The sequence below is a fragment of the Misgurnus anguillicaudatus genome, chromosome 10 (assembly GCF_027580225.2).
Source record: "Misgurnus anguillicaudatus chromosome 10, ASM2758022v2, whole genome shotgun sequence".
NCBI lineage: Eukaryota > Metazoa > Chordata > Actinopteri > Cypriniformes > Cobitidae > Misgurnus > Misgurnus anguillicaudatus.
The window spans coordinates 15,366,592-15,510,770 of NC_073346.2; the positions used below are offsets into that span (position 1 = coordinate 15,366,592).

General features: G+C 38.4%; 4 protein-coding genes and 1 long non-coding RNA gene across 7 annotated transcripts; 1 reads left to right on the forward strand and 4 right to left on the reverse strand.

Moving 5' to 3' along the window:
• Positions 1–1,651: 1,651 nt before the first annotated feature.
• On the reverse strand, positions 1,652–12,676 carry LOC129449002 (uncharacterized). The gene is made up of 3 exons (XR_012371461.1): positions 12,064–12,676; positions 11,322–11,428; positions 1,652–1,989 (listed from the first exon to the last, which is right to left on the reverse strand). It is a non-coding gene; the product is annotated as an uncharacterized lncRNA (long non-coding RNA).
• Positions 12,677–29,116: 16,440 nt separating this feature from the next.
• Positions 29,117–31,142, reverse strand: tmem196b (transmembrane protein 196b). Its single transcript, XM_055211367.2, has 3 exons — positions 30,516–31,142; positions 29,739–29,795; positions 29,117–29,622 (listed from the first exon to the last, which is right to left on the reverse strand). The coding sequence occupies exons 1-3, from the start codon at positions 30,678–30,680 to the stop codon at positions 29,341–29,343; spliced, it is 504 nt and encodes a 167-aa protein (XP_055067342.2). The 5' UTR covers positions 30,681–31,142; the 3' UTR covers positions 29,117–29,340.
• Positions 31,143–37,108: 5,966 nt separating this feature from the next.
• macc1 (MET transcriptional regulator MACC1) lies at positions 37,109–42,331 on the reverse strand. The gene is made up of 5 exons (XM_055210810.2): positions 42,174–42,331; positions 41,006–41,171; positions 38,655–40,693; positions 38,385–38,573; positions 37,109–38,100 (listed from the first exon to the last, which is right to left on the reverse strand). The coding sequence occupies exons 2-5, from the start codon at positions 41,121–41,123 to the stop codon at positions 37,897–37,899; spliced, it is 2,550 nt and encodes an 849-aa protein (XP_055066785.1). The 5' UTR covers positions 41,124–41,171; positions 42,174–42,331; the 3' UTR covers positions 37,109–37,896.
• A 4,105-nt stretch (positions 42,332–46,436) lies between these two features.
• Positions 46,437–70,412, forward strand: abcb5 (ATP-binding cassette, sub-family B (MDR/TAP), member 5). Its single transcript, XM_055211345.2, has 29 exons — positions 46,437–46,562; positions 47,143–47,220; positions 47,398–47,521; positions 48,099–48,162; positions 48,314–48,464; positions 48,717–48,801; positions 48,947–49,138; positions 51,317–51,488; positions 51,958–52,082; positions 52,254–52,431; positions 52,513–52,626; positions 52,725–52,835; positions 54,214–54,339; positions 54,459–54,662; positions 58,105–58,275; positions 58,395–58,556; positions 59,371–59,610; positions 59,712–59,861; positions 60,060–60,164; positions 62,301–62,378; positions 62,504–62,587; positions 63,176–63,379; positions 63,497–63,597; positions 66,919–67,059; positions 67,146–67,302; positions 67,372–67,569; positions 67,652–67,858; positions 67,937–68,083; positions 69,282–70,412. Exons 2-29 carry the CDS (start codon positions 47,169–47,171, stop codon positions 69,480–69,482), a joined length of 4,044 nt encoding a protein of 1,347 aa, XP_055067320.2. The 5' UTR covers positions 46,437–46,562; positions 47,143–47,168; the 3' UTR covers positions 69,483–70,412.
• A 514-nt stretch (positions 70,413–70,926) lies between these two features.
• Positions 70,927–113,677, reverse strand: sp8b (sp8 transcription factor b). 3 transcript variants are annotated; one of them, XM_055210867.2, is made up of 2 exons: positions 113,573–113,677; positions 70,927–73,399 (listed from the first exon to the last, which is right to left on the reverse strand). In XM_055210867.2, the coding sequence occupies exon 2, from the start codon at positions 73,364–73,366 to the stop codon at positions 72,053–72,055; it is 1,314 nt and encodes a 437-aa protein (XP_055066842.1). In that variant the 5' UTR covers positions 73,367–73,399; positions 113,573–113,677; the 3' UTR covers positions 70,927–72,052. The 3 variants fall into 3 exon arrangements, with proteins under 3 accessions (XP_055066842.1, XP_055066841.1, XP_073728055.1); XM_055210866.2 differs by lacking the exon at positions 113,573–113,677 and adding an exon at positions 73,766–73,951; XM_073871954.1 differs by lacking the exon at positions 113,573–113,677 and adding an exon at positions 73,527–73,759.
• Positions 113,678–144,179: the final 30,502 nt, after the last annotated feature.

A 144,179-nucleotide genomic window follows, 5' to 3' on the forward strand; every position in this document is an offset into this window, starting at 1 on the left:
AAAGGAGGAAAAAGGGGGGTATACGGTGGTTTTATCAGGCCTTTGGATATGGCTGGATTAACATTGTAAAAGTGAAAGAAGTGACTTTGAGCATTGCTGTTTGATTTCTCTTGACGGACCAACCAAAATCAATTGTCAAGAGAGCAGTTTAAAATATAGTAAATATTCAGAATGAAGCAGGGAAAGACTGAAAAGGCGTTTTTACCTTGACAGGAACTGGAATAGTAGTATTTATTTGTTATTTGATTTGTGTATTGAGACAAAGCAGGGACTATGAATGTCCAAAAGCTAAATATCAACAATTGATTATTTTAATTATAGTTGCAGATTTCTATTTTAGATGTCAAATGCGATAAATTGGTGAAGTTATTAAATCAGAAAGGTTGGCGAGGCTATGCTATATTGTAAATATAGTCAAGGCTGTAGGCTGTTGTTGAGCATGACCAGTGTTAGGTTACTTACTTAAAAAGTGTAATAGATTACTCATTACTAGTTACTTCTTTCAAAAGTAATGCTATTACTTTATTACTCCCACCTTACAGTAATTAGTTACATTACTATTCCATTACACCCATAAAAATGGTAATTGCTTAATTTTTGAATAATTTCTGCAGTCTGTGAATCCATAAAAGTCACAGATAAATGAAGCTGGCTCAAAACGTTTTTATAACAACCTCTAATTTAATAAAGCATACACTAAAATCTGCAACAGTACTCAAGCAGGTGGAACCATAGACTGTAAAAAAAGATGGACAACGCCCATTCGCTCTCTTCCATTGGTGAAAAGTGAAGCCGCCAGTGTCCCGATACGGCGCTGACATCTTAGGTCTTGAGTCTGGGCAGTAGCAATTTCGGGACCAGTCCGGGGCAGTAGTGAGCAGAAAGTAAAGCCGCGAATTCAAGGCCCCGCCCTTGAAGAATAAGCATATCACAGCTGTCAATCATGATGTGACACCACTGTTTTTATAGCATTAAATAATTAAAAACAAACACTTGAATTTACACCAGCGTGATAAAACTACAATAAATGACAGAAACCAGCTTCGGAAAAAAGATAATTGAAGTGTAATTATATTGTTTATTTGGTCTCAAGTCCTATTGAATAACACGGGGAGGCGGGGTATATGACCTATACTGGGACCAGTCACTGGGGGGCGATCGAGACGTTTTGGCTTCACTTTTCATGGCTTGTACCGCCATAGATATATAAACTAGATGTCGCCTTGGGGTTCCGCCACCATCTTAGAACAGGGGTCTTGTCATATGACCTATCTAGGTAAAGCTGCTATCTCCGCCTGTACTTCCAATTCATGGACGATGCCGGACTTTTGTGCTGCGTATAGATGTTAGGCCCACTAGCACTATGCATTATAGAAAAAAATTTTATAATATCAAAACTTTCATTTTTTTCTGGACTCAATGACGATTTATGGTGATTATATTTCCGTTACATTGTCTACAATGACGCTGATGCGGGGTTCCACTGTTTCAAGATGGCGGCTCTATTTGACGCATTCGGTCCAATGAACTGCCGTAGCCAAGGCGACATCTAGTGTACATATCTATGTTGTGTGGCACGCTTGGTTGGAACTAACTAAACATGAACGAAAAAGATTGTGACAAAAGGTAACTTGTAATAAGCCATTTTATTTATTTATTTGATGGTAATTGCATGCACAACTATCTGTTTGAACTAGTTATATCCCACGGCACGTGTGTTTGTTGGTTCATATGTGTGCATTGACAATCGGGGTCACTATGAGTGATACAGCTGTGTGTGGGGATGAATACGGGACATTGGGGTAACAGGCAGAGGTTGGGGGTTGTGGGCTCAGGGAGCAGTACGAGCAGGGGAGGGGACCGGCGGCCCTGCGCCAAAATCAACACGGATGAAGGGGACGGATGCTCCTGCTGGCTCTGCAGCTAGCACTCGAGGGAAACTCAGCCACAACGTCCTCCCACCAGCATTACTTAACGTTAACTTTGCAGCTGGGGAAAGAGAGGGAGAGATAAGGAAAGAGAAAGGGGTCACACACTGGTTGTCTGAGGTATTAAAATTTGCATCACCTTTTCGATTGGAGTGAGGTACCGCAGTCATGCGAATATTTTTGGTTTTGTAAGCCTTAAAGGCAGCGCATTACATCGATGATACATTCTTCAGTGGTTTTTACGAGCCGGAGATCTTCAAAAATGCGTGGGTGCAACAACAATATCTCTCCTTATGTCTACCCCATCACGATTTTTCCATCATGCTAACCGTTCGATTCACCTACAGGCGTAGTTTTCCCAGCGAGCCACTCCTGCCTGTCAGTACACAATCACTGGCCTACTAAACAATGTTTTTCTTGGAACAACGAGCAGACAGCCACAGTTGCTTTATTATGCACTGGCAGATATGTGCTGTGAAAACTCTATTTAGTCCAAAGAATAATCTAAATTCTTGATATTGGGATGAATATCGTGTTACCTCTCATGGCTTCTGGCGGCTTGTTTGTTTAACTTTAATGAAGTGACTTACGGTAACAGCACGACTATGAAGCTCGACCATCTCAGTGAGCTGCACGAGTGAGGCAGGCGATGTCAGACAATTACACAGAAATACAAAGGCTGACAGTGTAAGAAAAACAAAGAGACAGGGAAATCGAATAGCGTGAGAGTGAGACAGGCAGCTTGAGAGATACAGGCGGCGAGCGAGAGTGACAGGCGACGTGAGAGAGAAAGTCTGTAAGGCAAAGAGGTGCAGAGTGAGCAGTGAGAACTCCAGCACCCTTCAGCCCTTCCCCACAGGACACTGAAAGCTACACCTCTCCTGAGTCAACCCCAGGCCACAGTTCCTGGAAACACCGCTTTGAACTTATCCCAAATCTATAGACGCCTGTTTCCATGCACAGGAGATATTAAGGGTTCCACTGAGATGGGACTGAACAAAACAGAGAACATTTTATTGATGAATTTTTTTCTGCTACTGTTTTGGTAAGGCTGCAGGTTTGGTCTTTGTGAGACCTTATTTGTGTACATTTCTTTTTATAGATGTTTGGGCAGTTTACTGCTCCTGGAGATTATTTATTTTCTTGATATCAGAGGTGTCAAGTAACGAAGTACAAATAATTTTGGGTATCTATACTTTACTGGAGTAATTATTTTTCAGTCAACTTTTACTTTCTACTCCTTACATTTTAAAAAGCTCTTTTAAATGTGTTTCTAGCAGAATATGAGTCGCCAGTGTATGTGCAGAAACATCCTTTTATTATACAAATCCATCTTTTCTTTATTGTGTAATCTCCTATAAACCGCAACAGTCACACAAAACAGGCGGTTAAAGAACCCCTATCAATGTGATGTCACATTGATTATGTCCCACCCATGACCACTCACAGACTCCGCCTTATGAGCGCATAGTTCAACCTTCTGCCAGAGACACATGTTGTGATTTAGTCCAAAGCACATGTGTAAGGGGTTGTGCACACCAAAACTTTCAAACGCGGCTGAAAACGCCTGGACAACGGCGAATGCGTTTCTTCAGCTAAGCCCTTTGGTAGCTCTGAGACGGTTGGTTGCTGTGAAACTTGTCCCGCCCCTCCTCCACTGTGATTGGACGGCCGCGTGAGAACTCAAAAAATTGATGAGCGGAGCTTTTTACCCAAAGTTGAAGTTTTTTCAACTCTCTGTGTTCAGCGCTGAGCGCGGAAACACTGCCGGTTTTCAGCTCAGAAGAAAACCACTAGCTGCTGGCTTATTTGAATAACGCCGAGCTTCCATTGGAAACAATTAAAAACATGCGTCGGCCGCGGGCGTAAAAGTTTTGGTGTGGAAGCCCTCTAAGCACTCTACCTCCTACTTTGCATACAGGGAGGGGAACAAAAGCTTTCTTTGTATTTAAAGAGACACACAAAACAGCGCGTTTTTTTGCAGCCACAAATGGCCATGTTCAACATTGTATAATGAAAGTGATGTATTTTAAGCTAATACTATACTATGAGACCCCTTTAAAGGGTACCTATTGTCCGATTCAAGTTTTTTGATTTCCTTTGGTGTGTAAGTGTGTATTAGTACATGTTAACAATATACAAAAGGCACATACCCCAAAGGAAACAATGACGCGAGTTATCGTCTCCAATGTAAATCTCCTTTCTTGGACTAAAACAAACACACGGATTGTAGGCAACAGTTTACTTCCTGGGATTGGTGATGTAGTAAAGATCGACATTATCATAATTCCTCCCACTTAGAACTCACAGCCTGTAAATGAACTCCTGTTAGCAACTGAATCTTTCCAACATGGTAAGGAGCGTAACGTTTCCGCCTGACGTCAGAGGTATTTAGGCCAATCACAACGTACAGATTAGGCCAACCAGGGACACAGTGCTCAAATCCGTGCGTTTCAGGAAGAGAGTGAAATCTGGAGCTACAAAAATGTACGGTATGTGGAAAATAATGTTTTTAACCATAAACCACGCAAACACATTGTATTATACCAAATACACAAAATAACGTTGTTGTTTTTTAGCAATGAAATAGGTGCTCTTTAAAAATATCCTCATTACTCCGATTTCATTTCGGTTTGTTTTCATTTCAGGTTGTCATCGTTAAAAAAAACTTGCGGCATCCGGGGAGAGTGAATTTGACTGTGGTTGGATGAGAAGTATAAATATATATCATTCCTACACCCTATTGGTTTGCACAAATCACGACAAACAAACAAATAACAAAGCAACAAATACATTTTTTCCAACTTTAGTGTTAATAGTTTCTTAAAAAAAAAAATTTATTAAAAAAACTTTAAAAATAGTCCTTTCATCACACATTTTTCCACCACAGAAAGCAATCAAACAGTGAATAATTTGTAAAGAATATGCTGAAGGGTAAATATGATTCATGTATATACACAGTGACAAGCAAAATAAACCAGTGAGAGTGTTAAAAAATGTTTATCATGGAAGTGCCAACATGATCTCATGGCAATTTACGAGGTGGCTATTTCGTATTAATTCGTACAACCACATTTGTACATTTTTGTACGATTTGCCTTGACCCCTGTGACCTTGAGTTTAGGGACGGGGGTTTCGTTATTGTTTTTCTGACAATCGTACGTTTTTGCACGATTAACTTCATATGAATTCATACAAATTAGACAACTCGTAAAATATGTACGAATTCTCGTGAGATCAGTGCACAGGGCCAAAAGTGCTGAGAGTAAACCACCCTTATGAGTATGTGCTCTCACACATGGGTTCATGTGTACGTAAGAGCAGGTATTTGTATGTGCACCTGCAATTCACGCCTATAACAACCATCTGCTGGACATTAAAAAGGTGACGGCGGGTCGCTGTTTGTCTGCTGAGAAGACGATTGACAAGCAGAACAGCACATGAAGGGCTTGGGTTTAATGCTAAACTAGGATGAGGTTAAGAGTCACATAGGCAACAATAAATTACTATAGCCACTTCCTGAAAACAAAATAACCCTCCATTTTAAGCAAAGATCAGATGAGGTGCCCCAAAGGGTGTGCTAACATGGGAATTGAACATGTACAGCCAATTAATGAGTCATTAATAAAGCTAGTAAGCCTCCTTTAACTCTGACCGCATCCTTCACGGTATTTGACAGCGTCTGTATTCTCCATTATAGGCGGGGTTGGCAGACCTCAGCTGCTACACCATCAACGTGACCCGTCACAGGAGAATTCCCTTCATCTTCTCCATTTAAAACACTCCCGCACGCACGCACAGCTACCTGGTAGAGCTCAAGACAATCCCCATGCGATGTACTATACTGTATATAAAACTATGTATTTGGCTTCACTCGAGCAGAGTGTGACACCCAAATGCAAGTGTTATTTTTGAACTTGGGTCAGTAGAACATTCTGAGCTCAAGATCAAGTCAGCAACACCTTTAAAATTAACCACACAACCACACTGAAATTTCCAGTATGATGCGCCAGCAAATGATATAAGACTACTGCATGTCTCCAGAGGTATCCTCACTCATAATGAGATTGCTGTGTTGTTTAATTCACAGTGAGACAACTATGAACTGCGAATGCAGGTTACCCCAAGTTCTCAGTGGCTCTGGGAGGGGAGCACAGAGATGATTTACACAGCTCATCCTTCAAACACAGCCAAGAGTGAGTCACAAAATCACTGCTCGTATGAGTCAGTGGAACAAGGTCACTGCTCATCCAGAAGAGCAAATGTGCAACCAGCAAGAGAAAACACTGATTTAAAGGACGATTGTTACGAATGATTTAATAGTTTGTCCTCTGATAAATAGCCATAAAACGTTTTCCATGAGAACAGGGTGTGTTTGTATTTATCCAGAATAGGTGCCATAATGCTAGTGAAATGTAGGGAATAGAAGTTCTGTAAAAACAATGTTATAAAAAAATATTTAACACTAATGTGTAAGCATTTCAGAATAATGGGCTTCAAGATTTTTAAGTGATTCTTTAGAAGCAGCTGTGAATTTAACTTTATGTGTAACAGATAAAGGGTGTGCACCAAATCGCCCCCTACCACCTCATTGTAGTCTACATTACTAATATGGTCCACTTGATGGAGTGAATGAAACGAGAGTGCACAGAGTGCGCTTGAAAAGATGCTGGCGCCATCTTGTGGTGTTGCTTTTTTATTGCTCATTGTGTAACACAAGACATGGACAAGCTAACTGTGAAATAGAGCATTGTCGATAGCTCCGAATTCTTGTTAATCTGTTAGCACAGTCTATTGCACAACAGCTTTTCCCCATTTAAACGCGTTTTACCCGTGTTTTCGCTGATTTGGTTCCAAAACGAAATAACTCTGTTTTAAAGGGACACTCCACTTATTTTGAAAAATGCTAATTTTCCAGCTCCCCTAGAGTTAAACATTTGATTTTTACTGTTTTAGAATCCATTTAGCTGATCTTTGGGTCTGGCGCTAGTACCACTAGCATAGCTTAGCATAATCCATTGAATCTGATTAGACCATTAGCATTGTGCTAAAAAATAACCAAAGAGTTTTGATATTTTTCCTATTTAAATTATATTTAAAACTTGACAGCGGCAGGAACGCTACGTTTTTTGCGCGACGCTAATGGTCGAATAAGACTCAATGAATTATGCTAAGCTATGCTAAAAATGGTAGCACCAGACCTGGAGATCGGCCGAATGGATTAATTGTTTAATGTTTAACTAAAGGGGAGCTGGAAATGAGCATATTTTTTTTTTAAAGTGGAGTGCCCCTTTTAAAAAAATTGTCAAAACATGTTTATTTTTATGTTATCATGTTTTTATTGTGTTTTATTGTGCTACTTAGCTGTATTTTTAGTTATGAAGGTTTAAATCGAAACAAACCCACTGCAGTTTGATTAATATTAATTGGAATGCATAATCATAAAACAAGATTTTGGAACATTTGAAAAAAAAACAGAGTTATCTCATTTTAAAACCAAACTCTTCAAATATACCCGTGCTACTTATGGCTGGTTTTGTCGTCCAGGTTCACATATATCAATCATATACATACAATATTGTATATTGGAAACTATTGATCCTGGCTGTTCATTGTTGTGTAGAACCTGTTTTAATCAGTTCTAATGACTGTTAAAAATTAACTTTAATTGATCGTTTAAAAGTTCCTGAACCTATAGTAAAAACTTAAAAAATGTGTTTAGTCTAAACTTGATGTGGAACTTGGATTTGAGAAACAAGACTGTACTTTCCATTTTTATTTGCCAAGTGTAAACCAATTCGATTTTAATTATTTATTCATTCATTTGTTTATTTGACTATAGATAACTCTTCGAATCAATTACTACAGCAGTGGATGCAGGATTAGCAAAGTAAAAAAAAAGATGACTAACTTGCGATCATGATGGTCTAAGAGTTGCCGCCCAGTCTGTCTTTAAGCAGCCAGGTATGGAGTCCCTGTATGGGTCTGTTTCTGCTGCTGGACTGACCCATGATGTTCCCTTCACCAGTGGTCACACTGTTATGCTCGGACTCCTGCTGAACATCTGAGAGTTTTGAGAAGGCAGTGGTAACAAAGACAAAAGAGTAAACTCAGATGACAAGGAGAGGATGAAAGACAATAAGGTTAGGAAGGAAAGTAAAGATTGCCATTGCCTACCAAGAGATGACGATGTCAAAAGTGACGTTGATGTTGGCACAAACATAAAGAGAGGAATCAATTTTATAAATCTTAATGTTAAATATTGTTCATAATAATTTGATTGTATTTTAATGCTTTGGTAACAATGTTTCTTTTACATTAGTAAGCCCCTACTACAGAGCTGCAAGAAATCATGACCCTTAAATAGACAGAAAGAGCTGCAAGATCAAAATCATCACTTTGGGTTTGCAGGTTGCATCGGAACAAACCACACAACTTCTAAAACAGTGGCCAGCCAGACAAGACCAAAGTCCACTCAATAAAATCAACTATGATTTTGGACACACACTACAGATAACTCCCTATAAATAGTGCAATTGGGAGAAACAGGAGGCAATTTCGGACACAACCATTGACTTTCTTCGACCATGTATTCTGTATACCAAAGTATTCTTGACTCAAATATTAGCCATCTGTCCAACACCCAAAGCTTGTTCGAAATTGAATGATGTAACGGAATAATAAACCCAAGCACACCAGCAAATCCAAAATAAAATGTCTGACAAAAGAAAGCCATCAGAATTTTGCAATACCCCAGTTACAGTCTAGGCCTCAATAGACCCTTTCTCAGTTAGTAATTAAACACTATGACTTTTTTGTGGGCAGAGATTAGGTGGAGGCATTTGTTAACATTAGTAAATGCTTTAGCTAACATTAACAATAAGCAATATAGTTTTTGATTATTTATTCATCTTAATAATCTTTGTTAAAATTTGTTTGGTTTATGCCAATACAGCTATTCATACTAGTTCATGTCATGGTGGATTAACTCATGTTAACAGATACATCTTTTGATTTTGAAAATGTATTAGTAAATGCTGAAATTAAAATAAACTAAGATTAATAAATGCTGTTCCATTGTTCATTGTTAGTTCATGTCAGCCAGTGCATTAAGATAATGTATAGGCAGCCGGCTGTTACTGTGCTTTTACACCAGACACGGTTGAGGCGGCAAAAATGCATTTGACCTTTTTAAGTTTACTCGCTTCATTCCGCGTGAAAGCTGCGCATAAAATTCGAGTCATTCTAAACATTCACGCAAAAATTCACGACATGCTAGGGGCCTCTGCTAGTGATGTTAGGTTCTTGAACGAATCGTTCTTTCGAGCCGGTTCACAAATCAAACTGAATCGAACTTTAGTTTTGGGCATAGGTTTCGGGTTGATGACGCAGGACGCACAGCCAAAATAGCACGTCGGACTCAAAAAGAACCGAACGAAGTTTGTCGATGATTGCCGAGGGGAGAATTGCGTGTGTATCACCGAGGATTTGAACAAGCCTGATGTGCGAAGTTCCTTGTTTTATTCGTTTCTTGATATGGTTGTTTTATTAAAAAGCTTTAGTTTTAATACGATTTATTGTGCATGCAAATCATATTTTATTTGTTTAAGGAAAACCAATTAGTTTGTGAATGAAAGGCAATAAATCAGCTATGCCTTCACTAAAACATCTTTTTATTTGAATGTTTTAATGTGTTGACACAAACGACTTTATTTGAATGTTTCATTGATACAAGTAGTTAGAAAATAAATGCGTAGTGATGTCATTTCTTGATGACTTCAGGAACCGGTGAAGCAGCTTTTTGAACCGGTTCAATGAGCCGAACTGTCCGAAAAGAGCCGGCTCGCGGAAATGAATCGGACTTTGCATCACTGGCTTCTGCGACTCTGCTCACTTGCTGTAATCACGTCACTACTAGAGCAAGCTCCTTTTCCGACAAAGTTCAGATTTTTCAACTCGCTGTCAAAATGATTCGCAGCATCCAGGTTGTCGTGACTCGTGTGTTATTTGTTTTGAGAAGTTGTTATCTGATAATAACAAACCTGCAAATGTCACTGGCCAATCAGAATCAAGCATTCCAACGAGCTGTGTAAAAACTAATGTTAAAGGAATATTCCATTTTCTTAAAAGCAAAATCCAGATAATTTACTCACCACCATGTCATCCAAAATGTTGATGTCTTTCTTTGTTCAGTCGAGAAGAAATTACGTTTTTTATAGAAAACGTTGCAGGATTTTTCTCATTTTAATGGACTTTAATAGAGCCCAACATTTAATACTTAACTCAACACGTAACAGTTTTTTCCAACGGAGATTCAAAGGAACTAAAAACGATCCCAAACGAGGCATAAGGGGCTTATCTAGCGAAGCAATTGTCATTTTTGACAAGAAAAATTAAAAATATGCACTTTTAAACCACAACTTCTCGTCTAGATCCGGTCGTGATGCGTCAGCGTGACCCCACGCAATACGTCATGACGTCAAGAGGTCACAGAAGACGAACGCGAAACTCCGCCCCAGTGTTTACAAGTGTGGAGAAAGAGGACTGTTCCGACGTTGTTGTATGTCAACTGATACTAATTAATGTCTTTGTGTCAGTTTATGGTTTACAATGGTCCGCAAATGTGCGTTTTATATATGTAACACGTGACCTCCCTACGTCACTACGCATTTACGTTAGGTCGCGCTGGACCGGACCTTAACGAAAAGTTGCGTTTTAAAAGAGCATATTTTTTATTTTTCTTGTCAAAAATGACAATCGTTTCGCTAGATAAGACCCTTATGCCTCGTTTGGGATCGTTTATAGTCCTTTGAAACTCTGTTGAAAAAAACTGTTAAGTGTTGAGTTAAGTATTAAATGTTGGGCTCTATTCCATTAAAATGAGAAAAATCCTGCAATGTTTTCCTTAAAAAACATAATTTTTTCTGGACTGAACAAAGAAAGACATCAACATTTTGGATGACATGGTGGTGAGTAAATTATCTGGATTTTTCTTTTAAGAAAATTGAATAATCCTTTAACAAATCCAACCTTATTGACAATTCGAACCCTGTACTACACAAACACAACAAGCTGATATTTGCGTTCTTTGTGTAGCCAACTCAGTGGTGTTTTGTATTGGCCACATTCACTTTTTTTTTTTTGCTTCCAGCAAGCACCGTGATGTAATCATTCATGAAGTTGGCACTAAAATGGTCTATCTGACAGAAAAGACTTAACATGTAGTGAGTGACACACAACTACATAACATAGTTAGAAATAGCCCTCAAAACACAACACCACACTTGAACTGCACTTCATCTGTGAAGCTCTGTTCTATTCAGAACTGCATTCAGATATAAATGGCAAAATGTAAAATTCATTCATAGATTATACTTTGTTTCACCAAAATACCTGTAGCATGTTCCTTGTGTCAAGCATAAAAGAAGATGAAGAAGTATGCGGTCATAGAGGTTATCCAGGCCATCTTTTCACTTTTTGTACTTTGTAGATAAAGACATCTGTAAATCCAAAGATTCAACAAAAATCAAAGTACAGTTCACAGCACAACGGATGATTACTGAAAGTAGACAAATGTGCAGATTGTAATAAAATAGTAAAACGAAGAGTATTAAATAATCATTAATACTGAAGACAACAGGCTACCACTGATTTAAAGCAGGTGACAGACATATCATACACACAGAAATCACTGTTCATTCATGTGCTGGTTAGAATAAACCATCATATAGTCATTTAGATGTCTTACACATTACACACAAACCACCTGCCTGAGCAAATTTGACCACTATAGAATTGTGACTGCAAAAATATTAAGAAACAGATTATGTACTTTTAGGATGTTGTCATTTTTAAAGTTGCCTACTTTACAATTTTAACAAACTCAGCTGTCGTGTTATTGAAATTATAGGCTTTGATAAGTTCAACTTTTAATAAACACAATAACTGATGTAGACATGTATGTAGAAATATTACAAAATGTAGACAGTAATAGTATTAAAATGTTAAAGTAAATGTAGAAATGTAATGTTTTGACTGACACGCACACACACGCACGCACGCACGCACACACAGGCTATACATATTTATCTGAGAAAAATTTTTTGACATTTGACTGTACGTTAGCCTAAGTTACCATATCAGCCTCTCTGGTGATGTTTTGGCGGGTGACACGCAGTTTGGGTCTTGCTGTCGGTCGTTCCGTCGATGGGTCTGTGTAAACGCCACCATGGCTTACAGAAGATCGCTCCTTCATAACTTATAATTTGCCATATTCATACCCTGATTTCGCAAAGCCATGTGTTTTCCGTATCCCATTCTGTTAACTACTACCATTTGCCATTATGAGCTACTAGCCAACAAAACTTAAACCTCCCGCCGTCGTTAGCCTGCGCCGCTGCGCAAACTTGAAGAACCCCTGGTGGTCAGTAGGGAAATCGCAGGGGTTTCATGAGTAAATAGGAAATAAAAAAATCATAAAATTGTAAAAAAAAAAATACATAAAATGTAACACATATATTTTACTTGTTTATTCTGAATGTCATGCATGTGACTATTACACAACACTACTATATATATTAAACCGAGAACTGAAAATGGACAGATGCATTTTATGTACCAATAAAAGAAAACAACAAAATGAAGATCTAATAATAGGTAATAATAATATCAACAATGTAAAATTATATTCATTAAACTTTAAAACGGATAAAAAATAAATCTCTTTAAATGTAAATCCAAATGCTATTAAATAATGGAAATATGTTTTAAGTAAAGTATGGTACTTCAAGACAATAATTTAGGTCAAGGGTTCGGCCGGTTTACAGTCGAAATTTCAACGTCCCTTATGTGACACAGATGACATAATGGATTTTAGAATGTAAAACGTCATAATGGATTCTAGAATGTAAAGCGTCACATAGAACGTCCGCGCACTCATGCTTTATAAAGTGCAGTTTCCACTTTGATGAGTAATTTTATGATAAGGAGAAGAACAGTCTTAACTGCCAATCCAGATTCACTGATTTCGATAATCCACTTCGTGTTTTCCAGACCGATCCGCACAGCATCTAGAGAGACGAAAATTTGCCGAAGTTCGATGCATTAACAGGTAAGTTAAGTTAGATTCATTACATCACCCGCTGAATTAGTAATAGTAATTAGTGTTAGTTTGTTTTTGTAATGATTTGCTCTTAGTCTAGCAGTGCTAACAACTTAGCAGGCAAATAACAATAAAAATCCACACCAGTGGCGGTTCTAGACAAATTTCACTAGGGGGGCCAAGGAGGGGCCAGTGTTTTACCAGAGGGGCACATAAATAAACGGCAAGAAATTATATTTAAAGATTATAGGGGCGGTTACAGGAATTAGTTTAAGACAGGACTAGGCCTTAGTTTAATTAGGAAATATAACTAGTTTTAACAATCATGCCTTACTAAATACATTACTTGTGTGCATTTTGAAGCAAAACAAAGGGCACTGGTGTATTTTGAGATATGGCATTGCAGGTTGTTTTCAGTTTGGACAGTTCTTACATTTATTTTAGTCTAGGACTAGTCTAATCCCTTTCCGGGAAACTGCCCCATAAACTTTATCTTACTTTACAATCATATAAATCTTTATTTAATACAAGAGTGAGTGCAGGTGCAAAAGGGGAGCTTGGCTCTTTTCTAAAGCCCCCCAACCGAAAATCTTTATGAAATTCAAACTTTTATAAAGACAAACGTTTGTTTTAGTTTACATATAAACATGCTAGACAGTTAGGGACCACAATCTAATCAGTATTTAAAATAATATTTATTTTAAATTGTAAACATTTTTATATGACACATTTAATTATATTCCTCCAATTTTATGCACGTATATGTAAGAGCATAATTACAGCGCTTTTTACAATGTGTAAACTTTAAAAAGTTAGCGAGATGTTGGTTTTGCCGGTTGTTGATGAGTAACAGCTGTGAATGATCACCGCGCTTAAGCAGCCACGTCACAGGAGAACAAGTGAACAGTGTCCCAATGTCAAGTGAGCTAGAGTCCTTACCAGTGCACAAACCTGCATACACATTCTCAACATCGGAAAATTGGGAACGAATTGAGACACTCGCTGAGCAGCACCCAGCACCCGCAGCCAGCTACAGTGGTTGGGTGCGCCGCTCTAATTTGCCCGTTTAGAACGTTATGCGTCGGATTAGTTCCGCTTTTGGCACTCGCGTGTAAAATCAAAATAAATGTATACTTTTTTATTTGGTCAGCACGGGGTGGCCAAAGGGGTCGCCAGGGACTTGTCTACAGAGGCACGGGCCACCCTTGGCCTCCGTGTAGAACCGCCACTGATCCACACATAGAATTACAATGCAAATTAATGTACCCGATCTAATAAATATAAAGAGTTTCGTTGCAAAACGAGATAACTCCGTTTTTTTAATGTTTCAGAAATCTCGTATTTTGGTTGTGCATTCCAATTAATATCAATTCAACTGCAGTTGGTTTGTTTTGATTTAAACCTTCATAACTTAAAAAATACAGCTAGCACCATAAAACAAAATAATAACATAATAACATAATAATAAACATGTATTGAAACATTTTTAAAAACGAAGTTATCTCGTTTCGCAACGAAACTCTTCATTTATAGTATAAATAACACCAAATTTGCTGTTGATGACACACTTTTTGTACAAACAAACAAACCCTTCACAAAAACACTCCAGCAAGCCAGGAGAAATCGTATAGAATATCTTAAACACTTTAATTCTGGTTAGTAAGTATATTTATCTTAATAACATTTTAAATGCTTATCTTAGTTAATGCTAACGTTAGTAATCTATAACACATAACATTAAACACATTTTATTAAAACCATATTAATAATAGCTACCTACCACCCCCTCCAGTGTAGTGCCCTTTTTTTGGTTTGGTTTGGTTCACTGTCTCTCAAAATGTCTGTGCATGGCCCTCAGTAAAGCTTAAAGGTTCCTTATTACCTTATTTGAAAGGTTAGGTTACATTGAGTTAAAGGCAAAGAGATGTGATTTTTCTTAATTAGTAGTCAAGAAATGGATTTATTTACAATATTTATATCACACCAATTTGTGTATTATCAACAGCGTTTTTTTTTTTTACAATAAAATCTACAAATATACTGTAGGAAGATTAGTGGTCAGCTGCTGGTATGGGCCTTTTTATAATGTTTTTAAAATGCATCACACTGTGTAGTATGTAAGCTTATAATGTTTTTTGCATGTTTATAATGTACAGTTGAGTTGACTGTGTGCTGTGTGATGTATAAATCTTGTCACTGTTTGATTTATAAATATACAAAGAATAATATTTAAAAAGGACTCATGAGTTTATAATACCACTTCCATTGATTACTTTCAATTATTAATAATCCCTGCACGTATTAATATATGTATTTTATTAATATAAGTTATTATTAAATTAATTTATTGCATTTAATTGAATTAACCAGCAGAATTGCGGTGCCAATATACCCGCTATTATGTTTAATAGCCTCTCTGATTATTACACAATAAATGGACGAATTTACATTAAGAGAAATACATTTACCATTTAAAGGGTTTTTGTGGTTTGTTATGTGTTGCTAACATCATATGATTCATGAAGACTCCAGTTAGTCCCTGGAAGTGAGCCATTAAAATACATTGATTTAGAGGCAAAGAGCTGTAATTTTTCCTAATTAAAGCCCCCTAAACTAAAAAATGCACTTTTAAATGTGTTTCTTTTAGAAAATGAGTTGCCAGTGTGTGTGCAGAAACATCCTGTTATACGTAAATCCATCTATTCTTCTTTGTGTAATCTTTTTAAAACCGCAAAAGTCAACCAGGACTGTTGGGGATCCCGTAGCAATGTGATGTCACATTGATTACGCTCCAACCATAACTTAATGGACGTTTTTGTGGACAATATCAAAAAGGAATTGCAAATTGTATTTGCAATTGCGTTTCCTACCTGTGGGTGTAAAAAAAGGAAATTGCAAATTTTCTTGCAATATTGCAAATTGGCCTTACAATAGAGAAAACGATAAGAAATTAATGGTTACGTTTTAACAACACTGTTCCAGAACAGTACTCAAATGTTTTTTTCAAACCAATTTTTATTATCAAGACAAGTTAACATTAAATCATTAAAGAAGCAAACATAAAAAAACAGGAAACGTTGCCTGCGCTTTTATCTTTTACATTAAACATTTAACTAAAAGCAAAACAAAACAAATAGGAATCACACTAACAACAGAATAGCTACCATTCAAAACCCCTACAATCAACCAACCACCCAGGAGGATTAAAAAATATCGGCCGTCTCTATAAGCGATTATACTTAAAAACTAAGAATAACTTAAAATATATATATAATAATAATAAAAAAACAATAAATACATAAACTTGTTCACCCATTATATAATTACTTGGAATCTGGTGAGGATACAGAGTCATGAAGATTTAAAATGGCATTCCAAGTAATATAATTTTTTTCTGTTGAGCCCCTAATTGAATATTTCAGTTTTTCGAGTGAAAGGAATGACATCAGATCCTTTAACCAGGAGGTAGTAGGAGGGAAGGATGGACACTTCCAATGCAACAAGATGCACCTTCTAGCATTAAGAGATGCAAAAGCAATAACCTCTGCTTTCTGTCTCGTGATGGATGGCGAATGAGACACACCAGCTCAAATGTTTTGATAAAATGTTTTGAGTCTTTACTACCTTATATTAATAAGGTAGTAAAGATGATATTATCTCCTTTTACCAGTGTTGCCAGGTCCGCAGCCTTTCAGGTTCGGCAGATTGATGTTAATTTGCGGGTTTGAGATTGAAGGATTTTGTTCCAGTTGTTGGTATTTGGGCTGCGAATAGTCATTGGGCTGCTTTTGGAGTAATTTGAGTGGCCTTTGGGCTGGTTTTTATATATGGATCTGGCAACCCTGCTTTTCACTATTGCTTTGGGAGCTGATCTTCCAAACATGGTAAGGAGCATCACATTTATTTGGCCAATCACAATGTTGTCGTGTTGACATCAACTTGACAAAATCATGTTGTCGTGTTGACAACGACCTGACAAAGTCGTGTTGACGCATTGACACCGACTTGACAAAGTTGTGTTTTCAAATTGACACCGACTTGACAAAGCCGTGTTGACACCAGCTTGACAAAGTCGCGTCGAAACCGACTTAATAAAGTCGTCCTGTCGCATTGACACTGACTTGACAAAATCGTGTTGTCGCGTTGACACGGGCTCAACAAAGTCACGTTGACACAGGTTTGACAAATTCGTGTTGACGCTGACCTGACAAAATCGTGTTGTCATGTTGATACCGACCTGACAAAGTCGTGTTGACGCATTAACACCGACTTGACAAAGTTGTGTTTTCATGTAGACACCGATTTAACAAAGTCGTGTTGTCGTGTTGACACCGACCTGACAAAGTTGTGTAGATGCATTGACACCAACATGACAAAGTTGTGTTGACACTGACCTGACAAAGTCAGGTTGACACTGACCTGACAAAGTCGTGTTTTCGTGTTGACACCAACTTGACAAAATTGTGATGTCGTGTTGACACCGACCTGACAAAGTCGTGTTGACGCATTGACATCGACTTGACAAAGTTGTGTTTTCATGTTGACATCGACTTGACAAAGTTATGTTTTCATGTTGACACCGACTTGACAAAGTCGTCTTGTCCCGTTGACACCAACTTGACAAAATCGTGTGGTCACGTTGACACCGACTTGACAATGTCGTGTTGACACTGGCTCAACAAAGTCGTGTTGACATGGGCTCGACAAAGTCGTCTCGACACAGGCTCGACAAAGTCGTGTTGACACTGACCTGCCAAACTGTGTTGACACTGACCTGACAAAGTCGTGTTGACACATTGACACCAACTTGACAAAGTTGTGTTGTCGTGTTGACACAGGCTTGACATAGTCGTGTTGTCATGATCACACAGGCTTGACAAAGTCGTGTTGTCGCGTTGACACCGACTTGACAAAATCGCGATGTCGCGTTGACACCGACTTGACAATGTCGTGTTGACACTGGCTCAACAAAGTCGTCTTGACACGGGCTCGACAAAGTCGTGTTGACACTGGCTCGACAAAGTCGTCTTGACACGGGCTCGACAAAATCGTCTTGACACGGGCTCGACAAAGTCGTGTTGACACGAGCTCGACAAAGTCGTGTTGACACGGGCTCGACAAAGTTGTGTTGACACTGACCTGACAAAGTCGCGTTGATACATTGACACCGATTTAACAAAGTCGTGTTTTCGTGTTGACACCAACTTGACAAAATCGTGATGTCGTGTTGAAACAGACCTGACAAAGTCGTGTTGACGCATTGACACCGACTTGACAAAGTCATGTTGACACCGACCTGACAAAGTCATGTTGACACCGACTTGACAAAGTCGTCTTGTTGCGTTGAAATCGACTTGACAAAGTCGTCTTGTCGCATTGAAACCAACTTAACAAAATCGTGTTGTCGGGTTGACACCGACTTGACAATGTCGTGTTGACACTGGCTCGACAAAGTCGTCTTGACACAGGCTTGACAAAGTCGTGTTGACACTGATCTGACAAAGTTGTGTTGACACTGACCTGACAAAGTCGTGTTGATACATTGACACCAACTTGACAAAGTCGTGTTGTCGTGTTGAAACAACTTGACAAAGTTGTGTTGTCGTGTTGACACAGGCTTGACAAAGTCGTGTTGTTGCGTTGACACCGACTTGACAATGTCGTGTTGACACTAACTTGACAAAGTCGTCCTGACACAGGCCCGACAAAGTTGTCTTGAAACAGGCTCGACAAAGTCGTCTTGACACGGGCTCGACAAAGTCGTGTTAACACGGGCTCGACAAAGTCGTGTTGACATGGGCTCGACAAAGTGGTGTTGACACGGGGATCAACAAAGTCATGTTGACACTGACCTGACAAAGTCGTGTTGACACTGACCTGACAAAGTCGTGTTGACACTGACCTGACAAAGTCGTGTTGACACTGACCTGACAAAGTCGTGTTGACACCGACTTGACAAAGTCGTCTTGTCGCGTTGAAACCAACTTGACAAAATCGTGTTGTCGCGTTGACACCAACTTGACAATGTCGTGTTGAAACGACTTGACAAATGTGTGGTCGTGTTGACACAGGCTTGACAAAGTTGTGTTGACACAGGCTTGACAAAGTCGTGTTGTCGTTATGACATCGACTTGACAAAGTCGTCTTGTCGTGTTGACATCGATTTGACAAAGTAGTGTTGTCATGTTGGCACCGACCTGACAAAGTTGTGTTGACACGACTTGACAAAGTCGTATTGTCGTGTTGACACTGGCTCAACAAAGTCGTCTTGACACGGGCTCGACAAAGTCGTCTTGACACGGGCTCGACAAAGTCGTCTTGACACGGGCTCGACAAAGTCGTCTTGACACGGGCTCGACAAAGTCGTCTTGACACGGGCTCGACAAAGTTGTGTTGACACTGACCTGACAAAGTCGTGTTGACACTGACCTGACAAAGTCGCGTTGATACATTGACACTGATTTGACAAAGTCGTGTTGTCACGGGCTCGACAAAGTCGTCTTGACACGGGCTCAACAAAGTCGTCTTGACACAGGCTCGACAATGTCGTGTTGACACGGGCTCGACAAAGTCGTGTTGATACGGGCTTGACAAAGTCGTGTTGACACCAACTTGACAATGTCGTGTTGAAACGACTTGACAAAGTTGTGTTGTCGTGTTGACACAGGCTTGACAAAGTCGTGTTGACACAGGCTTGACAAAGTCGTGTTGTCGTTATGACATCGACTTGACAAAGTCGTCTTGTCGTGTTGACACCGACTTGACAAAGTAGTGTTGTCATGTTGGCACCGACCTGACAAAGTTGTGTTGACACGACTTGACAAAGTCGTATTGTCGTGTTGACACTGGCTCAACAAAGTCGTCTTGACACGGGCTCGACAAAGTCGTCTTGACACGGGCTCGACAAAGTCGTCTTGACACGGGCTCGACAAAGTCGTCTTGACACGGGCTCGACAAAGTCGTCTTGACACTGACCTGACAAAGTCGTGTTTACACTGACCTGACAAAGTCGTGTTGACACTGACCTGACAAAGTCGCGTTGATACATTGACACTGATTTGACAAAGTCGTGTTGTCACGGGCTCGATAAAGTCGTCTTGACACGGGCTCAACAAAGTCGTGTTGACACGGGCTCGACAAAGTCGTGTTGATACGGGCTCGACAAAGTCATGTTGACACGGGCTCGACAAAGTTGTGTTGACACTGGCTCGACAAAGTCGTCTTGACACAGGCTCGACAAAGTCGTCTTGACACGGGCTCAACAAAGTCGTCTTGACACAGGCTCGACAAAGTCGTGTTGATACGGGCTTGACAAAGTCATGTTGACATGGGCTCGACAAAGTCGTGTTGACACGGGCTCGACAAAGTCGTGTTGACACGGGCTCGACAAAGTCGTGTTGACATGGGCTCGACAAAGTGGTGTTGACACGGGGATCGACAAAGTCGTGTTGACACTGCCCTGACAAAGTCGTGTTGACACCGACCTGATAAAGTCGTGTTGACGCATTGACACCGACTTGACAAAGTCGTCTTGTCGCGTTGAAACCAACTTGACAAAATCGTGTTGTCGCGCTGACACCGACTTGACAATGTCGTGTTGACACAGGCTCGACAAAGTCGTGTTGACACTGACCTGACAAAGTCGTGTTGACACATTGACACCAACTTGACAAAGTCGTGTTGAAACGACTTGACAAAGTTGTGTTGTCGTGTTGACACAGGCTTGACAAAGTCGTGTTGTCGTGATGACATCGACTTGACCAAGTCGTCTTGTCGTGTTGACACCGACTTGACAAAATTGTGTTGTCGCATTGATACCGACTTGACAATGTCGTGTTGACAGTGGCTCAACAAAGTCGTCTTGACACGGGCTCGACAAAGTCGTCTTGACACGGGCTCGACAATGGCATTTTGACACGGGCTCGACAAAGTCGTCTTGACACGGGCTCGACAAAGTCATGTTGACACGGGCTCGACAAAGTCGTTTTGACACTGACCTGACAATGTCGCGTTGATACATTGACACCGACTTGACAAAGTCGTCTTGTCGCGTTGAAACCAACTTGACAAAATCGTGTTGACACTGGCTCGACAAAGTCGTGTTGACACTGACCTGACAAAGTCGTGTTGACACATTGACACCAACTTGACAAAGTCGTGTTGAAGCGACTTGACAAAGTTGTGTTGTCGTGTTGACACAGGCTTGACAAAGTCATGTTGACATAAGCTTGACAAAGTCGTGTTGTCGTGATGACACCGACTTGACAAAGTCGTCTTGTCGCGTTGAAACCAACTTGACAAAGTTGTGTTGACACATTGACACCAACTTGACAAAGTCGTGTTGAAGCGACTTGACAAAGTTGTGTTGTCGTGTTGACACAGGCTTGACAAAGTCGTGTTGACACAAGCTTGACAAAGTCGTCTTGTCGCGTTGACACCGACTTGACAAAATCGTGTTGTCGCATTGACACCGACTTGACAATGTTGTGTTGACACTGGCTCAATAAAGTCGTCTTGATACGGGCTCGACAAAGTCGTCTTGACACGGGCTCGACAAAGTCGTCTTGACACGGGCTTGACAAAGGCATCTTGACACGGGCTCGACAAAGTCGTGTTGACACTGACCTGACAAAGTCGTGTTGACACTGACCTGACAAAGTCGCGTTGATACATTGACACTGATTTGACAAAGTCGTGTTGTCGTGTTGACACCGACCTGACAAAGTTGTGTTGACGCATTGACACCTACATGACAAAGTTGGGTTGACACTGACCTGACAAAGTCGTGTTGATACATTGACACCGATTTGACAAAGTTGTGTTGTCGTGTTGACACAGACTTGACAAAGTAAATGCAATATTTCCATTTGTTTAAAGCAAAACATTCAATTACTTACCAGGCTACAGGTGAAGCAGATCTTTATGCCTTCTAACGTCTCATAATCTCATCCTCATTTATGTCCAAGAGACTCAATAATAAACATGACAACACAATTTTTTCAAGTCGTGTCAACACGACTTTGTCAGGTCAGTGTCAACATGACAACAAGACTTTGTCAAGTTGGTGTCAACACGACAATACGACTTTGTCAAGTCGTGTCAACACAACTTTGTCAGGTCGGTGCCAACATGACAACACTACTTTGTCAAGTCGGTGTCAACACGACAACACGACTTTGTCAAGTCGTTGTCCAAGCGTCAACACGACTTTGTCAGGTCAGTGTCAACATGACAACAAGACTTTGTCAAGTTGGTGTCAACACGACAATACGACTTTGTCAAGTCGTGTCAACACAACTTTGTCAGGTCGGTGCCAACATGACAACACTACTTTGTCAAGTCGGTGTCAACACGACAACACGACTTTGTCAAGTCGGTGTCCAAGCGTCAACACGACTTTGTCAGGTCAGTGTCAACATGACAACAAGACTTTGTCAAGTTGGTGTCAACACGACAATACGACTTTGTCAAGTCGTGTCAACACAACTTTGTCAGGTCGGTGCCAACATGACAACACTACTTTGTCAAGTCGGTGTCAACACAACAACACGACTTTGTCAAGTCATTGTCAATATGACAACATGACTTTGTCAAGTCAGTGTCAATGCGACGACACGATTTTGTCAAGTCTGTGTCAACAAACGACTTTGTCAAGTCTGTGTCAAGCCCGTGTCAACATGACTTTGTCAAGCCCGTGTCAAAACGACTTTGTCAAGCCTGTGTCAAAACGACTTTGTCAAGCCTGTGTCAAAACGACTTTGTCAAGTCAGTGTCAACACGACAACACGACTTCGTCAAATCAGTGTCAATGCGTCAATACGACTTTGTCAGGTCAGTGTCAACACGACAACACGACTTTGTCAAGTTGTTGTCAACACAACAACACGACTTTGTGAAGTCGATGTCATCACAACAACAAGACTTTTTCAAGTCTGTGTCAACACAACTTGGTCAAGTCCGTGTCAACATGACTTTGTCAAGCTTGTGTCAACACGACAACACGACTTTGTCAAGCCGGTGTCAACACAACTTTGTCAGGTGGGTGTCAACACGACTTTGTCAAGCTCGTGTCAACACAACAACGCAACTTTGTCAGGTCGGTGTCAAAATTACAACACGATTTTATCAAGTCGGTGTCAACGGTTCAACACAACTTTGTCAAGCCTGTGTCCAGACGACTTTGTGAAGTCGGTGTCAACGCGTCAACACGACTTTGTCAGGTCAGTGTGAACACAACTTTGTCATGTCAGTGTCAACACGACTTTGTCAAGTTGTTTGTCATACGACAACATGACTTTGTCAAATTGGTGTCAATGCAACAAACGACTTAGTCAAGTCTGTGTCAAGCCTGTGTCAAGACGACTTTGTCAAGCCCGTGTCAACACGATTTTGTCAAGCCTGTGTAAACATGACTTTGTCAAGCCGGTGTCAACTCGACAACACAACTTTTTCACATCGGTGTCAATGCATCAACACAATTTTGACAAGTCAATGTCAACACGACAACACGACTTCATCAAGTCGGTGTCAATGCATCAACATGACTTTGTCAGGTCAGTGTCAACACAACTTTGTCATGTTGGTGTCAATGCATCAACACGACTTTGTCAGGTCGGTGTCAACACGACATCACGATTTTGTCAAGTTGGTGTCAATGTGTCAACACGACTTTGTCATGTCAGTGTCAACCTGACTTTGTCAAGTCAGTGTCAACATGACAACACGACTTTGTCAAGTCGGTGTCAAAGCGTCAACACGACTTTGTCAGGTCGGTGTCAACACAACAACGTGACTTTGTCAAGTCGTTGTCAACACGACAACATGACTTTGTCAAGTCGTTGTCAACACGACAACATGACTTTGTCAAGTTGGTGTCAATGCGACAACACGACTTTGTCATGTCAGTGTCAACACGACTTTGTCAAGTTGTTGTCATACGACAACATGACTTTGTCAAGTTGGTGTCAATGCAACAACACGATTTTGTCAACTCTGTGTCAACAAACAACTTTGTCAAGTCTGTGTCAAGCCCGTGTCAAGACGACTTTGTCAAGCTAGTGTCAACACGACTTTGTCAAGCTTGTGTCAAAATGACTTTGTCAAGCCCGTGTCAAGACGACTTTGTCAAGCCCGTGTCAACACGACTTTGTCAAGCCCGTGTCAAAACGACTTTGTCAAGCCTGTGTCAACATGACTTTTTCAAGCCGGTGTCAACTCAACAACACGACTTTTTCAAATCGGTGTGAACGCGTCAACACGACTTTGACAAGTTGTTGTCAACACGACAACACGACTTTGAGAAGTCGATGTCATCATGACAACAAGACTTTGTCAAGTCTGTGTCAACACGACTTGGTCAAGTCCGTGTCAACACAACTTTGTCAGGTGGGTGTCAACATAACAACACAACTTTGTCAAGCTCGTGTCAACACAACAACACGGCTTTGTCAAGTCGGTGTCAACATGATTTTGTCAAGCCAGTGTTAACACAACTTTGTCAGGTCGGTGTCAACATGACAACACGACTTTGTCAAGTCAATGTCAACATGACAACACGACTTTGTCAAGTTGGTGTCAACATAACTTTGTCAAGCCTATGTCCAGACGACTTTGTCAAGCCTGTGTCCAGACGACTTTGTCAGGTCAGTGTCAACACGACTTTGTCAAGTTGGTGTCAACACGACAACACAACTTTGTCAAGCTCGTGTCAACACAACAACACGACTTTGTCAAGTCGGTGTCAACACGACTTTGTCAAGCCAGTGTTAACACAACTTTGTCAGGTCGGTGTCAACATGACAACACGACTTTGTCAAGTCGATGTCAACATGACAACACGACTTTGTCAAGTTGGTGTCAACGCGTCAACGCGTCAACACAACTTTGTCAAGCCTGTGTCAATGCGACTGTGTCAATGCGACTTTGTCAAGCCTGTGTCCAGACGACTTTGTCAAGCCTGTGTCCAGACGACTTTGTCAAGTCAGTGTCAACGCTTCAACACGACTTTGTCAGGTCAGTGTCAACACAACTTTGTCAAGTCGATGTCAAGTCGATGTCAACATGACTTTGTCAAGTTGGTGTCAACGCTTCAACACGACTTTGTCAGGTCAATATCAACACAACTTTGTCACGTCGATGTCAAGTCGATGTCAACATGACTTTGTCAAGTTGGTGTCAACAAGACAACAAGATTTTGTCAAGTCGTGTCAACACATTATTACAATACTACATATTTAAGTAAATAATTTCCAATGCAGAAACATTACTTCTACTAATAACAGTGGTTTATCAGGTTACTGATGTTGCACTGCTATTTTTAACAACACTGTAAATAGACGGTTTCAGCAGCAACAACATAAACAAACAGCTTTTGTGAACCAAACTTAATTTTCGGTAGATTTCCACATAGAATCAATAACAAGTCCTTTTTAAGTAAATTATGTCAACAAGAGCTAACGGTTGCTGTGTAAAATGAATCTATACAATCCCTTATGAGAATTAATCAGTCTTTTAGACAATCCATTGTGCAATCAGCATGAAAGATGGCCCTGATGACACTGTTTTTTATATCAGGTTAAAGGACAAGTTCAGTATTTTACACTTAAAGCCCTGTTTTCAATCTATTTCATCATAAACAATCTGAAAACGGGGCTTTAAGTGTTAGATACCAAACTTGTCCTTTAAAGATCAGATATGGCCAATTATCGGTCAATCAGTATTTTGCCTGTTGTCTCTAAAATAGTCAAAAAATGTGTGGTTAAATTACTGATTCAACATCTCAGTAAAAGCAACAATTCATTCCACCCTATGCAATTTGGTTTCAGGGTCCATCATTGAACAGAAACAGCTACTTGCTTGTTTCTGGAAAAGGTTCAATGCAACCTAAATAATAGTTCTTAAGTTGGTGCTGTTTTTTAGACTTAAAGCGAGCTTTTGATACTGTTACTCACGCTCTGACTGTGTGAAGCTGTGTGAAGCCATTTAGGTGCACCACTTTTGGACAAAATGTATTATCAGTAATAGGTGGTAAACTTTGGAATAGCTTGCCCCTTCCAATAAGAGAAACAGTGGCTTTTAGAAAATCACATATGTAATCACTTAAAGGTGCAGTGTGTACATTTTAGAAGCATCTAGTGGTGAGGTTGCAAATTGCAACCAACGGCTCAATCCACTGCTCACCCCTCGCTTTTGAAACGCATAGAGAAGCTACAGTAGCCGCCACCGGTAAAACATGTCATTGTCAGAGACAACTTAGTAAAAAAAAGTTTGTCCGTTAAAGGCTTCTGTAGAAACATGGCGGCACAAAATGGCGACCTCCACGTAAGAGGACCCTCTGTGTAAGTAGATAAAAACGTCTCATTCTAATACAATAAAAACATAACGGTTCATTATAAAAAGGTCTTTATACACCCCTGATAATATAGTTTTGTATATTATTTTGCATTTCTGTCAAGAGATCCTCCTAAAAATTACACACTGCACCTTTAATGCTGTATAGAGGTGGATGAACAATGTCTTTGCCATTATGTATGTTTTATTTTTTTGAAAAATTTACTTTTTCCTTTTGACTGGGACAGTGCATGTAAATTTAAGTCCTGTAACGCGATTTTGGGGAATTGAGGTGTAGGGAGACAGATTTATTTCTAAAGTGGGAACGGATGTTGTTTATGGAGTTTGTGCATGATTAATTTACCCTGATAGCAATAAACTCCGGGGCGGATCCGCAACGGACCGGAGCTGCCGACTTTGGAGCGGACCCTGTTCGGATTATCCTATAGGGAAACAGGGGGACTGAATTCCACGGACCACGGGAAAAAAGCTAACTTATTGCACGCAAATAATTTTGCTTTTAAATGTTATTATTCATGTTGTTTCAGTCAGATTCGACACTACTACAGGCAACCCCGCGTTTGCCAATAAAAACAGAAAAATATTGAATTTGTCTGCCCTTTCTCAAACATCTCAATACAGCCCGCCTCACTGCTTGTATTATAATAAAGTAAAATATAAATGATGTCTTTGACTAAATTCTGATCGTGTTTGTTATTGTCTAATACAGCCCAGCATAGCTGGTTTTAGCTGGTTTAAGGTGGCACTAGCTGGTTTACGCTGGTCCTCCCAGTCTGACAAAGCTGGTCATGCTGGTGGGTCAGCTGGTCTAGCATGACCAGCGAGTCCAGCTAGACCAGCTTAAAAAGTGACTAAAACACAGCTAGACCAGCTTGCTACACCAGCAAAACCAGCTTCCTACACTAGCAAAACCACCTAAAACCAAGCTGGGAGACCAGCTAAAACCAGCTCACCAGCCCATGCTGGTCACAGCTGGATTCCTCAGTAGGGAGGTCAAGTGTCTTGATTCCTAAAAAGTTGAATATACTTTTTAATTTCCTACCTGTCCTGTAGTTTTTCTCATCAGGGTGTTTTGATGCTTTGCCGTTCTTACCTTTACCCTAAAATGATCAAATAGAATGCAGACGTACGTTCTAAATTCCATTACGTCATAGAACACATCTGGGTGGGTGTGTCAGCAGAGGCAGCTTATTGGGGCTGTCTACCAGCGGTCATTGTGGGGGGGGGCAACCAACCTAATAAATAAATAAACCCTTCATCATGAACAATTCAAAAGCACGTTAAATTGTAATAATATTCTTAAGAGATACGATGAAACTTTGAAGTAGTAATTAAAAAGTCTAGTTCATGTTTATCTGTCACCTACACACATACACCCCCTTCTTTCACAATGAAATTGACTAGTCCGTAACGGTGGGCGCTGCACGGCGCGAAAGGTAATAAACACATGATAGGATGTCTTGGAAAATAAATATTAACGCGAAATTGAAACGATCTACCTAAGCGGCTCAAATAAAAGAAAATATGGAATGATTTTGGTGACAAATCAAATTTTGACACATATTTTCAGAAAACGTTTTGATTTTTTTTTTTAACTCAGCAATACACTGTAGGCAAATTCACAACCCTTTCATTATGTCCATGATGAAAATATCCACTAAATTAAACTGCTGTAAAAATCAGATAAATATTTGGTTTAAAAAAAATTTTGAGTAAATTGAATGAATAATTTTTTTCAGTGTAGTTCATACTGATAATAAACTCACATTATACTCAAATCTAATTCACAAATTTATAGTACATTTATTTCATGCTTTAACAGTTGAATTAAACAGTAACATTTTCTGCATTTTCACATTATATTTTTTAAGCACCAGCCGCCACTGTAACTTGGGTAGAGTTTATCATGAAACCGAGGCTAAAAACAACACAAATAGAGTTAAATATAATATAATGCTTTTTTATTTTTTGCTTCACTGAAAAAAAAAAGATTCATTCAATTTACTAATTTTTTTAAGGTAGGCGGTTGCAATCAATTTATTTAAGCTACATTTAAACAAACGTTTTTTGTTTTGTTTTGTATTTCTATTTTTTTTTAATGTAGAGTAAATTGAACAAATCATTTTTTCAGTGTTCTTGTCCATGTGTTGCTCTTATTTAAAATACAACCATCAAATGTAAATGTATTACATTTGTGCTGTTGCAGCGGCGCTGACACATTTCACCAGTAGATGTCGCTGTTGTATTGCGACTTCAGAATATTAGTGACCATAACAGTTTCACTGCTGTGCAAACACTGCATGTTTACCGAAAGTGTATGGTTTTTTATTTGGCATTCAGTGGAAAAGTCATGGGGTATTTGATCTTTGACAAAAATTCTGACTAAGCACCTAAAAAGCTCTTCTGAGCCAACAGGGTTCTCCTCCTGATACATATACAGACTCCGAACAGTACATTATATTGTAGTGTATTATAGAGAATATATAAATTTGAAGATATGATACCTGTTTTACTATCCACAATATAATAGGTTTTAAAATGATGTGGAGCCAATATAATAATTTAAGAAGAAAATCTGATTCTGAAATATTTTAATTGTGTGTCTGTTTTCAGCTTTCAATCTGAACCTACATAAACACAAACTACAGATACATAACTGATTATCTGCACTGATGTGCTTTTCACATACAGTATCACCAAAAAAAGTTACAAATACGATACTGCAGCTGAAATATGTTAATGTGTGCCTCACAAAACCAGGAACAAGTAGACTGACTTTACCACATGTATATCATTAAACAAAACTGCACTTCTACCACAAACATAAATGGCTCATCATTCCAGGATTTATTTTTTACACAACACCTTCCTGAAAAATTGCAATTGATCTGAATTGCCATGACTTAACAAAAATTAAAGCTATACCAAAAAAGCTATTTCACAGGTCCTAAACTAAGCCAACTATAGACTACCACACGGTGACTTTAACTTTTCATTCATCTCCACTGAATGATGCAAAGAGACATCCCTTTCCAGAAACAGTCTTTTCTGTTCACAGCTGGCGAGCCTGCATGTAAGCCAGGTGGAGAGTGTACATCCCAAGATGCCCAGGACTGCTAGACAGAGGCAGGCCAGATTCAGAGAGTGCAGATTATTCATTCGTTTCACCATCGCTCGCACAAACTGGACATTGAGAATTCCCCCAATAAGTCCACAGATGCAGCAGGCGGAAAACAGGATCATCTGTTGAAGTGGGATTATAGACAATGTTTACAAATAGATGTTATAAGTGCCGATATCTCTATAAAGGTGTGTATGCATTAGATAAGAAATATTTATAATGTCACTTATGCTCTTACAGTAAGTCCAGTTCTTTTTTTGGCACACAGTATCCCACAAACTCCACATATGAAAAACTGTAAAACAGAGATCTGTGCTAAATCAAATCTGTCCCTACACATATTTTGTAATGTTTATATTGTATTTAAAAATTTAATTGTCATGTATATATGTACATGTAATGTATGTTAAACGAATAAAAAAGTTTCAGATTTTCTTTACGTGATCCAGTTTTGTACTTACATTGTACATGATATAAAATTAAACATAAATACACATGCTTAGAAAATAAGCAAAGAAGATAATGGCTCATATAAGTTGAAGTGGATTCTTACATGAATATGGATTGTTATAAGATATAATATCACTTTACAATAAGGTTGTATTTGTTAATGCATTAGCTAACATGAACTAACAATTAACAAATACAGCATGTAATGCATTTAACAATAACTACAGCATTTAATAAGCTTGGTTCATGTTAACTTTAGCATTTACTAAAACATTGTTAAAATAACTGTAAACATTAGTTGATGCACAATGAACTAACATGAACAATTGTATTGGCATTAACAAAGTGTTATAAATAATTGCTTAAAATTTTTAATTCATAATAGCTAATGCTTTTACTAATGTAAACAAATACAACCTTATTGTAAAGAGTTACTGAAATATTTTCTACATTATGCAGAATCCATGTCTTCCAATTTTTCTTTAAAAAGTTTTTACATGCAAAGCATTATTTGGTTATATAAACCTCCTGCAGGAGACACATTAAATAAAAGTTTCTTACTTACACACACGCCACTCCATATTGGTGTGGAGTAAGATGTTTGGCTCCTTTGAACCCACAAGGCTCTCCTGATGCCAAGCACACCCAGAGTGATGCTGGATACTCCGAGTCCCATATCAATAACAGAAAGGAGCAGCAAACTCCAAACAAGCGCTCGCTTGGTGCACATGCTCTTCCGGTCATCATTCCTCAGACTGGGAGAAGAATTTAAACGCAAAGACTCCCTCTCCCCCCTCTCCAAACAGCCAGTCACTCAATGTTTTTTTGAATGTTTTTCTTTTTCCTTAAATTTCCTTTTGCATGCATTTTGTAGGAAATATAATCTTACTGCTTGTTATAAATAATAATTTTTCAACAAATCTGTTATGCTCTTGACGTTTACTTTGTATAAATGCACATTGCTTTGTTTTCAGAGGTCTTATAAGCAGTTGGAGAGTTTATGATGTGGTCATGCAGGTCACATGACTACATGACCCTTAACACACAGAGAATCCAAGGCCAAGGATGGGATAGTATACTAAAAGCCTTGTTTTTACAACAAATTGTTTCTGTCTGACAAATATACTGTTGCATAACAGTGTATGAGGGCAAACTTGTCACTTTGGAGATATGATAACAGCCCCGTTTTAATTCTTTACAAAATAATAGATGATTATATATTTTAGAGCCAATTCAACAATTCAAGAAAATAAATTTGACTCTGAACTGTGTAGAGGGGTCTATTTTAGCTCTCAACTGCTGTGTTACATAAACAAACTCCAGATAAATACAGTAGATGACTGTCCGCACTGATGTGCTCAGATCTGTGTGATATGGCGACTGCAACAAAAGCCATCACATCCCATTAAACTCAGTTTATGTGCTTCAGTGCTCAGGAAAAAAGAGGCTCTGATAGGACTGAGAACGGCCACTTGTGCCGCTCAACCTCCAGGCATTCATTCATTCAGATCATATCAGCCTGAAAAACCTTCAGTAGAAATGTGTTAAATTCTTTCACTGTAGTTCTATAACCACTCAAGGAAAAAAAAGTATAAGTACATTCTTAAAAATAAAGGTGCTTCACAATGCCATAGAAAAACTATCGTTGGCTGTACAGTATATGGTTCCATAAAGAACCTTTAGCAAAGGACCTTTCTGTTTTACAAAAGAAGCTTAGTAGTATAAAAATGTTCTTTAGTCCAGGGATTTTCAAACTGGCGTCCCACAGAAGGTTCTAAGGCAGTGGTCTTCACTATTTTATTTCATGAGAGCCACACTGATAGGTCAGGGTCAGAGCCACCTTCACTGCAAAGTATTAAAAGTTACATCCAGTCATAAATAGCATGTCTGCTTATCAATCTGTTGCAATCCAATAAATACAAGGGCAAATCATTCTTTATCATTTACCAGTCAAATTTGTAACTGAGACAATATGATTTGATATCCCATAATGACAAAAACAGCATTTTAATGCTAAGCATTCTTATAATATGCTTATGCAGTGCCCCCAAAACCACCAGGGGGCCACCTTTCTCGTAATTTTTTATGCGGCGCTGCACAGAACGGTTGGCGAGTGACATTACCGTACTTTGCCACGGGAGAAATTCGAAAGCATAACAAGCAGTCTGATCTTACGGTACTTTGATGACATATGACGATCGCTCTGTGTAAGCAATGCATGCGATTGAACACGCTTATCAACGTGCATCTTGATCTAATAGGTATGGTTTTCTAACAGCGTCCGGAGCAAAAAAAGACAGAAAAAGCGCATGACAGAACAGGTAGCAAAGTTAATATATCTCGGCTGTTTTAAGTCATTTTTACTCCAATTCAGGTGTTTGAAGTACACAGAACACAGATGGTGATATAAGGGGTATGTGCTCTTCAGATTCTGATACGCACAACCGGCGCAACGTCATAGAATGTCTCTGAACAGGTTCACGCCCACTTTTGGGGGAAACAGACTAGACCTTCCATTGACTTCCATTCAAAATAGTGGAACAAAGCAACGCTCGTACACAGCCGGCAGGCGTAAATAACTTATGAAATCACTCGGATGTTGAGTAATTATCTGTCCACCCTGCCTGCCATAGAGCGCGAAAAATACATTAACACATTTAATTTGGTCAATATAAAAACATGTCCCTTTCATTCTCACAGCGTCAAATTTGTGTAACAACACTCCCTATTGGCCAGAGGTGTCTTACCCAGACATTTACTCGTACCTCATCGAGTCAACAGGGAAGCAAGTGAATGATTTTACTTCGTATTTGAAAGTTACTTCGTATTTATATATTATGTCTTTATATTTAGAGTACTGAGTGCACTTTTCCGTCCAGCCATACAACTAGCCTTAGGGGCCAGTCATACCAAAAGCCCTTTAAACGCTTGCAAACGCAAGGCGCGACGCATTGCCTTTTTTAAAAAAAGAGCAGGCCGACGCCGCTTTTCTTATTGCTAAGCAACCACCGAGTCAGCTGTCTTGTCAATCAAATATTGAAGCGTGAGTGCTCTTTTGCTGTTAACTGTCATATTAGCAGAAACTTTAAAAAGAGGACGCTTGCTCTGACCTTGTTTGAGGGTGAGAGGTGCACAAACACGCAGGAGAGAGTGAGCGAGTGGAGTCCGGTTCTTCAAAGCAACTGTAAACTTCCCTCACCACAATGTAAGGCCCGCCTCTCCCCTCATTCCATTGGACAATGGAAAGAGGCGAATGACGTCGGGGGCTTCTCTCTCAGTGCTCCTTCAAAAACGTGTGCGCGGCAGGCGGCAAAAAAACGCAAGGCGCTCAGCGCGCATAAACAGCGCGCAAACGCGCCCTGCCCATAGAATATCATTCAAAAAAGGCGCCTGCAACTGCCATAAACGCTTTTGGTGTAACTGGCCCCTTAGTGATATTTCCAGCAATCACTGGATAGCTTTGTTACACAAATTTGACGCTGTGAGAATGAAAGGGACATGTTTTTATATTGACCAAATTAAATGTGTTAATGTATCTTTCACGCTTTATGGCAGGCAGGGTGGACAGATAATTACTCAACATGTTAAATCTGAGTGATTTCATAAGTTATTTACGCCTGCCGGCTGTGTACGAGCGTTGCTTTGTTCCGCTATTTTGAATGGAAGTCAATGGAAGGTCTAGTCTGTTTCTCCCAAAAAGGGGCGGTGACGAAATTTACAGTCAAGTTCCCGGATGTGCCGGTAGTCCGTATTGGCTGTTCGTTGCTAAGCATCAAGTCACAACATTATAATCCCGCTTCCCTTCACAATGCATGCGTTTGGCAATGCAATGCAGGGCTAACCCCGCAAAAGTGGTGCTAACCCTGCTTTAGAGCAGGGTTTCATAACTCTGGGTTAATTTCAGGGATAACCCTGCTTCTAAATTACACGTGTGAAACAACCGTAACCCAGTGCGGTTTAGGCGAAGATAACCCAAGTGCGTGTGAAAAGCCCTTATAGCAAATTTACTTTGTATCTAATGTTCATAATCAAAAAATATATAAATAAATATATATTAGGAGAGTGTCCCTCACAATTATATATTGGGGTCCTTGCCATCATAAAGTGTGATGATAGTTCTATATTCATAAGGAACCTTTAACATCATCATAACCAGTGGTGTAGTGGTGTCTGGAGAAGTGGGTATACTCTTAATGTATGCCCATAGTAGAAGTGGGTATACCCCCTGCGATCAATTAAAGAGGTGGGTATACTCCGTATACCCTGCACTACACCACTGATCAGAACCTAAAGTGCGCACAATGTTCAGCAGATTATAAAATGGTACAGCAGGACAAAATGGTTCTTAAATTGACCCCTTAGCATCTGACTGCTCGGTCCTGTGTGAAATTGCTTTAAATGATTTTCATATAATTTTTTAGTGTTCTTTGTGGTTACACTATTGTGTTAGAAGAAATAAACAATAACTGCACTGCACTGAAGGTCATTGAGTTCATTGTTGTGGTCATTAAAGCTCTGCAATGTGAAGTCTGTTGTTTTCCCTGTTTGTGCCGCTAAAGTATGAAGCCAGCATGTTTTCCACTCATTACCCTGTTCTTGCCCATTAATGTCTGGCATTCTGGTGTCCTGCAGTTTGCTCTTTATACTTAGAAAACCAAAAACACACAATATACGGAATCAACTCTCTATCATTTTCTATTAAGTTTTAGCCTTTGTTTCATTGCATTTTATCAGCAAACATGCTCGGTTTGCACAAAAAGAGTGGCTCAGAGTGGCTTTACTATAAGGAGTGTATACAATGGATGCAGCAGTGAGATTCTAAGGATTGAAGGTAGAATGGTCAATGATAGAGATGCTGCTGGCATAGGATATTGCAAAGCATTCAGTCACCCTCTGAAAGGGCACTCGCATATAATTTTGTATAATTTTGGGAACAATAAGTGATACTAGTGATGCACCGATGTATCGGCCGCCGATATTTATCGGCCGATTTTTGATGAATTTGAAACCATCGGCATATCGGCAATAGCACGAGAAAGGCCGATACCGATTGTTTATTAATTAACTGCATAAAGAAATGTAAAAAATGAGTTAATGTTGTTTATCAAATAAATGCTGAATAGCAAAAACCACCTTTGAAAGTTGTCATGCTGTCTTATTATATTTGTTTTAGCTTAATTTGTGCCTCTCTTATTATGTTGGTCAGTTGAATGTTAGATCCAATCCATGTTCAGTAAAAATAATTTGATGCAGAAATAAACTAGCTAATAGACCAACTGTATAGTATTGTATACAAGTGTTTAATATCGGTATCGGTCAGAAGTTGTCTGTTTAAATCGGCATCGGCCCAAACAAATCCTATCGATGCATCCCTAAGTGATACAAAATCAAATGTTGACAAGTCAATAAAGTTGAATGATCTGCTGTTTCACCGTTTAAGCAATTAATGGGTCCAAGGAAAACAATTTGGATAGATGCTTATGTGTTGCTGCTTTTAGTACCAGTAGCATTTTAACATGCAGTGTACACTGTGTACTGTACAGTTCGGCTTTCCTTCTAGTACTGATAGATATAATAAAAATTAGGCTTGAGAAGCAACAGTATAGCAAAATTCTACCCTATTTAATCGAATGACTTTGCAGAATTAGCTTTATTACTCAGTGGATGCCACAACTAATCTGCTTTCAGGAGAAGGAACAAACAAACTATTCTTTGAGAATGCTTTAGCTGCTTTGTGAGGTAAACGTGGCATTTCATAACCTACCAGACAATATGACGTAACACGGTATAGTTTAAAACAAAAGAAAATAAATAAAGCTTCTCAGCAAGAAATTCAAAGAGCAGCAATATTTTGGCACGGCACATTTACTTTCTGGTATGTTGTTTAGCTGGGGGATGATTTTTTTTGCTCGCTATGAAAAAAAGACTCTATCCCCAGCCTTAAACCGGCATCCCACATATTTTTATTAGATATTATGCGCATGCAAATACTTTATGCAGGTTTTTGACCCATAACTTTCTGATCTTCTTATCAATGCAGAAGATGTTTTGTCCTTAAACTAATTTTAAATTTGTTTATGGAGAAACTGAGGTGATACTGCAAATTGAGGTGAACACTGATTTACCCATTTATTAACTTTGTCATTATTCACACAATCACACAACATTGATGACATCATGACACAATGTAAACATTTAGCGGCATTTCTTTATTCTGTTGACCACAAAAGAAGATATTTTGATAAATGATGATATAGCACACAGTTGCCGGTACCCATTGACTTCCATAATAAAGTTGTTTACTCTATGGAAGTCAATGAGTGCAACCAACTGAATGCATCATTTATTAAAATATCTTCTTTTGTGTTCAACAGAAAAAATAAACTCATCCAGGTTTAAAAGAATCTGGGTGAATAAATCATGGCAGAATTTTTATTAAAAATGTAATACGAACTCTGTGTTAATGTTATAATTGTGATATGGTTGTACAATATATTACTGTCAGTCATATCACAAAGGTGCAGTGCATGAGAAAAGCAGCACACCCATCAGTTGTATCATTTGGAATGCATTTAGATTCAAACATCACGTCAATGCCAAGTCCAAGCAAGTTTATCGGTGTATTATTATTGTAGCCATAGCATGTATTACTTCCGGTATACTACTATATACTGGTACAACTACACCGCAAAGCGTGTGGCATTTTTGGGCCATTGTTTTTGTCATCGTTTGTGTGAGCGTCCCAAAAAGAAAAACACAGCAACATTACTTTAACCAATGATATGCGTTAGGGATGAGACCTTGTGTACTGTTGACTAGTGTCAGACTGGGAAAAAAATTCAGGAAACCTGTTTGAAAGCAACAACGATAATACCATATTACACTATAGTGCTAAGGACCAAGCATTTATTTCTTAAAGCTCAAAGATGCTTGTAGCACATTTATAGCTTTGCTACTCCGAATTTCATCTCAAAAATCATTCAGTACAGCTTAGCCGAGCTGCGGGTGACACTGAACAATGAAACTCTAAAAGGGCTTAGGTAAACACACAGGTTAAATAAGTACACAATGTCAACAGAGCTCTCTATGCAGTGGCCCGTACTTTCCAACACAAAAGTTGACAGAAACTGACATAATGTCAAGCAGTGTTTCCTTCAGTTTTGCACAATATATATATTTATTAATATTTTGCTATTTATTATAGAGCTCCTTCATGACATCAGTGGTGCTATTTTAAGTGTTACAAACAAATCTCAAAGAGTTTAAGTCTAAAAAAAAAAGGAAAGTTATGTGAAAAATACAGCAATACAAAATATATTTCTAAGATTAAACATGGACTTTTAAACACTGTAGTTTGCATACTTAAAATGACAATTAGACGTACACAGAATATAAAAATAAATACAATTTTTCAGTGTTATGCAATATACTTCAGTATAACAAGATATAAGATGATAACCTACTATAGTGGTACAACCTCTGATACTAAAACTATCAACAGGCTGACACAATGAATCACCTTCCACAAGGGCCAAAATACATAAACTGTAACACTTCCATCAAATAATTCACATGTGACTTAAAACAGATACAGACAAGTTTTGTTACACAGTTTTAACTAAAATACAAGACATAGAAACCAATTGACCTTTGCCTAGTTTACAAATATGAAATAGTGTTGCTGACTTCCAATCTTCTTTGAACGACTTTTTTTTACAAGCATTTAACATTAAGACAAACTTTGTCACACAACTCCATTCCTGCGCTCCTATAAAATACAACACGTATAAAATACAGACAGGTACAGTAACAAAATTCAGTACTTTTTAAAGAGCAAATGCCATCAATGGTGGATTTTGTCACATCAAAAAAATAGTACGGCAGTAATGATGATGAACTCAGCAGGTTCACCTTAATATGTGTGTGTGTGGTCCATGAGTGCACCTCTAATTTCGGTGAAAGGCCGATGCCCTAAGGATCTCCATACAGTTGACAGTCATGAGAGCTCCAGTGATCTGTCTCCATTGCTTGGTCACTGGGCTCTTCATCTTATCGAGGGCAAGGTGAAGGTCCTGGATCATATCCCTGTAGCCGTCCCCATACTGCTTACTCCAGGCATACAGGAAGTCATATGCAGGCTTCCACATGGACTATAAGAGATGGATCATTTGCATTTATGCATTTGGTAGATGCTTATATCTAATGTGATTTACAAGCTATACATTTTATCATTGTGTGTGTTGGAGCCCATGACCTTTTGTGCAGGTAACACAATTATCTACCAGTTGAACTACAGGAATACAATCAATATATTGTAGATATTGGGATTATGTGACAAGTCAATAATAAAAAACAGCTAATCGAAGAATAATAAACTGAACACACTCTTGAAACGACAGAATTTTAATGTTTTAAATGCAGAATTAAATTTCACCTGGGTGCTAACATCTCCATTTTTCCCTCTGTGCGGAGCCTCATAAGCAGCAACTTGGGCATTCGAGAGCTTTCCGAGTCGCTCTGCGAGTTCCCTCCATCGGACTCCAAGCTCCACCGCTGTCGACAGGATCACTATGTCCTGGATGAGATGGGCCACAAGGCCTTGAGCATCCATCTTTAACAATCCCTGTGAGAAACACACAAAAAGATGAACATACTTTGCTCTTTGTTGTAAACAAAAACGAATGTCAAAGCCAAGCATACGTACAGTAATGAGCTCATGCTGAAACTTTTTCTTAATCTTTTCGGCGTGACAATCTTCCTTCAGCTTCTCCAGCACACACGCTACCTTCTCCGCCTCAGTTTCAGCATGTCTCCTGGAGATGGCATCAATTGAGACTTCCGAGTAACCCAGAGCTTCGGCAAAGCTTCTCCAACATTTGACATGCTCTGTGACCAGCGTTTGAATGGCGGAGTACATGTATGTCAGTTTTTTAAAAGGAAATGTCATATTGTCCAAAAGAACATATGTGGTGAGCTTGATTCCAGTGAAGTCAATGACTTGATCCTTGGATATGACCTTCAGGTTTTTGCAGTGCACAAGGCCGATCCTTCCTCGAAGAAAGCCAATGTACCACTCCTTAACCTTCATCTGACCTATAGATCTGACGGTTTCCCTAGAGAGCAAAGCAACAGTATCCCCTTTGAAGTATTCCAGAAGATAATCGACTCTTGGTTGTCTGAGAATTGATTTGAGCGCGACCCCATACCACTGCAAATTCACAGTTCTGTCTTGGAATTTCTGGGTAAGGATTTCCGGGATAGATTCTTCGGGAATGGGCATGGAAAGAGTCTTTTCCCTCTGCCATTCCGACCGCCTGTGAGCATATTTGTCTGACTTCAGAGGGGCAGCATCGGGGGAGGTAACGTAAAAGTCTCCCAAAGCGAAACTCTCTGGGTCCTTTACCTCAATGCCAAGTTTAAAAGGACTCATCTCACCTCCACCCACCTTGACCAGCTCTAATGGTAGATGCAGCTCTCTTCCAGCTTTAAGATGCTCCTGCTTGACCACTTTATTCTGATCCGCTGATTTCACTTCGAAGTTTAAATCGAAAACTCTGGAGGTTATGTGAAGATCTTTGAGACCAAGTGGGTTGAGTTGATGCTTTCCCCAAAGCTCCAAGACGACAGGGGGGAGGTTCTTGTTACCCCGATGGATGTCAGAGAAAGGAAGCCTAGGAGGAAGATTATTGTGGCAGGAGATGACCAAAATCACTTTGAGAGATGGGTGTATGTGCTTGGGACCGTAGACGGCCACGGTGACGTAACGATCCAAGTAATCCCATATTGACTTGGCAGGTGGCTCCAGAACAGTGGCCTCGGCAGCAGCAATGACATACATGTGAGGTTTCAAATCTAGGAGCTTCATTTGCAACATATCATTGTATATGTAACAGTCTTTTAACTTCTGATAAGGTCCTTCTTTTCTTTGAGAAACTAGACCTAGAAATGAGGTCATAACGTGACTTGTAGGGTCATTTTTAACTTTGGCAGCCATTCTCATCTCTAGCGAAATGCCACCAGAAACAATAAGGTTGCTGAGGGTGACTTCTAAAAGAGGGCTTAGGGTTGTGGTGTAGTTGTTGTTAATTCCTGTGGGGGGATCGTGAAGAACTTTAAGGCCAACTTCTTGGACCTCACCTGGGGCGACGTGTCCCTGGGGAATGTGAGCAGTGATATCAGTTTCTGGCAACTTAACAGAGCCTCCGTGGTGGTCAATCCTGCAGACGGTTTGAATGTCGGTGGCTTGAGTCTGAGCCCATCCAGGACTTTGCTTCATCAGACTGAGATCCAAGCATGATCGGGTCAGTTGTCTATGACTAAGCCAAGCCATTTTGTAAGCTTCCCTGTCATTTTTCAGCCACTCAAAATCAGGCTTGAGGAATGATCCTTGCGAGTTGAGTCTCTTCCTTACGGTTTCCTTTTTCTCAAGGGTGTCAAGAATGTCTGAGGCACTTCTCCACCTTCCAGATCGATTTAAATCGCTTTGTCTGGGCGCTATAAGATTTGTTTCATCTGAAGATGTGCTGACAGTGTCATCATTGTTATCATCAGACACTCTTAAGGGGTCATCTTTTAGCATGGAGACCCCAGAATCGTAAGTGCTTGTGTGGACAATATCATTTAAGAACGGATTGGATCGGGCCAGTTGATTCCAGAACGGGTTGGTAGTTTGTTTCGGTTTTTCACTTTCTTTCGGTAAGACAGGCCACTCAGAGATTTTTTCAATCTCATGCGCAAAGCTCCCTAAGAGAAGATTTGAAATGCCACAGGACATCACATTTTAGATCAGTTTGTGTAATAATTTACACTATTATATAGAAAAAAACACATGTATTAGTGAAACATATAAACAAATGCATTCAACAGCTATTCATGCAAATAAATCTATTATTTGCATACATATATCTACATTAAAAAACATGGCTTCAATGTAGCTCAACGACAAATGCTCCAAGTTTCTTATTTGTAAGTCAGATAAAAGCATCTGCTTTAAATAAATGTAAATAAAAATGTTACATCAAGTAAATAACGAGCGAGAACTTGTAGCATATATACCATGAAGGCTGTTGTTGTTGATGGTCACATTCTCATCTAGATCTATCAGTGTCCCTTCTGATCTACTCCGATGCAGAGTCCCCGCACGGCTGTTTGCTTTTACCCTTGCGGCTGCCATCTTTTATATTCAAGACCTAATGACAACAGTCTGCTTCCAATGTCAAAGCTATTGAAGGAAAATGAAAAACATTAACACATTTAAAAATAGCTGATTTCAGGTATTGATTATCTTATCAGTTGTTTTCATTTTTTTAGGTGAGCTTATTCTTATGGCTTTCCTACATTGTTGTTTTTGTTGCTGAATTGGTAGAGCGTTGTGTTAGCAAGGGCTTAAATTACCCAGAAACCCCCCAAAACATACAAAAACTATGAATGCACTGTAAGCACTGCCAAATGCGAAAATCAAACTTTTTTTATTGTTTTTTAAACAATAATGACAATTTTATTTATTTTGACATGAGTTTGTTGAAGTTGTTGTTTTTCTGCTGTGACTGTGAATTGCCCTTTTGTAAACTCTCTGTCTGTCTTGTCTCTATGAATGACTCATTAAATGTGCGTTTTGAAAAAAAAAACACCACACATGCATAAAAACAGGTCCGTCTCGTCTGAATATCAGTGTCTCTTATACAAAGCTTTCTATTAGCGGTGACGGAATGAGTGCTACTCTATTCAAATCAACACGCTTTGACACGCACGCGTCAGCCACGTCACAATGCACCTGTTTAGGTGTGTACGGCTTCACGCGCGCTGCCCAAACCAATTGACGTATGACATCAAAGTACCGCGAGAGCAAATAAAAAAAATTCATTTGATTTGCTCTCGCGGAACTTTGACGTCATACGCTGATGGATTTAGCTGATATACTGGAATACACCTGTTTGTTTTTGCACCATGCAAACGTCATCTTTAATTCAAAAACACAGACGTTTGATTTAAATTACTATGTCGTAATTTCCTTGTATTTCTCTCAGAAAACGCAAAATTATATGTAATTACTTTTCAAGGAGAACACAATGCCAAAACACTGGCCCATATAACACCCCCCTCTCACAATTTGTTTAATTATTCTTCAACGTGAAACACGTGCGACGATTAATTGAATTGAAGTGATGTTTTAGGTTTAAAACACTTGTTATAGAAATATTTTAGTAACATAAAACACACTCACCTGGAACATGGTAGTCTCCCACTCGGTCCTCAAAGCAAACTTTTTAGTCTTCGGGGAGTGTCAGCAAGTGTACAACACTTCTGTGTGCCTTGAATAGTAGAAATGGTGCATGATGGGATATGTAGTTGTAATCGGTCAAACAGTAGCACTGAAGTTTGCAGTTGGACTCCATCGCCCACAAATCACATCTTTACGTACGCACAGAGCGTTGCAACACCTGAAACTCCGGGGCAAAAGGTGGTTTCGGTATGGAAATTTGTGAAAACATGTTTGTTTATAGCCGTGCGAATCACATTTTATTTACTGTCAATTATTGTTATATTGCAAGATGATGATGATGGGGTGATGAATGTTACGTTACACATTTGTCAAAGTGATGTATCTTCCATTAGTGACTGACTGACTGACTGACTGACTGACGATTTTTTTTGTGCTAAAAGCGTATTTATTAATTTATTTTATTGGAGCAGGTGATTTATGGCGTTATATTTAAAGACCTTTACCCCAAATGTCATTTTTTAAAGAAAACAAATACTGCTGGGCAGATTTGTAGTGGTCCAATGTCACGTTTTTAAACATAGCAATATCTACACGCATCGATTCATATTTTGCTTATGTTAAATTGTTGAAGTGAGGATTATATATAATTGACTGAACAACAATTAATTTGCAGACGGTGACTGCCCTCTAGTGGCTAATTCAAGATGTTTCTGAGATTTTTGTTAAATGTTTATTTTACAAACATTTTATGATCACGTGATATAAAGTCAAGCCTTGTAAGCCTTGATCTTAACACCTTTGTGATAATATGCAGTGTAGGACAACATTTTGATATGATACTTTAATCATTTGTGTCGATTTTACCAAGTGTGCTCAAATAATTTTTATAGGTGATGTAATTAACAATATGTTAATTATAGTTTTAATGGATTATTATTTTATTTATTTTTTGTTAAATAAGATCAGGGGAAAGAATAAAAACTTTGTACATATTTATAAACACTGGAGTGGGTGTCACATTAAAGTTCAATTTAAGTTCATTCAACAGTAGGCTACATGACAAAAACTACAAATTCATGAAACAGAGGCTTTAAATACTAAGATCTTTACTGATAACAGTGACATAATCATTGTAAGAAAATCACTTGGTGCAACAGAGTTCAAACCACCATCACCCAGAGCTAAACAGGTGATCAGATGTACAGGAATGTCCTAAGGAAGAATGTCTTTTAAATGTCTTGTACAGTCTGCTCTAAAAAGTAGATCAAACTAGATAATATGATGTAATCATGACTAGGTTAAAAGTGTTACTGTATTATTTCCTTGAAGAGTTTCATCTTTAAGCATAAACTAGTTCATAACAGTTTTTATTAAAGTAATAGTTCACCCAAAAATAAAAATTCTGTCATCATTAACTTGCTCTCATGTTGTCATAAACCTGTATAAATGTCTTTGAACACGAAGGAAGATATTTTTGTAGGAATGTTTGTAACCAAACCGTTTGTGAGCCCCATTGACTTCCATAGTAGGAAAAAAGAATACTATGAAAGTGAATGGGGCTCATGAACGGTTTGATTACGAACATTCCTCAAAATATCTTCATTCGTGTTCATCAGAAAGAAGAAATGTATACAGGTTTGTAACAGCATGAGAGCAAGTAAATGATGACAGAATTTTCATTTTTGGGTAAACTATTAACCAGGGGGCCGCAGATCACAGGGGACTTCCAAGAGGGCCTTAAGGTAACTTCAAATTATTCAAAATAACACGAAATACAGCATTAAAGTAAGATCTTATTAAATGATTAAATCTATATAGTTCTTATTGTTTGGTTATCTTTGTAATGAATCTGTCTAGTCATGCTAAGCTCTCGAACAAAAAACAGGACTCTGAAATGTTTATAACACTACTGGAAAAAAAACTGTCTTTTCTGTGGATAAAATATGGATGCAAACTGTATAGAACAGAAGTAAACCCCACTCCTCAGTTGGCATCTATATATATATATGTGTGTGTGTGTATATAAAACAGAAAATCAAGAGAACGTAAGTGTTTGAAATAATTTACAAGTTATAAGAATGCCACTGATCTTAAAGAATTATTAATACTTTGTCCTTTTAATAGCTTTACAGTAACAACCACGGTAACACACAGTATCAGATTTGGATCGGTCCCGTTAGTCCAATACCCAATCCAGTTCCGGATTGGCCCCAATTCTGATCGTAGGTATCGGATCAGTGCATCCCCTCAGTCTAAATATGCAAACCTGACTTCTCATTTTGTGATCACACGTTAATCTAATTGCAAAACACCGTTGTTTTGTGAAAAACCATGCAAGTCTCGGAGTGAACTTTTACCTGGAGGTTTCCTACTTCAAATTCAGTACTAATGAAGTCTTAAAATAACCAAACCAGTATATGCTGATTTACTATAAGTAGTCAACAAAGAAGAAAAGTATGCCAGCTATTTACCGGATCGTGTGTAAGTTCACCAGTTGAACTGAGTTCATTTATGAACAAGTTGAATTGAGTTCATTCATGCACCCTTTGTTACATAAATATAAAGACTGGTTTGTAGGTGGTGTCAGATATGCACTGAATCAAGATAAAGCTTGGTATGCTGTACCTATGGTTTTTAAAGGAGCGGTTTCCCGGACCAGGATTAGCTCAATCCAAGACTAGGCCTTAGTTTAATTAGGAAATATAACTAGTTTTAACAAACATGCCTTACTAAAAACATTACCTGTGTGCCTTTTGAGGTAAAACAAGGGGCACTGATGTATTTTGAGATATGTCAGTGCAAGTTGTTTTCAGTTTGGAGAGCTCTTACATTTATTTTAGTCTAGGACTAGTCTAATCCGTGTCCAGGACACCGCCCCAATATGTGTTAGATTGCAACACATCTAAAACAGCTCTGACAGGAAATGCTTGAAGATGTTAATTAATGCAGTAATTATTATGCTTTTGTTTGTTTATGAGAACTTTATTAATGCCAAGAACGTTTTTTTTTATTTATATAGTTAAAATAACTAAATTTAATGACTTTAATGCTTATGTTACGCGCCAAAGAGGATGCATACAGAAGTGGGGATAAAATCTTGTATAACCATAAGAAACAGACTACAAAGAAGATCAAAGTTGCTAAGAAACTATTCTGAAAATCTGAAAAACCCGTTTTCAGTCAACGACCCAGTGTCCGTCTGAACAGGCCTGAAGGACATCACCAACTACAAGTCACCATCCCCACGATCTGTTGATCATCTGCATGCATTTTACTGCAAATTTAGGAAGTCCAGACTCACACCCCACATTCTCTCTGACCTGCACTTCACACATTCACCAACACCTCCTGCCCTCATGCCATTCAACCTGTGCAGAGGATGTGTACACTAATCACTGCACTGCAAAAGACCCCAGGGTCAAGATCCTGAAATTTGCAGATGACACAACAGTGCCTTACAAAACCGTGAAGAGTCTGCTTACAGACTGGAGGTGTCTGTCTGTCTGTCTGGTGCAGTAACAACAGTCTGGAGCAAACAGTGGAGATGATAGTGGACTGCCCAGCACTCCCCATTATGGACAGCACTGTGGAAGGTTCCTGGGCACCACCATCTCAGGACCAAAAGTGGGACAATCACACTGACTCCATTGTCAAAAAAGTCCCAACAGAGGCTATACTTTCTTAACCAGGGAAGTTCAGTTTGTAACGGTCTGTTGATTCAGTTCTACTCAGCCGTCATTGAGTCTGTTCTGTGTACTTCTACTTCTGTCTAGCCACCACATTTATTTTTAAATGTATTTATTTAACTTAACTAGGCAAAAACGTTTTAAGACGTTGTGGATGATCTTATTACAGGTGCGCCCGACTTCATGAAGCGCTGCGCAGAATGGTCGGCACGTAACATCAACTATCGCGAGAAGACAGGGTTCGAATGGCTCTCGCGGTACTTCGATGTCATATGCTGATCGCTCTGCGCAGCGCCACATGAAGTCAACCACACCTAATGATTTTTTAGTCTAGGTTTGAAAGCCAATGTTACGTAGTCACGAGATGCATTCAGTTTCAACCTGTCCTTGTAATTACACAGAAAAGCTCCATTAAATCGTCTAAAACAATGAAAGCCCACGTTTGCTCCTCCAAGTCGACTAAATTACAATCTAAATTACAAATATCTCCTGTAAATTGGCATTTAACCTATTATTTTGCTATCAGGTCAAAAGTCGTTGTGTACCTGTCATTGTTGGGCCACATTTTTTTGTAATTCATTAACTCTTGACACAGTGAGGGAGGCGTGTCCAGGTGACACAATGCGGTATAAAGCAGCATCCTCTCTGTAGCCACCAACAGATTGTCTGTCTGCCTGCAGGTTTGTCATCATCAGCACATGGTGTAAGTAAATGTATATCGATATATTATTGATATGTATACCCTATTTTATATATATTTTATCTGTGGGCTTGTGTGGTAAATTAACATTTATGCTAAAAGAAAGTTTATTTTATTTGAAATGCAGATGTGAAGATTGGTGACAACTAGCTCATGATTTGAAAGCGACCGTTTTTAGTCGATTATAGACAAGTGTCATATCCACGTGGCCAGAGTTTAATTTTCTTTCACTTCCGTTGATTTTTTTAACTGGTTATGTAACCAACAGGAGTGATTTATGAAATTAAATCTAGGCTTGATGACAGTGTAATTTCCTGTAAATATTTGCATTTATGCAACAACGCACACGTGCGTCCACGTGAGATAATGACACAGGAGGGACATGATGACAGAGTAAAACTCCCTTTATTGTTATGTATAGCTTCTTTATTTAAATACAGCAGTATCATAGTCTATTCGTTTCCTTCATCCCACATTTCATGTCATAGTTTCATTTTCATCTCTACCTCTAATGGAATTATAAATTATTTTTTTTTTTTTTTTTTTTAAACCAGCTAAACTGACACAACTTTTCTCTGTTTAGCAACCGATAAACATTGTGCTGTCACAATGATAGAGGAGTCAAGTGATCAGTCGACAGATCCTCCACCTTACCCACATGGTATGCTTTCTGTTTTGATAATATTTTTTAAAGTCAACTCTTACAGAGTTGTTTACTTGTCTGGAACAAGGTTGGCCCTTAATTTAGAATTAATTATTCAGATACTGTGGTGTCAAGACACCTTAGACGAACACCACACCTGCTTCCTCTGTGTAAACATAAACCAATTTTTTTCAGAGGCGATACCTGAGGGACATGTCAACCAAGCTTACACCCCGACTGAAAATCCTCAGGAAGACAAACCAGAGGAGCCACCAAAGGAGGAGTCCTCTGTGAAACCAAAGAAAAAAGGCCTGTTCGGGTAAATCCAACTTTAAAATGCCTTAAGGCCAGACCCTTTTGAAACACAAGCCTATGAATGAGATACTTAAATAAAATGCATATATAATCTCTATTTATAATTTACATTTAGATTGAGGTTTCTTGAGAATAGATACTTGGAAATTATTACATCATTTTGTATATAAAGTATTATAAAACATTTAAATTTATTTATAAATATTTAATAAATAAAGGCCTATTGGAGATTTCAAAAAGAACAGTTGCGTTTGGTAGTTTTAATGTTTAAACACAGATTATAAAAGTGTTGCTGCAGCTTTGGTATTATTTGAATCATAATTGATTCAAAGTAATATCGAGTCATTGAACTCCTAAATATTATATGCATGGTTAAGATTTTATTATTTTTGCAAGAGCATGCAAATATATATATTTTTTATTGATAATTTACATAAAAAGCATTACATGTATATATTAACATACAAACAGGCCACCTTAAGAGGCACCTTACTGTTTATTTTTGCAAGAACATTTTTTTTATCATATTTGTGCATTACATAACAATTGTGCGTTTTACACTTCTCATTCTGTTCAAATAGCAAAAAGGAGAAAAAGCCTAAAGAAGAAAAAGACTCGGCGAAGGCAGTTGGATTTTTTCAGCTGGTAAGAGCACGCAGGTGTCCAGACTATTAAGTAAAATTAGCTTTTGTATGCAATGCATTGATGTAATGGTAGTGATGATAATGAGAAGCCCTGAGGCAGTCATGTGTCACTGTGTTCTGAAGCTTGACTCGCATGTTTTTATGGGCTGCAGTTTCGGTATGCCACCTGTCCAGAGGTGTTGCTTATGCTGATTGGCCTGGTGTGTGCTGCTGCTCATGGCGTCGCTTTACCTCTCATGTGTGTGGTGTTTGGACAAATGACTGACAGCTTTGTGGTCAGTGGGCAGCAGTATAATACGACGGGTACGTTTAAAGTGTAATACCTACAATTATGTAAGGTAAAGAGAACATTAACAAGGATCAATGTCATACCGTGTTTGCGGTTGTCAAGTGAGCCCTTGAGTCATGTTTAGATCTAACTGTAGAAAGTACCTTTACTGTAACGGTTCAGCAATATTTCATAAATATTTACTTTTGCATTTTTTTCCCTTTATGTGGTATTGGATGGTCTGGTATTTCTGGTTTCAGGAATTGTTTCTCCTTGAATGTTTGCAGGAAACTTCACCTTTAACTTCACATCGAACTATACAGGGTGTTTGGCTGGTTCTCCTGAAATAGGCATTGAAGACAAAATGTCAAAGTGAGTAGCGTCTGGTGTCACATACATGGTCCTTCATAATGAATGATTTAGTGACATTTCTCAAATGTTTCTCAGTCATTCACAATTGCAAAATATGTAGTTGATACGTGACTTACTGTAAGTTGGTGGGTTTGTTGTTTTACAGACACGCTTATTACTTTGTTGCGATCGGGGGTTCGGTGTTAGTCCTGAGCTTTTTCCAAGTAACGTTGTTCCTGTTGACTGCAACAAAGCAAACAAAGAGGATTCGCGAGAAGTACTTCCACGCAATCCTTCACCAGCAGATGTCATGGTTTGACACTCATCAGATCGGAGAGCTGAATACAAGACTTACAGAGTGAGTGAAACAAAATGCAATGTTCCTCAAACCCATTTTATAACACATCTGTTCAATGTCACTGAGTACCCTCCCAGCAAGCAATAGCAATCATTTTACCATCTGGGTTAACTATAGACCAAATAAGTGTAACCCACTTCTAGCCAAGAAGAATTTGTTTACATGTCGTTTTATTCCATCATGAAAGTAAGAATTCAAACAGTGATTGCAATGTTTTTGGTTTCATGTTTTCATTTAATGTATTTTATTTCACAAGTTTGCATTAACATGTAATTAATATGGTAATATAATAATAATTTAAAAAAAGAAAATTTGGCGTGCTTCCGAGGGGAGGGCTCCAAGCTCGGAATTTTAGCCCAAACCCCCCATCTTTAACTGGGATAGATGTACTACCCGACAGTGAGGCAGTGGGTAGTAGAAGAGATGTTGCAAAAATAAATATATCTTAAAATATTATTAGAAATATATACAGTGTAGAGACCTCTTTGTGCTGATTGGTTGGGTTACATGACCATGCTCCTGACAAACTTATTTAACTCTTTCCCTACCAACGATGAGTTATCTTGTCAATTAAGAGAAAACGCTTCCTTGCTTGCCAATAACAAGTTTTTATGTTAATCCATATTTCTGCTATTATCCACTAGGTGGAGCTCTTACACAACTTATAAAACACTAAAGCATCCACTTAGGCCAAAAACAGTAAAAACTCTTTTTGCCCAAAATGTGGTATTTTGGTATTAAGGTGATAAAGGGAGAACAAATGAAGATAGGATGAAATGTTTTTTTTTTAAAGCAAGGGGTCTGTTCTTTCATTTGATATATTGTGTTTATATATTTAACTCTTTCTTTTTTTAAAAAGCTGCCAGCCAGCGCCAGTTCCATGCCTTCCAGAAAATGTTCTTCTTTAAATAATATAAACATACAATATATCAAATGAAAGAACAGACCCTCTGCTTTCATCCTATTTTCATTTGTTCGGTTTTTATAACCTCTCAAATATGGGTAGATTTCTTCAAAAATACAAAATTTTGAGCAAAAAGCTGAGATAATTGCGTTTTTGTGAAATACGTCTTAAAGGGAAATTTCATTGGTAGAAACATTAATCTTAATTTGAAGTGGGTCATATTTGTAGTCAAAATGTAACATACATTTAGAATTTTGTGCCTATTTGAACGAGACTTCAGGGCTCATTTGTATGGAAAACTACAACTCCCATAATGCACAGCTCTGCAAGCCACTCCCATTAGTCGGAACACCGCTCAGATATGCTATTTGTACATAAATGCCAAATAAGTATAACAAAGAAAATAGAAATACTCACTTTATAGTCAGACGTCCGTTTATCCCTGCAGGTTTTGGCTGTCGCTTCCAGTTTAGGATTCTAAAATATGCACCCAGGACGCCTCTGTCCATATACGGTACGAAGCTTGAGTAGGAGCAAGCTTCATTCAGTTTCTGATATATTTTTTAGAGTGCTTGGCCAAACATGTATATTCCCAAAGAAGAAAATCCTGCACACAAACGCGTCCACCGCACAATACGTATACTCCACAGATGCGCTGGCTCAGCGCTTGTGCTCGTAAGCCGAAACACGTCTGTGAAATAAACACGCGCAAAGTACCTCTTCTTGCCCGGGACCATTCACCAAACAAACGTCCATATCCTGATCTGATGGATAAGCACACAAAGAGAGTACAGCCACTACAAGTCTGTCCAAGCTCGACCGGGGTTCTAACGATACAAAGCTTAATGCAAATCGGTGAAGTGTCCCTTTAACTGTTTGGGGGAGGGGTTGCTTTCTGGTTGCATAAGTTGTGTAAGACCGCCATCTGGTGGATAATAATGGTATTGTGGATTGCCGAAAAAACTCGTCATTGGCAGGAAAGCGTTTTCTCTTAATTGACAAGTTAACTTGTCAATGACAGGGAAAAAGTTAAAGAAGGACATTTTCTGGAAGGCATTAAACTTTTGTGATAAACTTCTTTATTTCTGGGCTATTTATCACGTTTTCACTGACAACCATTCTTTAAGCCTAGATGTCTGGGTTGTGTTTGGATGGCTATTAGATGTCTTTGAAACGCAAAATTGCTTGCTGGACTGTCAGTTCTGTGTTATGTCAGGTGATTGATTGATGCATGTACCCAAAATGTACAAATCCCTTTCTTTGTCTTTAAACAGTGATATAAACACAATCAACGATGGCCTTGGAGACAAAATCTCTGTGTTTGTCCAGTTCTTCTGCACATTTATTGCCGGTTTCATCATTGGTTTTATCTATGGCTGGAAGCTGACACTGGTCATTCTTGCCGTCAGTCCCCTGCTCGCAGGATCGGCGGCTGTTTGGTCTAAAGTATGTGTGAAATTCATATTACGCCAGTTTAATTTGAATGAATTGAATAACTTTAGTGCATTAATGCATTTAGTTGCTGGGCATTTGGTCTTCACAGCACATTATATAGACGTTTCATCGGATGCACGTGATACACGTCTGGATCGGAACCTTACTTCCGGTTTCGTTTTTAATGGTCTAACTAGTTGATAAACAGATCTCTTGAACAAATGCCTCTTCAAAAATAACAAATGTTTTGGTTTCCTAGGTAATCTATGTGTTGTTTTTTGCTTGTTATATAAATAAACTACGTTTAAAGTACTTTGTTGTTATTTATTATTAGCGGAGTTTACCGGAAGTTACTGCGGACCGCGACAGCCGCTTGTTTATGTTGTTACTGCTGAAACCGTCTATACAGTACAAATGCATTGGCAACCAACAAGATTGAGATTTTTAAGGGATGCAAAACATTATTTTCTGTCCCTAACAGATTCTTGCCAGTCTGACCAGTAAGGAGTTGACGGCGTATGCTAAAGCAGGAGCCATAGCCGAAGAGATTTTGGTTGCCATCAGGACTGTCGTCGCATTTAACGGCCAAAAGAAAGCAGTGGAGAAGTGAGCACATTCTGTACATTTCACTCATCGCTAAAAATTCACTACAACTTTGAACTCTTGAACTGTGTTACACAAAACAGGTTGATAAGATCAGGAGGCCTTCCATATGCTAAGAATGCAACCAAACTGTATTGAGCTTGTGTCTGTGAGTGACATATTTTTATATTCTAGGTATGAGAAAAACTTGGTGGATGCAAAGAACTTTGGGATAAAGAAAGCGGTTACCACTAATGTGTCTATGGGGCTGACGCAGTTCGTTATATTTGGCACTTACGCGCTGGCATTTTGGTATGGGACAAAACTCTCAGTGGATGAACCGGAGAATTACACCATCGGACGAGTCATTACTGTAAGTTTGTAAAAATTCTTAACATTGTTTCTGTTTTTGATTGTAGTGTATGATAGCTTGACTCTACTTCTTTATCACCAGGTTTTCTTTTGTGTGATGATTGGCGCCTTTTCTTTAGGGCAGGGAGCTCCAAATCTGGAGAGCATCGCAAAGGCACGAGGTGCCGCCTATGCGGTCTACAAAACTATTGACATGGTACAAACTTTCAGTCTGGGTTCTTTGCAGTTCATTCTTTGTAATGTTTCAACTCTTCATTTTAACAAAATTATTTATTTGTTACGCACTGGTTCCAGCCCCGTCCCATTGACAGCAGTTCCAAAGAAGGTCACAAACCGGACAGTATAAGAGGAGATATCGAATTCAAAAACATCCACTTCAGCTATCCCTCCAGAACAGATGTGAAGGTAAAGTAATTGCATATTTTCAACAAATCCTGGTGAAAATCACGAGTTCCTGTCAACACCAAGGTCATGGGTAACAAAATCTGATAAAGTGTATCTTGATCATTTTGGATAAAGGTGCTAGAGTCTTACTGTAGTCAAGAATTTAATCAGTTAAAACTCATCTTTAAGCATCATAATAGCATATATAAAGGGTTTACCTGTAAAAGTAGTTGAAGTGTTTGGTTCCAAAATGCAATAATTCCATTTTCTAATTGGTAAAAAAAAAATTCTATACCAAAAAAGTGACAAGATCTTTAGGTTATAATAAGATAAAAAATTCAAATCCATAGTTTGATTTTCAAAGATTTATTATAAAAACAAATTTTTTTTCTTCCGCAAAATGCAATAAATCCATGATCCAAGTTTTTTTATGTTTGTTGATCACGAAGTACAAAGTAAATAAGGAAAACTAGGATTCTGTGTATATTCAATGCATGGAATGGTGCGCTGTGATTGGTTAAGCGGATTTATTGCATTCGGCAGAGAAGGAGGAGTGGCGTTTGTCTTGTTTTGGGAAAAAAGGGGAAAATATGACAAAATAACACGGTGGATATTGGATTTTGCGTAAAATTAAGAATTTACTTTTTAATACTGACCTGATACAATACTGATTTTGGCGGTAACATTTTTTCAAATATGGCGATTATCGCATTTTGGAACCAAACTCTTAATTTCTTCATGATTTAAAACAGCTTGAATGCAACTCTACACCCTTGCCTCATTTAGTACATGCATATTTGTAAATATGCAAATTAGTCCCCGCCTCTTATCAACAGCACAGCTCCAAACACGTGAAATAGCTCCTGCCTCCATTAGTCCCCACCACATCGGACCATTATGTAAATAGATGCAACATACAGTATAGAAGATTCAGACACATAACTGCTAAGTTTGGTTTCACACAATGCCTGATCCATGCGTTCAGCTGTGTTGACTTGATTGGTTACATGTTTGTGACATTGGAAACACGGGAATGAGACACTCAGCAATGGTGTTGAATAATGAATTTGCACATGGCTTTTCCAAAAATTTGTTAAAAACACCACACAGACATATAAACAAAAATAAAAACCTGATTTTCCCCACAGTGGGAGTTTACATGTATACTTTTACCAACCTGCTTAATTTAACATTTATAAGAACTGATTTGACATATCCTTGAAGCTACAGGAACACTGTAGTAGTAGCAGCTCAGTGGTAAAGCATTGCATTAGCAGTGCAAAAGGCCATGGGTTTGAACCCACATGCTGATAAAAAAATGTACCTTATAAATGCACTCTAAGTCACTTTGAATGAAAGCTTCTGCCAAGTGTATAAATGTAAATGTGTCCTGCTTCAGATTCTGCAGGGTGTGAGTTTAAAGGTCCCTCGTGGAAAGACCATTGCCTTGGTGGGATCCAGTGGCTGTGGGAAAAGCACAACAATTCAGCTCCTGCAGCGCTTCTATGACCCCGAGTTAGGAGAGGTAATTCTGAGCGATCATAACATTTTACCGCTCAAAATTCAGCCAGGCTTACTTCATTTCATGTTAAGAAAGAAAGACGTCTAGATTTGTCCTCATGCTTTTATGCAACATGGTCGCAGGTGACTCTGGATGGTCATGATATCCGTTCTCTGAATGTTCGCTGGCTGCGTGAGAACATGGGCATCGTGAGTCAGGAGCCGATCCTTTTCGGAACCACCATCGCAGAGAACATACGCTACGGCCGCGAAGACGCCACGGATGCGGATATTGAACGGGCCATCAAAGAAGCCAATGCCTATGATTTCATTTCCAAACTACCAGATGTAAGAGCTATTTTATTTTGTATAAACAGTATTAAATATAAAGAAAGGAGCTACGTTTGTTAACTCTTAAGTCAAAAAGAAACATATCTGCTGTTTTATGTTTCATACTGCAGACCCATGAATTTGTTTATCAGATTTGTAAACATACTTGTATACCTGCAATAGACCAGCAGTGGTATATTATAATACATGCATTGTCTAAAAATGAAAATAGGGTTTTACTTAATAACTAGATGAGGTTAAAGTTTGTGAACAAACTTTATGTTGGCTTGAGAAAGCCTAGTCTGAGAGTAATAGCTGGAGCTGCAGTTGGGGCAGTTAAGTTAGTTGGGGCAGATGGGTTATTTGGGGCAGAAATTGGGCAGTTGGGGCAGAATGGGGCAGATGGGGCATTTAGGGTAGTTGGGGCAGAATTGGATAATTGGGGCAGACGGGGCACTTGGGGCAGATGGGGCATTTAGGGCAGTTGGGGCATTTAGAGCAGTTGGGGCATTTAGAGCAGTTGGGGCATTTAGGGCAGTTGGGGCAGAATGGGGCAGATGAGGCAGTTGGGGCATTTGAGGCATTTAGGGCAGTTGGGGCATTTAGGGCAGAATGGGGCATTTAGGGCAGATGGGGCATTTAGGGCAGTTGGGGCATTTAGGGCAGTTGGGGCATTTGGGGCATTTAGGGCAGTTTGGGCAGAATGGGGCATTTAGGGCAGATGGGGCATTTAGGGCAGTTGGGGCATTTAGGGCAGATGGGGCAGAATTGGGTAGTTGGGGCAGACGGGGCATTTGGGGCAGATGGGGTATTTAGGGCATTTAGGGCAGTTGGGGCACATTTGGGTGTTTGGGGCAGACGGGGCAGTTGGGGGAGTTGGGGCAGTTGGAGCAGAATTGGGTTGTGGGGGCAGACGGGAATTTTGGGGCAGATGGGGCATTTAGGGCAGTTGGGGCATTTAGGGCAGAATGGGGCAGATGAGGCATTTGGGGCAGTAGGGGCAGATGAGGCATTTGGGGCAGATGAGGCATTTGGAGCAGAATTGGCCAGTTGGGGCAAATGGGGCAAAATGGGGCGGTTGGGGCAGATGGGGTATTTAGGGCAGATGGGGCATTTAGGGCAGTTGGGGCAGATGAGGCAGTTGGGGCATTTGAGGCATTTAGGGCATTTGGGGCATTTAGGGCAGTTTGGGCAGAATGGGGCATTTAGGGCAGATGGGGCATTTAGGGCAGTTGGGGCATTTAGGGCAGATGGGGCAGAATTGGGTAGTTGGGGCAGACGGGGCATTTAGGGCAGATGGGGCAGAATTGGGTAGTTGGGGCAGTTGGGGCAGAATTGGGTAGTTGGGGCAGACGGGAAATTTGGGGCAGATGGGGCAGTTGGGGCATTTGGAGCAGAATTGGGAAGTTGTGGCAGACGGGAAATTTGGGGCAGATGGGGCAGTTGGGGCAGATCGGGCAGAATGGGGCAGATGAGGCATTTGGGGCAGTAGGGGCAGATGCGGCTTTTGGGGCAGATGAGGCATTTGGAGCAGATTTGGCCAGTTGGGGCAAATGGGGCAAAATGGGGCGGTTGGGGCATTTGGGGCAGATGAGGCATTTGGGGCAGAATGGGGCAGATGGGGCATTTAGGGCAGTTGGGACATTTATGTGTGTGTTTGTGTGAGTATGATTGAGTGTGTAATATTGTGTTTGTGTGTGTAAAATTATGTTTGTGTGTGTAATTTTGTGGTTGTGTGTCTGTGTGTGTGTGTGTGTGTGTGTGTGTAGTTGTGTGTGGTGGTGGGTTGTGTGTGGTTGTGGGTTGTGTGTGTGTGTGTGTGTGTGTGTGTGTGTGTGTGTGTGTGTGTGTGTGTGAGTCTGTGTTTTTGTGACAGTATGTTATATATAATTTTGTGTTTGTAATTGTGTGTCTGTGTGTAGTTGTGTGTCTGTGTGTAGTTGTGTGTCTGTGTGTGGTTGTGTGTGTGTGCATGTCTGTGTTTTTGTGACAGTATGTTATATATAATTTTGTGTTTGTGTGGGTAATTGTGTGTCTGTGTGTAGTTGTGTGTCTGTGTGTAGTTGTATGTGGTTGTGTGTCTGTGTGGTTGTGTGTGTGTGTGGTTGTGTGTGTGTGTGTGTGTGTGTGTGTGTGTATGTGTGTAGTTGTGTTTGTCTGTGCTATTGAGTGAGTTTTGTGAGACAGAGATAGACTGAGAGAGGTTGAGAGATGATGTAATGTATTTGTATGAGTGAGAGTTGACAGTTAGAATTTGAAAATAAACACTCAGCCTAAACATTCTATGAATGTAAGTCTATGGGACTTTTTTGGGACGTTTGATCGGACGGTTTAGGAGAACCGTAAGTCCGATCGCTTAGAAAAGATATAGCAACTCAAGTCAGATCAGACTGAAGGTCTGTGCAAAGTTTGGTGTGTGTAGCTTAAAAGCTCTAGGAGGAGTTAGAGTTAGAAATTTTAGTCTCAGAAGAAAAAGAATAATAATAAGTTTAAGTGCAACAACAGTATGTTGGCTTTCTCAAGCCAACATAATTATTACAAGACCATCATGTTGCCTAACATTAGACACCCAAACCAAAGTGAAGAAAATTATCTTTAATTTCCAAGTCTGAACCGAACATCAACGCAGACATGAATTTCCTTACAGAAGTTTAAGATCATATACATCTTAAACGTAGATATATAAATGAACACAGAGAAGGGAAGTTTAACACTGTGAAGTACAAGCAAACATGCTGAAAGAGGAACTGAAGGTAGCTAAAAACCATCAGGACATAAACACGGTCTTATTTTATTGCATATAGATCCGTACCTCCAAATAAAGTAATAAACTGGACTGATGATTTAAATGTTGTTTACTCACATGTGCGTTGTTAACTGTCCGGATTTTATGTTGCAGCACTCGTTCACTTCTCCACATGGATTGTTTACAGTGTCGCGTGAGCAGCTACACTGCAGGTTCGACTTCATTTGGCGCTAAGCAGACCTCTTGGTGATGTCAAAGTACCACAAGAGCGATTCAAAGCAGATTTCTCCATTTGATAACTGGAATCGCTCTCGCGGTACTTTGCTGTCACTCGCCTGCGGGTTCTTGTGGCGCCCCACCAGTCTGCTCCCCAGTCACTTTTGCGCCGCTATAGTAATTTGATTTCACTCGCCGATCGGATTGCGCAGTTCGGCACGAAGTAAAACACACCAAATATATAGCCTAATATGTATTTGCATTTCAACCCGCTAAAGTAGCAAGTGTATCATGCTAATGGTCAGTGCATCACATCTGAATTATGACTAAAAGTTTCAAATGTCACAAAACCATGCTGTTACGCGTTCTCATGCTATTTTTAGTGGGTATACGGAAATCTTTGACAATTCCTAGTGGGTATACGGCGTATACCTGCGTATCACGTAGACTATGCCACTGAGTACGAGTCTTAATGTTTTTTTTTGTTGTTGGAGACAGAAGCTGAACACTATGGTTGGGGAGAGGGGGGCTCAGCTCAGTGGAGGGCAGAAGCAGAGGATCGCTATTGCTCGAGCTCTTGTGAAAAACCCCAAAATCCTCCTGTTGGATGAAGCCACTTCAGCCCTGGACACCCAGAGCGAGTCCATCGTACAAGCGGCTTTGGACAAGGTAATGCACCACAACTATTTTTTTGGGTATTAATATATTTTTTACAGTGTAACAGTTTTTTATGATAAACATCAAAAGTTGTGAACAAAAGCAGATAATAATCCTGTGTCATTTCTTAGGCGAGAGCAGGGCGCACCACCATCGTGATTGCACATCGCCTGTCGACTATTCGCTCGGCGGATATCATCGCAGGCTTTAGCGACGGCCGAGTTGTGGAACAGGGCACCCACAGAGAACTCATGGCTAAGAAAGGAGTGTACTATTCTCTCGTTACACAACAGGTATACTTGTATACTAACTTGTGGGCCATTTCACCCAATTGCCCTGCTGGAAAAACCAGCATACCAGCAAAACCAGCATATGTTGTGTTTTGGTGCTGGTTTGCTAGTGAACACCAGCTAAACCAGCATCAGCACCAGCATCCCTTGCTGGTCATACCAGCAAATGTTGTGTTTTGGTGCTGGTATGCTGGTGACCACCAGCTAACCCAGCATCAAACCAGCATAATTCCCATGCTGGTCCATGCTGGTTTGATGCGGGTTTTTTTAGCAGGGTGGTGCCATTTGCACGAATTGGTTCCATTTGCATTTTGTAACTTGTCAAAATTGAAGTTAATTTGTAATCTTTTTTAACACTAAATCTAATAACAAACATATTTTACTTTTCAAATTGAGTATTGGCCAATCTCAGGTAATGTAGATTTTCAGAGGGGGGAATGTGTTGGGTAACTGTACTGAGTAAAATGACTAAAATTTGCATTTTATCTAAAATATTATGACTTTTTCTATGGTAAAAAAAATTGACCTATACATTTTTCTATAAAGAATTTCAGATGTCTTTATTGAATTTTATTCCTTACAAGAATTTTATGCTTTATATTTAAAGGAAAAGTATAGAGATCTTTTTTTCAGTGCTCTATGTAATTTTGCTTAATAACAATGTATTTTAAAGTTAGTTTTCTTGCATTTTTATACATATAATGTTCTGGGGACAGAAATGGCACCGATTCGGTGAAATGGCCCTTATCTAATCGATACAGAAGTGTGACATTTTTCTTATATATGGGGTTGTTGCCTAAATTATTGTATTTCCCAGACTGCTGGAAGACCTGATGATGATGATGAAGGCCTTGATGCTAATGAAGATGATATCCCAAACATGACATCTGAAGGAGAGACTGAGGAGGAATCTACTGACACAGAGATTCCTGAGGAAGCAGTGGAGATTAAAATGGAGAACGGGACCCTCAGAAGAAGCTCCAGACGCAGCAGTGGCCGTGAAAAGAAGTCCTCCAGAAAGAGGTCCTCAAGGAAGAAGAATAAGAAGGACAAAAAGGTAGAAGTTTTGCACTGATTAAAATAACTACAGTACTAGGGGGAGGAGATTGTTTTGGTCATTTATAAATATTATCAAATTCATTGAAAAATGTCTTGTAGAAAAAGGAGAAAGCTGAAGAAATCCCTTTCAAAAGGGTTTTGGCTCTGAACAAACCGGAATGGCCTTACCTGCTGGTGGGCATACTGGCCAGCTTTGTGGGTGGAGGTGTTTATCCTTGCGTGGCCATCCTGTTTGCCAAAATTATTGGTGTGAGTGTCCTTTTGTCTTTGTTGGCACATCTCTAAACCAAAATATCTATTGCGTGTATATTTTGCTTCCTCATATTGTTTTAAAAGGAATTCATATGATAAGATTAAGTAAAGAAATAAGCTTTCTAAGAACCCTGGCAGTGCATATCATGTGTAATGATTTATCATGTGTGAACTTCCTTTTTTTTTTTTTTTTAGGTGTTTGCAGAAGTTGATCCCGAAGTGAAGCGACAAAAGACTTTGATGTTCTCACTTTTATTTCTGCTAGTTGGAGGAGTAGCATTTGTCACATACTTCCTCCAGGTAAGACATCAATTCAGATTTATTTACACTTTACATTGTTGCAAAGCGGCGTTACAAAAAACACATTGTCTAACAAACATACAGTAAGAAAAGCTGCAGTCTCCCAGTGAGCAAGGTGACATTGTATTGTAACCAAAATTCCAATGATGTATAAACCGTGAAAAAGAGAAACTGACTGAACCGGGAAGTCCAGTTCTCCTTTGACACATGAACATGACATTGGTGACTACTGACTGTAGAAGATGAGATTTGAGATATAACAGATAACAGGCAATGATAGTACAAAATAGTATAAATCATGCAGTTGGGTAACATAATTTGTGTAGTCTAGCAAAAGTATTTATCTATGACTTTTTATATACTAATTTAGCTAAATATGAAACGTTCCTTGATAGGACTGTTTGTTTTTACAATGCATTGTGATGCTGATGTGAACAATTATAGCATGCATGAATCAAAAGGTATTCGATTATTACAAAAACAGTGCGTGCGCACGTCTCTCTCTCTCTAGTGGGTGTGCACACGCAGGAGACTGTGGGTGTGTCTCAATCAGCTCCATAACTCCTGAGGTCATGAATCAGTATAGTGTGTACATAGGTACGGTCACTGGTATGGACCTCTGGGTAGTAGATTTAAGTAGATTGTGGTCCCTTCCTGTCTAGCAATGTGTGGTCACGTGATTTCTGGTAAGGGAACATATGGATCATCTGGTTTTTGCATTGCATTGTGGGAATTCTTAGGGAACGAAAGTTCTAGTGTACTGGAAAATTTTTGGGTGATTCTCGCGAAATTAGACTTTTTGATAAAAAAAAAGTAAAAGCAAAGTAAGAGTATCAAAATAAGAAGTATACAGTTACAAACATCTCTTCATGTACTATTTTGCACATGATTTCAAATGACATCATATAAATCAATTTTGTTGTTTTTTCCAAAATTTAAAAAGAAAATTTTCATTACCGCAACATGTCCATGACTGGATTTGGGTTCTTTGACATGGAAATATTTATAATTAAAAAATAAAAAATATAAAGCTTCAGTGCATGTTATACTATAAACATTAAGAGTAAAGAAACATGTGGTATTTGGTGATCATTGGTAAATGTAAAGACAATAGTAAGGATTATAAATGTGTCCAAGACCAATTTTCTCATCCTCCGCAACCAATTGTTTCAATCATTGTTTAAAAACATTTTTTTAAAAATAGTTGGAAGGAACATAATTGCAAGATGGCTACCAGGTAAGCAGTTCTTATTTTTTCTCTCCAGATAAAAGTTGAAATTTTGTTTGTCATAGTACCTAGACAACTTTTTAGTTCTCATTACCGAAACATATGTTTGTAAATGCATAAATTTAATGTAATATCATGTTGCAGTAATGATAATTTTTGATAATGATAATCTAAAAATGTAAATAATTCTATAGGAAATATTTTTAAATCCTCTAAAAATAATGGTTATAGTAAGTTCAGACCTTAATCTTATATGTTCCAAAAAAAAACTTCAAGGGCTTTTTAAAAATTCTGATGCTGGACACCTTCTAAATCTGGATTTCGTGAGAATCACCCTTTTGCGATTAACCCTTAAAATGACCGACCCCCTGATCAGTGCCCTGACTATGTCACTTCAGTCATTTAATTGGCATTTAACAAATTTGACTGTCTTTCACTGCAAAACCCTCTAAGTACATACAAAACTCCCCACTCTTTAAAAAGTCTCGAGCCACTCCTTACTGTCTTTACTAAGTTAAATCTCGGTTAATATTCGGTTAACCTTCTTTAACCGGGAAAAAAAATCCTTGCACTGTGACTTGCGCATGCCATTGTTTATTCAATTGATTTAGTTGTGATGTTTAACGGGTCAAACAAAGCGGTATTTCTGTATGGCCTGAGGCTGGGATTAAGCGGATTTAAATCAAAAGTATTTGATGAACGTATAATACGTGCAGAGAGCATTCAGTCTATGTCATTATCTAATTTTTAATGCCGAAGGTAATGTTTAGAAGCTTTTGCATCTGAGCTCTTTATTTACCCCCGAGCCATATGTATAGACCAGAATGTCACAGAAAGATATACAGAAACTGTAAACATCCAGATTTTGTTATTCTCCCAGGATTCACATACATTGTTCTCTCCTCCAGGGCTACATGTTTGGTAAATCTGGGGAGCTTCTAACCATGAGGTTGAGAAGACAGGCTTTCAATGCCATGATGCGACAGGTATGGCACACATCCCATGTCTCCCGTTTCATCACCATATACATCCGACGGAGCAGAAAGCTAATCTGGCACAAACAAGCGGCTATTGAAACGCATGCTTCATTCTCGCCTGTTTCTCTTAACAGGAGATCGCCTGGTTTGATGACAACAACAATGCTGTGGGAGTCCTGACCACTAAATTAGCCACAGATGCGTCTCTGGTTAAAGGGGTGAGTGGAACACAGTGATTTGCCATCAGAACCAGTAATTAAGCTTTCACTGTGGATACAGCCTGTGTTTTTGGCTCCAGTTCATTGCATCCATCTCTCGACACTGTTATAGGCCTGGGTGAATCTACTTTACTGTAAGATTCACATATTAACACTGCAGCTTTCTTAAAATCTCCAATCTTAAATATGCAGTTTCTTTTTACTTATTAGATGTTAAGTACTTAAATGTAAAATGAAGAAATAATATCATTCTAACAGTGTTCCTATATTGGTAGAGCATTGTGTTGGCAGCGCAAAAGCTGTGGGTTTGATCCCGGGGAGCACACATACTGATATAAAGTATACCTTGTAATTCACTGTTACTTTGGATAAAAATGTCTGCCGAATACGTCAATGTAAAGTATAAGCTGTATACACTCTTAAAAATAAAGTTGCTTAAAAAGTTCTTAATAGCAATGCCGCACAAAAGCCATTTTTCAGTCAAAGGTTCTTCATGGAACCATGCAATCATTCCATGCAAAATCTATTTATATATCAAAAAATGGATCATCACAATAACCTTTTTTCTTCTGTCTTTTTTGTCTTCAGGCAGCAGGATCAAGATTAGGATTGGCTACAAACACTATTTGTGCTCTTCTCATTGCTATCATTGTTGCATTTATACATAGCTGGCAGCTCACATTGCTCATCCTTGCCTGTGTGCCCTTCCTCACGGGGGCAAATGCCATACAGATGAAAGCCATGTCAGGGCATACAAACAAAGATCAAAGTGCACTGGAGATGTCAGGAAAGGTACACTGGTTGTATTTTTTTATATACCCGTATTTTTTCAGAGCAATTCGGTGACATTTATCTTGTAAATCTCTTGATTTGCGAAATTAAATTATTGTTTAAAACTTCCACCCCCAGATATCTACAGAAACCGTGGAGAACTTCAGGACGGTCGTCGCATTAACCCGTGAAGATGTCTTCTTTCACAAATTCATGGACAGCCTCAGTAAACCATATCGGTAAAAAAAACATTTTTAAGATCTTAAAGGTAGGGTTTTGTGTATACAGTGTATTTAAGACATTTGTTAAAATGATAGCTAATCTCCTAATTAAATATTAATTTATAACTCTTATGCCTCGGCAACATAGATGGTAGGTTTATTAATAGTTTGTTAATTTAAAGCAGGTACTTTTAACCAGTGGCGGCCGCTGACTTGTTTTTTCAAGGGCGCACGATGCGAAGTTCGTCACATCATGTATGTAGCTCGTCATGTGTGTGGTTCGTAATTTCAAAATATGTGTTCGGGGCGTCGAGTGAACCTGTATCATGTGTCTTGTCAAAATAAGTGCCTGCTGCTGACACATCTAGAGGGTTTATGATAAAGGAGAGGCTCGCGTGTGCCAGATACTCGCATAATCTCATGCGTAGAAAGAAAAAAGAAAAACGTGAGCGTCTCTTTTATCATAGACGGTTTTGACGCGTGTGCAGCAGGCACTTATTTTGTGCTGCAAATGGGTCACATGACGCAACAAACACATATTTTGAAAACACGGGCAACACACATGACACTCCGAACACATATTTTGCATCCCCCCGATTGAGCCGCCACTGCTATATAGACAAAAATCACTTTTTGTACCAGGCTGTAAAAACATTTATTTCTACTGTAAAGTTGGGCATTTTAACATGAGGGTCTATGGGAATTGACCAGTGTTGGGTGTAACTAGTTACTAAGTAATTAGTTACTGTAATTAAATTACTTTTCCTTTGAAAAAGTAAAGTAAGGGATTACTCTTATTTTTCTTGTACTCTAATTACAGTTACTTCTGATGTAACTAAATACTGTGTATGGACTCTAAACAATTATAATACAATAGTGGATTTAACATGGTTTAAGTTTACAATTCTCACTATTAACTGGTTGATTATTAGCATTAATATTAATGAGATGCTGGCTGTTTATTTATACTTAATAGCACATATTTATGCCTGATTCTGCAAAACCTTATTCTACATCCTTAACCCTCCCCATTTCTACCAATACTTAAAATTTATAACTTCTTTAGTATTAGTTTTTGGAGTATTTTGAGGCAAAAGTAGTTAATAGTTAGTTAATAGAGAGAATTGGACCCTAAAGTGGGACCAGAATAATTGATGTACTTTTATATATTTATTCGAGCCATTTCAAGCCTATCCTTCTATCATGTACTAAATAGGATTTAGAAAGTAATTAGTAATAAGTAATTAAATACTTTTTGGAGAGAGTAATTTGTAAAGTAATCTAATTACATGATTGAAGATGTAATTAGTAACTAGTAATTAATTACTTTTTTTGAGTAACTTACCCAACACTGGAATTGACTCCCTTTTGAAGCCAGTCTTTAGTGGACCAGTCTCGCGTAGCCAGACCTTCAATACTGAACGTCTGGTGTTTTCCACTGCTTTTTCTGGACAAAGCCTGTCCACGAGCTGTTTGACCAACATGTCAAACAACCAATCACAGTTTGTTTCGTCTAGCGTCACGTTTCGGACTCCCCACAATAACAAGACGGCTGGCAACAAGTCAGTTATTGAAATAACCAGCCGCAACCGAATAGCATCTAAATAAGCAACATTACTCACCATAGAACAACGTTGTGCACTTCATTAACAGCCACACCAATGAGACGCTCCAGTTAAACGTCTGTTTGAAGCATATCTCTCCACTTTTAACACCTACAAGCAATTCAGGAGAACCAAACTTTTTGACTCCACTAACTGCCTCAAGCAAAACTCTTGGACATCTTTTAGAGAGTCTATGCTGCGAACTTTGCATATTTTTGAGAATCCAGTGTTTAGCTGATCATGATAACTGGTCATTATTATGAACACGACTGTTCCTCTTCCTACATGGAACGTCAGAGCTTTGTGTCCAGGGACCGAAACTAATCGCGACACGTGTCTCCTGGAAATCTGGTTTATTTCAACCAATCAAAGATGACTTTGATATTCTCACAGGGTTTTCTGAAAAGTGTACGAAAAACATCAGACGTTTAGCCAACAGTCTGTGGGTGTGACGTCTGAGGCTGAGACTACTATTGGACAGTCAATGAATTGCAGTTAAAGTCACTTCCATGTCGGCTTCATGATAGACAACGGAAGGTTGACCCTTGGACCTTTCCTTAAGAGCACTCGGCCTGACTCGATGTCCCGCCCACTGCTAAGATTGATAGCCTGCATGCTACATCACTACTAATACAGCTTCTCAATCACTCTCTTTTTAAGCCCATTATGCGGTTATTTATATGACAGTAAATTGAAAAAAAAAAAAATATATATATATATATATATATATATATATATATATATATATATATATATATATATATATATACGATGCTCCAAATCCTCGATTTGATTACATTTTCCATTTTAAGGTCATGATTCGATTCCCGATTTTTAAAAAAAAAATTGTTGTTTGAAAGCACAAAAAAATGCTATGCCATTTTTAGACTAGACTTTTATGAAATATAATATCTGACCTTGAACCCGGAGATGCCCTACCCTGTTAGTCGTGCTGCCAGTGGAAAAATATGATACACACACATACCTGATAAAACAAACTTCCTGTCAGAGGAACATTCTCGTCAGTACTTTAAAAACGAGCTTTTATTACCGTCAGACGAGATTGTGAGACCATACCCCAAAAAGTCATGTTTAAATGCTGTTTTCTTAACTCTTAAGCAACTGAAATAAGTTGTTGTGCAACTTAAACAGATCTCAGTTCAGAGAAACGACCGGTCCCGGCACAGACGCCGTTCTGCGTGCTCTGAGTTAGTTCAGCTGAAGACGGGAGGCGCTTGCTGTTATTTTGTTTCCCATGTAAAGAGCAGGTCGCGTGGTGTCTCCTGCATCTGCCATGCTATCTTTTGACTGGCTGTAGCTAGCCAAGTTAGAGGAGGTTGACTCGCAGCACTCAACACGTGTGTTTTTCCCGCTTGGCAAGCCGACCAGACGTGAAATGGGGGCGTGGCAGCTTTGACGATTCCATTTTTTAGTTCGAGGTTGTGACTTAATTTCGATCGATGTGACACCCTTAATATATATGTATATCACTAATCCAGCCATTTTCATTAGATTTTTCCAAAGACAACGATTACGCAAATTCTTTTATTATTTATAAGGAGGGTGTTTTAAACTATGAAACTTGCAGGATGTATTAATGATACCAAGGCCTGTCATTAAATTAAGTCAAATTTATTTCCTAATGTCATGACCTCTTTAATACATGTTCTTAGCTACAGTCAAATCTGATTTGATGCACTGGCCATATAACACATGAAAATATGTGATGTTTTAGGTCAAGTTTGTGTAAAGCACCCATCTATGGAATCACCTATGGTCTTTCCCAAGCGATTCCCTATCTGGTTAATGCTGCTATATTTCGTTTTGGAGCCTGGCTCATCGCTCACTGCTACACCGAATACGAGAATGTCTTTCTGTAAGTACAGTTTATATGAAATCTCTACTATTTAATTCATTCACGCTCTGTAAACACCGGGGTGATTCATTGGTTATCATACACAGGGTATTTTCTGTGATCGTCTTTGCCGCTATGAACATCGGTCAGTCTTCATCATTCGCTCCTGACTTTGCCAAAGCCAAAGCGGCAGCTGCGCGGATCATACAGCTGATAGAAAAGAAACCAGCCATTGACATCTACGATGAGTCAGGAGATAAACTAGTAAGTTGATTCCTCTACCATTGAAACATTAGCATTTTTACAAATCATTAATATGCATATTTTTCCCAGTCTGACTTTTCAGGAAATATAGAATTCAACGATGTGCATTTCAGCTACCCGACCCGTCAGAACGTAAAGGTCCTGCAGGGTCTCAACGTGTCCGTGTCTCAGGGACAGACTATGGCTTTGGTGGGTGGCAGCGGTTGCGGGAAAAGCACCACCGTTCAGCTTCTGGAACGTTTTTATGACCCTGCCGCGGGTCAAGTGGTGAGTTCTTCGGGTGAAAGTCTTAAAAGTGACCTCAGCTCAAGATATCTCGTATCTCATACGCTGTCTAATCTTCGCACAGTTAGCAGATGGGACAGACACCAAAAAGATGAACCTGGCCTGGCTGCGTGCACAGCTGGGTCTGGTGTCTCAGGAGCCAATCCTGTTCGACTGCAGCATTGCCGAGAATATTCAGTATGGAGACAACAGCCGTGTCGTCAGCCAGGTGGAGATCGAGGAAGCTGCAAAGAAAGCCAACATACATGACTTTATCCTTGGACTTCCAGAGGTATGCAGGATGTTATGCATTAATATGCATGTCTTTGTGTTTGAATGGGTTTATGATATTTTTTGTCATTCTTTTAAGAAATACAACACTCGAGTGGGAGATAAAGGAGCTCAGTTGTCTGGAGGACAGAAGCAGAGAATCGCCATTGCTCGAGCGCTGGTTCGCAAACCTAAAGTTTTATTGCTGGATGAAGCGACCTCAGCCCTTGACACAGAGAGCGAGAAGGTTTGTAATGCGATTTTTTTATTCCTAGTTAGGTTGTACACCTACAATATTTATTGTATAATATGCTATTATTTTCACTTTTATGCATAAATGCATGCATAAATAATTAATTATAATAATTTAATATTATAATTTAATAATAATTAAGTTTATTGATATTTAACTTTAACAGCCATGTATTATTTATTACATTACCCGCTTTCTGTAAAAAGTTAAGTAATTTGTCTCACTTTGATGCAACAAGAGGACAATGTTCATTTTAACCAGCAGGTGGCCCTTTAGTGTGAACTCTTAAAGGATTAGTCCATTTTCTTAAAAGAAAAATCCAGATAATTTACTCACCACCATGTCATCCAAAATGTTGATGTCTTTCTTTGTTCAGTCAAGAAGAAATTATGTTTTTTGAGGAAAACATTGCAGGATTTTTCTCATTTTAATGGACTTTAATGGAGCCCAACATTTAATACTTAACTCAACACTTAACAGTTTTTTTCAACAGAGTTTCAAAGGACTATAAACAATCCCAAACGAGGCATCAAGGGTTTAATCTAGCGAAACAATTGTCATTTTTGACAAGAAAAATAAAAAAATATGTACTTTTAAACCACAACTGTATATTTGTCATTTTTCTTGTCAAAAATGACAATCGTTTTGCTAGATAAGACCCTTATGCCTCGTTTGGGATTGTTTATAGTCCTTTGAAACTCCGTTGAAAAAAACTGTTAAGTGTTGAGTTAAGTATTAAATGTTGGGCTCTATTAAAGTCCATTAAAATGAGAAAAATCCTGCAATGTTTTCCTCAAAAAACATAATTTCTTCTCGACTGAACAAAGAAAGACATCAACATTTTGGATGACATGGTGGTGAGTAAATTATCTGGATTTTTCTTTTAAGAAAATGGACTATTCCTTTAAGTGCAAGTGAGCCTTAAGGATGCATTTACAATTAGTGCTGCTTCATGGATTTAAACTCCATGTGTGTTGTATCTTTGAGACAGGGTTAGGGTTTAAAACAAAAGACTATAACAAAGTGTTAGGTCAAGCAACTGCTTTTACCAATTTATAAAGCATAATACTGTAAATATTTTCATTGGCAGTTTTGTACTTGGCTTTTCTTCATAATAGGAATGTAATTCTAAACTGTTTTAATGTGGATCGAAAACCATGCATGACACTTTTCTCTTTTTTCTGTGATACAGATTGTTCAGAAGGCTCTCGATGATGCTCGTCTTGGCCGTACTTGTATCGTCATTGCCCACCGCTTGTCCACTATTCAGAATGCTGACATCATCGTGGTCATTCAGAATGGCCGGGTTGCTGAACAGGGTACGCATGCCCAACTCATGGCTAAACAAGAGGCCTACTATGCTCTGGTAAATGCCCAAGTATCCGCACACTAACTTTTACCGAACGCTAGCCAAATAAACCAAAGTATTCGTTATGAAGGTTTGTGACTAATATATAAATATTAGCCTTAAAATGTCAATCTTTAAAATTGTACAGCCATAAGCTTGTAATAAGCTCTTTAATCATGTGTGGTTTATTTAAACTGATTTATTTAAGAAAGTCTTTTTATTTAGACTATCGAAGCTCTTTTTTTGGTTACTTTGTTACATGTACTATACTTATACAAAGAGAAACTATCAATAGATTTGTGTTTATTCACAGATATTGTTTATAATGTGTATTATAAATAAGTATTCTACGTAGTGTTATTGTACATAAATGTAAAACTCCTTTCCAACCTCGTCTCTGCTTTAACATATAATAACAATTAATGGTTGCTTTTATATGCTGAATGTATGAATAACAACGGGTGTACCCTTAAAATGTGAACAACAGTTTTTTTTAGCATTTCACAAGTGTTGTGAATGTATTTTATGACCTCACCGCATGGGGGCGCAGTGCACTCATGGTTTAAAGGTCCGGTGTGGCTTCGCAATGTTTTTATACACTGCTGTAACTTTCGCTCAAATGGCAACTAGCAACATTATTATTATTATTGTATTATGTAAAAAAAATATATATATATCGAGGTCGTTTAAGCTTTTTCGATTTTTTTTATCCAGCAAGATTCAATTCACGAACTTTGTGTTTGACCAAAAAGTTGTATCCTACTTTTCTTAAATATAACTATTTCTTTATTGTTATATGCTTTGTGTTTATGTTCGTACTGTACATGTTTATTTTATACAATTTATTTTCAAATTTAAAAATGTTAAAAAATATACTATACAGTTGTTACACAGAAGAAATATTTTGAATAAAAAATGCACAACTTGTTTTAGTGGATTTTAAAGTGACTTAAAATAAATAACTATAAATTTGTACCGTTTGGTTGGTGTGCTCTGTGTTTTATTAAGAAAAAAAGTTAATTTATAGTGACTAAAATGTTATTTATTAGCAATATGTGGAAATATAAAAACGTATTTTGTAAAGTAACAGAGTCGTCAAAATTGAAATTTATGGTGACCGTTTTTAATGTCACGCAAAGCTTAAAATAGTTGAATTATTTTGACGTGTCTCTTTTATTTATTTTGACGCAGATGATTCTCATGTATACATTCAACTAAATGGATAAATAGGATTTAATACATTAAACTATATTTGTAAATATTGTAGTACATTTTTATGGCTTCCAAGGCTGTTTCATTTTGTGAATTTACCAAATGTACTGCCGTTACATATTTAAACATTTCACATTTACAGGCTACATATTCTATAAAATATTTAAAAACATTTATTTATCTTAATAATAGCGTAACAGGTCCTTTACTTAAAAACTTAAGCACATTTTGTTTTGCAGAAGCTGAACATTGCAATAATTTCAAGTCTTTCACTGTGTCTGAATCCATGTTGACTTTATTGAGTGGCTTAAATTAGAGAGCCAATTTCTCAAATAAACGATGTGAAATAAACGCTCACCTTACACGTGCATGCTTACATAAATTAGAAAACGTGACTAAACACGGAATTCTGAATTTAAAATCTTACAAATCATTTCAAAGTGCGTCTATGACAGACCTCCAAAAAATCAAGTCCAACTCTTGGATAAATATGACGTTATTCTTCACAAAAAAGCACTCCCGTACAGTTTTGGATATTTACTAGAGTCAATATATGCAACTAAAGATACTATTTAAAATTTGTGTCTGAACAAATACATTACCCAGCTTTTAACATCAGTATGGAATAACCTTCTATTCTAATCTATTTTATTTATAATATGTACATTCTTTTGCAGCAACAGGAAATAAGTACATTTCATACAAACTTAGGATTTGTAGTCTGTAGTTTTGACAAAGACCAGTGTGTGCGATATACAGACAATTTTTTTCGAACATTAAAGAAATGAATTTGTAAATGACAAAACGAAATGTGTTCAACACTACGGCAATTTACCAAGTTGGATTTACTAGAGTTCATGAATAAAGTGCCACAGTTTGGTTTTGAGAAAAAAAAAATGTTAGCAATGACAGGCCACTTCACTGATGGGTAAATATTTTTTTCTGTTTCAGAACAACAGTAAGTAAAATAAGACTATTCGACAAATACCCATCAGAACCGCACATATCAGATTATGTCCTTTATAATGCTCCAAAACAGATTTACTTCATTGTAAATTACATTTTAATCTTAGATTAACAATCTTACAACATCCAAGTGAAATGGCCACGTGGTTATTCTCAAGGAATACCAGGTAACACTTTATAATGTCTTTCATTAATATTCTTAACAAACATTATAACAAGCTTTACAGATATTTAGCGGATAGGCACACATTTAAATAGTTAGAAATTGTGCATGAAATACCAATTTGTTTCCGATTTCATAATGTTTGTTAATGACTTAATTTCGAGTAATTATAAAGTGTTACCGAACGAATAACCTTTTTGCGCACCGACAAACATATTTAGTCCATTCAAGTCTTTCTCATTGGAAATCTCGTGTAGGTGCATTGTGAACGATATTAATCGAGGGAGTTTGCACGGCCGTTCATGCCCGCAGTTGGGACAGACTCTGGAGGTTGCAACAGGTCAGGTGAGTGGCACGAGGGGCTACCGGGCACACTGTGCTCGCTGTCGGTATCGCTCCCTCGTTTCCCTCCACTCGCCCCGGACCCCGACCCCGAGGACCCTCCGGCACTGTGCGTTTTGACATGTTTACTGAGGTGATCGCTCCGCATGAACCTCTTATTGCACACGGGACAAGCGAAGCGCTTCTCGCCGGTGTGCGTGCGTAAATGTCGCTGGAGCTCATCGGAGCGCGTGAACCTTTTACCACAGAACAACCAGTTACACACAAACGGCCTCTCTCCAGTGTGCCATCTTAAATGAGCCTTGAGATGCGACGTTTTACCGTACACTTTTCCACAACCGGGAATGTGACAGCTGTGAAGACCCTTTCTGCGGAGGCTCGCGCCAGCTGGACCGAGCCTTTCCGCCTCTTGACAGTTCGGACAGTCACATGTCGCTCTACCTGAATAGCGCCGCGCAGAAGAACGCGGAGACCCCGCCAACGAGGCCGTCGGACCTCCCGTTAGCATCGAACCACCCGCTCCACCCAGAGGAGAGGGACTGGAGTCCGGGTATGAGGAGAGCACGGGTTTGAATCCGTCCATGAGATGCTGACCGGTGGTCAGTAGGTGAGGAGACGCACTGGTACTAAAGGCAGAGTGACTTAAACTCGAGTAGTCTGAGTTGTATCCCCCCAGAGGAGAGTGTAAAGAAGTCTGCAGCCCACCGGAGTGAAGGGACGTCTGGAGCGCGGCACCGTTCGGATTCTGCACGTCTATCCAACCGGCTCCCACGTCCCACCACGCGGACGCGCCCGTGGTGCCCACGTCTCCAGTGGCTATGCCAGGGTGCGAGGACTTGAACCACGACTCGTACGGATGCGCCACGCTCATTCTCGGGTAAATACTTTGCAAGCTGTCCACGGACGTGTGCACCTTGGAAATAAACATGGGCTGGTGGCTGGGCTCTTGGGAATTGTTGGAAACGGACGCCTGGAAAACCGAGTAGTCGTTTCCGAAGTGGGAGTTGGATGAAGTACCAGAAGTTAAGGAAAACGCACTGGATCCCGTGGAAGTGTTCGTGCCAAACGAGTCGCTTAAACCACCACCATTCCGCGTGAAGGAGGATAAACTGGATCCTAAACTACAGCTGCTGGCTGTCGCTCGTTTCCACGGGTGGAATCCTTTTCCAAACGAAGAGGAGTTATCCGAAATAGAGGAAGGAGAAGGACTCGGGCTCCCGATTTTGTTACACGTCGCAGCCAACATGGCTAAAGGAGTCGATCCCAATCTCGGCTCCTCCTGGGCAAAAGAAGTTAAAGGTAAGGCAGTGTCTTTTTTGGAATCAAGAACTCCCAAATACATACTACAAGACGATTTAGGGTGATTCTTTTTAAGATTTGACAACTTTAAACAGAATTAAACATACCTGAAGGATGGTAAAGAAATCTTTACGGAAATACAACCAAAGCAAAATCAAAACGCAGCATACATATATGTGCAGTTATACATACAATGTCGAAGCTGAGAAATGAAAACTCCTGTCCGTTTCTCTCGCTTAAAACATAATAAAGTGACTCTCTCCCTGGCTGACCCAAGAAATTTTAATCCCCACGGCAGGACAATAAAGGAAACTAATTAAACCAGCACGAAACTCCTTAGACTCACCCCTAGAAGTGAAGTTGCCATCACAAAAGTGCCCTCCTCAGAGGATCTTTTTATATTTATGAATCAGAGCACTGTTTTTTTAGAGGTGTGCAATACAATGATGTGGTCCGCCCATTCCAGCACAATTGTAGCTCCTCTCACAGCTTTGAAGTGCCGCTGTGACACGGGCGACCAATCAGGAAGAGCCGTACCTTCACGCGGCCACATTCTAGCGTGAGGTCATAGATAGAGCACTTCAGACAAGATCTCCACCCCTTCCAACAACCCCCTCATAATAAAACTCAAGTTAAATGAGAAGGACTGGAAGTTTTGAGGAAAAGTTTTCTATTCTTTTGTAAGGAGGTTAATGGGGTTACAAGACCTTCTGATCCGCTACCTTTTGCACTTATTATTAATATTATTAATTATTTGAATTATTGCTACTAATGCACTAGTATGTAACTAATATGTAAAATAATTGTCACCAGTTTTTCGCTATATTACTTTAACTATTTTGGGATGCATGTTTTAAAAAGACAAAATAACAGGTTGCATTTAAACTTTAATTTTAGCTAACTTATAAATGTTTTACTCCGTTAAAAAAAAGAAGAAATATATATAAAATTGCTTAAAATTACATTCAAATTAAAATTACAAATTACGCAGCATTTTTGTCAAATCAACATATATTTTTATGTTACTTTAACTTAAAAACATTAAATTAAACAATTTCAACTTGATTTATAAGTTATGTCAATTTTTCATAAGCCAAAACTTAAAATAGTAAGTTGAACTGACTTGCAAAACCAAGTTGTTTAAACTTCATGCTGCATTTTTTTTTACAGTTGTTGCTCTAAAATGTATATTTACACATTTGCTTAAAGTTAAAAAGACAATTATCACCATCCTAATATCATAAGAAGCCACCCTCTGTTATTCTGTCTACACGGTTGCTTTTTTTATTACGCCAATAAATTATTGCACTTCACTCTTGTTAACTCATGCTAATTAGTGCAAAAATCATTTTACATAATGCATGTATAGGCTACATGTCTTTAAAATGTGTAATACGGCTTTTTTTCTGTTCTGTTAACTCTCAACAGAAATTCAGTCTCGGGCTATTGATATCAGGACGATGAATGCAGAAATGCTCTCAGGATAATGATGTAGCCCTGGCTACTCTATTTACATGCGACGTGGACTGGAGGCATAAATTTCATTTGAATTTCAAATTTAATAAAGCAGGAGGTTTTTAATCATGAGAAGTTTTATTTGTTTGATATTAACATTCTTATTGACCGGCTCCGTTGACCAACTTGGTCATTATAGGACAGCAAAAAGTTAATTAAAACGACCGAAGATTATTCATCAAATCATCTGCCTCCGCCGTGTCGCTTCCTTTATTGCTAGAAGTGATAGATGGGTGATCAGATTCATTTCTCTGTTTCTTCGATTTGCACATCACTTCTGTTGTTTCTCTTTGCAGTGCTTAACCCCTCTAATTCAGATAACAAGAACCACTTCAACTTAAAACTAAAGATATTTAAAACGCAGAATAAATAACTAACTAAATCTGCATAACCAACTATTTTAAGCCCACTTTAAAAATATATTTAAGCTTTGTAATGTTAGTTACAGATTAAACAAGAAAAATACACGTATAACAGTATACATTTATGCACGTTTGCTTCAAGCAACTGTTTAAAAAAAAGAGAAAATAAAGACTAGCCTGACACTTAGAGATAATTGTATTACTTCGTTTGCACTAATAGAAGTTACTTCATAAAAAAATAATAATATTGTAATTTCCAAGTACTTCAAAACCAACGACAGCATACCACGCAGCAAAATATGCGCAAAATAAAAAATAACATGTATGTCTTTAACATTAGCATAAAAATAAGTGCTAAAGCGAAACTTTACAGCAGGATCCAGAGCAGAACGTGCAAACGCAATGCATGCCAAAATACAAATGTCACATAAACTGCAAGCATTGTTTGTTTGCAACAGATGCATGATGCACATACCGTGTGTCTGTCCTCGCTTTATTGATTGACCCCGCGCACATCTCTCCTCGCGCAGCAGAAGGCAGTGGCGCTCGCGCGCACTGAACGCGCAGACCCTGGAAGATAAATGTTACTTTGGGAATTGAGTTTAATTACGAATAACGGAGGAGCCGCTCGGCCACCGGTGGTGTAATCAAAACATGTGTTCATGTCCTGTGACAAGACAGCGCGAGAGAGATGCTCGAGACTCCTGGCGCAGAGGATGATCTGCAGCAACAGGGTGTGAGTGAGCGCGAGCGAGCAATGCGGGATGTGATTATTTTAAAATGGCACTGTAAACAATTTATTGATTTTGAAAATAATAGTTTGAAGGTTTAAAAGCTCTTTAAAAAGCCACAGTGACTTTTAATTCATAAAGAAAGGCTTACATTAAATCGTACATTTTAAATAGCTAAAAAACTAAACACTAAAAAAAGACAACCTTCGTGCACATGCAAATATCCCGTTACTCTCATTCCCAAGATGCAATACAGGCCACTGAGGTTCCCTTTTGGCCTGTATTCTCTGTGACCCATTGAACAGATGTCCCCATCTCTGCCTTTCTTCTCCCATGCTTGGGCTACATTATCGTCATGAAATCAAGCTAAAGAAACCTGTCCCTAATCATCGCGTTATTCTGGCCCAGTGCTCACGAACAAAATGGGTTTAATATTGCGTGCTCTCCAATAATTTTGCGCAAAGAAAAAAGGGGAAGTCAGCGGCTGTGTCCCGGAGATGGTGGGAGCACTTTTCTCTCTAATCTTATGATTATCCAGGAAAACTGATAATCCAGCCGTTTACCTATCCGAGTCCTGTTAAACATCAGAAGACTAATTGCCGCAATTGGAAACCAGTAATAAAGATTTAGGACTGCGTTAAATGTAGGCTACTAAAATAAACAAATGGACGAACGAACGAATAAATAATTTAATAGGATCTCAAAGTGTTATAATTTTCTCTTGGATATACTCACATTACTTTTTTTACAGTCTAAATATGCGCTAATTGTTTCTTTTATTACAAACTGTTTAATATTAATTAGTAATTATTAGTTTACACTCTTAAAATAAAGGTTCCTAAAATGTCTCGAGCTGTGGTGGTTCTGTATGGAACCTTTAACATCTCAACATTTCTGTAAGTTCCTTATAGTGAAAACAATATAAAAATGTGAGAAAAAAATTGTACATTCAAAAAAACTTATTTGGGCGTAAGTAAAAAAAAAAATTCTAATATTTTTAAGAGCAGTCAGCTGCACTATACACAGAAAGGCTTGTTACTCTCAGTCATCCATTCATAAGCACATTTGATCCTGGTACATCACACATTATTTCAAGCCAATATGCTACAGTTGTTACCACATCTCAGCTTCAGTGTAAAGCCATTGTAAATTTCATATAAATGTGAGGCCATGACCGGACTCTTTTTTTTTACAGCAGGAGGTGGGACAGAGAGACCAGATGTCCCTGTGTGTGTGAGGTTGCCAAGTGAGGCTAGAGCAGTGGAGCCCGAGACACAAGAGCCCAAATGGTGTGACAAAGCAGGAGCAGGAAGCCTGGCTCTGCCTGGGTGAACCTCAGAGAGCGCCAGTCCACATCCCGGCCCCAACCCTCGGCCCGTGTCCCACTGTCCCATTGAACTACCAGAGCAGGGCCATGGACCATGTGCTGACCTTTTGCTAGATCACACAACCGTAGACATGATCACAGAAGTGTAAAAGCACACATATGTGGGCATAAACACACATATATGTGACCCTACTTCAATCTATTAGGAGCATCAAAGTTTAATTTCTTTAATCTTTAAGTATTAAAAAAAACATCAAGGTTATATTTTCACAGAATGTTCTTTATGTAAGATGATTTTAAACAGTAGGCTTTTCACAGAAAGGGTCAGAATACACATTTGTTCACACACACTTGCCAAAATGCATCTACTGTATTTTAATGTAAGACCTGCAGATTCTTAAAACCAAATCGATTGCAAAAGTGTGATTATGAGCTTTTGTGTTTGAATAAATACACCCATTTGCCGAAAATCTATGCTCCTTTTAAGTAATAAATGAATTCACACCAATCAGATAAGGTGACATTTGTCATGTGACAGCATACAGCGCTTCCTGTGTCAAATAACTCATTCATCTCGATTTAATCAGTGTTGTGTGTGGACACTGGATGTGGGTGGGGGCTTCCAGCGGCTAATCACCAAAACTAAACACCTGGAAACGTGGCATCATGGGCTATGTGGTCATTATCATTATCATAAGGCCTCTAATTAACCAACAAATCACATGCTAATGTAACACGGCATTAAAGAACCAATGTACTTAACTGAATGACAGATGGAAATTTTGGTTAGGTTTAAAATATGACAACAGGTCAGATCTCGCTGCGATCCGAGGGACTTTGCGTGATCAAAAACTTTAATTGTAAGGGTAAAGGGCACGAAGACGCTTGAGAAATACAATAATCCTTTTGATTGCAATGTGATTTGGACTGGAGGTTTCCTCGAGTGACTGCAGTTTGAGTAGCAGGAAACATAATTGAGAAATACATCTCTTAAAATTATAACTGTATTATAACTGTGTTACCTCTACTAGACAGTCCCAGGATTCAAGTTGGATGTATTTATATAGCAGCTTTACATGAAAGACGAAGTAAAGAAACACAGAGAATGGAAAGATGATTAAATATATAAAATATTGAATATATAGCAATAGACTGTAATCTAATATCAAACAGTAGTCAAGTATTATGGTAAATAACAGGTGCCATATTAAACTAGACATGCCTTTCCATCTTACATGGAAATGGCCCTAAATTAAAATAAAAAAATAAATAATATAAGAGCAAGTGTTTTAAATTACAGGAATTTGCAATAATACCGTGAAAAAAGCAACATAATTAAGTGCTCCCCAGCACCACCCACCTACAAAATTAAAATGATGATGTCTTTAAGATTCTAGCCGGGCGATTACAAGAAAATCTATATTAACAGAATTTACAAGCTAAACTAATCTCAGCAGTCAAGAGGGTGACAGCGGTAAGGACCCAAAAGAGAAAAACTGAATCAGACAGATGTTTTATATTTAACATGTAAAGGTGCAGTGTGTAATTTTTAGAAGGACCTCTTGACAGAAATGCAAAATAATATACAAAACTATTATCAGGGGTGTATAAAGACATATTTATAATGAACCGTTATGTGTTTATTACCTTAGAATAAGATGTTTTTATCTACATACACTGAGGGTCCCCCTACGTGGAAGTCGCCATTTTGTGCCGCCATGTTTCTACAGAAACCCTTAATGGACAAACTTTGTTTACTAAGTTGTCTTCATCGATGACATGTTTTTCCCAACCTGATCTCACGAATTTCCGTGGCATAGTCACAGAATTTTTTGCTCATTTTTCCGTGGCATTCTCACGGATCTCCGCATTTTCCGTGGCCCTGCCATGGACTTTCTTTTCCGTGGCATTCTCACGGATTGGTTACTCAACTGTTTTGTCCTATTTTCTTATCATTGTTGCTTCGGTTTAGGGTAAGATTTACATAAAAGGACATCCCTACCCAAACCCAACTCTAACCCCAACGCCAGGCGACAATTGATTAAAGTTTAGAAAATATAAAAGAATACATCAGAAAAAATAGTATAAACCAATAGTTAAAGTGACATACTAAGGCAAACACCAAATCTAACCCTAAACCGAAGCGACAATGGTTTGAAAATAGGAAAAAGCAGTTGAGTAACCAATCCGTGAGAATGCCACAATTATGCGGAGAACCGTGAGAATGCCACGGAAAAATTAGCAAAAAATTCTGTGACTATCCCACGGAACTTTGTGAGATCATGTTGGTTTTTCCAGTGGCAGCTACCATAGCTTCTCTGTGCGTTTCAAAAGCGAGGGGTGAGCAGTGGACTGAGCCGTTGGTTGCAATTTTCAACCTCACCACTAGAAGCCGCCAAAATGTACACACTGCACCTCCAAACAGTTATGTATTTGTTTGTAATGTATATCACCACCAAATACAATATCTAACATGTGTGTTTCCCTAGCCACGCATGAAAACGCAGTCATCAAGTATGATGAATTACGAGACGCGATGCTTTTGAGCGCAACGGTTTGTCGAGGGATGTTTGCTGGCCAGTGAGGTCATCAAAAGTGGGTAAGCAGTCTTTGTAAGGCTCCCAGCACAGGTGTGGCAGCAGCCCTCGCTGAAGGAGTGCAGTGAAGCACGAACAATCATCTAAATGTCTGTGAGATGAAATGGCTAGTTAACAATCTTTTGACTGCCCCAACCTCCGAGCTTTTGTCGGGTATCGATCGACCAGCTGCCACTGGGTTATTGTCAGCCTGGATGGGAGCCCCTTTGGCTGGGAGGGATGGGTAGCAGTGTGTGTGTGTGTGTATGGGGGGCGTTGTTTCATTCTGAAAGGCTTTCTCATCCTTTAGTTTCTAGTTAAATGAGGTAAGGTTCCTTATTTTAAAGATTAAAGAATTTGGACGGGAAGGAAAAATGAGCAAATTATATTCATTATAATATGAATAATTGTGGTTTGCAAACAGTTAATTGAGTTGCTAATATGCATGTTATATTAATAAAATATTCACTGTGTTTTTAAACCAGATTATAAAGAAATGAAGACATTTCATTGGTTCTGCCAATTGCACCCTAAAACAATTGCTAAAATGTTATAATGCAAACACAATTCACTCAATACATTCAAAGCCAGACTGATATCTGTTAAGTTTTTAAACTGCATATTTCATCATTCATCCAATCAAATTGAATGCAATTAATTACTTATCCAATCGAATGTAATTACATACCAACAAACTATTCCTGACTTTTCCGTCTCTTCCCAACATTACTTATTGCAGTTTGTCAGTGTGAGGCACAGACCAGGAGCCGGTTACACTAAGTAAAGTGCTGATAGTCAGCTCCGACTCCTACAGTTTCAGTAATTATCCACAACTGCCCATTCTGTCCATCTACAGCCATAATGGAGACCAGAGCGTGTGCCTGTCACCTCTACAGAAAGGGAGGGAAGGGACAGGGCGGAGAGAAGAGTATTTGCCTACCTCATTATGTCATTGCGATGACACAATAGCAAGTTCCTTTTTCTTTTGTCACTGTGACAAAACATTTAAGTTAGCAAACTCATTTTAAGGGGCCCTGCATCATTATCCTTGCTTACCTTTGTAGAGCACTGCATCAACTTAATGACTTGTACATTACTTCATGACTTTATGCATTTGGTAGACGCTTTCATCCAAGGTGATCTACAGTGTATATAATTTATACAGTAGATCATTTTCTTATCAGTATTTTATCAATGTGTGTGTGCTCTGGTGCTCGAACCCATGACCTTTGCGATGCTACTAACACAGTGCCAAGTGAGCTACAGAAACACATGAAAGAAATGGTTCACAATACTTGTATTATGTTATAAATGTAATAAGTGTATTAGCATTTGTACTTGGCACATGTTCACCTGTACTGGGTAACTAGTACAGCTCAATTAAAGGGATAGTTCACCCAAAAAAGAAAAAGAAAATTCTGTTATTATTTATTCACCCTCATGTTGTTTTAAATTTGTATGAGATTTTTTATTCTGCTGAACACAAAGAAAGATAATTGTAATTAAGCACGAAACAGAAGCACCATTGACTTCCATCTTAGGAAAGAATACTATGGAAGTCAATGGTGCTCAAAAATGCTTTGGTTGCAAACATTCCTCAAAATATCTTCCTTTCTGTTCAGCAGAAAAAATAAATTATTACAGGTTTGTAACAACATGAGTGTGAGTAAATGATGACAGACTTTTATTTTTTTGGGTTAACTATCCCTTTAACTAGTCAAGTTTTATTTTATATTATTTAAAGTACTGTATGCATTATATTTTGAAAGATGTCATACTACATGCCCTCCAAACTATGGTTTACTTTATATAACCCTGGTTTGGCGGGGGGAGTCGGGGTGTATTGATTATTTTTTTATTCAGACATTCCTTTGTCCTTCCATTCCCTGACACTTGTTTTTAATCAGTCAGCTGATGTCTCTTGGCTTATAATTTGTGCTCAGTTGACATGAAGAGAATTTAGATGTCACAGAGTGAAAGTCGCTTTAACTGTGCTGAGGTCAGCAGGTACCTGCCGAGATTGAGATATGGGGCGGCATGTCTTCGGACACATGTGCCTGTACTGTCATTACTGAGAGCTTTACAACATAAAATATAATACAAAACACCACAAGAAAACGAATGACACAAATATAAGAAATATAATTATTTATCGAAAAGGCAATGCATCATGCAGGGACGTACAAGGGTCAGTGTGTGGTTATTGTTTACATCATTTAATATTTGAAGTTAAAGTAAAGTTTAAATAAAGTTTTTTGTACTAAATTCATTATTACAGTTTATGGTATTTTTATTGTACCATTTTATATTCCTTTTCATTAAAAGCACTCATGTTGAACAATAAAAAAACAATATATTTGAAGTTAAAGTAAAGTTTAAATAAAGTTTTTTGTACTCAATTTCCAATACATTATTACAGTTTATGGTATTTTTATTGTACCATTTTATATTCCTTTTCATTAAAAGCACTCATGTTGAACAATAAAAAAACAACACAAAAAGAGCACTTGACCATGCGTCAATATGTTACGCGGAGGGTATACCTTTCGCGTCATTTTTTGACGAACTGGGCATTCTCTTTTCCTATTTTCTTACCATTTTCGCGTCGGTTTAGGGTTAGATTTACATAATGACATCCCTACCCAAACCTAACTCTAACCCCAACGCCAGGTGACAACTGTTTAATTTCGCGTACACTGTTTAATTTTGCGTAATCTAACCCTAAACCGACGCGAAAATGGTTAGAAAATAGGAAAAGAGAATGCAACGGACCGGACGTAATAGTATTGAAGTCCCCAGTTCGTCAAAAAATTACGCGAAAGGTATACCCTCCGCGTAACATATTGACGCATGGTCAAGTGCGTCAAATATTGACGCCATGGGATGAGGATGTGTAGCAAAGAGTTATGTTTTTTATTATATCCTTAATGTGTATGTTTTTGAGCATCAGCCCATCTATTTTGCCCTCTTTACCGTTGATAGACATCCCTGGAGTATCACATTGTTAGATAATAACACCAGTATTATTATTATTATCAGCAGCAGTAGTATGAGAAACTACTAACTACTATGACTACTAACTACTTGACTACGAACTAAACTCGCACTCATCAAATGATGTTGCTTGTTTGATTGTATGAACTTTGACATCACATGTAGTTACATACAAGCTAATGAGCATGAAATCAGATTATCCTTAGTGTCGTATTGAATTTCCATTAGCTCCAATTTGCACATCGCTCGCTCGACACGTCTGGACACCTTGCGTGCAGCGTGGATTGTGCGTCTCATGTAAAAATCACGTCGGGATGGTTGGGGGGAAATGAGAGAATTGAGGAAAAGAGGGTTGAGGGAGGGGCTTGATAAAGAAAGTCGGGACATTCTTCTCGCCATGCAATTTAATCACTGTATACCCAGGCAAGTATTGACAGTTGTCCTGTGGAAGCTATTAAAGTTGCTGTCCAAGGTTAAATGAAATTGCAGTTTATCAGGGAAGCATTGAGAAAATAAGGGAATCTGCTGGAGCGGTCTGATTAATGTGGAGCATGATCAACACAAGGGGGTTCATTAAACCATACATCACCAGGGTAATTTAACATGTCATCACGCCTGCTGTCTCCCCCTTGCAACACGTGTATATGGGTGTGTGTGTGTGTGTGGGGGGGGTGAGATTGTGTATGTTTTTTGACATGGTACATCAAAGGTTCGTTATCGGTTCGGGTGCCGTGGATTTTGGCATGGTACATTAAAGGTTCAGTATCGGTTCGGGTGCTGCGAATTTTATATCATGTTTTTTTGAGATCGTGTACATTTTTAACATGGTACATCAAACGTTTCAGTATCCGTTCGGGAGCCGTGGATTTTATATCGTGTGGGGTGAGGAAGAGATTGTTTATATTTTTTGATATGGTACATCACAGGTTCAGTATCGGTTCGGGTGCTGTGCATTTTATATTGTGTTTTTTTTAGATTTTGTCTGTTTTTTGACATGGTACATCAAAGGTTCAGTATCGGTTTGGGGAGCCGTGGATTTTATATAGATTTTTTTTAAAGATTGTGTATGTTTTTTGACATGGTACATTAAAGGTTCAGTATCGGTTCGGGTGCTACGAATTTTATATCGTTTTTTTAGATTTTATATGTTTTTTTGACATGGTACATCAAAGTTTCAGTATCGGTTCGGGTGTTGTGAATTTTATATCGTGTTTTTTTTTTAGTTTGTGTATATTTTTGACATGGTACATCAAAGGTTCAGTATCGGTTCGGGAGCTGTGGATTTTATATCGTTTTTTTTTTTTTTGAGATTGTGTATGTTTTTTAACATGGTACATCAAAGGTTCAGTATCCATTCGGGAGCCGTGGATTTTGTGTCGTGTGGGGTAAGGGAGAGATTTTTTATATTTTTTGACATGGTACATCAAAGGTTCAGTATCGGTTCGGGTGCCATGAATTTTATATCTTGAAGAATAACAATAATTTGTGTGCCCTGCCAAAACCAGGAAGGTAGAACAGGTATTATGTGTAGCAATAGCCAACAATATATTGTATGGGTCAAAAAAAAATGCCATAAATCATTATGATAATAAGTAAAGAACATGTTCCATGAAGATATTTTTTATATTTCCTATAAATATTACAAAAAAAAATGTATGTATCAGTAGTAATAAGGACTTAATTTGGAAAAGTTTAAATGAGGTTCTCAATATTTACACCCTCAGATTCCAGATTTTTAAAAAGTTATATCTGATATTTTCAAACCATGCATAGATGGAAAGTTGTTTTATTCAGCTTTTCAGGGTCACATATAACAGTAATTGTAAAGACCCCTACACATAGTATTTGTAAAGACCCTCAGAGCAGGTACATGATGAATATTTTATGCATATTCTAATATGATTCACACTTAAATTTAAAATCTTTTATCATTTTATTTATTCTTTTATTTCCTCTGTGTGTGAAATAAAATTAAAAAAGATTTTGAATTTGACTAAATCAAAGTGAAATTTTTGTTGGAAAAAAATCATTTGGACAAAAGAACTCATAAAAATTAGCCACCACGTAAATTACAAATTCCTGTGAGATCAGGCTGGATAGTTCACCCCTAAAATGAAAATTCAGCAATTATTTATTGTCATTATGAATTACACCCTGTTTCTTTTGGATACAACAAAAGGGAAGGGTGCTCAGGTGATCGGCCCATTCACACATAAAAGAAAGTCACACAGGTTTGGATCGACATAACGTTGAGTACGAATTTTAGAAAGGAAAAGGTATCATTTTCATAAAAAAAAACAGGGACAAACACGCTGCACTACATCACTTCAGCACCAAATACCCGACTTTCTATTAACATCCTCATCGTTTCACAGTTTCCCCCAACGTCCGTCCCTCTCTAATCAGGAAGGCCTCATGATCACTTGCAGTTTTGCAGTGGGCCTAGCAAACACGCATAAATAAGGCTATGCTAATAGAGCTCGGCAAGGCATGTCATTTATTATCAAGGATTTGTTTACAGGAGGATAATTGATGGTGCCTGCGGGACAGTGGAGAGTCGGACATGAATCACGGGCCAGACGAGGCTCTTGATAAGGAGCTGAGAGTCGCTCGTAATTAAGCAGGGCACTAGAGACCAATTGTTTGTGGAATGATTTGGCCGGGGCTAATTGACACTAATTGTTTAATCTGATTTTCTTGCCTTCCACTGCGAATCTAAGTCAGGCCCTGTAGAGCAGTCATCCACAGCACTGTATTAATGAGGTCTGGGAGAATATTAGTGAGTCTATGGATGTGTGTGTGTGATGAGGATTCATGCATATGGAGGGGAATTAGTTCTTGGAACGTCTAACGTTGCATTTATGAAGGTGAAGGAGAGGAAGAATAATGGCAAAACTGTGTTGCGAAATATTTAACATTCACAAGCCGTACTATATTCACATCTGAAGGAATGAATCAGCATAAAGCTTGCTTACATGTATTCAACCTTTGTCGTACATTCTTTACATCAGTAGGTTTTGGGTAGTAGGAAAACTCTATCGCACCAAACATGTGGCACCCCTTACGAAAATTAACCAACACGAGGGTGAATCCTGTAAATGATGACAGGATTTTCATTTTTTGGCTAAACTATCACTTTAAAGGAAAACACCACCGTTTTTCAATATTTTACTATGTTCTTACCTCAACTTAGATAAATTAATACATACCTATCTTTTTTCAATGTGTGCACTTTTAATCTTTGTACAGCGCTTCTTGAATGTGTTAGCATTTAGCCTAGCCCCATTCATTCCTATGGCTCCAAACTAAAGTTTTATTTTGTGCCACCATACTTACTCGTGTAACTACTCATGAAACAGTCTTTAAATTGTTTGGTGGCTTCTGGGTTCATCCCTGTTTGGATCCTAGGGAATGAGTGGAGCTGGGCTAGGTGCTGGCACATTCACGGCGCGCTGTACAAGGATTAAGTGCACGCATTGAAAAAAAAGGTATGTATTCATTTGTCTAAGTTGAGGTAAGAACATAGTAAAATATTGAAAAACGGTGTTGTTTTCCTTTAAGCTTTCAGTCAGGTTCTCATACAGTGCTAACAGCAGGCCTGTTAAGGAGTCAGTTTGATATACAAGTGCTCTTCAAACCCCTATGAGAGCAGATCAACCCCACTCTGTTCCAGCTGACTGACACATAATGGCTTATAATGGCCATATTACTTAAAATTACTGGGTCAACAGTAGCAAATGTGTTTCATGGCTCATTAGCCAAAAATGTTAGACAAACAGTGGCTCTATATTTAACATTAGTGAAAATGCAAAAGAAATGTTTTCACGCTGTGAACGTGGAGTCTTACAGAGCATAATGCCGGGGCTTTTGGCAAAGTAATGACTTCCTGGAGAATTTGCAGGGTTAAGAGCTTTTTCTTTGATGTCAATGGTTCTTACCCAAGTTATTATAAATGTTGTGACTGTGAATTAATTTAAAAGAATCTAAATCGCTGGGGTCTTCCCGTTTCATTTCATAAATCACGCAAGGGCCTTTTGTATCCTGACAGAGGTGGAAATCAATAGAAATGGAACCACAGCAAGATGAACAAAATCATGAAGAAATATTTCAGTAAGTTTTACTCCAGTTGAGATGTAGAATCAAAACACACGTATAGGGCCAGTTTCCCGGGCAGGGTTTAGATGAATCCAGGAATGTGGCCTAGTTATATTAGGACATTTTTACAAACATACCTCACAAAAACATTAGTGGTGTGCATCTTGAGACAAAACAATGATGTATTTTAAGTCTAAGATATGGCAGTGCAGGGTGGTTTAAGACTAGACTTAACCCCTGTCCAGGAAACCACCCCAGAGTTTTTTCTCTGCTTTTAAAAAAAATAATAAATCAATATTTTGATTAAAAAAAAATCAATAACAATATTAATAAAAATAAAGTTTTATATTGACATAATTTTTTCACAAGATTTATTCACAATTCTTTTATTATATTCATATTTAAGTTATTACATCTAGGGACAGTTTCACAGACAGGGTTTATCCAAGTCCCAGACTAAAATGCATGTTTGAGCTGCCTTTATTTAAATACACCATGTAATGGCATACCTTAACATATAGCAGTGCCATTGTTTTGTCTCAAAATGCACACCAGTATTGTTTTGTAAGGTTTTGTAAGGCTCCTTTAAGGAAACCGCCCCTTAAAGGAGTTCTTCACCCGAAAATGAAAATTCCGTCATCGTATTTTCCAGACTATAAGTCGCACTTTTTTCATAGTTTGGCGGCAGTGGCGGCTTGTGACTGCACTTCCGAGGATGCGCTAATTCATAATAAGTGTTCGGATTGTCACGTGTGTGGTTCCCTTTTCCAAAATATGTGTCATGCGTGTGGAGAGATCCTGTGTGCATCACGTGTTTTGTCAAAATAAGTGCCTGCTGGAGACGCGTCAAAACCGTTTATGATAAAAGAGACGCTCACGTTCCCTAAATACACGCAAGACACTCACTTAACAGTAAACTCTGATTACGCATGAGATCTGGCACACGCGAGCGTCTCCTTTCAAGTTCAAGTTCAAGGCAGCAGGCACTTATTTTGGCATGACACGTGATGCACACACAATCTCTCAAAGCGCAGAACACATGTTTTGAAATGACGAACCACATACATGACAAGCTACATACATGATGTGACGCACTTCGCATCATGCGCTTAAAAAAAAAAAGAAGTCACCAGCCGCCACTGATTGACAACTAGGAGGACCAATAGTTTTGATGATCCACCCGGAAAAAGAAAATCCTCTGCAATACCTTTAAGTTTAAGTGTCCTTTAAGTGTCAGGACTCTCATGTGAAAGAGATTTTGAATCTCAGAGAGATTTTCCTGATTAAATAAAGGTCAAATAAAAAATAAATAAAAAATAAAAGTTCAGGAGCGACTTATATCTCAAAACTATTTCAAAGATATCTGTATTCAAGCAAGAAGCAAGAGCACCATTGACTTCCATAGTAGGAAAAAAATACGATAGTAAGTCAATGGTGCTCAATAACGGCTTGGTTACAAACATCTCTCAAAATATTTACCTTTGTGTTATACAGGTCTGAAACAACATGAGGGTGAGTAAATGGGGACAGACTTTTCATTTTTTTTTGTGTACTATCCCTTTAATTGTCCCAGTGTGTGTTTAATCTTCATCTACACTATCTAGGTAAGTAACATAAGTATAAAACTCTTTAAATCTGACTTATAGATTGTAAGTTGGATGAGTTTGAACCAGTTATGCACTGATCCAACCCAGTATCACGAAATTACGTACCTATAGTCATGTAAATTTGTCAATCTTTTCCACGACACGTTTTTCCGCCTTTTTGCACGAACATGTCACATATTTCTGTTTACGTGTCACTGTCATGTATTTGTTACTCAACTGTTTTGTCCTATTTTCTTACCATTGTCGCTTTAGATTTACATAAAATGACATCCTTACCCAAACCCAACTCTAACCCTAATGCCAGGTGACAATGGTATAAAAATCATAAAATATAAAAAAATAAATCATGAAAAAACGGTATAAACCAATACCTAAAGTTACATCCTAACGCAAACACCAAATCTAACCCTAAACCGTAGCGTCAATGCTTTGAAAATAGGACAAAACAGTTAAGTGACAAATACGTGACAGTGAGACGTAAACAGAAATATGTGACGTTCACGCAAAAAGGCGGAAAAACGTGTCAGTGTCATGGAAAAGACTCACAAATTTACGTGACTATAGGTACAGAATTTTGTTTTGATTGTTCAAATGTGATCCAGAACCAGTTAAAGTCATCTTTTGTGAATTACTGTTTTCTACATAAAATTATCCTACATAATGTAAAGAACATTCTGTGAAAATATAACCTTGACATCTTTACTATTAAAAAAATAAAAAAATAAATCATAGTGAAATTAATAATTGAAATCCAACTTTGATGCTCCAAATAGCCTGGATTTCACAGACAGTGTCTCAAATTGTCTGCCTTAACCATGTGCAGACAATAAAGATGATCTCGTCACACCGAAAACATTTTACTGACTGTTGTGTAGTCCTAATAATCCAGAAAAATAAGTCTGCAGTTGGCAGACAAACTAGAACCGAATGCGTCTCGTTTTATCTGATTACGTTTGGCACATTTAAGAAATGACTTTAAGATGGGACGATCCGGACCAATGAACATGAGATCCAGCCATATCACATTTAACACTCATCAGCCTTGTAGCTTTTTTAATTAACACAAACCATGATGAGAAATTAATGATGATTAGAATGAGAGAAGTGATGTGTTACTCAGATCACTCATGGGTAGAAGGGGTGAATTTCGCTGAACTTTTGCCAGAACGCCAGCTTGGTAACAGTTGGCACACTGAGGGAATGAAGGGTATTTCATTATTTTAGTCTTGTCAGTAGTTTTACTGGTAAGATAGAAGATTTTGAATCATTTACTTAATTGTATATAGCTTTTATGTTGCTCAAACCCCGCCAGGTCTTGGTTTAATATTTGAAATGATCACCGTTCACTTCACATACACAGGGCTTGAACAGTATTTGCATTTCAATTAACATTTATCTTGTCAGTATCTTCTCAATGAGCTATTTGTGATTTATCTGGGATGGCTACCTTTACTTTGTGCTAATAATTGGATGCTATTGAAAGGATGAGTTTCATTGATTTTGTCGATGACTGTGGACATTACTGGCGCAAACTCTAGATTGTCAGCAGGGTCTGTGTTGAGCCGCGATCAATGGCGGTGAATCTCCCCCCCCCTTGCTTTTTATTTACTCCGTCCTGCATTGATTGAAACATGCAATAGTTCTGGGAGATATTGTCATACCGCTGGAAACTTTAACCTTCTTTCTACAAAAGCTCAGTTTAGATTTTTAACATCCGTAAGAATTATGAAAAACTACATGCGTTTTTTAAATCATGTATGATCAAATTAAAGGGATAGTTTATCAAAAAATGAAAATGTTGTCAAATTTTTCCAAACCTGTGTAAATTACTTTGTTTTGCTGAACCTACTCAGTCTCACAAAATTATAGTCACATAATTTTTTGAGTTCTTTTTCGTGATTCTGCATTTTTTTCGTGATAGTATCACGAATTTCTATTAATGTGTCATTGTCACGTATTGGTTACTCAACTGCTAGTTCCTATTTTCTTACCATTATCGCTTCGGTTTAGGGTTAGATTTGGTGTTTGCGTTAGGATGTTACTGTAAGTGCTGGTTTATACGATTTTTTCAGATTTTTTTATATTTTCTAAATTTTAAATCATTGTCGCCTGGCGTTAGGGTTAGACTTTGGTTTGGGTAAGGATGTCATTTTATGAAAACCTAACATTAAAATGAAGTGAAAATGGTAAGACAATAGGATAAAACAGTTGAGTAACAAATACGTGACAATGACACATAAACAGAAATTCGTGATACGATCACGAAAAAACGTGGAAATTCGCGACAGTTCAATGAAAAAAAAGAAAAAAATTATGTGACTATAGGTACGTAATTTCGTGAGACTGGGCTGGCTAAACACAAAGGAAGATATTTTAAAGAATGTGGATCTGGGGCACCATTGACTTCCATAGTAGAAAAAAATAATACTATTAGTGAATGGTGCCCCTGATCTGTTTGGTTATAAACATTCTTTAAAATATCTTCCTTTGTGTTTATCATAAAGTAATTTTGAGAGGTTGATGGTATGTAAATGATGACAAAATTTTCATTTTTGGGTGAACTATCCCTTTAAGTGTGGCCTAAAACTTGTGCAAACTTTGGCATTTATTATCACTGAAAGAGATGAACTTAAATGTTAAAAATTTGTCTTAAAATATTTAAACAGATCAGAACAGACTTAAAGGGATAGTTCACCTAAAAATAAAAATTCTGCCATCATTTTCTCATCCTTATGTTGTTTTAAACCTGTATGAATTTTTTTTATTCTGACGAACACAAATGAAGATATTTTGATAAATGATGGTACCCATTGACTTCCAAACTAGGAAAACAAATAATATGGAATTATTATAATAAATAATAAAAAAGATATTTTGATAAATGATGGTATAAGCACACAGTTGATGGTACCCATTGAATTCCACCATATTTGTTTTTCCTACTATGGAAGTCAATGGTTACAATCCACTGTGTGCTTACCATCATTTATCAAAATATTTTGTGTTCATCAGAAAAAAGAAATTCATATAGATTTACAACAACATGAGGATGAGAAAATGATGACAGAATTTTCATTTTTGGGTGAACTATCCCTTTAAGTGTGGCCTAAAACTTGAGCAAACTCTGAAATGTATTATCACTGAAAGAGAATAACTTAAATGTTAAAAATTGGTCTTAAATATTTAAACAGATCAAAACAGACTTAAAGGGATAGTTCACCTAAAAAGAAAAATTCTGCCATCATTTTCTCATCCTTATGTTGTTCTAAACCTGTATGAATTTCTTTTTTCTGACGAACACAAAAGATGATATTTTGATAAATGATGGTACCCATTGACTTCTATACTAGGAAAACAAATAATATGGAAGTATTGTGATAAAAAATAAAAAATATTTTTTGATAAATGATGGTACACAGTTGACGGTACCCATTGAATTCCATCATATTTGTTTTTCCTACTATGGAAGTCAATGGTTACAATCAGCTGTGTGCTTACCATCATTTATGAAAATATATATTTTTTTGTGTTCATCAGAAAAAAAATCATACAGATTTACAACAACATGAGGAGAAAACGATGATAGAATTTTCATTTTTGGGTGAACTATCTCTTTAAGTTCACTTAAAAAAAATAAAATAAGGTGCTTTCTGTTCCGCAAAAGGTTTGTTGTAGTAAAAAAAAAACAGGTTCTTTATATTATAAATAGATATGAAATTCATCTAAGAACCGTTGACTGAATGGTTCTTTGAGGAACCAAAAATAGACATTTTAAGCACCTTTATTTTAGAGTGCCTCTTGTAAGTATCAAATATCAGCAGTTTCAAATGAAATCAAATTCCAACGAGTTAAATTGTAAGCACTGCTATGTAAACAAATCTCTCAAAGAATGCTAAAAAATTCCGGGTCTCATATTTAAACGTCTTCCATTTGGTGGTAAACAGAGACAATAGCTTTAGTCCGGCGAATTAATCTCATTCAGACGAACAGAACACAACAAAAAAAAAAAAGGAGAGAAAACTAGTTGTGCATTCACCGGAGCCGAGCAATTTATTAGGATGTGCTTTGTGGAAAAACAAAATCTTATTTCTTCTTCCCCAAAAAGCGGTCTAAAATTGACAAATGAATAATCCCCAGAATCCAACTTGTGCTTCATGCCTTACCCTATTACCTCACCCATAAACACCAGCTCACCCAGCGCGATCGGCGAGGTGACGTTTGCATATCCCATTTTCCGAGGAGCTTTAAGAAAGGTCACTTGTTGTAACCCATCTGGGACTCACTGGATTGAATGTAATCAGTATGCACTTGTTATTCGGGCTGCCTCTGCTTTCTTCTTTATCTGCTTGTTGGCTAGAAGTTAATTTCCCTTGTGACCTTTGTGTAATAAAACAGTATTATCTCATGCACTTGGGAAGAAGCAAATTAGCTTTCTCAGTAGTGTTTTGTCACTAAGGTGATCACTTATAAAGTTATTTACTTAATTAGATTAGGAGCGCCCGTCTGAAGTGAGAAGGCGTATCTAGCCCATCCGCATTATCTCACCGTGTCTCCGGCACAATGTCCGAGCATCTTCCAGATCTCTTGTTTAAAGCGCTCCTGTACGTTCCTGAGGTGGATTATAGTCGATGTTCAGCATGGAGGCCAAATGCTTTTTAGCGAGCATGTCTAATTTTGATGGTTTGCACTTACTGTGAATCATTTCTCTGAAGCGAGTTGGATGACAACCATTTTAACGCCTGGCCGCTGAATGCATGTTTGGAATCACCTAAACCGAACGGAATGACAAAAGCTCCATACTAAAAGCATTATGAGCGCCGACTAAAGCTCTTAATGTGGCTATTTTGCACAGCGCCGCACGAACATGTGCTATTTGATAGCCTTGAGTTTCTTTCAACCATTCAGTTCGGATAATCCTTTCCCTTACGCTTAGACTGCGGCCTGATTTGTCGGTTAAACTGGATCTGCCACACTTTGTCCTAAACAACCTGATGGCAATCTGTCAGTGCGGAAAAGTTTTGTTTTTCTTTTGTAAATTGCACATTTACGAGTCTCTGCTAGCGCTGCATGTCACTGCTTGTTTAAAATGTGAGCGGGGAGTTTATGTGCATCTTCAAGAAATAAACCTAAGAGGACTTTTCAATATGCGTAGGATGGCGCATTTATACGCTGAAGTTGTTTTTTTCTTCATGGAAAACATTCTCACACACCCACATACAGAAACCGGAAGAGTTTTCGTGAATGGAGAACAAGCGATGCGAGGGTCCCACAGGTATATGCGACTGTGTGTGTGAACCTCGGTGAAGGTGAATGCAATGCTTTGCTGACCCGTGGAATCTACCTCATTATCTGGGCCATTGTGCTATTCTCCTTCCTTGGCCCCTTTCACACCCCGTCACCCAGCCACCTCCACTGCCACCGGCCTGGCCGGCTCATTCATGTCCCTTCAGCCCATTGTGAGGCCCCTGGAACCCGGGGCCCTGTAGCGAGCAGGGGGAAAGGGCGGCCCCTGCTTTGTGTTTCCCTTGCCGCTCTTCACACGCACGGCGGGGAACTTCCTTTCTCATGTCACCGAAACCGGCACGGCCTAATCCGCCTGGCCACACCACCCGCCGAGCATGCTGGGAAGGGACATTTATAAAGCGGTCCCTAATGGTTCGTTAATAAATCGCTTCCATTTTACGCTCGACTCTTCACACCATTGCAGAGGAGGAAAACACCTAGCCGAGGATCCAGGGATCTATCATCAAGCACGAGCTCGCCGGAATTTCTGATCTACGAGTTTTTTGACCCGCAGCCGCTTGAAATACATTGTAACAAGCTTTGAATGTACAGAAGGGGTGAGTTTAGCTCGAGGGTTAATGGTTAGAGCACTGACCCGTTGACCGTTAGCAGCCCCTCTCAGGTCTCTAGAGAATCTATTAGCCATCATTCTCTCTCTTTAAAGAGTGACTTCGGTTAAAGCACTCCGGCTAAGAGGTTAGGCAGGAGCTCCATATTGACTTCGATGGTAACCAAGATGCATACGCTCTGTGATCTGAATGGCCCCCGTGTGGGGCATAGAGGGGGCTGCTCGTGTGAATGGGACCATGGGTGATTGGCTCAGTGGGAGCGGTCAGGGATGTTAGGGGTGTCGGGAGTCCACAGGGCTAATCTTGTTAAGTGTGACACACAGCCAGGGGAGTGAAGGGGTGGTCCCGGTAAGAAAAACATGCGCGCGCGCACACACACACACACACGCACACACACTAACAAAGATGAAGAAGTAGGCGGTGGGGAATATCTGAATGACTTTTATTGTGTATAGATAATAAGCTTATATAAGTGGACATTCATTTGACTGCGAAAGTCGGTCAACAATATTGATTATATTGATATGCAATAAAGCGCATTAACATTGGGTGTCACGTGCACAATGTGGGTTTGTAATTCTCGCCACATCCGTTCGTCTAGCATTCACAAACTGTATTTGTGAACCCCTTCAACTTTTTCGTGCCAATGAAATTAAAGTCAAACTTCATGTGTGCATAAGCACGTAAGTGGAATAAAGTAGCAATTAGCTCTCTTTTTAGACTTCAGAGTCAGAGTAATAATTTCAGAGGCCGTGGGGTCATGTTGTTCGTCACGAGAAACTAAGATTGGGTCAATTAGAGTGTAGGAGGATGTGTTCTGTTCATCTGACAGCTTCATGTGGTGCTACCAAACTTACCGATTAGCCAACGTTCAGACGAGAGTAAAAAACAAAACTATAAAATCTGCCCACAACGTGGACCCTTTTCATTTTGGGGTGGGGGGTGTGGGAAACAAATGTGATTATTATTCCATCGATTCCCCGTACTATGGACAGAGCACTTCATAATGTGCGACGTGAGATTTAAGTCATTTGGATGATCTGTTGCAGTTTTTAATGCACGGAGGAGCATTTACAGGCACCATTATAGGCTCTCCTCACCTCGCGCAATCTGCGTCGCACCCTTTGTCAGTCAATCAATGCTCCCTGTTATCCAGAGAGGTATAAATTGGGTGGTTATAACAAACAAAAAGCTATCAGTGGCTATGAATAGAGAGCGACTACCGAGCGGGGTCAAGCGTCAAAAGCTGACTAACAGTGAGCGAGCTGCTTTCATCAATAACAAGTTTAAACTGGAAAGGAACAGGATAATGGTGGATCAAATCTTTAAGTTAAGACTGGAAACACATTTTTCAGTTTATATGCTGTATATTAACAAAACAGCATCAAAGAGAAACACAATACTTTTTTTTGTTGTGGTATATTGGCAGGTTTAATGGTCTGTGTACCGCAAGCATTATCAGTATCTCAACGGGTTGTCGAGAGAGGTTAAGGCCATGCTGGTTTACATGGCCGGTCCTGGGAGCAAACATAATTGACAGCTGTTTTTTAGGTACAGACAACACCTTGTCTTGACAGACCGCAGAATAGCATATAATTACCACTCTCCGTAGTCGGGATCTGCATTGGTGTTGTGGGGATTTCCAGTGTCCTACCATAACAACTCAAATGAGAGGAGAGTGAAGGGACATTTAGTTGTTCTCAAAAAGTGCTCTGCTGTGTAATATTAGACACGGAAGTCAAGGTGAGAAATGGCACCTTATTCTCTGACATTTTCCAGGCAAGAGGCCAAACGTTTCTATTTTTCTGTAAGCTAACGGCCTGCAAACATTATAAAAGATTTGAAAAAATAATAATTATTAAAATGTTTGTTTATATTCATGCATTCCAGTATTTTATTTATAATATGTATATTGTTTGTCTATGTAAATGTAAAAAAAAGAAACACTATATGGACATCAGACCATGGTGCCAACTACGCACACACATTTGATTTATATTGACTTCTGTTATTAGTATACGAAGCTAATAGTTTTTTTCTTTCCTGTAAATCTGCTTTTAAACTTAATTTTTCATGTTTAAGTGCTATTATAGGGTCCCCGGTGCTTCTACCAACCTAGAAAATGTGAAAAAGATCAACCCAGTAACTTAGTTTTGGTAAACCATTCTCTGCAAACATAAAAAATTGGTAAGTCAAATTTGGCTCCCCTTGTGATGTCAGAAGGGGATAATACTGCCCCTTGATCTGCACTATCCGACCACGGCACTGCCATTTAGTGCAAAGATCAACTCACTTCATTTTAAAGGACACACCCAAAACGGCAGATTTTTGCTCACACCTACAAAGTGACAATTTTAACATGTTATAATAAATTATCTATATGATATTTTGAGCTAAAACTTCACAAACATACTCTGGGGACACAAATTTGACATTTTAATGCTAACACAAACCTTTATGCATGCATTTAAACATTTTGGAAATGGTTTTCCCTTGCATTTATCAAAATAATACTCTCTCTTTTCTATCATCTACTGTGTCTATGAGTTTCTTCAAGAGGCTCTCCTCAGGTCTCACTTGCTTTAAGCATTTCATCAAAAGTAACAGCAAGACAGAGAGAGAAAAATACAGGGTTAAAAATCTGGCTGACTTTCCTCGCCCTTGATTTCCTCTTCAGAAACTGATGCCCCTTTGAATTGTAGCAGAGGAACTGACAGGTAATGGTTAGCACAATAACTACTAACTGATTTCATCAGTCAGAGATTTCTTTGGCACTATACACGTGCAATTGTTGGAAGTTGGGGGGATTAGCTGTCAGATGCATCAGATGAGGAAGGAAAGGATGAGAGGACTGCAGATATGGCAGTGGAAGGGCAGAGAGGGCTGCAAGAAAGTGTAAAGTGCATTTGTCATATCAGATGGCACTGTGTCATTGTTTTTGAACCACCCCAAATAATATTTATTTATTTATTTCCAGCCTCTATTGCTTTATTCGTTGCAAGACCTCCTACTTGGCTCACGTAAGGCTCAGATCTCTGAATGTTGAAACATAATTACAGCAAAGCTATTAGGGCCATCTTAGGCATTTATGCTCTGTGCAGCTTCAGTGTAGAATGTAAACAGAAACGCATTTCAAGCCTCAAAGTCCATGACACACGCATTCATGAGAATATGTACATAAGTGTAAATACTTAATTTATGTCGCAATATTGTTTAGATTCTCATCCTAAACAGGTTTTAAAACATGGCCAAACTGCTGTGTTTCCCTGGTGACTCTGACACATATTATCTGGACCAATAAAATTATTAAAATGCTGCCATCTCCTGTATGTTTAAAAATATATATAAAAATGTGATAGATGATCAGTAAAAATTTGTTTATTTGTTAGGTTGTTTAATATTCTTTTTAAGCATAAAATATTAGTTTACCTGCAGCTTTTTATATTCAGTCAAATAGATTTAGTCTTTTTAAGTTGACAAAAAATAAAAACAAACACCACAATAACACTTATCACATGAACAAACATCAAATAAATATCAAGTAAACACTCATTACATTAACAAACATCAAAACACTCATCTTGTGAAAAAAAAACACAAACACTCAATGCATGAACAAACACCATGCAAACACTCATCATGTGAACAAACAACACGTTAACACTCATTGCATGAACATACAACATGCAAAAACTCATCATGTGAACAAACAACACATAATCACTCATCGCATTAACAAACAACATGCAAACACTCATTGGGTGAACAAACACCACGTAAACACTCATTGCATAAACAAACAACATGCAAACACTCATCGGGTGAACAAACACCATATAATCACTCATCACATGAACAAACAACATGCAAACACTCATTGGGTGAACAAACACCACGTAAACACTCATCGCATAAACAAACAACATGCAAACACTCATCGCATGAACAAACAACATGCAAACACTCATTGAGTGAACAAACACCACGTAAACACTCATCGCATAAACAAACAACATGCAAACACTCATCGCATGAACAAACAACATGCAAACACTCATTGAGTGAACAAACACCACGTAAACACTCATCGCATAAACAAACAACATGCAAACACTCATCGGGTGAACAAACACCATATAATCACCCATCACATTAACAAACAACATGCAAACACTCATTGAGTGAACAAACACCACGTAAACACTCATCGCATAAACAAACAACATGCAAACACTCATCGGGTGAACAAACACCATATTATCACTCATCACATGAACAAACAACATGCAAACACTCATTGGGTGAACAAACACCACGTAAACACTCATCGCATAAACAAACAACATGCAAACACTCATCGCATGAACAAACAACATGCAAACACTCATTGAGTGAACAAACACCACGTAAACACTCATCACATGAACAAACAACATGCAAACACTCATTGGGTGAACAAACACCACGTAAACACTCATCGCATAAACAAACATCATGCAAACACTCATCGAGTGAACAAACACCACATAATTACTCATCGCATGAGCAAACAACACGCAAACACTCATCATGTGAACAAACAACACACAAACACTCACTGGGTGAACAAACAACAGGTTAATCTATACACAAGTTGATCTACACAAGTTGGAGGAAGGACAATCTGGCATCTCCAGTTGAACTAACCTTCATGTTTTTGGACCGTGGGAGGAAAACAGAATACCCAGAGTAAACCCATGCTGACACAGGACATGCATACTCCCAACAGAAACCCAGAAATTTCTTGCTGTGAGGCAACAGTGCTCCCCACTGAGCCACCAATTAACAACAACAACCTAAGATTAATAAAGGTAAATCATTTTTTCTCAAATGATTCAGAAATCACTAAATTGCATACTTAGGTTTCTGAATAACACACCTTTCACAGAAAATTTGCATTTAACATTTCTCTCTCTCTCTCTCTGTCTGTCTCTCTCTCTCTCTCTCTCTCTCTCTCTCTCTCTCTCTCTCTCTCAGTCAGTCCTTTTTAATTTTAAAGGAGTTGAAGCATTAAGTGAAATGGCATATCCTCACTCTCTGTATAAAGTGCATTCTCTATTATCAAATTATTAAGTGCATTAAAAAACAATAATATTAAACAAGTAAAATAAATTAAACACATAGTTAAGGTACATTCACATGGGGCGTCAGCTTTAATGCTTGACGGAGGGCGTGTTTGAAGCGTGGCCAACAGCCAATCAAAGTGGTCGCAACACATGCTCCAGTCTTGCATAAATGTAATTGGCTGGCTTGCACTTGGTTATTTGCACAAGGCGATCTGATTGGCTGACGTACTTGAAAAGTTGAGAAATATTCAACTTCTGCCACAAGCAACAACAGTGCACAGACGGATCCACAATTCAAATCGGCAACGCATGACGTCACGCATTCAAAGTTAAATAAGAAGCGTTAACGCTGGCGCCCCATGTGAATGTACCAAGGTAAGGTAATATAAAGACATTCTAAAAATTGCTGTAAAATTAATATGATATGTGTATAAAAATAAATAATAAATAAAGGAGTCTACATTTACAATAATTTAATGATTAATACTAACATTTTTGTGTGTTTGAATATAACGCGAAGATGTGACGATTAGGGCTGTGACGATGCATCGCATTTCCCATTAAAAAGACCTGTCTGAAATTGATTTTGAATTGAAAGACTCCGATTCTGTGTTTCATGCACAGCTTGTGCATGTACTACGGGTTTTTGATCAGTAGGAAGCCCTTATTAATCTAAAATCACTATGAGTTTGAGTCGCTTATATTGTTCATTTAAAAAAAGCAACACTCGTCAAACACAATCATTCAAAATATTCTTTATTATAATGAAAAATCTGAAAAACAGCAATAATAATATGCCTCTAGACATTTCCTGGAATAGTGTTATAGGCTGTTTCTCAATTCCAAGAACGCAAAGAACGGACTTGCGTTCTCGTGAAGATCGGTCTTGCCAGGCGACCTCAGAAGAACGAACTCATCAGGTCGCGAGAACACAGAACGCACCTGTGAGAATTGAGATGTGCGGATCTTCCTGTTGGTCCCCTGGCATCCGTAATGCTACTTCTTCTGTGGCACAAATGGCGTTTCTGCACGAGAGCGCCCTCTGTTTTTTGGCTGTGGTGGCATTTCACCGTAATTCATTCAAATTCATTCATTGAGAAAACGCGCATTTGCACGATTATTTGTCACAGCCCTAGTGACACTGTAATAGGTTTAGACAATAAAACACTTCCGCATCCTTGTTCCTTGCCTCCTCGCGGTGCAATTAAAGGCGGGGTGCATGATCTCTGAAAGCCAATGTTGACATTTGAAAACACCTAAACAAACACGCCCCTACCCCAATAGAATCTGGACCTTCTTTAAATAGACCCGCCCCACACATACGCAACCCAGGCAACGATGTCGGTTAGTAGACACGCACCTTACTGCTGATTGGCTACAAGTGTGTTTTGGAATTGGCCCGACTCCCTTTTCCAAAGTGTTTTTCAAAAATCATGCGCCCCGCCTTCAAAGGATGCTTCTCAATATGCTTTCTAGTCTCCTAGTTCCTACATCCTACGACCCGGAAACCGATCGAGCTCCGCCATCATGTAGGACATCTCAATTTTTGAGATTTTTGGCGAGGAACGAGGAGTTAGGAGGCTCTAGCGAGGATACACAAGTGTATCCGATTCCTAAGCGGAAGTGTTTTATCAACTAAACCTGACGCACGTATAATTCTCCTCCCCCTTACATCGTCACGTCCTTAAACACCCATAAAACTTGATATTAATCATTAAATTATTGTAAATGTAGACCCATTTCAGATTCTATATTTAATATTTATGTATAAACCACCGATTTATTTAGTAAGGAAAGAGGATATCATTTCACTTAATACTTCACCTCCTCCATCCTTACGTCTTTCCTCACTTGCATCCTAGGAGGGTGTAGCTAAGACAAGAGGAAAGGAAGCAAGGAAAGGAAATGACGATGCACAAATAAAAATTAAGAAGCACCCAATTGAGATGTCCTACAAGATGGTGGAGCTCGATTGGTTTTTGGGTCCTAGGATGTAGGACGTAGAAAAAGAGGAAGCATATTGAGAAGCTCTCTCTCTCTGTCTCTCTCTCTCTTTCTCTCTGCTAAGCAAAACAGCTGTGCTGGCCTTACAATGCATTAAGTCTCTCGTTCCTTTTAGATAGTTAAATTGTGCATGAAATGTAGCTGGCGCAGAGAGCTCAGAAGCTGGACTGATTAGGCAACATCTGTTACATTGGGGAGAAATCTGTGTCTGTCCTAATTAGTTGTCAGACGGGGATACGGTGTGCCGGATGGTAAAGGGGGCTGCCACAGGTTTCTCTCCCCCATCCCGTCACCTGCCCGATTGGCCGGGTCTCATCCCTCCCCCCGCAACCACCACTCATCAGACGTAATTATGGAGAACGCTGACACAAAAGAGCAAAATAGAGGGGAACGAGCTATGTCCATCTGTACACAGCCACACACATTGGCATGTATACATATACACACCCCTGAAACATGGAAATAAGGGGACAGTGGCCCATCCTACACCTTGCATCAATTTCTTGACACAAATTGACTTTCAGCAATAAAAAGAAAAGAAATATGCAAAATAAATATTAATATTATTCCACAACTATTCATTTCCTTATTCTATGTAAAACAAAAAGGGAAGTTTTTAAAGAATTGTTCTGGATCCTCTTTTATAATGCAATTACAGTAAATAGAGACCGAAGCTTAAAAGGTTCAAAAAGGATGCAAAAAAGTCATGTAATGTGTACACAGATATATGATAACTTTATGTGAAAATAAACTGAAATTTAAGTTGTTTTTTAGTTATTATTTTTATATTTATTCTTACAGTGAGCTGTTAAATGCTGCAACTGAATCACTGAGTCAGTGAGGCAAACTACTGAATCAGTGAATCATTTAACATATTCATTGTGTATATCCTTTCTACTTCTCTCATTGATGTGTCAAGAAGTGAAGACAGATGCAAAGATGTTATATGAGAATAACTACTAAAATTTATTTTATTATTAAAGACTTATATTATTAAGTCATGTGAACCACTTTTATGATACTTTTATTGTTGAATTTAATTTTTGATTGATCCCTTTAAGGGCTAATTGTACATGTTATTTAATCAACATCATGTACAGAAACTGAAAGACCCCATAAGCAGACTGGTAGCTCTTGTCATAATTCATTAACTAAAACATACCGACATACCTCCTTTTATTGATGACTCTTGATTCTGACTGTAAATCCATATGTTTTAATCAAGGACTCTTCTACGCAGGCAGATTTCTCTACCATGGGTCAAGCGGACTGCTATAACCGCAACAAGCCCAACACACTGAAAATCTTTGACTAGTGGTTATTATATTGAAAAAAAAGTGTTGAACTGTTGTTCTGTAATTGTAGCGCTACCCACGCCTGCTTTTAAACTCATCGTGACACGAGGCAAGACCTCCTACTTGGCTCACGTAAGGCTCAGATCTCTGAATGTTGAAACATAATTACAGCAAAGCTATTAGGGCCATCTTAGGCATTTATGCTCTGTGCAGTTTCAGTGTAGAATGTCAACAGAAACGCATTTCAAGCCTCAAAGTCCATGACACACGCATTCATGAGAATATGTACATAAGTGTAAATACTTAATTTATGTGGCAATATTGTTTAGATTCTCATCCTAAACAGGTTTTAAAACATGGCCAAACTTCTACGTTTCCCTAGTGACTCTGATTGACACATCAGAAATAAGGTAATGCGGATGAAAATGTTACCTGGACTAATAAAATTATTAAAATGCTGCCATCTCTTGTTGTATGTTCAAAAATATATATAAAATTTGATAGATGATCAGTAAAAGTTTGTTAATTTGTTAGGTTGTTTAATATTCTTTTTAAGCAAAAAATATTAGTTTACCTGCAGCTTTTTATATTTAGTCAAATAGATTTAGTCTTTTTAAAGTGCTTGTTGTTATAAACTATTGACAAGAAATAAAAACAAACACCACAATAACACTTATCACATGAACAAACATCAAATAAATATCTAATCGTTTAAACAAACATCATGCAAACAATCATTGCGTGAAAAAACACTCATCGCATAAACAAACAACATGTAAACATTGAACTTGTAAACAAACACCAGGCAAGCACTCATCACTTGAACAAACACCATCTAAACACAATAAATATCTAGTAAAGACTCATTACATTAAAGCAACACTATGTAGTTTTTTACCTTTAAATAATGTCTCTAATGTCTATTATACTCATCGCATAAACAAACATCATATACAGTAAACACTCTTTACATGTACAAACAACACCCAAACACTAATCGTTTAAACAAACATCATGCAAACAATCATTGTGTGAAAAAACACTCATTGCATAAACAAACAACATGTAAACATTGAACTTGTAAACAAACACCAGGCAAGCACTCATCACTTGAACAAACACCATCTAAACACAATAAATATCTAGTAAAAACTCATTACATTAAAGCAACACTATGTAGTTTTTTTTACCTTTAAATAATGTCTCTAATGTCTATTATACTCATCGCATAAACAAACATCATATACAGTAAACACTCTTTACATGTACAAACAACACCCAAACACTAATCGTTTAAACAAGCATCATGCAAACAATCATTGTGTGAAAAAACACTCATTGCATAAACAAACAACATGTAAACATTGAACTTGTAAACAAACACCAGGCAAGCACTCATCACTTGAACAAACACCATCTAAACACAATAAATATCTAGTAAAGACTCATTACATTAAAGCAACACTATGTAGTTTTTTTTACCTTTAAATAATGTCTCTAATGTCTATTATACTCATCGCATAAACAAACATCATATACAGTAAACACTCTTTACATGTACAAACAACACCCAAACACTAATCGTTTAAACAAGCATCATGCAAACAATCATTGTGTGAAAAAACACTCATTGCATAAACAAACAACATGTAAACATTGAACTTGTAAACAAACACCAGGCAAGCACTCATCACTTGAACAAACACCATCTAAACACAATAAATATCTAGTAAAGACTCATTACATTAAAGCAACACTATGTAGTTTTTTTTACCTTTAAATAATGTCTCTAATGTCTATTATACTCATCGCATAAACAAACATCATATACAGTAAACACTCTTTACATGTACAAACAACACCCAAACACTAATCGTTTAAACAAGCATCATGCAAACAATCATTGTGTGAAAAAACACTCATCGCATAAACAAACAACATGTAAACATTGAACTTGTAAACAAACACCAGGCAAGCACTCATCACTTGAACAAACACCATCTAAACACAATAAATATCTACTAAAGACTCATTACATTAAAGCAACACTATGTATGTTTTACCTTTAAATAATGTCTCTAATGTCTATTATTTCAGTGATAGAACAACTTTTAACTGGACAAATTGTACTGTTGCTGCAAGCTGAGCAGCCTCCTAGCTGCTACAAGCACACTCTGAAAGTGGCGGTGGAGGGTAGAGCACACAGCCCCCCCTCCCCCTGCCTGCAGAAGAGTGTCTGATACCAGGCACTGTTGTGCTTTTCAACCACATGGGGGAGCTGTAAGTCATTTTTACATGGAAACTACGTAGTGTTGCTTTAACAAACATCAAAACACTCATCATGTGAACAAACAACACACAACACTCATCAGGTGAACTAACAACACGCAAACACTCATCAGGTGAACAAACACCACATAATTACTCATCGCATGAACAAACAACACGCAAACACTCATCAGGTGAACAAACAACACGCAAACACTCATCACATGAACAAACAACATGCAAACACTCATCAGGTGAACAAACACCATATAATCACTCATCGCATAAACAAACAACATGCAAACACTCATCATGTGAACAAACAACACGTAAACACTGATCGGGTGAACAAACACCACATAATTATTTATCGCATGAACAAACAACATGCAAACACTCATCACATGAACAAACACCAGGCAAAGACTCGTCACCTAAACAAACACCACACAAAAACTTATCATGTGAACAAACAACACCTAAACAATCATCATGCGTGCAAACAACATCCAAACACTAAAAGTGTGAACAAACACCACACAAACACTTTTCACGTGTACAAACAACACCCAAACACTAATCAAACACTCATCGCATAAACAAACAACATGTACAGTAAAAACTCTTTACATGTACAAACAACACCCAAACACTAATCGTTTAAACAAACATCATGCAAACAATCATTGCGTGAAAAAACACTCATCGCATAAACAAACAACATGTAAACATTGAACTTGTAAACAAACACCAGGCAAGCACTCATCACTTGAACAAACACCATCTAAACACTCATAGCATGAACAAACACCACGTAATCCTCAATGTGTGAACCCCATGCAAACACTCATTGCGTGAACAAACACCACACAAACACTCATGATGAACCCCTGTGGTGGAGTGTATGTCTTTAAATAATCGGCTTAACTTGCAACTATGAAGTTTAAATGAAAAGTATGAAGAGAAATATAATTTTATATGCTTAGAAATACAAAGTAGTTTAAGAAACATTCATGCAGATTGCTGTAAGAGACACCATAGTCTCTATAGTACTGCGAACTTGGCAGACACCAACAAAGGCATCTGCAAAGTTTTACTACAGAAAACCAAGTCAGACCAAAAGTGTGTAACGGTTTTGTCTTGGAGGTTTGGGAGATAATTTACAGCCGCAAATGTGGAAAATGCATGCGAATGTGTTCCAGCATTAACAATTATGTGGGGTAATTCTGCAGTGAAAGAAAACAGAAAAGCGGCAGTTAGAAAACAGAAAGGAAGACACGGAGAGAAAAAAATGTGAGTGGCAGGGAATGACAGCCAGCGACAAGTAGAATGTCACGGCAATTGCGGGCCCATCAGCGTTTGCCGCATGATGGGTGATTGCCTCATGCGTTTCCCGCGAGTCCATCGCAGAGGACGCGGCGCTTTCTCGACTGTCCCTGGCCCGAACCTCCACCAACCGCCTCAGTCGCTGACATTTAAAATGTTGCTTCCTAACCACTTACGCTAATTGTTGTAATTTTCCTGATGAAGCCCCGTTCTGATACCTTGATGCAGCCAAGATAGTTTTACATTTTCTCGACGCGTTCCGCTCGGCCATTTGGTCCGTGTAGTGTCAGCTTGGAGTGCTACTGAAAGCGGGCAAAATTGCAAGCAAATTGCATCAGATTGCCAACATTGTGAAAAGGTAAATTGCTTGCAAATCTATTTAAACCACTGGCCTATTTTCATCAGCCACAGTACTTGGTATTCATGATTGCTTAATTGGTGACCTTTTCTATTGTGTAGTGCTTTATGGTGTAATGGAAAGCGATCTTTACCAAACCAATTATGCCTTTTTTCTCGCCCCACACCCATACATTATAGCTGTGATTGCGATGGCTAGTCCTTTGTAAATGAACTTTCAGATTCCAATTATTTCTTTATATAACTGATGGAGGATAAAGACTCATTTGTTTGCTATGATGTTGCATTTGAAAGCTCTTTGAGGCTGAGACTGTCAAAGCAAATGGAGGCGCAAAAGCCACAAAGTCATGCCCTGCTTTTGACTGACCCCTCATTTAGTGCTGCTTTTCTGCGCCGGGGACCAATTAGGGACTCAGACGGTGAAATATTTTGTCAGATCCTTGAAAACAAGTATATTAACTCTGGATTCAAATGTTTTATCTATAGCGAAAACGCTTTCGAATACCGACGTGCTGACATGTTTTTTGTCTACATACAGTATTTAGTTAAGATGCCATTGATTAGTGCAAATGAAGAACCCTAACTATTAAAGTTTTTAAAATGACAAAAGTATTTTTTTTTTGCATAAAATAATTTATTTGATATATCTTTACTTGGTAAAAACAAGCCCCCTTAAAGGATTAGTCCATTTTCTTAAACAAAAAATCCCGGATAATTTACTCACCACCATGTCATCCAAAATGCCGATGTCTTTCTTTGTTCAGTCCAGAAGAAATTATGTTCTCATTTTAATGGACTTTAATAGAGCCCAACATTTAATACTTAACTCAACACTTAACAAAGGACTATAAACGATCCCAAATGAGGCATAAGGGTCTTATCTAGCAAAACGATTGTCATTTTTGACAAGAAAAATAAAAAATATGCACTTTTAAAGCACAACTTCTCGTCTAGGTCCCGTCGTAATGCGCCAGCGTGACCTCACGCAATACGTCATGACGTCAAGGGGTCACAGAGGGCGAACGCGAAACTCTGCCCCAGTGTTTACAAGTGTGTTGAAAGAGGACCGTTCCTACGTTGTTGTATGTGGAATGATACTAATTAATGTCTTTGTGTCAGTTTATTGTTTAAAATGGTCCGCAAATGTGCATTTCATATATGTAACACGTGACCTCTCTACGTCACTACGCATTTACGTTAGGTCACGCTGGCGCATCACAGGATCGGACCCAGACGAGAAGCCGTGGTTTAAAAGTGCTGTTTGTTATTTTTATTGTAAAAAATGACAATCGTTTCGCTAGATAAGACCCTTAAGCCTTGTTTGGGATCGTTTATAGTCCTTTGAAAAATTGTTAAGTGTTGAGTTAAGTATTAAATGTTGGGCTCTATTAAAGTCCATTAAAATGAGAAAAATCCTGCAATATTTTCCTCCAAAAACATAATGTCTTCTCGACTGAACAAAGAAAGACATCAACATTTTGGATGACATGGTGGTGAGTAAATTATCTGGATTTTTCTTTTAAGAAAATGGACTAATCCTTTAATATGAATTACATTATATGCATTTTATCATGCATTTATTATGCGCAGGCAAGACAGCACAAGTCAGCCCAGTTAAACTCAGGACTCAAACCATTTCTTTAAATGAACACAAATTATAAGATTCGTCAAATAAATACTCCCCGGCAATGCAAAATGACAGCAATAATGTTATAGATTAGTGACCCAGTCTGTGAAAACCAAGCTATATCTTTAATATTGACATCCTTAAAATCATTCTCATAAGTCGCGTTTATGCAGAGACAGATGTTTAGAGAATGCATCTTAAAATGGTTGCACTTGTACCAAACTTAAATGCCATTGTTACGGTTTAACTTGGTACAATCTTATTTAGCGTCCTTTCATAAAGTGATTTTTATTCATGTTGCGCATGTGTCTCAGAAACATAATAAATGTTAAAAGAAAGACATGAGCACTTGAATAACTATGCTGCTATGGCATGAACAATGTGTGTGTGATTGATTGAGAGTCTATGTGTTTTTCTGTAGTCTGAAGCCCAGAGCAACAGATTTCTTCACTCAGATTAGCTAATTTTGATTTGTTTTCAGACAGGCTGTGTATGTGTGCGAGTCTGGGCCTCAGGGCCTAGACTGTAAATTTCGCCTGCTGCGGGTTAGAAGCTGATTGATCTCTCAGTGTAAAATCGATAAGAAGACACTGTCATTTTTGTAACAAATGAGCCGCTCTGAGGAGATAGATTAAGACTCCACAGATCACACTGTGCCTCTCTCTCATCAATCCAGCCCTGGCCGGGTCCAGCCAGCTGAACCTGCGACCGGCCCCAATCTCTCCTCCTCTGCCGTATTAGCCCGGACCCGGGCGGCGTGTACAGAGGCCTCTTTATTAAACCGCGTATATTTCATCGGTATCAGCCGACAAGGTAAAATCAAACATTTTCCCCCTTTCCCCTCTGTGTCTGATCTCACTTGATTGATCTTTTTTATCATTTGCTCAAATACATCACACGGAGAGGGTTGATTAAATCAAAAACTGAGGGCCATTGTCTTTCCAGCATGTCCTTTAGCAGATGTAATGTAACGAGGGCTCTCATTTGTCACCAGTTGTTACTAGGAATAAAGTCAGCGGTGTTTTTCCGCGAGTCTGGGATTAGGAGAAGATTAATACACTGGCTCTGTCGCCTTGTGTATCGCCGTGTTGCGCTCCCCTGTTTAACCTTCGTAGGCTCATCTATTATATCGTAAACGGGACGCGTGTTAAGCGCGCTTGTCGTGCTCGCCGGGGATTGATGGGGGGAGAAAACCGTTGCATAATCGCAACTTTTTTCCGGATCATTTTTCACAAGCCGGTTCCTGTGATGTGGACTCATCATGGGATTGTGTTTGCGTAACTGTGTGTGCTCGGAAAAGCATCGCTCATTTATCAAATATTAATACACGTGTGTTACTGGCATTACGCGATATACAATGACATGCAGCATGCACATGTACTGTATGTGCACATTTTTATGGGCAAGTTATTTGTACGTAGTCATTGATTTGAAAATATTAACTTATGCATTTGGCAGTGGAGTATAGTCAAACTATAGTCCACATTTTCTCTGTATGTGTGCTCTCTGCATTGAACCCAACACCTTTGCATACCCAACACAATGCTCTACAAATTGAGCTACACAAGAATAAATCAAAATATACAGAAGTATTTTAACTAACTAATTGTATATATCCTGTAGCTCAGTTGGTAAAGCATTGTGCTTTCAGTGCAAAGGTCAAAGGTTTGATCCCAGGGGACACACGTTGATAAATAAACACACATATTTATACACTGCTAAAGGAAATGTATAGTCTAAATGCACTGTAAGGTACTTTGGATAAATGCATCTGCCAAATTTATGAATACAGACCTATACATTTCTTGACTTTCAAGGGGCAGATTTTCCTCAGGGCTGTTTGTTTTTTAATCTTAGCACATAGAGAGCAGATCAGATCCTCTAGGTGGCAGCCCAATAGACAGTGTCTATGTACACAAGTGAATCTTAAACACCCTAAAAATACACAGAGATTCTCCTATAGCAGCCTGACAACACACAATCTCTAACAGATTAATTATTCATGCGATTGTCCATTACTATTACACATAAACAATGCCGCGTTTTATTTTAAAACAAATACTTTTTGTATTCAGAAAAGCTCATTTAAATTATTAAATATCATTTCTACATTTCTAATTATGTATATTTAGTAGTTATATGCATATGCAACTATTTTTGATGAGCATTAATTTCTTCAAATAGCATACAATTTTTTCTTTCCATTGAGAAATTCCTGAGCAAGCAGGGACCTGGGATTTGGCATTTGACATGTATGAATATATTATTTGGCATTCTTTGTGTGTTTATATTAAGACACATTCTAATGCTATGAGAATGTACATTTTTAAAAGACAATTATTTTTACAGTGATGCTTAAACTCTTAGGACACCATGCCAGAATTAGATTTGTTGTTTTTGCAATGTTTTAGTGATCATATATAATTGTTTTCCAGTCTCTTCAATATAATACATCCAGAAAATGCAGGAAATGTGAATATAGTATTAAAAACAGTATAAAAATGTAAACTGAAATGTTAAGTTTTTAGGGTAAACTCCTCTTTCACTTGAGCATTAGCAGGAAACTGCAGGATCTCTTAAACCTAAATAAAATTAAATCCTAATTTCTAATTTTAAAGAAATTAGTATTTTTACTTCATTCTGCTCAAAAACGCTCAAGATGTGTTAAGTGCAAAGAGAGGTCACACTAAACACAGACGATGCCTAAAGAAGAAAATTTTATTATTTGTTTTTTTGTAAATATTTCCTGTATTTTCTGTTTGTATCTTAATAAAATAAGATTGAAAAATAAATATGGATGGACATTAAAACTTCTAAAACAACAAGTCTGGTGGTGGTGGCCTAAGACTTTTGCACAGTAATGTATATCTCAATAATACCGTAAATTCTCTAAATTTTATAAGTTTGCTTTTTCCTGTCATTTCTTTCTTCCTTATTTAATGGGTCTCTATTAATATCCAAAATTGTGAAAGATTGCTATATAGAAATACATTAAAATTCAATTCTATATATGAAGAGTTTCGTTGCAAAATGAGATAAATCCATTTTTTTACATTTTTGTCAAAACATGTTTATTATTATCTTATCATGTTATTATTTTGTTTTATGGTGCTACTTAGCTGTATTTTTTAAGTTATGAAGGTTTAAATCAAAACAAACCAACTGCAGTTGTATTGATATTTATTGGAATGCACAACCAAAAAACTAGATTTCTGAACAATTAAAAAACGGTGGTTATCTCGTTTTGCAACAAAACTCTTCATATACACTGAAAGACATCCTCTTTAAAAATATTTATAAGACAACTTTTATGCTAGTATACTTTTGACGTTTTGATGAGATTGCAGTTCAAATACAAATGTAATTCGCTTTTGCACCCTCTCTCATAATCTTGTAACAAAACTGTGCTTGTGTTTCGTAGATTATTTATGACCCTCACAAGTTCAGTTCATCACAAGGACGAGCCGCATATAGTTTATGGAGAGAGAGAGACTGGCTTAGGGATAAATGCAGCGTGTAATACTTGTTTAATTCCCATTGGGTGCGCTTCTTATCAAATTAAAACAGGGGGGTTCTGTCAGGGCTGACGCCGGTCCCTTTGGACGAGCAGCATGTGTAAAATCGGCCAACAAGAGATTTAGGGTGGTGGTAGTTGTGGCAAGGGAACGCCACACAGCATTGCACGCCCCTGTCACTTCTCTCCCCCCGGGGTCAGCTGTCCCAGAGCGCCAAGTATAAGGACTGGCGCAAGGAGACAGGGGCCCACTACATCACCTCCAGCTGGGAGACTTATTGCTCCCACCCCTCCTCACCTGGCCCAGCCATTCATAACAGTACCAGCCTATTAAATATTCATGAGGTTGAGGAGGGGGATTGGCTGGTGGGGAGAGGAGGGGTGGGGTAAAGGGATTTTGATTCTGCAGGTGGCTTTTAGGTTCGTAATTGGTCCTCACTTGCCTCAGCAGCGTAAAATTGTTTTCTTTATGCGTGAGATCGGAAAAGCACTTCCCACAGGAGCTGGAGAGAGAAAGAGAGGGAGACTTTTTCCAAAGCTTGAGAGAGAAGTAGATTGTTTAGAGAGAGCAAGGATAAAGAAAGAAGCTAATAATTAACTTGCTTGCACAAACAATAGCAAAAATTGTATGTACAGTGAGATGAAGCGATGCACAAAAAAATTGAGTGAAGGGAAAAATACTCGATCCGGAGGTGGAGGGACCCCTCACCCTTGTGGCCCTTGTGAACATCCATAGTCACTGGGAGAGAGGTTGGGGAGGGTGGGGGGAGAAATCAAGAGAGAAAGAGCGAGAAAAGAAAGAGAGAGAAAAGTTTCCACCTGACTGGAGTTCCCATGGTTTGCCATGCAGGAGGGTAAGCAGGTTTCTGCAATAAACTCGGCCCATTGTCCCTCTAGAAAGGCCAGTCAGGTCCCTCCATTTGGATTCAAGAGTGTCTCTTTCTCTGCTCCTCGCGCTGAACTAATCACCATCATACTTTGTTTAATTGCAGCCAAAGGGAGAGATGCGTTCAAGAAGTCATTCTGATCCCACACACCCCCTTCTAGTCCATTTCCTACCCCCATCCACCCTCAGTCGCTCTCTCTCTCTCTCTCTCCCCTTTCCTCTTTTATTGAGTTGCACAGTTATGCAAAGACAACAAACAGTGCTTCGGATTGAATGTGGTTTTGGTTGAGTAGGTGGAGTAGGTAAGCACCAAAGGCGATGGCTTACAGCGTGTATTCGAGTATTGAGAAATGCTTCCGCTTGTCGCGGGGGTGTGTCGGCGCCCTGAGGGAATGCAACAGGTCTTGGTGTGTGTGTGTGTGCCAGTGCTGATACATGGCATAGAAAGGATGGCTAATAATGTGAGCCGAAGTGGCCGATAAGCCTATTGGGTAGGAAGCTGACCATAATCAGGTGCATGTCAAAGCCCCTATAATGGACTCAAATTCACTGCTCCTCATTTTAAAATGGACATTCAGAAGGAGAAGGTGCAGGGCTTTGTGTGTGATGACTCTGGGGTCAGTCGCTTTGTGGTGGGTGCATGAAGAGGATGGGTGGGGGGTGTTAGGATTTATAGGACAGGACCTATCTTAACACACACACACTTACATACCTTCTGGCCGTTTGCATGAAGGCACCAAGCAATCTGGCTTTAGATACATACTTAAACCTACCTTCCTTCTCTTGTTGTTCTCTCTCGATGGAAGTAAGCACATCTGGAACAAAAAAAAGCAAAAGATCTGAGCATCTGTATGGGTAGCTGGATTTATGAGACCGAATATTATAAATTACAGACATCAGAGCAGACATTAGAATAAATGATAGGATCACAAATGTGCTGTCTGGGATGGAAAGCGATAACAGTTTGCAATCATTCACAATTACGCGCAAGGTGTGTTAAGCTTGTGTGACATCGCTCGTGACATAACATCACCCAACACAGCAGGACATTACCACACAAACTGTGGGTCTGTGTCAGTGCTGCCCTCCTCATCATCCCAGCGTGAAGGAGACCTTTGCAGGCGATGTGCTCAAATCCTATCTTACTAAAAGATGGGGGGGGGCACTTATTTAACCCTCACTGTGCCAGCAGCACCACCAGCACAGGGGATTTAACTGCTTGATGCACTTTTGGGGTCCCACCCGAGCCAATTTATGAAGCCATGTAGGTTGGGAAATCCCCAGGCAAATGAAGGTTTATAGCAGTATGTGTTAGGGGAATTCTGAAATGAAATCAAAAAGTTTTTATTTGGCACTCGTTCGATGCAGAATGTAACCGTTTTATATCCCGCTTGAGGCAGCATGCATTAAGTCCACTTGCAACATTGAGTGCATTTACATGCACAGAATATGCGAATAACTATCAAAAATCTGCTTATTTTAGAAAACAGTTTTCATGCGTTTACATGCAAATCAGTAAACCGGCTATGCAGAAAACTGCATTTACATGGGATTTGACGATTTGTCAGGTTTCTTGCAGGCAGTGACCTCATTGCCTATAGTAGTCGTTCAAAAAGTCTGTTGTATCTCTTCTCATGTCTGCAAAACATGCAAATGTAACATGAGCTTTATTTTCGCAGTTTCTCCGCTGGACTAAAGCAGTTGGCAGAGACTTACACGTTACTTTGCGCTTCCGCATGTGACATGCTTCTTTCACACACGGAGACATGCGCACATGAACAACACTGCGAGAAAGCTAATTAAGGTGTTTACATGCAACACGAAATCGGGGTAATGAGCTAAAATGTACTTGTTTTACACGTTTACATGACCTCACATGTTATCAGTTTAATAAGCATAATCGGCATAAGACATTGCTTACCACTATTGCACCACATTTGGTGACTTACTGATTTGTATAATTTTAAATATCTTTTTACTCTCTAAAAAATGCTGGGTTAATGAGTACGTTTACATGCACAGAATAAGCGGACAACTATCAAAAATCTGCTTATTATAAAAAACTGTTTTCATGCGTTTACATGCAAATTAATAAACCGACTATGCAGACAACTGCGTTTACATGGGACTTGGAGATTTGCCAGGTTTCTCGCAGGTAGTGACGTCATCGCCTATAGTACATAATAGTTGATCAAAAAGCTGATGGCATATCTGTCTTAAGCTATATTGTTTTATCTCTTTTTGTGTCTCCAGAACCTGTAAATATAACATCAGTTTTTATTTTTGCAGTTTCTCTGCCAACTGCTTTAGTTGAGCAGAGACCTTTATGCGTTACTTTGCGCTTACTTCCGCGTCTGATGCGGAGACATGCGCACAAGGACAAAACCGTGAGAAAGCCGGTTAAGGTGTTTTACATGCCACGCGAAATCGGGGTAATGAGAAAAAAAACTACCTGTGCCGATCGGTTTTTGCTTACGCTGTTTATGAGCTTTCCACAATTAAAGAAAACCGTTTTACGCGTTTACATGACCCCACGTGTTATCAGGTTATTAAGCATAATTGGCGCAAGACTGTGCATGTAAACGCACTCATAGTCAACCCAGCATTGGGTCAAAAAGGGACAAGCCCATTGGTATAAATCAGGGGTGTCCAATCCTGCTCCTGGCGATCGACTGTCCTGCAAAGTTCAGCTCCAACCCAAATCAAATACACCTGAAGCAGCTAATCAAGGACTTCAAGATTACTTGAAAACTGAAGGCAGGTGTGTTTGATTAGAGTTGGACCTGAACTCTGTAGGATATTGGATCGCCAGGAGCAGGATTGGACACCCCTGGTATAAATGAACACCTAAAATTTTTATATTTGACCCAACGATAGGTTTAAATACTGTAACCCAGCATTTTGGGTTGAAACAACCCAACATAGGTTAAATAACAACCCAACAGGTTGTGTTCGTTCCTTTTTTGACCCAATTCTTGGTTAAAGGGACATTCCACTTTTTTTTGAAAATATGCTTATTTTCCAGCTCCCCTAGAGTTAAACATTTGATTCATTTGATTTTGATTCATATCTGCCTAGAAAATCACAACTTCTAATTTTCTGTTGGTCTTAGTACACAATGTAACTACAGAAGAGTCAAGTTTTAAACAGGAAAAATATCAAAACTCTTTGGTCATTTCCCGTGCGATGCCAATGGTCCAATCAGATTCAATGGATTGTGCTAAACTATGCCAAAAGTGCTATAGCCAGACATGGATATCAGCTGAATGGATTCCAAAACGGTAAGAATCAAATGTTTAACTCTAGGGGAGCTAGAGCATATTTTCAAAAAAAGTGGAGTGTCCCTTTAAAAACAACCCAGCATTTTTTAGAGTGATACTGTTTAAATTTTTTATTTTGATATGTTATATCAGTTTTTTTAACAGGACACCATAGATTATGGACAGGAAGGGTGGAGAAAGAGGAACATGACCGGCACGGGACCTTGAGCTGACAATCGAACCTATTTTGCACGGCTGCACCATATGTCCATGTTTTAATTATCTTTTAACTTAACGTTATTTTTATATTTTAGCACTAGGATTTTTGTAAATGTATGTACATACATCACTACTTTATCTTAACCTTTATTTTCATCTACTTTATTTTTACCACTTTTTATCCGTGACAAAGTGACTGATTTGAACCATTGCGCACACCTGTATGTTACGTCACTGTACCTCAACGGCTCTATAAAAATGTGCTTTTCTAGATGAGATATGAAACATTTCCTCTCATTGTGGAGAGGTTTTCAAAAACAAGGGATTAATGGCACACAATTGCCATTCATGATGCTCTCTCTCTTAAGAGACGGGGGATTTTGTATTGTGTGAGCAATTGGGCCGGTCCTCCCTCGCTCTCTTGACTTCTGCGGGGGCTGACTGGAAGTGGGAATCGGCCAATGAGGGCTCTCCATCGGCCTGTGAAACGCTGCATTCTGCTGCCATCGCTCTCTCTCCTGGGCTAAAAGACTGTTTAAATGGTTGTGGTTTATTATTGCCCACTGAGGGCTAAAGTGATCCTCTGTGGGGCCTGTGAGGAGAGGAGGGGCCAGAGGGACCCGGCTTTCTCTGTGGACGCTTTTGCCGGACAGCTGTTCGGGCATTGCCTGACTTTTCATATGGATATGTATGGTAATGGAAGGCAATGGAGTGGGGATGAAGAGGAGGCAGCGTTAGAGCCCTTACTCTCTTCAGCACGCCTCTAAAAGCACCACAAAAGGAGCAGTAAAAGGGGGCCGCGCCCGTGAAGCTCCCACTTTTTGTGGGCCTGAATTAGTTCTGCGAAAGCAATGAAAGTGATCTTTAGCCGCGAGACAGGGGAAGTCTGCCCACGGGACCCGGCGAGCTCATTAGCACAAAAACGTCTAGCGCGGACAGATAATTGACTGAGGCAGATTCAACTATCACTCCTCCGGAGCCTGTCACAACAGTTCTGTGTGCGCGACACACACACAGTACACCCCGTGCCCACCCCTCCACCTTCAATGACATGATACAAACACATCCCATCACATTGCATTAACAGTTACCAGTTCTTTCCTCAATTCACCTGCTGGTTTTCCTCTCGCCTTCTCGCCCTTGTGCAGGCGTTTTACCCTGTGGTGGTTTTTGCGCATAAGCCTCTCATTGACAGATGATAATTGTTTTCATGTAGTTTGAAGCGACGGCTGGATTTGTTTTGGATTTCTTTGCTTTAAAAAGAACATGACGGGATATGCACATGCATGGTTTCAGGCGTTATGAAATCTGTGCTCGCTCGTTCTGTCTGTGAAACGAATCCATTTGATCGTGTGGATGCACGTCTATAAGCACCGTTCTTTTCCCTGGTCTCAAAATTTAGAAAAAACTAAAAAGTGACAAAATGTCTCGTGTAATGATATTCGAAAAATGTAGAAAGGTTGTTTTTTTGTTCTGGTAGGCACAAATGACTGTGGCACACATGTTCAAACCCTGCAGAGGCCTCTGCCTGAGCTCAACATAATGGCAGCCTAACTGCTTCCAGGTTAAATTGCCTGGAAAATGCTGTTTTAATTTTCATGTTAATTGAAATGGACTAATTGTTAATATATTCACAAGGCAAAAGTACCAGTCGAAATGGGATTTTGATTTCTGTCGAAATCATATTGGCGCTGGATGGCAAATAACAATCGGTAAATTACCAAAAAATAGTCAATGTTATTAGTTTTCTCTTTTACGCTGATTAAAATATTAACACTGCCAGGCTGCCGAGGTCATACACAACCTGTATACATGTTCGCTCGCACATTTCCAAATTTCTGACTAGCATTTTTTTTTTAAATATTAAACAGATCTGACTGATGGATTCGTGATCCACTTTACCTCAGATAAAGGCTTGATAACAGAAAAAACGCCTTTTAATACATTTAATCTAATTCAATTGCCAAAAGTCTCTAAAAGGAATTACGAGATACGGACGGTGGGGGGTGATCCGCATCCAACAATCACCGCGCATTTGCAAGAGAGTGAAAAAGAGAAAAAGAATTTTGTCAAGCAGCTAAACAGGCCTATTCTCCGTGGCAGCCCCCTTCCTTCACGGGCAACTATAGAAATTAGCCCTTGCCTACTCTGCGCTCTCACACTTGGCTACACACGCTTGCATGGACACAAGGAGAAGTAGAAAAAAAACTCTTTTCTTTCTGTCAGCATTCCTCTTCAACAATGGTTAGATTAGGCAACGTGAGGGCCCCCCTCGGGGGGGCCGTATTGAGCGGCCAATGGCCCCGGCAGGAACAGCTGGTGGGGGTTAATGGCGACTGAACTCCGCAGTCGGGACCCTTTCTCTATTGTGTGGGCCACTCATGGGAAGGGAAGGGGGCTGCTGACAGATTTCGGGTTGCGAGGGACCCTCGGTACAGTCTGCAGGGGTCAACCGAGCGGCGTATGTGTGTGCTGCCATCGATGACATCGAAAGGAAAGTGTGGAATAAAACGGCTTTTCCCAGGGACATTAGTGTCAGTTTAGATTCAGCATCAAGAGGTGATTCAAAGAAACAGGATGTGTTATAGGGAAACTCCTGTATATGTGTACATTAGCAAGAAGGGAGGAGGAATGCGTTTTTTTTTTAAAGGTAACTGATCAGGAAGTGAATTCTTCCCTTTTCACACCTAATCAAGTGAATACAGAGAGTAATAGATGAGTTGATTCAATACTAATTTGATTAATAACATAAGATTATTTGCGTCACCTGCTGCAATCTTTCCTAATTTAAGGTTTCTGTTTTCCATGTGAAGTTTGGAGTCCTGCGTGTTTGCTGGCACATTGGATCGACACATCAGGTAGTTCCTGCTACATGATTATGTGCTGAGTCTCCAATCATTCAGAGAGCAAGTGGCTTTTGTCCATATCTGTATGTAAATATATGTTACTGCTTGCATTCTAAAGATGGAACGATGCCTAAACCAAACCTGTAGTTACCACTGTTTCATATCATTCCTGACTGGATAAGGATTTTGTATGAAAGTGTGTATGTGTGCATGCTAAGATATACAGTAGGTTGTCTCAACTGGAAAACGTACCCATAATACTTACTATAATTTAATATAATTGTCTAAGAATTGGAGTTTTGAAATGTTTCTGTAAATTTTTTTCCTTTGTATTTCTTAATGCTATTCCAACATTTAAGAGTACATTCATGGTGAGAAAAAAAGAAACAAGATGTCTTTAAATACACTGTTAGGGACCTTTAAAAAAAGTACCCCAGTTGGGGCAGTACCCTTTAAAAATGTCCTAAAATGTATAATTAGGTACTGACATGCAGGGTTGGGGGTAACGCATTACAAGTAACGTGCATTACGTAATAATATTACTTTTCTGAAGTAATGAGTAAAGTAACGCATTACTTTTTAAATTTACACATTAATATTTGATTTACTTTTTAAAAAAGTAATACAAGTTACTCTTTTAGTTTAATTAATTGGATTTTAAAAAATTATGTACTGAATTAAACTAAACGTAGTCACATTATGCACTCTATGCGTACACGTGTAGGAACAGTTTGAGTCAGAAACTGAGATGGCAGACCAGAGCTTGATATTTTTGTGATGAAATTTGCAGTTTCTGAATGCAGAACTTTTCAGTCATCATAAACACCTGCAAGGCTTTAAAGAGATCAAGCCTCAGACAAGAAAAAGTATCGCAAAAGTAACTAAAAAGTAACGTAAGCATTACTTTCCATGAAAAGTAACGCAATTAGTTACTTTTTTTGGGAGTAACTTAATATTGTAATGCATTACTTTTAAAAGCAACTTTCCCCAGCACTGCTGACATGTATACAGTACATTTGGTATAAGTATGTACCTTTGAGGTACTAATGAACTCTTTAGGTCCAAAGCCGTACTTTTTGAAAGGTTACCGCCCCAGTGAGAGAGGCATACATATTTTGAAAAAAATTTCAGACAATATATACACAAGTTCTACATCTACATGCTAGGGATGGCTAACGATTAATCGTGATTAATCTATAACAGAATAAAAGTTTTTGTTTACATCATATGTGTGTGTGAACTGTGTATAATAACTCTGTATAGATAAATGCACACACATGCATGTATACATTTATGTATAATTTACATTATAAATATAAATAAATATATATTTTTTCTTAAAATTATTCATGCATGTGTGTATATTTATAAATACATAATTATTATACACAGTTGAGTTCACACACACACGATGTAAACAAACACTTTTATTCTGCTATAGATTAATCGTGATTAATCGTTAGCCATCCCTAGTGTTGTAGTCAAGACCACCTAAACTGAGACCAAGTCATGAGGACCAAGAAGACAGGCCGAGACAAGACCAAGACTTTAAAGGGTCGAGACCAAGTCAAGACCAAGACCAAGACAGGCAGAGACCAAGTCAAGACCAAGACCAGTGCAAGTCACTGCATTAAAACACTTATGATAAAATGTGGAATATGCATATGATTAGACACAGTCTGTGTGTGTGCGTGTGATATGTGGGAATTTATCTTTGTCTATAAGCAAATAAAAGTGAGCAAACACTAGAGAGCTGAAATCAACTTAACCATTTAATCTGAACTGTCTTTCCATGGGTTGCCATCCACTTTTTTAGTAATAAAATTAAAAAAATTGTCATTGGCAGAAACTTAAACAATGCTTAAACAATGCCAACATCATATGCTAAACCTGAATAAACTGCATCAAATTAATGATAATTTTTTTTTTTTTGATGTGCCATCAGTTGTGGTCTTGACCAGTCTTGAAATAAAATTCCGAGTCCTCTTTGTCTGAGACCGAGACGAATCTGAGTAAAAATCCGGCCAATCCAAGATGAGGCCAAGTGGTCCGAGACCGGTCTCGAGAACTACAACTCTAGCCATCCCTACATTGGGGAATGACATTTTGGCATCTCCAGTTCACCTAACCTGCTCATCTATCTATCTATCTATCTATCTATCTATCTATCTATCTATCTATCTATCTATCTATCTATCTATCTATCTATCTATCTATCTATCTATCTATCTATCTATCTATCTATCTATCTATCTATCTATCTATCTATCTATCTATCTATCTATCTATCTATCTATAGGAGGTACACGTAAGCTCCCATTTTTATGCTATCTGATCAAGGTTGAATGCTTGTCACATTGAGACTGTAAAAGCAAATTCACACTATTGTTTTCAGAATAAACAAGTTAGTTTGCATTTATTTGTGTTTGTTAGATAAGTGTGAATTATCCTTAGTGATTCAAGCTCCACATCTCTATTTGCTCTTGAGATCCTGCACTGACAGATAGTACACTATTCCTTGTCAATTACAGCAGCTGGTGGGATAAAACCCAAACTCCACCACATATCCCAGAAATCCCTCTCTCGTGTCAAACCGCCGTGGCTCACGCGTCGCTCATTAGCAGCCTGATTATGATAGCACACCGATGTAACATTTAATAGAGGCTGACACCAGATTTGCCCCTGCTACAAATCCCCCTCTACCATGCAAATTGAGTCGTTTTGGGGTGTGTGCGCGTGTATATGTGTGTGTTTGATATGGTGCGGCGGGCTCGAAAATGAAAGATTAGCGTGGCGATGAGACGCAGGGGATGTCTGGCTTCTGCCTTCATTATTGCGATCACAAAGATGCCTTCAGAGCGTTCAGTATTGACACTGTACTCAGGGCTAACAGAGATGCTTTCTATTAACATAATGCTTTTCTCACTGTATCCCAAGAGAATATTCTAGAGATGAGCGGAGCTTTGAATAAATAACTCCTTTCTTATAACAGTCAACTCTTCAAGAGAGAACAATGGACAGTTAGACTGTTTAACTAGTTTAGAAACAGTTTACAGCTTCATACTAAGCAGAATTCGGTCAGCAAGTGACCAAATAAAACACGTATTTGATTGCAATTCTAGCTTTTTGTCTCATAAATTAATGTTGGATAGGTTTCAGGATCAAAACATATGGGTTGCCAGTAAACACGCGTAACATTTGGTGATACTGTCAGTCAAGTGTTTTGGTGATATTTTCAAGATTTTAAGGCATTTTCTCCTGTAAAAGCACACTCTGTGTTACATCCAGATATTATTGACCAAGTCATGAAAGCTAGAATCAAGCATAAAGATAAACATGAACAGTCTGGTAAACCACAAGGACAGATTGTTTTGTCTATTAGCCATTAAATCAGTCAGATTCTGCACAATAGCATCACCTGCTTCTGTGACTATCATTGTGAAGGATTTAGTATATTCATGTGACACAGATACATATTCAAGTCTGCTTATGTTTAAAGGGGTCATGGCATGAAATTCTGACTTTTTCCATGTTTAAGTGCTATAATACATGTAGGGTCCTCAGTGCTTCTATCAACCTAGAAAATGTGAAAAAGATCAACCCAGTAACTTAGTTTTGGTAAACCATTCTCTATAAGCATGATGTCATAAGGAGCTCTTATTATAATAATACCACCCCTTAATCTGCACTATCCAACCATAGCACTGCCATTTAGTGCAGAGAGAAAGAGAGAAAATAATTGACAGCACAATTGAGTTTTAATTGCAACAAACCACCATCATTGTGATCAGTGTTTGCACTTCATCCGCTCATTTGCATTTTAAAGGACACACCCAAAATGGCACATTTTTGCACACACGTACAAAGTGGCAATTTTAACGTTATAATAAATTATCTATATGGTATTTTGAGCGAAAACTTCACGTGTGTACTCTGGGGACACCAAAGATTTATTTTACATCTTAAAAAAGTCTTGTGACATGGCCCCAATAACATTAACATCCATTTGAAATACATATTTACAATATCTGCAGTATCACATTTCAGCAAAAAGTTAAACTCTTTAAAAAAATAATGCCTTGTTTTAACACACTGTAAAAACTGAACTTTAATTCTTACTTTAAGTGGAAATGTTAAAATGGAAAAGCTTTAATTTTAATGTTTTCACCTAAAAAGATTTCCCTTGAAGTGAAATATGTAAGTTTTAAAAAATTTACGTTAAAATAAAGTAGAGATGCACCAATATTTCGGCCAATAATTGGTATCGATCGATAAAAGCAATATTTTACACTATCAGCTATCGGTTAATAGTTTTTAAAACAGACGCTAGTCAGGGCCGATGTATCCTGTCAATCAAAAGAGAACAGGAAAATGCAATGCATTTGGACTCTGTGTATCGAAAATGTAAAGAAAAATCATTAGTTTAATGTTCAATATTAATGGTCATTATATGAATGAATAACATTCAGAAAATGTAATCTTCAGAATTTAGTTCATTGCAAGTTAATATAACCACCAAACTATCGGTATCGGGAACATACTGGTGCCAAATGTATACATATCTGTCCCAGTGACAGCTACCATTTTGTACCATTTTTTGTGTGGTAGGGGTTGCCCATATTTTACCCAATCATGTATTGAAACCCACATTTCAAAGCCAAGAAGTACAGAAACTGGAGAATAATAAAGATCGCAAAAAAAAAATAGGAAGTGCTTTTATTGTCATGGTCTAAGTTAAGTACAAATAGATAAGTGGTTTAAATGATTAAGACATTTTCCAGGAATTTTCTTTATTTTTATATTTTATTTATGTTTTGAGTGCATAATTCTGGATTTACAGGTGGCTTCTTCTCATTGAAACCTGAACTCAATTCAGGGCTCAACATTAAGGACTGCCTGGTGGCCCGGGGCAAGTCACTAAAATATATTTTCATCAATGTATATTATTTAACATCAAGTTTGCTGTCAGTTTACAAGGTAAAGCAGAAAAGTTGGGAGCCTTTTTTCGTTGGAACGTGTCTGTTGTATATGTATACAATTAATTATTTTTGAATTATTATTTTTAAATATGTGACACTGACATTTTTTCATTGGGGCCAGTAAACATTTTGGCAGGGCAACTGAAAACCTGAACCACTGGGCCAGTATAAAAAATTATTTGCATTGAGTCCTGCAATGTGTAGATTTTCAGGAATCTTAAACTTACAGCAGCCCCCCAACTCTTCCTGCAACACCTGTTTTCATCACTTACTACCCCCCCATTCTGTAATAATACCAAAGGACTGTAGTAACTTCAGCCGAAGCTGTGACGTGTGTCGTCCTCACCCCTCCCTCCCACCACCAATCAGTAAACATTTCATTTCCTCGTCCTGTCAGTAGCGTCTCTGCCCCGTGCTTGTTAGCAGGGCCCCTAATCTGAAACACAAACTCACTTTTGTAGATTAGCCACTTCATCTTCCTCTTCTCATTGAGGACACAGTGGCCCCCCCTTGCAAGCTATATGCCGTCTATTTGAGGAGCTCAGCTGAGCCACTCCACTCCAGCCGCCCCGCGCTGTTTGACATCCTCCCACTTCGTTTGCTCATGTCATTGTCTTTTAAAATGGCTCTTAAGAAAACATCTCATTGGAAGTGGCATAAGATTCCCCGGTGACGATTGGTTGCCTTCCTGCCAATGTTTCATCTGCATCATTCGCCTTCATCTCTCTGTGTTGATATGATGGAGAGAAATTACATTTGCATACTGTATCTGCGTACAGCTCTGCAAAACTAAATTACAATCCCTTACAACTGCAATTACTCTGGGAAAACAGCCAGCGTGGAGATCTCTCAGCCGTTTCTTTTTTCTCCTCTTTTATGAGAGACTATATACGGGAATACGCGGCTACCTGTTTTTACACGTCCCCTCCTTCCTCAAACACCTGTGCTAAGTGGTTGTCTCATTGTTTTTCTCATCCCTCGCTCATAAAGATTGAGAGACCAAAGAAACGACAGCGGGACGCTCACTGACTCACTCCTCCTTTCTGGCGCCAGCTTGCTGACTGTATGTTTCCTGTCACCACTTAAAAAAGCAGGTCATGTGATGCGGACGACTTGAGTTTCCAGATGCTAATCATACCTGTCAACATAAATTCAACAGGTTTCGCTCGGGGCAACCACAAATATGTGAACTGCACTTAAGCTAGACACGAGTTTCTCACATTAAAGCGATATCTCAAGGATTGAACAATTGTACAGTTTGAATATATCGTGCTTTTTTGTTTTGTTTTGAACAAATCTGGCTCATGACAGTTGACTGTCATTTAAATTGACAACGGACATTGAAAACATCTGAATAAATGAAAAAAATCTAGGTATAATGTTAAAGAAAAAAACTAAACAAAATTTCGTTCTCATCATTAAAATATTTTAAACAACTATAATTTTGTCTTGACCCTAAATCTACAATATAAAAGTGTTAAAGGAATATTCAATTTTCTTAAAAGAAAAATCCAGATAATTTACTCACCACCATGTCATCCAAAATGTTGATGTCTTTCTTTGTTCAGTTGAGAAGAAATTATGTTTTTTGAGGAAAACATTGCAGGATTTTTCTCATTTTAATGGACTTTAATAGACACCAACAATTAACACAACACGTAACAGTTTTTTCAGTTTCAAAGGACTATAAACAATCCCGAACGAGGCACAAGGGTCTTATCTAGGAAAACGATTGTCATTTTTGACAAGAAAAATAACAAACATACACCCCCAAAGCACAACTTCTCGTCTAGATCCGGTCCAGCGCGACCTAACATAAATGCGTAGTGACGTAGGGAGGTCACATGTTACATATATAAAACGCACATTTGCGGACCATTTTAAACAATAAACTGACACAAAGACATTAATTAGTATCAGTTGACATACAACAACGTCAGAACGGTCCTCTTTCAACACACTTGTAAACACTGGGGCGGAGTTTTGCGTTCGTCTTCTATGACCTCTTGACGTCATGACGTATTGCGTGGAGTCACGCTGGCGCATCACGACTGGATCTAGACAAGAAGTTGTGCTCCAAAAGTGTATATCTGTCACTCCTCCTGTCAAAAATGACAATCGTTTTGCCTTTATGCCTCGTTTGGGATGGTTCATAGACCTTTGAAACTCCGTTAAAAAAAACTATTACTTGTTGAGTTAAGTGTTAATTGTTGGTGTCTATTAAAGTCCATTAAAATGAGAAAAATCCTGCAATGTTTTCCTCAAAAAACATAATTTCTTCTCGACTAAACAAAGAAAGACATCAACATTTTGGATGACATGGTGGTGAGTAAATTATCTGGATTTTTCTTTTAAGAAAATGGAATATTACTTTAACATTTTTCTTTACAAACAATATCTGACTCAGACGTTCTTTAAGATCTATAAAACACGATCCTTACAGAGAAATATAAATGTTACTGTTTTCCTAAAGTGCCACCAGGAATATTGTAGCATTATGGATTAGTTGTCATGTCCGGCGTCCCCTTATGGATGGGAGAAGAATGTGAAAGTAGCTAGCGACCTGGACGTAAAAGATCAGGATTTATAGCCTGGAATCTCTTGAACAATTTTATCAAAAGCCCATTCCAGCATGGCATTTTTCTTTGGACCATAAATCAGTGTTGTGAAGCCCCTTTGGTGGACAGTAAGAGGAGATAGATGAGCCGGGGGAGAGGTCAGCGCTGATTTTTCACCTCAACATCCTGTCATGGGCCCTAGCCAGCTGCTGTGCTTTTATGAATTGGTCTTTTACTGACTCGCTGTGTTTTTAATTCGTTTTACTCCGTTTGAGCAAAAGGAAAAGAAAAAACAGGGGTATTAGGACCTTGCTTATCAAAGCCAGGCTGCAGATAATGTATTGATCGTTGAAGGACTTGTGCGCTCTGCCTGGCCTCTTGTGCGGTAGAAAAATTGAGCAAACTTTTGACAAATGAGAGAGCAAGAGTGCAATTTGTCCTATCGCTGAATTGATAAGTACCACAAAGTCTCATTTTCTGTCCGATATGTAGAAGTTTTTACGTGAAATGGAATATGACTTTAAATAAATGTTATGGCTGCAGTATGCTAATGAAGGTACTGTATGCAAAAGACTTGAATGTGACAGCTCTTAAAGCCTAACTGATTTATTTCTTCATCCGTCACGGCAGGCCTGATTGTGGTCAGGCATACACTCTTCCTCTGATTGAATGGCCTTCATTTAACATGCGCTTATGTTAAGCAGAGGACTGTCGCTGACCTTGGCTCTTTGAATGATGTCGGTGAGTGGAGCATCCACAGAAGTGACAGTAAAGCGGACCCCTCCTGGAACACTAAACCATTGTGAGTGAGCTGAAGCGTAAGAGGCAGGATACTCTTTGGAAACATCAAACGGCCCATAATAATGCTTCCACTGTTAGGTACACGAGGCGATTTTCTAAAAATAATCAAAGGACGAGTGTGTATACACTGTAAACAAATGTCAACATGCATGATTTTGTCTCTGGTCTCTTCACATGGCCGCATTGAGGTAGTCGGTTAACATTGCTGGCATTCCTGTAAGCTTGGCCTGAGGGGAGTTGACTGATCGGTGGGAACGGTTGATGGCAACTGCCGTGGTGTGATTTACTGCAGGTCTGCGTTTGATGCTGGGGTCATAGGTCTGTGTGCACTGGCGGCCTGTGTGATCATCGGCAGAAGATTACGAACAAAGTCAAGAGTCTGAGAGACACAGACGCAGCACCTGTACATGTCTGCTTAGTGTCTGACCACTTCTGTCCCTACCTTTCATGTGATTTTTTATGATCAGTTGTTTTTATGTTAAGTTCACACTAAAATATAAAATCTGTTATTTTTCACCCTCACCATTTATTTCTAAAGATTTCCACATATTTGTCATTGACCTGCTTTGTCTTGTTTTAAAAATTAAAGGGGACATTTTTTAAAGATATTTAACATAAATCTTTGGTGTCCCCAGAGTGCGCATGTAAATTTTTAGCTCAAAATACTCCACAGATGTTTTATTATAGCATGTTAAAATTGCCATATTGTAGGTTCGAGCGAAAATGTGCCGTTTGTGTCCTTTTAAATGCAAATGAGCTGATGAAATGCAAACACTGATGGCAATAATGGTGGATTGTTGAAATTAAAAATCATTTTCTCTCTCTCTCTTTCTCTCTGCACTAAATGGCAGTGTCGTCATTGAATAGTGCAGATTAAGGGGTGGTATTATTATAAAAGAATCCCCTTCTGACATCACAAGGGAGCCAAATTTCAATGACCTAATTTTTCCACATGCTTGAAGAGAATGGTTATCCAAGTTACATTTTCACATTTTCTAGGTCAGTGGTTCTCAAACTGGGGTCCGGGGCCCCCAGGGGGGCCGTGAGATGGTGCCAGGGGGGCCCCAGTTTTACGGCATTTTTATAAAATACATTAATTTATCATGAATTCTGTGAAATTAAACCTAAAAAAAATAAGGCGGCACTACTTTGTATAATTTAATGTTTTGTTTAATTAAAATGTGAAGTTTTAGAACTGTTTTTTGTCATACATTTTCATACATACGAAGGAATGCACCGTACACAAAAGGGGCCGCACGCTGAAAAAGTTTGAGAACCACTGTTCTAGGTTGAAAGAAGCACTGAAGACCCAATTATAGCACTTAAACATGGAAAAAGTAAAACATTTTTATGGTATGTCCCCCAGTAGTGTCTTGGGACTGCTCATCCAAGGAGCACAAATTTAAAATAAGTGTTCGGACTGTCAAGTGTGTTGTTTGTGTTTTCAAAATATGCGTTTGTTGCGTCATGTGAATCATGTGCATCACATGTTTTGTCAGGGTGGGTGCCTGCTGCACGCGCGTCGGAACCGTTTGTGATAGGGGAGACGCTCACGTTCACAAAATACACGCAAGACACTCACTTAAAAATAAACTGATTACGCATGAGATTATGCGAGTATCTGTCAAGCGCGAACGCCTCTTTTATCATAAACTCTTTAGACGCGTCTGCAGCATGCACTTATTTTGACAAGACACGCGAAACACATATTTTGAAATTAAGAACCACACACATGACGGGCTACATACATGTTGTGACGAACTTCGCATCGAGCGCCCTCAAAATAAGAATTCACCGGCCGCCACTGATGTCCCCTTTGCAGCCTATGGCGCTGGTTGAATGTCAATAACATCTAACATTATTTTATTATAAATCTTTGTATGAATGTTTTTGTGCTTTACAGAAAAACTGTTTGGAATGACAAAATGACAATGGCACAATTTTGAATGAATATATAAAGATAATGTTTTAATATCATATTTGGGTCGCTTTAACTGTCTTGCTAGACATCAAATAAAAAGTTTGGTTGGCGTCAACAATCTGTCTCTTTCAGATGTAGTGCAACACATCTCCATACGCCACAGACACATGCCGAAACATGCTCCTCCACTTCTTTAGTTATTTCTCTTTCCTGCAATTTTTCATAGCAGCTACCTACCACTTACAGCCCAGTACATTTCCTCTCGGTGAAGCACAATGAGTCAAAATAAGGCCTTCAAAAGCAAGTCTTTAATACTTGCACGCCCACCAAAACATGTTAAACATGTTAGAGCCTTTTAAAACCGCAGACAGACTTATCGGAAGATGGTATTGAAATCGAGTGTGGTCTCTTAAAGTTAGCAATCTCTGTGTAACTTGCAAAAGCATGGACAGGCACAATTTAACTCATGGCTTTCCGCAGAAGAAAGAGTAGCATGAAACATGCAACAAACGTCTGCGTGTCATCAACTCTCTCTGACCACTACACTGAATCACAAGGTTTTCTTTTCTGCTTTGAATGCCCTAATGATTTCTTTCTCCCATCAAATCAATCAATAGCAAACAAGTCCGACCAGACAGCCAGATAACCGTTCGGATTTGATGAGTCAATCAAAAGGGGCAAAGAATAGCACTCCAGTCTCTCGCGCACCTTCAGACCACCTTCGCACGTGCGAGGCCGGTCTGGCCACAGCACAAACTGAATTTTCATAAGGCGAGTAAAAGGCTGTGATTGCGGTAAATGTCTTCGTCCCAGTCGAAGCTCAAGGCTTCATCTGCCATCATCAGACAGGACGGACGTAAATACTGAGAGCAATCAACAAACAATCTTCATCTGGAGAAACAGGAGAATAATCACCATGCTGAACTTTACCAAAAAACGAGGATATCATGGAACAAATGTTCGCATGATTTGCAAGAGATGCAAACTGATTTGCATCATAACAAAAACATTTGTGTACTATGTGAATATGTAAATGTTTCATTTTTGCAAATTTGAAGTTAATTTTATTGAAATCGACTCCAAAGACAAGACAAACTGTGTTACAATAAAATACACAGTGTATTGGAACATTATAAAAAAAATGATTGATAAAATGTTTGACTGTTGTCTGTACCTGTTGCTCTTCTTTCATTATTTTTTCAGCCTGAACATCTACAAAATCCTCTCTTATAGCAACAGTGGTATATGGGGGTGCAGAGATGGTCTAATTGCAAGAAAGAAAAAAAACTAGGTAGCTGATTGTGATTTCAGTGTACCCACAAAGTGTTAAATTACAGGCATCCTCAACCCAAAGCAATGGACCTTTTGATGCAGGTTGCTTGGCAACAACTAATTTAAGCTGGTTTTGTGTGATACGGTACTTTTTTATTTGGCTGGAAAAAGGAAAATTGTTTTGCACATCCGCATCCCTGGGGAGAACCCATGGGGGATTTTGGAAGCCGGAGGGGTTAAAACATTAGCCATGCTTTGGATGTTAGACGTGTAAAAAAAATACATTTTGGGCTAACAATTAAAAACAACATACAGACCCATCCAGGTAAAAATAAAGTATACTTGGAGTCGAGATAACAAAACACTACTTAAATACTAGCAAATACATGTAGTACATTGCTATTTTGTGATTAATAAAAGTGTAAAGGTTATATACTACAAATGCTGGGTTGTTTCAACCCATAATGGGTCAAATATGGACAAACTCAACTGTTGGGTTATAAATAACTCTATGCTGGGTTGTTGATACCCAAACATTGCATGAAACAACCCAGCATAGGTTTATTTATACTTAATTGTAGCACGGCTACTTTACATGTTTCTACAGGGCGAGCAATTTGTGCTTTTGGTTTTTTTTTAGAAGATGATCTGCTGTAAATTTGTGAAATGTTTTGGTTAAGATATTGAACAAAGAGTGTTTTGGAGACATGGAAGTAAATTTCCTCATCTTATGTTTTTTTTCCAGATTTTTGATGCAAGTTCAGCATTTTGAAACATGTCAGCAACTCTTAGTAACTGATAGCTGGGATTGAAAACATTTTTACACAGTGGGGTTAATTGTCACACAGTGTTACAATTAGGGATGCACAATATATCGGCCGACATATTGTTATCGGCCGATAACTACTTATTTATAATATTATCGGTTATCGGTCTGATAGCAAAATTAGGCCGATAAATGAAAGCCAATAAATGATGGATTATTTTGGTTTGTTGAACCACTTCACTTGTTCATTGCTGGCCATGTGGAGTTTTGATTGGTGCTTTTTGTGACATAAGCACGAAGATGACACGTGTTGCAGGCTTAAGAAGAGTATGCTAGTCTAGCGCAAAGACGAGATGTCCGCGGTCTGGGAGTTTTTCATCGTGAAAATAATATGAATATTTATCGGCCTCTATATATCGGTTATCGGCCCCCAAATATAAAGAGTTATCGGTATCGGCCAAAATTTCCATATCGGTGCATCCCTAGTTACAATTAAGCCTCAGGTATACAATGATAACAAAACAATGTAAATACTATTCATTAAAATGAGAACTGTTAATACAATATCAGGTGAAATGAATGGATGAATGTGTGGATATCTATCTATTATAGGCAGATATATAAACAATATTCACCTTTCGTATATAGACAGAATTTGATTGAATTATTTGTGTTTAGGGATGGGACCAAAGTTATCACGGTTATCAATATTATCATGGTTTGGTTAAATTCAGATGGAAATGTTCAAAAAGAACTGATACACACACTTAAAACATTTGAACAAGTTTTATTTTTGAAAATCACAATTTAATATTTCATGTCCCTGAAATTATTTCTGTGGTAAAAAATAAATAAATCTGTCTAATAAGTTTACCATGAATGAATACAATACATTATCCCTTAGATGTCGTCTTGTGCAAAAAACTATGTTGCATGTGCGCGCCTGCGTCAAACTGATTCTGGCTGGACAGGATTTATCGTGACTTTCAAAATCACGGTAATCAAACACGTTTGTAATGATAATTAAATTTTAAACAATAATACTAACCGTCAGGACATTTTATTGTGGTTACTCGTGAAACCGGTAATCATCCCATCACTATTTGTGTTTAATCTTAATTTTCCCTCTTTTTGTTACAATTAACCCCACCTATGGGGTAATTTGTAACCTTTGCACTCCTGTCACTTTCGGTGTAAATGTACAATAACAGTAGGTCCCACAAACAAACTTTAGGTGTTCATTGGTAGCATAGATGTGGGTGTTGATTGTGTAAAAAAAATGATTAATCTAACTTAAATATTTTTTGAAGTCAAAAAGCACATACTAAATACTAGTAATACTTAAATTGATTTTAAGTTAATTGAAATAATACGGAAGCCAAGAGAGGCCATGCATGCACTATTATTATTTTTGCTTGCTTGTTTTCTCGTGATCACATCTTAATTTCTCGTTATCTCGAGATAACAAAAGTTGTTTTCTCGTGATCTCGACATAACAAAAGTCGTATTCTTGAGATGTGATTAAAGCTTACGTGTACTCGATAGAACGTGTTGTTTTGTTTGTAAACAGCAAAAGCACATTTTGCTAAATTAGCATGGATGAACAATGAGATGAACATGAGATTTTACATGGATCAGAGATTCGCTCAAACTGAAATAGATTTGTCAATATTTACAATTTTACAGTGGTGAATTTAGGGACCGTCTTTAAGTTACTCAATAATATACATGTTTATACTTTTAACAGCATTTAAATGGAATGACTTAAAGTCAACAAACAGTCACAAAACCAACGTGTTTATGTGGTTGTCAGCTATAATGCACACTTTTTAGATTTTTGATATTTATTTAAATAAACTATTAAATACTATTGAAGATACAAACGTGTACAGTAGTACTTTAGAGATGGTCCCTAAATTCACGAACATGAATGTCCAACTTTATTTATTTATAGTCTATCGGCTACACATAGCTACACGAGCGAATTAGACCCCAACTCATATGCATTAGCAGTCCACTTCAAAATACACTACATATTATGGACAGGAAATTACATTATGACATTTGGATTATCATGTCAGGATAACGAGAAAATTAAGTCGTGATCACGAGAAAACAACTTTTGTTATCTCGAGATCATGAGAAAACAAGCAAGCAAAAATAATAATAGTGCATGTCCTCTCTCGGCTTCCGTAAAATAAAGTATGAATTTTTTTTTTTTTAAAGACGACAATTTTATATATTGAGTGCAAAATTTTTGCACATTTTTGTATAACTTTAAAATGCGCAAAATGATTCAAATCAACAGCAGAAATTATTTAGCTGGATTTTCCTTGAGATAAATTCCCACAGGCTGCTTAACTCTCAGTACTTTTGACTTGCTAATATAGTTTGGAAAGATACTGAGATAATGGCTGTGATGAAAGGCTTCATTCATGTCAAAGTGAGTGCCAAACACACTCACTGAGATGATCAAGGCAGCCAAACGTCACGTTTTTGGTGCGATCGTCAACAACAGAGCGAAATCGTATTTCTAAACACAAGCTAACTCGTGCAAGTGTTGAGTTAACAGCACCTCTAAACATGAGAATGTTGATGAAATGACAGCAGTAAAATTCTTGTAATAAAAAGCGAATGAAGCGTTCCAGTGTTCCTCTGTGCGGAGCTGTGAAGACTGTCATTAAGACCAGTGCTCTATTGAAATCTAAATTCACTGGAATCATTAGAGGCCTGGACCTCCTTCTTCCTCTCTTGTCATTCATTGGGCAGGAAACCAGATGACTGCTGGGAAATAAACAGCACATCAGTGACTCGGCATTAATGTAAGACAGATAAGAGACTTTCAAGCGTCTTAGAACTATATAATTAGCCATTGCTTTCTTAGCATTTGAATGGGCACTTAAACTTTGAAAGCTCTTATTGTCTTCAGTTACTGCCCTATACTCTTAGCATCAGTTAAGCCTTCCATTCAAGAGGAAATCAAAGGTCCCAACATTAAAATTAAGGACAAGAAGCCTCGCTTTTGTAAATCAAAGACATTTGGCTCTTTTTTGTTTTGTTTTTGCATCCGTTTATTGTTATTTTAATGGATTACTTTCAAAGGTGTCAAAGATAACGGAGATGCTGTCTCACTGACTAGTGGGTGTGCTAGATGTGAAGCCAAACCTCATGAACAGCTTTGAATTTTCTTGCTGAGCAAATTAAACTTTGTGGGAGGAAAAAAATCGAAATAAACTAAAAAAATGTAATTTACTAGTTTGGCAACTCAACAAATTTATCAGTATGCGTTTTCTGGTTACACATTAACTAGATCAGCTATTATTACTAGCTTTAATGGTCTTAAAGGTAGACAAAACCTTAACCAACCTGACAATCATTCTTTTAAAAACACATTAAATATGCACTGTAGTTGTATAATGAGCCAAGGAAATACTTTTTGGTCTCACAGGGACAATGATTATGATGGTGGTCAAGGCTGATGGGCAGCAACAGAGAGCCTCCTCACTGCCGATCTTACAGCAAGAGATACTGGCAGTACCATCTGTGTGCCCTGCTCCTCATCTCGAAGCTTACCAGAACCCACACGGCACTAATGATAGAGGACAACTTGTCATTTGTGTCCCAAATATGACTCTTTTTCCTATTTATCACAACCTTGCATCCTGGCAAGACCAAGCTGCAGTTCTCTGCCGTGGTTTGCCAGTGAAGGACTGGATTATTAGGGCCTAATGATGGGGTCAGCTGCAGGACAAAACCTGTTTAGGAAAGCTGGTGCCCATGTCTCGGACCTGCTGCCGATGGCAGAACTAATCATGTGTGAAAAGGCAGCACGGTGTGGTGGCACCGTTGTAAACCCGCAGGACAGCGAGTGTGACTTGATCCTTCAACCATCGGAAAAGAGCATTAGCCACCATGCGAAAGCTGGTGTCATAAGACAAATCTTGTTACTAAAAGCATCTGTTTAAATGGATCAGTGCATGGGTGATTCTCACGAAAACTTGGTTTTAAAAATGTCAAGCATGAAAATGTAAAAATTGCTTAAATTTACTTTTTTTCCCACCAGACATTGAAAAACATAGTCTGGAGTAAATGGGAACATTAATTTAAAAACTTTTACTTATCATTTAACACTTTTTGTAACATAATTAAAAAAAATTAGTCCTAAAAAATCTCATTACCGCAACAGTCAGAAAACATCAACACTGACATATTTTCCAAATGACATGACAAACCTGAAAGAACATAATTTGGAGATTCTGCACATGCATTTAAAATCAAAGTATTATGCTTCTATTAATTAAATTAACATTTAATAAGCATCTGTTGCGGTAATGATAATCAAAATGTCGTGTAAGCATTCTGACAAGACAATATTTCAAATTAACTGTAAAAAAAATGATCTTACCTGGTAGCCATCTTGAAGTAACTGGTCCATGTGCTTGGTCACTCAAAATCAAACTTTATTAAAATTCTGTATGTGTGCTTAAACTGTTCTCAAAAAGTGTTGCGGAGGTTGAGAACATCAGGCATGGACACATCATTTTCCAAATTTTTCTTCATTATTATTATACATGAATATTCAGTAAATATTTTTCTGTCATCTAAAGTAGTCTAGCAAAACATCCATTTATTTTTTCCCTAATATTTTTGTGTTAATTTGATTAAATTACAACATAACGCATGTTCAAACACAGCCGGACACATTGCGGTAATGAGAATTTCAGCAGAAAATGAGATAAAATTTCCAATTAAAAATTCTTATGTTGAAATCACACATTGTGCAAGGTAGAACACAGTATTGTGTTAATTCTGATGCTTTTTAATGTAACTATATTACACATTTTAAAGCTAAAATCATTACTGCCGTGGTGTTTCAATGGTTTCGTGAGAATCACCCGCAATTTAAAAAATATAGTGGTTCACTTCCAGTAAACTAACCAAAAATATTGATGCCTCATACATAAAATTAAATTCAAATACTCTCTACATTTACTCATTTTGGCAGACGCTTTTGTCCATAGTGACTTACAGTGTATTACAAAGTGTACGATTTATCATTTTATCATTATTACGCAAATTATGCTCTACCTTTTGAGCAATGCTACATTTCCTTTACTGTAGAAAAACATGACTGTAATTGGCTATTAAAAAAACCCTCAATGTCCAGCTGAAACCTTCAGTTTCAATAGAAAACTGCTCTTGATAAGCAATAAAATAATTTCCCAATAAAGCAAAGTGGAATGCACCACCATATGCGAACATTTCAGCAAGATATCAAAATAAAAACTGATACATGCCCAATATTTCACTCTTCATTTGATTTGCAGCATTCCTTAATGACATGACACTCGACAATCCGATTTCATCAGCACTTAAATTCCCACTGAGCATGAGATTACAGCACATTGACAAACATGCAGGGAGGATGCCGAGAGTGACCGGGGGGCTTTAAATTAAATTACATGCACATTTCAAACTCTCAATGGGAGGCCAACAGGAATTAGACCATGTGATGGATGACACAGCCTCACCAAATCTGACAGAGGACAATTATTTTCTCTGTTACCGGTCTATATTCTCATGTCCTGTGGTTGTTATCCTATATTAAGTTGCTTAAACATTTTCCTATTGTTTTTTTGTTATCATTGTGATTGTGTTAAGGTACTGGAATCTTCCTGCACTAACAATTCCCCGCAGCTTTGCAAACACCTTTAAAATGCATAATATGTCATACAGACAGACTTCAATTGAGTTTGATGGCTGATGCTGACATGCATTACAAACAATTGATTCAAGTTCCAATTACCCTGAACAGAGAGGAGCTTTTGACCCATTTAAAAACAGACTATCAAAGCAACCTTTCATATGCTCTTTGGGTAATCACTGTATAATGGCTTGAGAACTTACCTAAATGGCTCAAATTGTCTCTCTCACTTGCTCTCTCTCTTACACACATATGCACTGCTATTATTATCATTGGTCTATGTATTAAACTAGACAGATAAGGATCTTCTCATGTAGTACCAAAATCATTCATTTTTCTATCTTTGAGTATGTTGTTTATGTATACAGAAAGTTTTATGCAAAGCAACCTACAGTGCATTAAAGATTATTGGTAGCGATGGACCGATATATTGCAGTGGCAGAAATATCAAACTATATTTGAATGATTTTTTTTCTCTGCATAGGCCGATAAATCTTTCAATCAAAATTTTTCTGTTACTTAAATTTGTTGTTTGTAATGAAAAGACACTCAGATGTAAAGCCAAAATGACTAATCACTATTCACTTTTTAACATGACATTATATTGTGTCACACACAATAACACACTGGTGTTCAGCAAAATTTTATTAAAACAGTACCGTGAGATGTCAGATCCACATTAATTATGTCTTGTAAATATATTTTAAGTACTTTAAAAGGTTATATTTCTAGATATTATGCATAGCAAAAGTTTATTTAGTTTCACAAATTTTCTGTTTATCTCACATTTGCCGTAATTACATTTGTGTTATATAGGCCAATCAGCCATACTGCTTTTTTAATATCGGTTTTCGCATCGGCCATTAAAAAAAACCCACATCGACCACTAATTATTCGTCATTTTGTGTGCTTTTATTCACTTAATAACAGCATCCCACAGGTGCACTACAGGTGCAACATGAAACATTCAGATTGTTAATATTGAATTTTATTCTGAATTAAAACGATTAATACAGGATACATATTTACATTAATGCATTTGGCAGACACTTTTATCCAAAGCAAACAGTGCACTCAAAGTATGCACTTTTTATCATTATGTGTGTTCCATGGGAATCGAATCCACCGACCACTGCTTATTTAATGCCAACTGACCTACAGGAACACCATATAGACCGTTACAGAAAAAACAACATAAACAAACAACCTTTGTTAACTAAACACAACTTTTGGTAGATTTCCACATCAATAACAAACAGAAGTCCTTTTAGAGTAGTTTATTTTTGATAACAAGCCAAATAAATTACAAGTAAATTACTGTACCTTCATTCATATTTCATATTTAACGCATATCAACTACTACACTGAGCTAACGTTACTGTGTAAAATTAATGTATACGGTATTAGCTCATTCTTGCCTGGCTGCCAAACCTCTCTGCACAGTTGTGATCTATAGGGCTGTCACAATTATGACATTTGGCTGACGATTAATTGCCTGTTTTAGGGCTTTGATGTTTAATTCTCATAGATTTTTTGTTTGTTCATGAATTCATTATTTAAATTAAATATTTTGCAAGGTTTACCTGACAGTAAATATTTATACATATATTTAAAATCAATTATTTAATGAATATATCTTTCAAAAAAAAATAATCATCCCGAAATTGGTAATTGCTGTTTTTGGAAATGTATGTTTTACCTGGCAATTCATACTGCTTATCAAAGTGTTGCAGCATTTCTTTAAATGCTGTTTTTTCACTGTATTAAATGGCTTTGCAATGTATCGCGTTACATTGTCAGTCAAGGAGCGCCATTAGATACGGTCTCGTTTATACAGGCGCTGCAGCTCCCCCTTGTGTTTTTAGAGAGATATGCAATCATTGCGGTAATCTAAAATCATCGCAATGAGGTCAAACAATCGCGATAAGACGATTATTTAATCATTGTGACAGCCCTAGTGACCCATGCTCGCCGTCTCCCCGCATCTTTAGCAAATCAAAACACTTTATTTTTGTTCTGGCAGTTTGCCAGTAGCCAGACCCATAGCCATGCATCCAATAAAACCGTATGCATCTGGTATAAGAACTGACATTAGATTTTATGGCCAGCAGTACAGTAAGTTCAAAAGGTATGATTTCTTTGGCCCTTAGCTAATTAGCATTAGCACTGCATCACAATGAAGGGAAAAACTGTTGTTGTCAGCACTTAATGCAATTCCCCATTGATCTTTAAGCACTTCTTAGGAAAAACAGGAGACAACTCTCTCTGTCATCATGATATTTTGAAATTGCATATAAAGAGACTAACGTGTTCAAACCCCACACTAAAATAATGCACAGACATGCACAGATAACAACAATACGTAAGCAATAACACTAAAATATTCTAATCCAGGTTGTTTAAAATGCTTTTCAAAGGCTGTAATTTTTAACTAAGTGCAACTCCAACAACATGTTATAACAAAAATTAATTTTAACTGCGAAAACATAGGTAAAGAACTACACTACCCACAATGTATAAGTGAGATCCAATTACGATCATAACCGTCATCATGAGACCTCCTGCAGGGGGAACCCCGCTATAAATTTTTGTTCAAATTTATGCTTTGCTGCAATGATATCAAAGTTCCATGAGAAATCATACGAAAGAGTTTGCTTTTAAAAAACTTGTGCGCCACTTTGATGTCATCTGCCTAACAATTCCTGGCTTAGCATGAAGTCAAACACACATGTGAATTATCACTATTATGAATGCACCAATGTTCAGATATTTTTTTACTCAAATATTTAAAATGATCTTTTAATAGCATCATCATATCCTGTGTATTTCTGCTGTTTTGTCTGAATGCTAGGGTATGGCAACTGCCATACTCTGCCATACTCTAACGCTGCCCCTGTGTGACATTATTTGCAAGTTAACTCAAAACATCTACTTTGACGAAAATCCAGAAATATTTTATCGCAACTAAGACATTCTACTTAACATTACATGTTTTATAATACCCAATAGGCAGACGCCTTCATCCAAAGGGACTTACAGTGCATTCAAGCTATACATTTTATCAATATGTGTGTTTCTAACCCATGATCTTTTGAGCTGCTAATGCAACACTCTACCAATTGAGCTATAGGAACACATAAAATATATCCTAAATTTATTAATCTGTCACTTGATATGGTTCACGAGAGGGGGTCCAGTCAGACTCTGGCCACTCTGGTCACACAGTAGCTGCCCAGGATTGGGGCAATTTGGCCATTTTTAGCTTCCTGCTAGTTTGAGCCTGCCAGTGGGCTAGTTTTGTTCCCGAGGCCAATTAGCGAGCCCTACCTTGGCCTGCAGCTAAAAGGCTACTAATGGGAGAATGTAGGGCACAGAGGGAATTCACCTGAGAGGTGTGGAGAGATCCCCACTGAGCTTTAATCTGAGTGCAAATGGGAGGTGGTGACGGTAGTTTGGGGGGCTTGGAGGACCTTAGAAGTTTTTTGCACAGGGCTTCATTGTAACCGATGGTCGTTTGATCCTAAAATAATGAACTTAATAATCTCACAGCAGTAGAAACGGGTGCTGCTCTACTATACTGCCAGGTGTGAGAGAGAGGGAAGAAAACAGACAGTGTTTACATGTGTGTAGTAGGGCCAAGGTGCACAGAGAACAAAACAAGAAAAAAACAATTTTGCCGGAATTTTTTTTCCTGTCTTCCTGTATTATCTGTATTTTACAACCCCAAAACAGAAAAAGTTGGGACAAAGTAGAAATTGTGAGTAAAAAAGGAATGGAATAATTTACAAATCTCATAAACTTATATTTTATTCACAGCAGAATACAGACAACATATCAAATGTTGAAAGTAAGATATTTTGAAATGTCATGCCAAATATTGGCTCATTTTGGATTTCATGAGAGCTACACATTCCAAAAAAAGTTGGGACAGGTAGCAATAAGAGGCCAGAAAAGTTAAATGTGCATATAAGGAACAGCTGGAGGAGGATCAATGTTTAGGAATAGGAATGTTGTCCTATTCTTGTCTAATAGAGACTTCTAGTTGCTCAACTGTCTTAGGTCTTCTTTGTCGCATCTTCCGCTTTATGATGCACCAAATCTTTTCTTTGGGTGAAAGATCTGGACTGCAGGCTGGCCATTTCAGTTCTCAGATCCTTCTTCTACGCAGTCTTGATGTTATAATTGATGCAGTATGTGGTCTGGCATTGTCATGTTGGAAAATGCAAGGTCTTCCCTGAAAGAGACGACGTCTGAATGGGATCAAATGTATCTAGAACTTGGATAAAACTTTCAGCATTGATGGTGCCTTTCCAGATGTGTAAGCTGCCCATGCCACACGCACTCATGCAACCCCAAACCATCAGAGATGAAAGGTTCTGAAATGAGCGCTAATAACAACTTGGGTTGTCCTTGTCCTTCTTAGTCCGGATGAAATGGCGTCCCAGTTTTCTAAAAAGAACTTCAAATTTTGATTCGTTGGACCACAGAACAGTTTTCCACTTTACCAAAGTCCATTTTAAATGACCCTTGCCCAGGGAAAACGCCTGCGCTTCTGGGTCATGTTTAGATATGGCTTCTTTTACCTATAGAGTTTTAGCTGGCAACAGCGAATGACAAGGTGGATTGTGTTCACTGACAATGTTTTCTGGAAGTATTCCTGAGCCCATGTTATTATTTCCATTACAGTAGCATTCTTGTATGTGATGCAGTGCTGTCTTAGGGCCCGAAGATCACGGGCATCTGGTATGGTTTTCCGGTCTTGACCCTTACGCACAGAGATTGTTCCAGATTCTCTGAATCTTTGAATGGTATTATGCACTGTAGATGATGATAACTTCAATCTCATTGCAATTTTTCTCTGAGAAACTCAGAAAACTATTTTTCGCTGCAGCATTGGGGGAATTGGTGATTCTCTGCCCATCTTGACCTCTGAGAGACACTGCCACTCTGAGAGGCTCTTTTTATACCCAATCATGTTGCCAATTGACCTAATAAGTTGCAAATTGGTCTTTCAACTGTTCCTTATATATACATCAAAATTTTCTGGCCTCTTATTGCTACCTGTCCCAACTTTTTTTGGAATGCGCAGCTCCCACGAGATCCAAAATGCGCCAATACTTGGCATGACATTTCAAAATATCCCACTTTCAACACCTGACATGCCATCCACATTCCACTGTGAACAAAATACAAGCTTATGAGACCTGTAAATTATTCCATTCCCTTTCCACTCACAACCTCCACCGTGTCCCAACTTTTTCTGTTTTGGGGTTGTAGGACCATTAGCACATTCTCCCAAATGTTTAAATAAAATCTATATTATTGCACTGTAAAGGCGAAGTATAGTCCAGTTTTACGCATACATTTTCACATTCCCAAAATGTGCACGTGAATTTCGTCATCGGAATAGTAGATTTTGTAATCATGCATACTTTGTACACATAGGTCGCGCATGCGCGTACGGGAGAATTTAGTATGTAGTCCAGTACCGTATTTTCCGGACTATAAGTCACACTTTTTTTCATACTTTGGCTGGTCCTGCGACTTATAGTCAGCTGCGACTTATATGGCAAAATTAATTCATACTGACTAACATGAACCAAAAGAAATCATTACCGTCTACAGCCACGAGAGGGTGCTATATGTTGCTCATGTAGCCTACCCCTGAAAAAAACTGTTAACTGAAACATTAACTTAAAGATAGCAGAGAAAGACTTAGCAAACAAAATGCCCCCAAAAAGAATAATAATTTTCTAAAAAAATGCGACTTATAGTACAGTGGGACTTATATATGTTTTTTTTCCTATTCATGACACATTTTTTGACTGATGCGACTTATACTCCGGAGCGACTTATAGTCCGGAAAATACGGTAGATGCATTGCAAGGCTGTGCATTCGACCGTGCACGTACGTTCGTGTAAACATAAAAACAACTAACTATACTCCGGGCTTTAGTCACCAACTCAGCAGCAGGGTGGTGCACAAATGATAGTCTGTGTCTTCTGTCCTGCAAACAGAAGCTAATCGAGGTAATGATGGGGGCCTTTAAGCTAACTCCTGCCCCATCATTTACTTCAACTCAAATCTTAACCACAGGCCTATTTTTATCATTACTTTTTATGAAACTAGACAAACTTCAATTATATTTAATGGAGAAAGTTACAAACTCATTTTAGATTCATAGAGGAAATTAAAGTAAATGCCGGACATCTATTTGACTCATACTAATAGTGTTTTGTAGATTTTGTTTTGGTAGCAGCAGTATACGGCAAGATAATCCCACAATTATTCGTAAGCCGATTGTCCAGTTTCTATAGGTTAGTTTAAGCATTACAAATATATAGAAATTCACCCATTTGAGTATTCACATACTCATACTCATTCAGATTGTAATTGTTACAAACAATGTAAGGCAGCACAATTACATACATATCCATGATGAATATGCATAACAAAGACCAGCTGTGTGTATTTCATTGGAATACAGAGATGCGACAAAGCAAAATGCAAATGAGTCTCAATTCAGCGGATCCGAAAGGGAGAGAGGACCCATAAAGAGACGGTGACCTCAGGCAGTTTGGTCACCAAGGCCAACCAGGAGAAAAAGTCCAAGGTTGCTGGGGTCATTAGCCTAGAAAGGCTGTTTCCCATAATTGGCATAAATGCCTTCAATCAGGTGCAAGGAGGAGAGAGCTGACCTCTGTCCCTTATGATAGGCACTGGATGGGGGGCTGGAGCGTAATGCACCCATTACAAGCTAGTGAAGTCCAGGTGAATTGGTGTTGCCATTTACTGCACATCCCCTGGCATAGAGGCAAACACACAAAAAACACAGTGGGTTGAATGGAGAAAGGGGGAAGGCAAGCTCTCATATCACTGTTACTAAATCTGAGCAAGGTGTCGCAAATGCGAATCAGAATGCTTGTATCATGCCATGACTGCACTGTAAAAATATATATTTTTATGTTACTTTAACTTAACAAATTAAGTTA

What these genes read in the sequence shown, in the direction of transcription:
- sp8b (XM_055210866.2), bottom strand. Translation starts at nt 73,786, where the DNA reads ATGGCAACTTCACTTCTAGGG. An exon ending in TGGCAACTTCACTTCTAGGG is followed by an intron (nt 73,400 to 73,765) that starts GTGAGTCTAAGG and finishes TCTTTTGCCCAG; the next exon opens with GAGGAGCCGAGATTGGGATC.
- macc1 (XM_055210810.2), bottom strand. Translation starts at nt 41,123, where the DNA reads ATGGCAGCCGCAAGGGTAAAAGCAAACAGCCGTGCGGGGACTCTGCAT. An exon ending in CAACAACAACAGCCTTCATG is followed by an intron (nt 40,694 to 41,005) that starts GTATATATGCTA and finishes ATCTTCTCTTAG; the next exon opens with GGAGCTTTGCGCATGAGATT. An exon ending in ATGGAGATGTTAGCACCCAG is followed by an intron (nt 38,101 to 38,384) that starts GTGAAATTTAAT and finishes CATCTCTTATAG; the next exon opens with TCCATGTGGAAGCCTGCATA.
- tmem196b (XM_055211367.2), bottom strand. Translation starts at nt 30,680, where the DNA reads ATGTGCACCAAGCGAGCGCTTGTTTGGAGTTTGCTGCTCCTTTCTGTT. An exon ending in CAATATGGAGTGGCGTGTGT is followed by an intron (nt 29,796 to 30,515) that starts GTAAGTAAGAAA and finishes TCTGTTTTACAG; the next exon opens with TTTTTCATATGTGGAGTTTG. An exon ending in AAAAAAGAACTGGACTTACT is followed by an intron (nt 29,623 to 29,738) that starts GTAAGAGCATAA and finishes CCACTTCAACAG; the next exon opens with ATGATCCTGTTTTCCGCCTG.
- abcb5 (XM_055211345.2), top strand. Translation starts at nt 47,169, where the DNA reads ATGATAGAGGAGTCAAGTGATCAGTCGACAGATCCTCCACCTTACCCA. An exon ending in GCAGCAGTATAATACGACGG is followed by an intron (nt 48,465 to 48,716) that starts GTACGTTTAAAG and finishes GAATGTTTGCAG; the next exon opens with GAAACTTCACCTTTAACTTC. An exon ending in TTGTCACATACTTCCTCCAG is followed by an intron (nt 60,165 to 62,300) that starts GTAAGACATCAA and finishes TCTCTCCTCCAG; the next exon opens with GGCTACATGTTTGGTAAATC.